This window comes from Vicugna pacos, chromosome 8 (assembly GCF_048564905.1).
Source record: "Vicugna pacos chromosome 8, VicPac4, whole genome shotgun sequence".
In the NCBI taxonomy this organism is placed as follows: domain Eukaryota; kingdom Metazoa; phylum Chordata; class Mammalia; order Artiodactyla; family Camelidae; genus Vicugna; species Vicugna pacos.
The window spans coordinates 39,863,334-39,997,861 of record NC_132994.1 but is presented as its reverse complement, the minus strand read 5'-3'; the positions used below and the strand labels follow the sequence as shown (position 1 = coordinate 39,997,861).

At 34.5% G+C, this 134,528-nt stretch overlaps 5 protein-coding genes and 2 long non-coding RNA genes across 14 annotated transcripts; 3 read left to right on the top strand and 4 right to left on the bottom strand.

The window, feature by feature from the left end:
* Nucleotides 1-13,602: 13,602 nt before the first annotated feature.
* On the top strand, nucleotides 13,603-20,413 carry FAM162B (family with sequence similarity 162 member B). 2 transcript variants are annotated; one of them, XM_006205688.4, is made up of 4 exons: nucleotides 13,603-13,850; nucleotides 14,001-14,109; nucleotides 16,989-17,097; nucleotides 19,863-20,413. In XM_006205688.4, the coding sequence occupies exons 1-4, from the start codon at nucleotides 13,679-13,681 to the stop codon at nucleotides 19,959-19,961; spliced, it is 489 nt and encodes a 162-aa protein (XP_006205750.2). In that variant the 5' UTR covers nucleotides 13,603-13,678; the 3' UTR covers nucleotides 19,962-20,413. The 2 variants fall into 2 exon arrangements, with proteins under 2 accessions (XP_006205750.2, XP_015095894.2); XM_015240408.3 differs by having other exon boundaries at nucleotides 13,604-13,850; nucleotides 13,998-14,109.
* Nucleotides 20,414-30,485: 10,072 nt separating this feature from the next.
* Nucleotides 30,486-65,332, bottom strand: KPNA5 (karyopherin subunit alpha 5). The gene is made up of 14 exons (XM_006205686.4): nucleotides 65,164-65,332; nucleotides 60,098-60,231; nucleotides 58,584-58,685; nucleotides 58,367-58,466; nucleotides 56,107-56,201; nucleotides 55,134-55,265; nucleotides 52,740-52,828; nucleotides 48,083-48,182; nucleotides 44,728-44,891; nucleotides 42,831-42,909; nucleotides 41,059-41,184; nucleotides 40,324-40,451; nucleotides 38,160-38,338; nucleotides 30,486-33,912 (listed from the first exon to the last, which is right to left on the bottom strand). The coding sequence occupies exons 1-14, from the start codon at nucleotides 65,165-65,167 to the stop codon at nucleotides 33,725-33,727; spliced, it is 1,620 nt and encodes a 539-aa protein (XP_006205748.1). The 5' UTR covers nucleotides 65,168-65,332; the 3' UTR covers nucleotides 30,486-33,724.
* Nucleotides 65,333-65,419: 87 nt separating this feature from the next.
* ZUP1 (zinc finger containing ubiquitin peptidase 1) lies at nucleotides 65,420-85,025 on the top strand. Of its 4 annotated transcripts, none has more exons than XM_072965773.1 (10): nucleotides 65,420-65,646; nucleotides 68,042-68,635; nucleotides 71,125-71,235; nucleotides 72,930-73,051; nucleotides 74,652-74,820; nucleotides 78,143-78,331; nucleotides 78,624-78,789; nucleotides 82,036-82,187; nucleotides 83,228-83,448; nucleotides 84,906-85,025. In XM_072965773.1, the coding sequence occupies exons 2-10, from the start codon at nucleotides 68,056-68,058 to the stop codon at nucleotides 84,951-84,953; spliced, it is 1,758 nt and encodes a 585-aa protein (XP_072821874.1). In that variant the 5' UTR covers nucleotides 65,420-65,646; nucleotides 68,042-68,055; the 3' UTR covers nucleotides 84,954-85,025. The 4 variants fall into 4 exon arrangements, with proteins under 4 accessions (XP_072821874.1, XP_072821875.1, XP_072821873.1 ...); XM_072965772.1 differs by lacking the exon at nucleotides 65,420-65,646 and adding an exon at nucleotides 65,745-67,024; XM_015240464.3 differs by lacking the exon at nucleotides 65,420-65,646 and adding an exon at nucleotides 65,752-67,024 and having other exon boundaries at nucleotides 68,042-68,617.
* Nucleotides 85,026-85,578: 553 nt separating this feature from the next.
* On the top strand, nucleotides 85,579-130,705 carry LOC116281536 (uncharacterized). Of its 4 annotated transcripts, XR_012074951.1 has the most exons (6): nucleotides 85,579-85,692; nucleotides 88,573-88,722; nucleotides 100,206-100,285; nucleotides 121,861-121,950; nucleotides 128,329-128,538; nucleotides 130,225-130,705. It is a non-coding gene; the product is annotated as an uncharacterized lncRNA (long non-coding RNA). The 4 variants fall into 4 exon arrangements; XR_012074952.1 differs by lacking the exon at nucleotides 88,573-88,722; XR_004191002.2 differs by lacking the exon at nucleotides 85,579-85,692 and having other exon boundaries at nucleotides 88,249-88,722.
* RSPH4A (radial spoke head component 4A) lies at nucleotides 87,436-104,443 on the bottom strand. The gene is made up of 6 exons (XM_006205684.4): nucleotides 103,685-104,443; nucleotides 100,027-100,261; nucleotides 95,947-96,687; nucleotides 94,670-94,829; nucleotides 89,320-89,437; nucleotides 87,436-87,792 (listed from the first exon to the last, which is right to left on the bottom strand). The coding sequence occupies exons 1-6, from the start codon at nucleotides 104,362-104,364 to the stop codon at nucleotides 87,555-87,557; spliced, it is 2,172 nt and encodes a 723-aa protein (XP_006205746.1). The 5' UTR covers nucleotides 104,365-104,443; the 3' UTR covers nucleotides 87,436-87,554.
* On the bottom strand, nucleotides 107,720-108,950 carry LOC140697704 (uncharacterized). Its single transcript, XR_012074950.1, has 2 exons — nucleotides 108,767-108,950; nucleotides 107,720-108,657 (listed from the first exon to the last, which is right to left on the bottom strand). It is a non-coding gene; the product is annotated as an uncharacterized lncRNA (long non-coding RNA).
* LOC102543221 (amine sulfotransferase-like) lies at nucleotides 117,433-128,673 on the bottom strand. The gene is made up of 6 exons (XM_006205683.4): nucleotides 128,442-128,673; nucleotides 126,410-126,618; nucleotides 122,796-122,922; nucleotides 121,831-121,925; nucleotides 118,920-119,106; nucleotides 117,433-117,554 (listed from the first exon to the last, which is right to left on the bottom strand). Exons 1-6 carry the CDS (start codon nucleotides 128,581-128,583, stop codon nucleotides 117,433-117,435), a joined length of 882 nt encoding a protein of 293 aa, XP_006205745.1. The 5' UTR covers nucleotides 128,584-128,673.
* Nucleotides 130,706-134,528: the final 3,823 nt, after the last annotated feature.

Genomic DNA, 134,528 nt, shown 5'->3' with positions numbered 1-134,528 from the left:
TCTTCAGTTCAGTGTGGGGAAGCCTATGGTTGCGATTATGCGTTGTATTCACTATAACAGTAGAGTACAGCAGTAGTAGCCACCGTGGGGTTGACGGGAGAGTTTCAAAGAAGGTTAAATGAAGACTATGATGTTTAGGTGCAGTCTTGAGTAAAGAGTTACAGCTAATCAAAGAAAGTACAGAAAGCTGTTCCAGATATAGGAAAAAGCAGGAGCAGCGGCAGAAAGTGTGTCAAGAGGGTGTGTTCCGGGAAGGACAGTCACTTTGGTATTACCACAGAGAAGTCCTCTTTCATATGCAACAATTAGACAATGAATGAGTGCCACAGATTGGAGTTCTTTTGTGAGAAGCTTAGGTCTTTATCTTGCGGGTAGAAGCTGACCATCAAAGCATCTGGTAGAAAGATGACAGATTCAAAGTCCTATTTTAGGAAGATCACTCTGATACAGGGTGGAGGATGGGGTCTAGTTAAGAGAGAATTAAGATCTATATCAGGGAACAGAAATAAATAAATATATATGTATATATATATATATATATATATACAAACACACACACATATATATATATATGTAATATGTATGCACCCAAGCTATATAGGAGGCAGTAATTTATTTTAAAGAAGTTGGTGAAGGATAAGGTGTGGACTTCTAGTTTGGTTTATTGAAGAGTGGCACGAAATACAGGAGAAAGACTGGTTTAGAATAGAAGAAGGAATACTTAATTTGAGGTGCCTTGAATAATTCCAAGATGTGTCGAGCATTCACATGGGTATTAAGACTAAGCTCAGAGGCTCAGTCAGGACTGGTTATAAGGACCTGGATGCATGTTCACATCACTCCTATCCTTAAAAAGCAAATAAACATACAAAATATGATTGTCTCCAATTTTGACATTCATTCTCTTTAACTACCACTCTTTCTCCCTCCTGAATGCTTGAAGGAATAGTGTCATGACGGACTTGTGACCCACCGGTTCTGAGACCACTGAAATCTGGCTTCTAGATACACCACTCTGAAAAAACAGTTCACAGATAAACTACCTGAGGGTTTTTGTCTGTCCAAATTTAATGGTCATTTTTAAGCATTCATCTCCTTTGACTCTTAATGAGATTTGTGCTGTAATTCCTTCCTTGTGAAATTCTCCTTCCTCACTCTCTGCATGATTTTTAAAGCCTTCGATTATTCTTCAACTGGATGAAAAGTCTCTTTAGGTTCTGCTCTGACATTCCTGACCATTCCGTTTTGGTCTCTACTGCTCGCAAGTCTTCCTCTAACACTTAAACGTGGGTATTCCCCAGAGTCCCATCCTGGATCTAAACCTCTTTTCTCTCAACACACTCTCTCGATATAGTATTATCCATCTGCATGTCTTAACTCTGAACCAGACAACTCCCAAAACCACATCCAGGTCATTCTCTAACTAACCTACCTATTTGTTCCTCCAATACATCAAAGGCAACATGCCTAAAATTTAATCCATTATCTCCTTCTCCTAACCCCTCCTGCCCACACTGCCCATTTCTCAGCGTGCTGCGCCACCACTGGTCTAGTCGGAACCTGGGAGTTGTCCTATTCATCCTTAACTCCACTCTCTGCTTCACCCTTCTAAACCCTTCATCATCTGTCTTTTATTTTCTAATTCCTGCATTTTCTCAAAACTTTGCCAAGATCTCTAACCCTGTCCTTACTTCCTTAATCTAGGTCTTCATCATTCTTTCATAGATTATAGCTATAGTTTTCAAATTGGACCCTGGTGTCACAAGGTTTTATTCTAAACATAGAAAAGATCTCACTAAACCTGCCACTCACTTCCTCTAGATACATTTCTATGGTAAGAATTTCTTTCTGTTACTCAGTTGTTTTAAAACCTTATCCTGATGCTCAGGCTCTTCAAGTCCAGCACGAACACCTACCCATTCCCGCCTGGTACATTACCCTTGAGAGATGGCCAACTGCTGGAGACTGTCTGTACGCACAGTCCAGAGCCTGATCCTCCTCACTGTCTGGATGTCCTTGCCACCCCTTGTCCTCCTAGCTGGTCCCCCAGACCCAATTCAAGCATCTCCCCTTGTACCAATCCTCCTGTCTGCCTCCGTCACAAGACCAGCTACACTTTGCTGGATTTACTTGTTTTTATTCTAATTTATTTTACTAACATTTATCAAGTATGTATTATGTATCAGGCATAATTCTACACATGGGGAATATAAAAATGATGAAAGACAAGTTCTCTTCTCGAAAGAAGTTTAAATTCTAATGTTTCCACCATTTTGCAGTGAGCAGTCAGTAACAGCTCTCTCAACTGCTCTCTCCTCTCTACTGTCACAACTGTCATTATCACAATTTAGGCTTTTATGACTTTACCCCTCTGTTGTTGGAAGATTCCAAACCAGTTACCTATCCCAAGATTCCCCCTCTAATGCACGGAATACATCATTACAGATAAATCTTTCTCAAGTTAGTTTCAATATAATCATTCTCCTACTCAGAAAAATTTAATAACCTCCTATTGCCTTCAGTATTAAGCTACATTTTCCTACCTTGCTAAGCAAGACTTTCCACAGTTTGACCTCAACTCATACTAAATGGTCTAAAAAAAAAAACCAAAATAAACAAAAAGAAAAAGAAAAAAGACATGAATCCTAGTTGACTGCTTATGCTAAAGGTATGTACATACAACATGGTGACAATATCTCATAAAATTATTCAAGACATAAAATATTCTGATGTACATGAAAGTGTTAAGAAATGGGTATTCTGTTTGCGATTTCACTGACTTATTGTTCTGTTGATACAAAAACAGTTTCTCCTACTGACATGAGAGCGAAATTCGTGGGAGAGCTTTCAGATTCTTGAGTGTGATCATGCAAAACAGAAATCCCAGCATTGTTGTGCCAATAGAACAATAAAAGAAATATTGTTTCATAAGAGTTGTGAGTTTTACTACAGTTACATAGCTTTCAACAATTATTCCAGGAGAAAAAAAAAATGCTACTCAGCCTATGAAATTAAGTTCTGAATCCTCTGAACTCAAAGCGACCTCCTTGCTACCACGTAAAACAAACAAGTGAATGATTATTGCCCTTTTCATTTTTCTGTTAACTTTTGAGATTATTTCAATCAACTGGGTGTAAGTTTGATAATTTTCTTCCTTTTGGGGGATAAAAGGCTTCCTCTCTTTTATTATAAAGGCGATATCTAAACATTCTAAAGAAATAAAATAAAAATAAGCAAAAAGAACATACAAAAAAGGACCCATAGAGTTATGCCCTTATCCTGCTCACAGAGACACACATACCAAAATATTTTATTGCTAAAATGCAGGGGTGGGGAAATAATTCACTTTGTACCATGGCTTTTATTAGCAGGATAAAATCAGAAGCCCATCAGTACATCATTTTATTCAATGATATTATTCCCGATTTTCCCCTCTGATACTAGATTCTCCACAGCTCTTGAGCTGTCTTTAAACCAAACCTTCAAACAGGCCCTCACTGCCAATGCCAGCAAAATGAGACTTCCAGAAAGTTAGAGTAGAAAACAATTAATTGCATAATTCTCAACAGCTGACTTAAAATAAGATGGAGACTAAACCTGTGATTAAACAGGGAAGGGTAAGTGACACTTCCAGTGTGACATTAAAAGGAAAGGAGTATGCCCTTCCCCTACCTCCTTCCCCTTCTGCTGGCTTCTATGCAGGAATGGAGCAGTCTTCTTGGACCATGGAGATCGAATCTGCAAGTTGAAGATGACAGAGCAACAAGACTGAGGAAACCTTGGTTCCCAACACTCTGGAGCTCCTTTTTCAGCCCTGGGTTGCTTATGCTTAGAAAATATGTAAGAAAAACAAACAGCCTGATAAATTCACATATGGGCTGCCTGTCTCCTTTAATGAGTAGCCAAACACAAAACGAATGTGAAGAGTTGGAAGACTGAACACAGCAAAGAAATGCTTTCACACCAAGAGCGCTCTATAGGAAAATCTCAGGTAACTGAAATTTCTTACATTTCACAACCTCTGTTCCTACCTAATTTTTCTGGTACCTGATATTGTAAATAAGATTACAGGAAGATGAAAATTTGAGAATGCCAGACCTAAAAACAAATTAATCAGGTATCTTCTCATTTCCGCAAATAGCCTTTTTTTCACGTCCATAAATACGTGAACTTGATCTGTTTCTTGCTCATTAAACATAGAACACATGACTAGAAAATGTACACACTGAACGTGTGAAATCCATTCTGCAGTTAACCAGTGGGTCTGTTAGAGTATTTCCCATCTACAGAGCTATCCACTGTAAATACTCAGATAAACAGAAAACCTGGGAGCCAAATTCTGGGAGTTGCCAGTTTACAACTAACAGAATCCAGCAGATTAGAAACATTGCTGTGCCCTTATATGACAGTGTGAGAACAGAGGGTAAGAGACCCTGGGTTGGTAAAAAGCACAGGAACAGTGTTGAAGGGCACCATTTATTATATTTGCAACCACCTATTTCCAAAAAGACATCGTAAGTGAATTTTTAAAAAGGAAAATATATTTAATAAAATTCTTAAAATATTTAAAAAAGCAAATATATAGTGGAACAAGGCAGATAATGACCGAAATTGAAGCTAGGAAGAGGGACTGCTCTTGTACTAAATTTAGCCATGGGCTTCAAGGCAGATAAGGGACGCGGACACCACAGCTCTCAACGGGCATAACCTGCAGACATCGTTGGAGAGTGTATAGTCTACGAGGCTTGTTCTCTGCTCTCAGCTCCTTCTATACTTGCTGTTGTAACCGTACAAGTCCCCATCCCTCTTCACAACTCTTTGAGGAAGTGTCTACTCTACGTGACAGTGAAAGGACTGCCAGTCCTGGAACACCACAGTGGTGGAAGGTGTCTCAGACTGAGCCGTACAAGTCCTGGGTCCTCTCTGCCCTTGGAGGGAGGCAGAAAGACTCTCTCTGATTTAGGTTTGTGAATGATAGGGCTTCCAACCACCATCTTTCCTGTCACATAAAGGAAACCTGTTTGAGACAAGAGATAAAAATGGAAAGTGAAGCGCAGTCAAGTGATGGAGTGGAGGTGAGGAGGGGGAGGGGAAGGAGAAGAGAGAAGGGGAGAGGGAGACAACCATTTGAGCACCTTGATCCAGCTGGGCCTAAAGGTGAACTATCCTTAGACTATCGGCGATGGAGCCAATAAATTTTCCTTTTTTTTCCTTCAACTTCTCTTCCCTGGATTTCTAGTATTTGAAACTAATGAATTACAACTAAAACACTTGTGTTTCACATCATTGGTTACATGTTCCCATCTGTAAAATGAAAGGCCTGGAATAAATCTTAAACTTCCTTTTGAATCTAAAGTTCTGTAGTTCTAACTAGATTAATATGGGAATTTCTTCAGGACAAAGGCTTTATCTCATCTATATTGGTATAAAATTTCTGGCACTTAGAAGGCTCTCAATAACTATTTCTTGTAATCAATTGAAAAAAAAATGGGCCAACCACTCTCTAAACTTATTTTATAATAAAGCATTTACCTCTGTTATTTTTGCTTACTTATTTCCCATCTGTATCCCCAATAAAGCAGTGTCAGATACATGCCCACAGGTTTCTCTTTCCTGCGAAGGGAGCTAAATAATGTAGTTAAATACTGAATGTGTTTAATTCTCAAGTGAGAAATACACGTTGTACTATAAATCTGATTTCGTGGGAAATATAATACTCCAAGAGAGTTACTTATTATTGATATAGCCCAATCTAGAGAGAAAATTATTAATCATTCTATTTATAATGAACTTTAAGATTTGCCATTTCTTGCTTTCTATTTGCGGGAAACCAGGGGAAGTATAAAGGCATTTATTGGATCTGTAGATTTAAAAAAAGTTTTATCCAAGTTTTGGAACTTTAGCTCATGAATTTGTTAATGTCATAACCTTCTTTTCTTTCAAGTATCAGCCGTCATCCCCAGAAAGAAAGAAAATATATATGCATGTATACATATACCACTTCACCCTCCAGCATGGGGGAGAAAATGACAAAGCACTTTGCTATGACACATGAGACAGGGTCCTTTTCCTGTTCTCCTCTAAGAGTCAACGTGTATTGCATTCTGGGACTAACCCTAATAACCTGATGTGCAAGGCCCCAAATCAGCACTTGTGATAAAGTTTTCATGAAAGCTGAGGAAACAGAAGTTACAAGCTAGATGCATAACCAAGGCTTCCAGTGGTGACCGAGGCAAGAGGAAACTTGCCTGTCCTATTTCCACTGGGCATGGGTGAGATGAACTGATATACAAAAGCATTAGCTGTCCAATAAGTCACAGTAGTTTTATCACTTGTACTTTTACAAATCACACATTTCTATTTTCTAGTAATTAAACTTTTCTCTATAGCCATATGCAAAGAGTACTGGTGGGAAAAGCAGAGAGAGAACGATGGTCACAGACTGGTCTTTTCTTCATAGTAAAACATCCACAGAGATGTTAGAAGAAGAAGAAAGAAAGAATCCCCCCCCGCCCCGCCCTGCCACACACACACACACAGAGGAGTCCCTGAAGCTCTCTACCAGGAGCACTTATGTAGTGTTTCCTTGTCCCTGGTGATACCTTTGTGTTGTAACATTAACTTCTCAAAGGAATATTTCTTGATGTTGTTACCAATCTTAACTGTGCCTTAGTTTTCTTATGTGAAAAAAATGATGATAAAAATGCTTGTCCCGTCTACCGTATAAGGTTATTAAAAAGATCTAAAGACATAATGCACACTAAGGTGCTTTGAAAGCTATAAATCACTATTCAAAAATATTATTACTAACCTCATCACTGTTATTTGTTTTCACAACAATCTTGTGAGGCTGGTAACTCTTTCCAAGGAGGAAATTAAGGATCAGTAAGATTAAGTGTCTTGCCTAAAGTCCACAGCTATTTGGTAGCTAAGTGGATGTGAATTCACCCTGACCTGCTGCTACACCATACAAATACACGTACACTGAAAATGAGAAAGAGAAAAGGTTTCCAGAGTTGTACATAAACACTTTTTCATGCCTTTGACCTAAAATGTTTAAACGTCTAAGAAGATAGGTTAAGTAATCTTACAGACATTCAAGTATCAGGTTAAAATCATAAACCCGTTTCTCTAGTCAGTCAATCAAAACCAGACACAGAACAAGAGGAAAGGGTGTGTTTCACACAGTGTTTACACAACCAGAAAAAGACAGATACTCTTGGACCTTCAAAATATGTTAGTTAGCTCTACTAGTTTGGAAATAGGAATTATTATATACTGTAGGTGGAAGGGTAAGAACTTTTTGGAGGCCAATTTGTCAGTATCTATCACAATTAAGGAATAGTCTCTGACTTAGCAATTCTCCTGCTAGAAAATTCAGATCTCAGAAATAAATTGTCAACTACACAGAGATACATTTATGTACATGATGTTCCTTGTAACAATCCTTATAACAATTTTAAAAATTTAACTTCATACAACTTACATATCTATAAAAAATCCACTAAATAAATTATGGTATATTTGTTCAATAAAAGACTTCAGCCACTTGAAAAAGTGAAGTCAGTTTATCTGATCAGATACTAACAGACCCTGCCATCCATTGTGGATGATGCAAACCAGCTGCAGAACTGCATAATTTTGCATATATAATATATATAAAGATTGGGAAGACAAGTATCTAACTGATAATCCTAGTTTCCACATGATTGAGTAGACTTTCACTTTCTATGTCTCATTACTGTTCGAATTTTCATTGTAAGGAGCACGTTTTAGTTCACAATAAAAATTTTAATAAAAATAATTTCTTAAGCAGCTCATTTGCTGATTTGGTGTTGTCACAATGAAAATAATAAAAAGCTGTATAGAAAATAAGTGGTAAAGAATATTCTAAGAGGAAATACCAATGATAAAGGCGGGAGACGTGCCAAGAGTCAGTAGGCCTTCCAGATGTGTAACAATAATTATATGATGAAATGCTGACATAAAAATAAAATGAAATTTAAAAACCTAAATATATTGGGTTTGTACATTATACTCAAGCATTCAATGAAATAAGAAATCACATAGTTCCAGGGAAGTGAAAATTATTTAATAAGCAGGGATAAAGGTAGTGCAATATAGAGAAAACTGATTTAGATCTAAAACTTATACTGCAAATGAACTCCACATCAATTATTACAGAAATGTAAAAAGAAAAAAGAGTAAAGTATTAATTACAAAAAATAAAGTTATGCTAATATTCCCAGAATTTAAATGAAGCATGAAAAACATCATACTATTGTATTATTAAGAAATTTTTTGTTTGTTTGAATTACTTCCTTAAGTCAGTTTCCTGGAGTACAACTGTTGGCACACGTGCATGCACGCACACACACACAATACACAATACACAATACACAATACGCATTTACATGGCTCTTGACAGAGTTGGGAATCAAATTCAGAACAAAAGTTTTGACAAATATGAGAGTATATATTTACAGATAGAATTAAACAAAATATCTCAACTAAAGCCCATCTAGAACATCATACATCCTGTAACCAATTACAACAGATAAAATCAGAAACAACCTGGGTCCACCATAGAAATAGAATAAATTACGACATACATTTATAGCCAAATGCTGCACAAAAAGATAAATACAAAGATTAGGCTTCAAAATGGAAATGGTTTATATCTAATAAGTGAAAGGTTTTGGTTGTCATGGGTACTCCAAATAGAACTTTGTATAAACATGGATATAAAGGTTCTAAGGAAGCACAGAGAAACAGAAAATGTTAGTGTTCAGGATGTGAGAATATGGGATAATTTAATGTTACCTTTAATATTATTTTAACAATATGCAATATATTTAGATAACCTAATGGAGTATATTGAAATGTACAGATGATAAGAGTAAGACTGTTCCCATCAATTTGCAATTCTATTGCTACTAGTTAGGGCAAAAGTAGACTATGAAGCAAAGGTATTAAATATGAACTGGATGCCCTAAAGCACAAGTGCTTTCTAATAAATAAATGTCAGTTTCAATTCTCTAGAGGCTGAGAAAAATCATGGAAAAAAGGAATGCCTGAAACCACATATATTTTCAGTGGAAAAACTATCAGAGAATGTCTATTAGATTTACTTTTGGGGGTTAGGGGTTGTGACATCAAAAGGCTCATGATTTGCTTCCAAGGCCCATCACATAACCAGTTGGTATCTCAGACTCAACACTGGCAAAATAGCTTAGCAGCCTCACTTTTTCTTCTGACACTTGAGAATGATCTATACTAAGAATTTTTAACTATCAAAAGGAAAAGAAAAAAAAATCAGAAAGAAAGGACATATATTTGAGCTACACAATACAGACTGTGAGTTAGTTGAGGGCAGGGACAGAAATCATCCTCCTCATACGTATCACAAAAATTTAAGGAAAGGCCCCTACACTGCTCATGTGCGTTCATAGAACAATTTGAAATACTGCTGCCACCTGGTGGGCAATTTATCTTTACTTTTTATTTACGGATAGTATAAGTGGAACTAAGATCCTCATAAGAACACTTCTAGAATAATTTCATAATAAACAGTTACATTGATATTTCTGTTTAATTCAATATTCATGAATTCAGGCATTAAACTAATATATATGTTTTATTAGTTTACCGAACATAAGCATTAAGAAATGGTAATGTAAAGATATATTCTTAGAAGCAAAAATTTGCTTTTAAATTGACTCCAAAAAATGACAACTTTCAATTTTAGCACGGCAATAATCCCTCATTTTCACTTTTACACATTTTCTTCCTTGGGGAAAACTGATTATAGAAATTTCCCTTTCTTCCTAAATATTTGAACTATAACACATATGAATCAAATCTCCATTAAAATTTTTAAACTTTTTCCACCATTTATTCATTCATTCAACATTTTTTAATGATTACAGTATTCACCCTTGTGAAAGCAACAAGAAAAAAGTCCAAATATGTTTCATAATTCATTCTCTGGCTCACTGACTGTTATAATAAACTTTAAATGTCAGCTGGTATTCTTAGCTTAACTCTTAGTGCCAACTCAGCACTAAATTCAAGTCTTTCCTTGATGCTATAGAAGTACTTGTGTTGTCCAAATATAAATGAAACAAAATTTAAAACTGCAAAATTTTAACAATCTTTATTAGAAACTTTTTGCATCATATAAATTATTTGGGTGGCGTAATTAGATTTGTTTGTTTATTTGCTGGAGGTACTGGGGATTGAACCCAGGACCTTGTACATACTAAGCATACACTCTACCATTGAGCTATACCCTCCCCCCTTGCATCATATAAATTTGATTTCCTAGAGCAAAGCCTCAATTGCCTGCTCTGATGACAGCTATGATTTGCATGGCCTCTAGGGAATTATGTGAGCTGCTGCTGCTTCTGAGACAAATAAGACATGGTGAGAAATACAGGTTTCTTTTACATCAGGCCAAAAACATGCTACAGGTGCATGGCACTGGTTAATGGGGATGGATCTACTTTTAGCAATGACGGGCTGAGCTGATTATACTGAGTCCATAGGAGAACTGGCAGTTCCCCAGATGCAAACTCTGCTCTTCCTGGGGTATCAGAAGATGAGATGGACAGGGGCCTAGGGCATAATCCAAATGAAAGAAAACACATGAAAATGGGAATTTAAATGAATGACATGAGTATCTGTATGTAGGAGCTCATTAGTGGGTTTTAAGTCTTATTCTGAGTGTGTGCTGGTGTCCTTAAGCACATGCTTAGTACCTCAGGCAATAGGGCCCTTGCTTGACAAGGTTGCCCGAAGCACTGGAGATAACTATAAAGCTGGGTCTGCAGGGAAAATAGCACTTTAGAACTTCCCCTACAGAGAAACTAGTAGGGGATTGGAAAACAAGTTACTTACTTAAGGTCCCTCCCAGCTCCTCCTTTGGGAGCAAGGCATTTCCTGATGAGGGAATACCATCCCAGCCAGACCGGGAACTTCTCAGGGACTACAGCCATCTTTGCATTTCCTGCCTTAGCCCAGTGCTGAGCACACAGTGGCTTTTAACAATTAAAAAAGTAACAGTAATTTAAAAATTACCCACACTTTCTGCTTAGTCTACATAATAACTTAATTTAAAATTTATTCCTAGTCATAACAATATACCTTAAGAAGTAACTCAATTAACAGTAGGAAATGGAAACATAAACCGTACCAATAAAAAAACAAGCCTTGAAGGAACAAAACTGAATGTAGTATAAACAGATTAGAGGAATCATCGGACTGAAAAAGAATATAGTACAGGATGGGTAAACTGAAATCACCATGGACTAATAACAAGCTGTGTAAGGGGCAAAGATTTTTGTATGCTTACCTGTTATAACCTCAGAGCCCAGAACAGCAACCAGCACATAGGAGGCACTCAATGAACATGTGTCAAATAAATAAATGAGCTGTCCTGGTTTAAAAGAAGAAAGGAAGGAAGGAATACAATTAGATTTTCCTTCTACTAGGAGTTAATTTGAGTTGTTGTTGTTGCTTGGTTGTTTTTCCAATTCTAGAGCTAAAGAAAACATCTTTCATGCAGCTGTAATTTTTTGCTTATGTAGAACACTGCCAAAAAGTGATATTTTAATCCCGTCAGGAACAGAGAGTAGAATGCAAACTGTTCTTTCTCTCATGACATTAGCCACAGTTCTCTTGCCCTGTGGTTCTGCAATGCTAGAGAAGCTTGAGATAGAACATCGCATATAGATAGAAGCCTGACATCCAGTTCTCTCCAGGGAAATAAACGTATTTAGCTAGTTTAGTATTCCTTGATGAACTATTAATGATTGGTTGTTTCACAGAGATGTTTTTCTCTAGCTCTATGGATATTTTTCCTCAGTGATGTGAGGAAAAACAAAATACTGAAAGGAAAAATAACACATTCGAATAATGGGAGAATTTTCAAGTAGCCTATTCCTGCAGTCATCAAATACTATCTATGACAACATAATTCATCAGGTGGGAATCCATTCACTTCATCCTGCAGCACATCTTCAACTATTCAGTCTCTTCTTAAACTAGCCCAGATGGAGTCTATTTATTACTGAAGATTTGCATTCCATGTATTCATTTATTGAACAGATATCTATTAGGTATCTACTAAGTGCCAATGTTTTAGCTACATACTTGTGATATAGTGGTGAATAAGACACAATCTTTACCCCCAGGGAGCTCATAGCCTCCTACAGTTCACTACAAGAGATTTCACGAATGAAAATGCCCTTGCATTTGGGGACTAGTTAAACAAAGAATGTGATGGGAAAGAAACCATAACATCTTTGAAGTGCTATTATGTGCCAGACACATTGAGAGGCATATCTCGAACTATACTTTCCAAATAGCTATCACCAACCCCTGCTTATCTTTTTCATCCTACTTTTTCATCTGCTAATCCCCACATGACATTGTTCACAGCTGACACACAGTAGGGTTTTTTTTTGTAGCTGCCGCATTAATGAATTTGAGAGGCAGGAATTCTTATTTTACAAATGAGACCAAAACTGATGACTTTAATTATGTGTTCATAATTGTGCAACCCTTAAGTCACAGATCTGCGGTTTAAACCTTAGTATGAAGGGAAAGCCCATGTTCTTTCTATAATCACTCCCCTAAATGCATATTTCTCTACAGAGAAATGAATCTGTCTTCTTTTGTTAAACACCGTTACGTAAAAGTCACAGAGTTACAGAGATCTCGCCTTCAAGAGCCTGACAGATTAGTTAGTAAGAAAAGAAATATCTGGAGATTCAACTGAAAGTAAGGGAGAGTCAGGGTATGAAAGGAACTCCAGAGATGGGAAAGGGGAGGGTGAGCTGGACCAGGGGCTGGTCAGTCCTGAAGAGCACTTTCACTTGGCTGGGGTCTGCTGTCCCTGGAACATGAGGACTTAGAATCAGTAAATTCCTTCAGAGCAGACAGCTTTCCTACACGGCCTTTCTGAGTCCCTGTTTCCATTTAGAAACCAGAGAATAGAAAATTCTTCCCCTCTTCTTGAGAAGGAAGACTGTGGAAGGCAGTAGAAAGGCTCATTTTGAAGGGAGTTTGGAGCGTTTACGGTGAAAGAAAAAAAAAAAGAGAGAGATGGAGAAAAACAGCTGTAGGAACTGAGGTTGTCTTGCCTCGAAAAGAGAAAAGTAGGTGAGTGGACGATGGGATGAGAAGCTAACTTCTAAAACCCTCCTCATGGGAAAATCAGAAGTTTGTCGAATGTCTTTACACTTACTTGGTAAGCATTTGAAGCGACCTGTACTTGAAGGACTGTTGGCTTGCCCTGGAGAAGAGGGTTTAGATTTATTCTCTTGAGCACCGGACAGTGGAACCAAAGGGTGAATGCCTGGTGGAAACGCGTTTCTACTCAACACAAAGCAATGTCTTTAAGAAGAGCTGTCTCAGGAGGAAAGTAGTCCAGCAGAGGCAGGCTGCTCCCCGGAGGCTGCCCGCCGAGGGAATCAGCCCAAGGGTCGCGACCCCCTGATCCGGGGTCGCCGGCGGGGGCGGGGACCGGGAGCTCCGTGTGCGCACGACAGAGGCTCCAGCTGCGCATCCGGGGCTCCCCTGGGAGTGGCGCAGGGCGGCGCGGGGCGGGGCCGGGGTCCGGGATGTTTGCCCTCCGGCTGGGCGCTCGGCTGCGGGCGCAGGAACTGGGCGCAGCATGCTCGCCGCCGTCAGGGGCCTCCTGCGCCTCCGCCTGGGGCGCGTCCCCCACTGCCCCCCGGGAGCGCCTCCAGAAGCCGAGCGACGGCCCGTCGCGTCTCTCCGGCCCAGAGGTCTCCGGCAGTACTCCAGCGGCGGGGCTCCCAGCAGCTCGGGGCCCCAAGGTTCCGGTGAGCCGGGGCTGGGAATGGCCTGGGACGGGGGTCCGTGGAGGTGCGGGCGAGGAGCCGGGGCCGGCGGGTCGAGGTGTGAGCGCGCCCTGATTCATTGTATGGTTCGTCTGTCGGTTCCTCCGTCCATCCCTGTCGCTTTCGCAGCAGGAAAGATCCACAGGGTTCCCGCCGAGCACACGCCGTCGCAGTTTGACAAGAAAATCCTGCTGTGGACTGGGCGTTTCAAAGCGATGGAGGAGATCCCGCCTCGGGTTCCGTAAGTGTGGCTTGTACTGGGTTTCGTGCGCCCGGGAGGGACCGGCTTGGGCATGGAGGGCGCGGGGTCCATCTCCGTGCCTCCTTGAGCGAAGGCAGCCGCAGAGCCACACAGGTCTTGACTGTATCATCCACCACCTGAAGGAATTTACTTACGCACCCCTAGTGCGGTTAAAAATCAAGCTATTTGACTGGGTGGTGAGAGCTAAACTAAGCTTACAGGGAGACTGTTGAAGCTGGCTGAAGGCCCAGAAGTTCGGTGGGCACTTCCACCATCGCCCAGATACCCACCCCCAGCGAGCTGCGGGGCAATGGAACAATCAAGCCAAATCGAAGGCGCAGCATGGCCTCCGCGTGCACCGTGGGTTGGGGGTGCCTCATGGCTAGTAGGGTGGCTGGAGAGTCTCTGGGAAGGAGCCACATGCACTTGACGTGGTCTTCTGGGGCAGGAGGTGCTTAGTGTCCACGGTTCTGCAGCCCTTTGAGCATCAGATTTACTCCGATTAGGACCCACCAAGTATCAGCATCGCTGATCTCTGAACCATACCAAACCCATGATAGAGGTTCGCTTGATAAAACTCAAGCTGACGATTTCACCTCCAGGGTAAACGTAATATGTTAAAAAGAAAAAGAAAAAAAAAAAGGAAGAAAGAAAATGTAACCCGTAAAAACCGCTTTCCAGTTTCAATTTATGCAAAGCCCAAAAAACTTCCCAGCACTTTACAAGGGAGTGGATAAAAAGGGCAGGAAGGAAAGTAAAAATTAAATTAATCTACTACTTTTTAAACTGATCTTAACAAAAAAATAAGGAGATTAGAACTATGATATCAAATAAGGATGTTCAAGTTTTATAGGCGGTAATCAGTGCCCGTTAGAATGGACCATGGAAACTGGGCCTGCAACTTGTTCTGCACATATCGCCCACACTTTTATTTATATTTAATTTAGTTGTTACCAAAAGCATCACAAATAAATGGAAATACAGATATGATGGGAAATGTTCACCCAATAATGAATTCTCAAACATTTTTATCCCTTTCTTGGATCAAATTATTTAGTGAAAAACGGACACGAAATTTGAAATAATATGGATCTTGAAACCTGTCTTCAGCATTTATTCAACCACAAAGATTTTTTTAATAATATAAAGCAAATTTTGTTTTTCTTGAGATGTATAGCCTCTAAACTAACAGACTTAGCCCAAAGCAGAAATTAGCCCAGAAAATCTAGACCACCCTCAGTGTTTTTGGATTTTGAGTTCTTGAGCTGCAGCAGAGTAAACAAGAATGCAAAAAAACCTGCATTATCATAAATTAACACTTGTCAAGAGATGCTAGGCCTATTACTGTGTTAACATAGCTGTGTCTGTGAAGAGACCCATTTTACAGAAATAATTTAATTCCCCCAGGATCACAGTCAAAAGAGGAATTATAAACAGGAGAATTTAACTTTGAACAATATGCCTATGAAAGGTATTATAGTTTAAGGTTTGAAACATGAAAGTATTTGAATATTTTTCAGTTTATTATTTTCTATAATTTTTAAAATACTGCAATTTAGGAGGGCTATGGCTCCTAAGCTAACTGTTAGATTTACAGTGTAAACAGCTTCACTTTTTATGTTCTTAATGGACATATAATTAACGACTGACCTATAATTTTTGTACTGTACACTAATGATATTTAATAATAAGTGTATTTTTTCTTTTGTTTTTTTCAGTGTTAAACTAATTTGGTATAGTAGATCAAAGCCAGATAGATGGGTGAAAAAGATCAGATCTTTTAGGTTCCATCTGGAGCAAAAGTCAACAAATATAATCTAATAATGTCCTCATATTTACCTGTTTGCAACTAACATCTTAAAACTTTCATTAATCTGTCTAAAATCTGAGGGAAACAGGCTAGATATTGGTTTTCTGTGTTCTTTCAACTAGTGGAAAAGTTAAAGAAAATTTTCTTCATTTTTAAAAGGAATTGCAACTTGTCTTTCTGGAATTCTTTATAAAATTCCATTCTATTCAAACTTGAAATTAGGTAAGAAAGACTGCTGCTGAGTGCATTCTCAAAAATCATTAATATAAACTGCCACTTCATATTACTGTACGTTGTTAAAGTTCAACAAAAAAGGCCCACAGGTGTGATTACTTTTGTAACACTACTCTTTGTTAGTAGTACCACTAAAATCTGGACAACTTGCATATAACTTTATTAATAAATTCTATAAGACTACACAGTATTCAAATAAGCATAGAAAATTTCAGAATAATAAGAAAACAAAGGTATTTTTCTTCAATAAATTATCGTGATTTTGATCATTTCTTCTGAAAACTTCATGCATAAGTCATGAAGGAAACCCCCTTTCTCTAACAGACATTCTCACAAAATGTGTAATATATAACAGTAGTGTAATAAGAGCCATCTTCACAAATCTCTGTAATAGAGGTAAGATGTGAGGGGGCAAGAAGATACTGGGAAGCTAGTGAGAAAACAAAATGATGAAAATGAGTTTTAAAAAACAACCTGTTTGAAAACAAAGCCCATTTAATGACACAGGGGCCAAATGAACACAATTCATAGACATACATGGACATGCATTCTTTCTTTTATCCCAGTCAGTAAAAAGAGTCAAGTCATAATATGTATTCATTATATTTTGAGCAATTAGAACCTAAATATACTGCACCGTGGTTTCTTGGTGGCCAACTTTAGCTAGGATCTGCATAAATACTGTTCAATTGAAATTGGTAAAATAATGGGCTAGCATTTGGAAGTCTTTCACATCTGCCGTTTGCATTCAGGGAAATTTTTGGAATATTTACATAACAAATCATGTAATGTAATTTACTTTAATGTAATTAACAGAATATACATCTTGGTTTAGGCCAGAAATGATAGATGCTGCAAGAAACAAAGCTCGAGTGAAAGCTTGTTACATAATGATTGGACTCACGATTATCGCCTGCTTTGCAGTGATAGCGTCAGGCAAAAGGGTGAGTACCTCTAAAATAAAGATAGACTTGTGAATTCGAAGAAAGATTATGAGCTTTGTTCTCCTTTACGGAATGATTGCTGTTCTTTCAATTTTATCTTAGACACCTTGAGCCACCCACATGTATCTGACATACTGGAAATAAATTTGTTCATGGAAATTGGAGTCAACAAATTACATAGGTAGGAGGGTCAGAAGCTTGCTTCCATTTATAAGATAAGCAAAAACAAAAACAGGACAGTTTATAGCCTGGTTATAAATCTGCACAGGAAGAACTTTGTTGTATGAACAGTATCCAAACTAGATCATTCCTTAAATCATGAACTCAATTAGCTTTTGCATAGAGTCGTGAAATAGAAGTTCAAAAGCTGGAAGTGATGACCAAGGCAGACTAGTTTGCCTGAATCCTGTATATGAGCCCTTTCCTTGCTATCTCTAATATGTGGATCCTAGAGGGAAATTAAGAGAGCATTGCTCTCTAATTTTGTTTCTTGCTACCCTTAATCTTTTCATCTGCTGATCACTTTTTACCATGAAAAGCTGCCCCATGAGTATCAGGAGTCTTCCCTTCTCCAGTCCTACTTTCTCCATCCCTGACAGCTTTCCTCTTTTGAACTTGCGTCTGGACACACTCCAGGATATCAGTGTGCTTCATCGTGGCACCTGCAACTGAACCCTTTAGAGCGTGATTAAAACTTCTTCATGTTTATAAGCGCATTTTAGTAATGCAGCCAGAGTTGGAACTAGGCTTTGGCAGCCACATCACACAGAATAGTTTGCTTGGATCGATACCTCTTTGCTCTCTGGGCATGCTTAGCCAACTGCCATTCTGCCCAGTCCTAGGATTCAGCTCTTCTCTACTTCGCAGGTTTCCAAGAGTGTTTGAGCCCAGTACTTTACAGCTTTCTGATGTTATGTACGTGTCTGTTCATTTCTGTTGGCTTGGCAAAGAACTTATGCTTTGAAATTATTCTCATCAAATGGAAAATTTCTTAAATATTTGCTGGATTGAACATTTAAACATTGAAATGAAGAAAGTCAGTCTCTTGTTTTTAACCTACGCTAGATAAGATGGCTGCCCACCCAGTTGATGATTCTTTAGCTCCTGAAAGACAGGTTGGAACCTGATACCGTCTGGACCCTCCATGTTTCATACCATCATCCCTTTCTTCCTTATGCTTCATCCACACTAGTTATTTTTATTTTTACTTTTTAATACGCCCAACTCCTTCTTCTCTCTAGGCTTTCCTTCCTTCCCCTGGCCTTATCATATATGACTTATTCTCATTCTCCTCAGAAAGCTTCCCTGACCACCCCACCTAAAATGACCTCGCTCAGGTTTTATTATCTTTCCAGCTGCTCATGAGTAAGTCATTGTACATCAGCAGGAATCCTTTCGGCTCCACCTTAAAATATATCCACAGCTGGGCCCCTCCTCACCATCTCTGCTGATGTCACCCTGGTCTGGGATAACCAACATCTTTGCCTAGTTTATTGCAATATCTTTTAAATGGTCTCACTTCTGTCCCTCTTGCCTCTCCAGTTCACCTTTCATTTTGAGTATTTAATGCATGTACCTTAACTAAGAAGGTGTCAGATGAAGATGGAGAAATGGTTAGCAAATTGAGATATATTTCAGAAAGTAAAAAGGATAGAACTTTGTGGTAAATTCAGTGTGGAAAGAGAAGAGAAAATGGAAGAATGAAACCAGAAAGCCTGTGTTTTTTGACTTGAGCACCTGGATGGATGGTGCTGTGATTTGTTGAGATGTGTCAGCTGGGGAAGGAACTGGTAGGCATGGCAGGCATAATATATCAAGCCCTATATTTTGGATGTATTAAGTGTGAGATGCATATTAGACATCCATCGATGTCTATTCAATTTTTATTTATTCTGCCGAGGACTTTGTATGTTCTTTGGTCTGACGACCCATAGCTTTCCTTACTTCTGAAAAAGTCTAAGCTGTTACAACTCCACATGTGGCCTCTTCCCCCGTTCTAACTCTTCTTCCCACCTCTTTGGAAGGTATGTTGGAACTTCTGGTTCTATTCTCCATGTCTCTTAACTTCTCTTTTCTATTTTTTGTCTGTTTATCTCTGTGCCACACTTAAGTTATTTCCTTAGATCTACCTCCTGATTATGATGCTAATTGTCTTTTCTTTTCACAGGTGATTTTACCCCCCAGATAAATGCCTAGTTTCCTTGCCAGTTCCTTGGGCTGGTGAAAGGAGTTTTAGTCATTTCACAGGAATACCTCAGCTCCATGCTGAAGATCCAAATACTGAACTTGCCTGTTGGTGTAGAAATTAAACTCTCGGCCCACAGCTGTTAAGGCCAATATTTTTTCCCTAATGCCTCTGTTTGAAGCCATTTCCTTTAATCCTGGCTTTAGTCCTCATTCCTCACCAATTCATGCCTTTTGCATCCTTTCTATGTCTTGGAACTGAGGACTTCCCTCCCTTGATTTTGAGCTTAATTTGGTATTTGAACATATACTTGTTACTTTTTATCCAGCAAATATGTCTGTGTGTGCCAAGAGAGGCTGGGGACAGATTTCTGACATCAGCTGTCCTGTTGACTAGAAGTCTAGAAACTTAAGTAAATTTTTTTTTGTACCAAAGGATCATTTTTCTTAAATGATTTGTGTGACATGTTTTATATTCCTTTTCTCCTTTTCATAGAGTCTCTCCTGTGTATCGCTATCTAAAACACAGATCCTTTCCAGAGAGTCAAAAGTTCTGTTTGCTTGTTTGTTTGTTTCTGCAGGCTGCAGAACGACATGAATCCTTAACAAGTTGGAACCTGGCAAAGAAAGCTAAGTGGCGAGAAGAAGCTGCATTGGCTGCACAGGCCAAAGCGAAATGATCCTCTGACTGGCAGAGTGTTCCTGGAATGTCATCACTATTCTCAGCAAACATAAAAGATAGGTAAAATAGGATAGTTAAGAAAATGTTTGCCGATGTTTTATTTTAGTGACAAGAACCACAGTCTTTTTTATTTTTACTTTTTAGTAAACTTTTGTTGTTGCATAACATACATTCAGAGAGTGCACAAAAGTGTATGCAGCTTGATAGATTTTTACGTAGTGAACACACCTGCATAACCGCGTCCAAGGCCGAGATGTAGAACATCAGCAGCCCCTCAGAAGCCTCCTTCCTGCCCTCTGTCAGTCATGACCCTCCAGAGGTAACCACTGTTGTGAGTTTTATCAGTATAGATTAATCTTGCCTGTTTTTGAACTTTATGTAAATGGAATTACACAGTATGCACTTGTGGATTCTTATACTCAACATTATATTGTGAGATTCACCCACAAATTTTTTGAGTTCATTCATTATTATTATGTTATAATAATCCAGTGTATAAATATGCCACAACTTATCTGAATATTTAGTCCAGTTTTTGGCCATCAGAGATAATGTTAAAACGAACGCTCTGTGCATGTCATTATATGTTGAATTAAATCACTAAGGGCTCTTTCAAACCTAAATGAGTTTTCAACCAAAGTTCTACTGTATTTGGTGACTGGATAGGCCCTCTGGGTATTCTTTTTTCCCAGTGAGCTTTTATCCTAGTTTGCAACTAGGTGAAACAAGTTTACAAAGTCTTATAAACCAAGAACTATTCATTTCAAAACCTATTCTAAAATGATGAAAGTACTGAAACAGTTATTGTAAAAGCAATTTAAAAAAGACAAAAACATTAGAGAAAGAAAAATAGTATGTGTCAGTGGTCTTCAAACTTGAATAAGCCATAAGACAGCTTTTAAAATTATCTCTTCTCACACATCTTTAATTTGGTGTCTGTAATTTTAAAATCATAAACATGAGTAGTTCAAGTGATATCATTTCCAGTTTATTGTATATTAAATGTACTTTAAATATAGTTTCCTTTATAACCTTGAAGCTACATAGTTAGCTCATCCAATTTATGGAGGATGTCTGCTTTGTAACTTTAAGGACAAAGCCAGTCCTCGCTGTCAAACTCATAAGCCAAATAAAACTTGGACTTACTTTCTGTTAGGAAAAGTCTTACTTTGATTTAAAAATGAAAATGTGAGTACACATTCCTGTGACACTAATCTCGCTTCTTAGTTCAACTCTGAGATGGATGGAGAAGGCAGGAAGCCTTATGAGTTCACCCTCTAGACAAACCAGGGCGTTACCAGCTGGAGCATTTTGCACAATGGCGCTCTCTCCTCTGACCCTCTGGAACTCTTTCTTTAGCAGCTGTCCACTTGAATTACCAGTTTGTCATGCAGGTGTTTGCACCACTGAGCAAAGCTTAAATAAGAGTCATAATGAGTGAGAAGTGCTTTTGGGGTGTAATAGTACAAAGTTGATTGTGAGGAGAGGTGAGAAAGGAGAAATGGCAGACTTGGACAGATCAGTTTTAGGAAAGAGTATATAGAGTTTAAAGATCTGGAAATCAGTTCTCTTAAAAATATATTACTCTGTATACTTTGAAAGTCTTTTTGTATGCTCTGCTTGAAGACTCCTGGGATATTCTAAATATTATAGAAAACTTCAAAGAAAATGTTTGTAAGCATGGATGTGATGATTTCCATTTCCAGTTAGATTGAAGACCAGATGTCCAAAGAAATCATCCAGTATTGAACTAAAAATCCTGGTTAAAATATTTTTAAAGTATCTTTTAAAACACTTGGCTCAACTCCCAGGGAAAGAAGGAAGATCCTTACTACAGACAGTAAGAAAGTAAAAATGCAGAGTTAAGTGTATCTTATGCTGCTATTTGCCATAGGGGCATCTGGGTATCCTAGGTGGTCATATGTTAGGGAGAATAAACAAAAACATGAGGCCTAGTGAAACTGAGAGGATGGACATCCACATGAAGCCAGAATCCAAGAAGCTTATATTGTCAGTGGACTGAACTGGGATTTGGTGGTAATTATGAGGTGCCTGTTATGCTGCTTACAATGGCAAAGACTGAAAACAGTTTAAATATCCATCAACAGGGGATTAATTGAATAAATGATGGTGTGTCCCCATAATGGAGTACTCTGCAGGTACAGTAAGGAATGAAGAGTGCTACATTCTGTTACAAAATGAGCCACAAAACATAGCTGAGTGAATAAAAACATATTGGAGAAAAACATATGTAATGTATACTATTGTTTCCAATTGAGGGAGGGGATATGTAAATGTACTTTTTATATTAAAAATAATGGACGAATAAACCCCAGAAAAGGAGGGTAGGAAATATGTTGGAGGGGACAGTGATAGAAACTAAATCTTCTGAATATATCCTGTTTTACATATTTGACTTTAGAACAGTATGTCTTAAATAATTATAAAAACATTAAATTATTTTTTAAAAGGCAGTCAACTTTTGAAAAGCAAGATTAAACAAACATGTGTCAGCTTGGTGCATGGAGAATAACTATTTCAAGTGATTTTAAAATATCTCTAGTGGGATATACCTGACCTTTAAAAAGAAGTCCCCTCCCCTATCCTGAGAACAAACCCCTATTTTCAGTAAGTATATTGTTAACAGTAACATGTGTATAGATGAGACAACAGTCACATATACTGATATAGCAGTTCGGTCATTAAAAATACATTTTTCTTAATTCTGTCCATTGAAAAGGCCTCAATAGCAATGACCAAACCAGTAGTGATAGGTGCTTACAGCACACATCTTGATTTCTAAACACCGTTTCATTCAGAAACCAGGGCTCTGTGGAGAAATGGCTGATCCCAGACCTGGGGTAGGAAATATAAAACATGATCCTGAAGCATCTGGCTGTCTTAGAAAATAAAGGAGCTAGTAAAACTATATGGCTATGTCCAGAGGATAAGAATAAGAGAAGCAATCTTCCATCGGAAGGTCTAAAATTCAAGAAGGAATGAATGAAAAAGAAAAAAAAAAGTAAGAACTGTTAAGTCAAAATAAATATTGGCTATAAATTCTAAAAATATCTAAATTTGGGGTCAGAAAAAATAGCATGTAAGTTGTAAAGGAGTAAGATTTTTGCATTCATTGAGAGGAAAGTAAAGATATTGGTTAACTTAAGGTTTTGTTAGGTTAAATATGTATGTTAAAATTCCTAGGGTAACAAACATACGAACTTTCAAACAAGTAGAGATTTTTAAAAAATAGAAAGATAAATGAAATTAGTTCAAAAGACAAAGGAAGGGAGGGAAAAGAGAGAATAGAAAAAATGAGAAATAAGACAAAATAACATGGTCGAAATGAATCCAAATACATCAGTGGTCAGAGTAAATAAACCAAACTCTGGTAAGTAAAGACAGTGCTGAAAATAAAATGATGAGGAAAAGATATAGCAGACAATTTTTAACCGAAATATTGCTATAGTGGCTATGTTGACACCAGACAAAAAAAACTTTAAGAGAAAATGAATCATAAAGAGGGTTACAACATATTGGTAAAAGAAAGATTCAGTTCATCAAAAGATACCATTCTCTTGGTACAATGGTGTCCAGCTGCAAGATTGGTCTGTCCACCCTTAACAGCAATCTGGCACATTTGGGTTCAAGAGCTCCTGGATGCTGGACTCCGTGGCCGATTTCCGCACTTACATATGTTTTGTTCCCAACATCAGCTTTGGTCATCCTGTTGTCGAAATCCTCCACAAGCAGCTTGGCTTGGACATGCACATGAAATGTCCAGGCTGGAATAGGGTAAAGCAAATGCCTATCAAGAACCAATCAATATACCTTTAATCTGGAGTGGACACCGTCCATAACTGTACAAAGTCGAGAGGTAACATGATTATGTCTGGCAGTGCCGTTATGAGTGAAGATATTGCATCTGTGACCATGTTAAAAACTGTTAGCTCAGAGGCTATTCAGAAACATTCTCTTGATCAGTGAAACCTCCAAAAGCTGAGTGTTTGCTCATGAACTCTTTTAACTGGAAAACAAGAATGTTGACTACCAAATCATACTGGAATTGAGGCAGTCCCGCTTTTCTGAGCAGTTATTTGTTCCAGTGACTAAAATCTGTTCTGAGAGGTTAGAAATTGATATGTATGTTTTAACTAAGTTTTTAGTGATGAAATTTAAAGATTAGTGTGATGAATACTCTGCTTTTGCTTGGTGACTTGATGAAGAGTGAATAAACGGCTTTGTTACTAATTTTATACAAATTATGTCTTAATGACTTAAGAGAGGCATATTAGTCACTATTAGAAAATTATTTTTAGTGCTTTTCCAAGAAGACTGTTGTGTTTCAGATGTTTTCTAAAAGCTAAGGAAGTTGTTTTTCCTCTTTTGGTGTCATTTGTGATTTGTCTATTAGCTTGATAATGATTAGAATGGAACATATGATGAAGAAGTAAACTTGGACCTGGCTGGGATAGGATACCATATCTTTCAAAAACATCTATATTTCACTCTAATCTTACACTTCATGCATCAAAATTATTTTTTAAATGTATGAAGTCCAGGGTATTTCAGGTGGTCTGTAGTCTATTTTATAATATAAGCATAGATTTACCTGTCTACTGTGCTGGAGGGATAGGTTATTCAGTGATTTTTTTTTTTCCCTTTCAGTAACACATCTGCCATCCTTAAGGACATCAAACAATGCCATTGCCATAGTTTACAAAGGAAACATTAAAGTCTCTCTTTGGAAGCAATATACAGTTGAATACTGACTCTGCCTTTTCTAGCCATTTGAGTGAAGCAAATCACTCAAAGTCTAAGCTTCTATTTATTTATTTATAAACTAAATGTAATTACAACCACTTTGCAGGGTTGTGCTCCTCAGCTATTAAAAGAGATACCATATATGTAAAGCAGCCAGTGAATTTAAAAATTTATGTACGAGATTATAACATCAGACATAACAGACAGATTTGAGTTCACTTGCTTGGACAACTTGTGCTTGACCAGCTTTTGTTTTCTTTTTCATTAAAAATAAATGTACAGTGAAAGTAAAGTAGTGCTTGCTTCGGCAGCACATATACTAAAATCCTACAAAATGGAGATTATGGCCCCCGTGCAAGGGTGATATGCAGATTCCTGAAGCATTCCATATTTTTTCATCACAAGGAAATAAACTATTTTTTCTTTTTCTTTTTGTATCCTGAGATAATGGATGTTAATTAAACTTACTGTGGTAATCATTTCACAGTATATGTAAGGCAAATCATTATGCCATACATCTTAAACATAAACACAAGTGACTAGCACTTGTCTGTGGGTGAGAAATTAGTTACTTCTGTGGTTCAACAAGAAAAGAAAAATATTTACCTTGCCTATTTCATAAACAGCATACAAGATTAATACATGAAGTAAATGTTCTTATTCTGAAATTGAGGCCACAGGAGTAGGGGATTGAGAACAAGGCTTTTTTGTTGTTATTGTGAATCCTTTTTTCCCTTAAGTTACATCATTTTATTAATCAATCTATTCCATGTCACCTTTTTTTTTTTTAACATAGTAAATCCTAGATAAAAGGTTTCATACTCTTCCATTCCATCTACCGTCTGTCTCTTTGGATGGTGGCCATACTTTGGTGTACCTGTACAGAGGATTTCACCATGGAAACCCTGCTTGACCTTTCATTCTGATTATATTTTTCATCTTGACATAAGGCTGCTGTAACTTCAGCCTTTAGGTCGTTTCACCACAAACACTAAAAGGGAAAACATTTTCAAGTAAGTTTCAACTAATTTGTTTTATTTAAATTCACTTATCATGTAACCTGAAAAATATCAATTTTGTAATAATTATTTTTCTATTATTTTAGCACATATACAGATTCTCATCTGAATGTGAAAAAATGATACACTAATCCTAAATTTTTATGTACAAAATAATGTAGTATCTAAATACATTTTGAAAATGCCAGAACTCCTAGGAAAAAATGAACAAACCTACCATCATCTTGGGAAATTTTAACACACCTCTCTTAGACACTGACAAATTAAGCTAACTAGTAAAGATATTAAATATGTGAATCAATAATACACATTCTTTTCTAGCATGCAAGGAACATTTCACTAAAACTGAGCACATACTAACCATAAAGCACATTTCATCAACTTTCAAACTACATGTAATTTCATCACAACTTAGAAATTAATGGTATTTTTTTAAAGTTTAAAGATTTAAAAACACATTATTAAATGACTCTTTGGTCAAAGAGTAAATCATAATGGGAGTTTAAAAATGCTTAGAGCTGAATAAGAAAAAGTTATATATCAAAACTTGTGGAATGCAGCTAAAGTGGTATTTAAAAGTAAAATGTTACCGTCACAAAATGTTTTTCTTAGAAAAGAAAGGTTTAAAATGAATGTGTTAAACATCTCTAAGAAATTAGAAAAAATAAAATAAATCCAAAGTCAATAAAATACTGGAAATTATAAAATTAAGAGCAGAAATTAATGAAGTAAATGCAAACATAGAATGTAGAGGATCAGTATAACCAAATTTGGCAAGTTCATCAAGATAAAAAAAAGTGTAAGAAAACAATATTAGAAATGATAAAAGGGATGAAGCCAAAAGAACATTATAAATTGGTATGTCATCTTTTAGTTGGCCAAAGTGGAATCATAGGGACAAGATTCACTCTTCTGCTTGAAAAAACTAAAAAATCAGACAAAAATATGAACTGACAGTATCCAGACACTTGACATCAGGCACAGAACAGTCTTCTATGAAACAGAGGAAATAAATTAGTTGGGCCGTATTGTTGCTCCACTTTACTGCCTAGAAAGTTTCAAGAGGGCAGGGCGTAGAAGGGAAACTCGTGTGGAACCTAGAAGTCACTGAGTTGAGGAGAAAGAGTTGGGAGTCCAGGGAAGATACAACAACCAGATTTTACCCAGTATCAAGGTGATAGAGCTGCACAGATAGCTCGAGATCTTCAGCTGAATATTGATGATCACACATGACTACGTCTCCAGACCATGAAAAGAACCCCCTGAAAGAAGGATGAGAAACAAATTTTGGAGCTCACACATAGCCAAGAATAGTTTGAATCCCAACAAAGTGGAAACCCTTCTATTTGACAGAGTAGCAGAACACTAAGAATGGTACCACTTCAGCAGTGTTCTGTGCCTGCCTTACAAAGTTTAAAAGTGAGTCTTTATGCAAAGGTCAAATTGTCTTCCAAGTAACTTAATTTATCCCATAACAAAGCATATATATATATATACACACATACATACACTCGTATATGTATGAAATCCAGTATGTAGTAGCCAACAAAGTAAAATTCACAATGTCTGATATCCAATAAAAAATTACTAGACATGGAAAAAATGCACACCAATGTAAAATACAAACCATAATGAGGGAAAAATCAATAAAAAAAAAAGACCAAGAAAGGACACAGACAGAATTAGCAGACAAGGATAATATAACATCTATAATCATATTCCTACAGTAGAGGAAACCTTGAGCATGATGAGAAGAAACATGGAAGATATAAAACAGACCCAAATAGAACTTCTAGAAATAAAATATACAAAGTCTCATATGAAAAATACACTAAAGAAATTAAGAGCAGATTAGATACAACAGAATACAAGATTAGTGAACTTGAAGACAAAGCAATGAAAACTACAAAATGAAACACACAGAGAAAAACAACTGAAAAAGAAATGAACAAAGCATCAGTAAGCTGTATGACTATTTTGAACAGCCTAATATAAGTGGAACTGGAAATTTAAAAAATATTTGAAGAAATAATGGTTGAAATGTTTTCAAATTTGGTGAAAACTATAAACTCACAAACCCAAGAATCTCAGCCAAATGCAAGAAGAAACACACAAAAAAGCACAAGGCACGTCTTAACCAAATTGTCTAAAAATCAATGATAAAAGTTTTTTTTAAAGCAACCAGAGAAAAAGTTAGCAGTACATATAAAGGAAAGCAGAAAAGAATAACAGAAAATTTCTTGTCAGAAAAAAGGCAAGTAAGAAAACAGTGGAGCAACATCTTGAGAGAACAAAATGTATTTAGAATTCTATACCCAATAAAAATGTATTTCAAAAGTGAAGGTAAAGATTTATGTAGGCTTGTATACAAAAGCTAACAGAATTGCTCACTAGCAAACTTAACAACACAAAAATATAAAAGTCCTTCATGCAGAAGGAAAATGATACCAGATTGAAATCTAGATTTATACAAAGAACTGCAGAACACTAGAAATGGTAACTACGTGGGCAAATATTTAAAAAAAACTTTATAGTTTGTTTAAACCTTTTAAAACTGGCTATTTAAAGCAAAATTTCAAAAATGTATTGTGGAGTTTATAACATGTAGAAGTAAAATATCTGACAATAGCACAAAGGCAGAGAGGGAGAAAATGAAAGTATACTGTATTAATAAGCTTCTTATACCAGTGTTGAATGAATAGAAAAAAATGCCATATATGTAAATTTGTAATTCCTAACAGCCATGGTAAAAAGTCAAAATAATAAGTGAAATTAATTTTCATAGAGTATTTTGCTTAATCCACTATGTCCAAAATATTATTTTAGCAAGTAATCACATAAAAATAATTAATAAAGTATTTTATTTTTTTCTTTTTAAATCTTTAAAACTTGGTGTTTTGGAAATACTTGGTCTATATTTAGATTTCATAAAATTTATAGCAAAAAAACAAGATTCACAGATTCAAGTTCCAAATATAGTTAAGTTTTCCAATAGCTGAGTAAAGCTATCAGTTTAAAATTTTAACTTAATGAGAATAATATTAAAAGTTCAGTTTCTCAGTGATACTAGCCACATTTCAAGTGCTCAAAGGGAAAGTACAGTGCTATATGTGATATGCTTTTATATTATTTGAGAGTAGAGTAAGTTTAAAATGCCTATTTTTATAGCCCTAACACAATCAATAAAAACCAAAAACAAAGCATTATGCATCACCAACAAAGGAGATAAAGTGGAATCAAAAAATACTTAGTTAATCCAAAACTAGTCAGAAAAAAATGAAAAAGAAGACAAAAATGGGACAAATGGAACAAATAGCAAGATGGTAGATCTAAACTCAATTCAATAATCACAGTAATTTTTAATGATTTAAATACTCCAATTAAAATGCAAAGATTGTCAGAATAAAAAAGCAAGACCCATATGTTGCCTACAAGAAGACTGCTTTATAAAGAAGCAAATAATTAAAAGTAAAAGGCTGGAAAAGATATATCATGCTAACACAAATTGAAAGTAAACAGAAGTTGCTATATTAATATCAGACAAAGTAGATTTCAGAGCAAAGAATATTACCAAAGATAAAGAGGGCCATTTGATAAAGAGGTAAATTCATGATAGCCAGATGGTGGAAACAACTCAAATGTCCATCAAACAATGAATGGATAAATAAAATGTGTTATATCCACACAGTGAAATATTATTCAGTAATAAAAAGGAAATGGAATACTACAACATAGATGAACAATGAAAATATTACACTAAATGAAAAAAGCCAGTTCCAAAATACAATGGTGTATAGTTGATCGTGGTGCTAGTTACATATCTCTATGAACATAGAAACTACTGAATTGTACACTTGAAGTGGGTGAACTATATGGTACATATGTGAATTATATCTAAATAAAACTGCTTTTTAAAAAAGAAAGTAGCATGTCCTTGATACCTGAAAGGTCAGTATAAAAATTTTAACATGTAGGCCAAGTTCTTATATTAACATATGCACCAAGAATCCTCGAGGAAAAATATTACACTCACAAACCAAACACAGCAACATGTAAAAAGTATACACATCATGACCATGTTGGGTATATCAGTCAGGGTCCAGTCAAAAGACAAAAACAACAGTTATTTGAACAGGGAGAGTTTAATGTAGAAAGATTACTTATAAAGGATTAGCTACTAAGAGTTAAAGAGGAGTCTGATGAGTAACAGGAATAGCGGATGTAGGGAATAGCCATTACCTCTGAGACAAAGTAGTATCCAAGAAGGAAGAGGACTCCCTTCTCCAAGGCTAAGATTCAGACCCCTTGGTGTGTAGCATCAACTGGATGGCAGAAGAGTTTTTTGAAGTGCCCCAGGCTGAGGCTGGCAAGCAGAAAACTTCCTCTGAGGTGCCAACAAACCTTACCAGGAAGTTGCTGTCAGGAGGGCTAGAGGAACTCCCTAGAAAGTTGCTTACAAGGTGCTGTTTAACTTCACTGTGACGTTGCCCCCTGAGGTGTCCGTGAGGCTCTCTGGAAGCCTTCTGGGGCACCAGTGAGACTTCCTGGGAAGCCACCTACTGGGTGCTTATGCAGCTTGCTAGGAAACCAGGTTAGTCACTTTGTCAGATAATGCTACAAACAAAATCTTATTGGTTTTAGAAAGGGGATGGAATTTTAATCAGTAAAGGCATCTATTTTTGCTCTGCTAGAAATAAAAACATAAACGAGAACAAATGAAACAGACACACTTAGATATATGCAATTGTAAAATAGTATTTTATTATTTTTAATATAGTGCTGTAACATTTCATAATATTGCATACTACTCAAATGTCGGTTTATTTACGCAAGAGTATCTTCCCCTCATCCCATTTCTCAGTCAGAATTTAAAGATGCATTATCCTTTTACAGCCCTATCATACTGGCTCCTAATATGTCACATTTCATAAAACAATAATGCTATGAACTAAAATGAGTAAAGATTAACAACAAATACTTTGATTCCACAGTTTCACAAAGCAGCCAGTAGACTGAATTTACAACAGCAACAAAAATCCACTAAGACTTTGCATTATAATTACTTTTTCCATAATGCTCCTTCTTAAGAGAAGAAAAAATATGAAGGCAAAGGTAATGCTTTGTCCAACAAAAGTCCTTTATCCAACAAATCAACCTTCATCTGCAAACAGATTTTACAGTTACCAAATGATATGTTATTTCTGTGCCAGCAGATTTTATTTTTTGTTTTTGTTTTTTGCTTTCTTGTTCTAGAGCTACCAGTAAGTGAACAAAATGACACTAAAAATTAAGTTCTAGGAACATCTTTCAAAATAAAACTTACAGTAAAAAAAACCCAGGTCACTGAGTCAAGTACTTACAAATATAAAACAAGTAAGTATAATTGCATAGATTAACTAGTAAAAATTCAAATTCAGACAAAAATAAAACACCAAATTTAATTAAATAAATGTAAAGGACTCTTTCAAGTATTTTCTTGATTTCTGCATTAATGTTGCATGCGTTGCCCTTCACAACATGTTTTAATTTTTTCTTTTTTTTTTGGCACAGTTTCTCTCGGATTTAAATATAGTAAATCTTACGAAAGCAAGTTAAAAAAAATTTTTTTCTACAAGGGCCAGTGAAGATTAATGAAAATACATTTTGGAGCATTTTATATAGTACATCTGAAAAGAGTAGTCATATTAAAAAAAATTTTTTTACAAAGTATTTGCTAGTTCAGTAAACTCATCACCATACCAATAGCTGGTCCCAACTATTACATATTGCCTCTTGCATTCAAATCTAATCACATTAATCACCCAAGTAACAGATTCAATGAATTAAATATAATTTTGTATTTAAATGCTTAAAATATGTTCATATTCTGTATTCAGAGATAGAATGCTTGCTTGGTTTACTGACAAAAATTTAAAAATCCTCCCCTCAAAGTTCATTCTATTATTTTTCCTTCTATAAGAACTATTTTCTTTGAAAGACTTGGCTTAGAGATTTATTAATGTGACTACAGGGTCCTCAAAATAAAAGCAGGCACAGCTGGTCAGTTTATGAATTATGCTGCATTATCAAGTTCAATTGATTAGAAAGACTGGAATACCCTGTCACCTGATACTTAGAACAATCTGCATCACAAAAAAGTGTTTATCTGATAAATTCACCATCAACTTGGTAATCTTTAATATAACTACCCTGTTCTTTTGAATATACATAATGCAAAAGAAACACTTTTTATCCTGAACTTTGTAACTTCTACTATAATAAAAAGGGCACAGGTACAATCCTCTACTTAACAATATAAAAGAGGTTTGGCAGATGCAGTCAGCATTATGGACACCATTTAAACCTGTATTCCGTAGCTGTAGGTTTTAAGTGTCTTGCCAAAAGCTTAGTTTCATGATATATAACTTACAAAGTGTCATACTATTTAAAAGTACTCCTATATACATTTTCTTCTTGAAACATGCCTCTGATTTCCAGCAGAAACATTATAAATGCTATCATAAATGAAATCCTTCTTTACAGAATAGACTATGAATCATATCAAAAATGCTTTTAGTTCCCATCTTAAAACAGCAGTAAACTAATTTTTAAATAAATATTTCAGATATATAAATGGAAATGTAAATAGACTCATAAATGAAAAGACAGTTCAACAGTACCATATCTGCATAGAAAACTAACAAGTATAGTATGTGAGAATAACACACATATATGCGTATCTATAAATAAATATAATTTTTCTATTGAAACTTTTTTTTTAAGTTTCACAGTATGAAGAGGTTTTTGCTGTTAATACATAAACACATTCATTATATTGACCAATCTGATACAAATGTAATCTAATACACTGGTTCATAACAAGCAGCAGTATGACCTTCTGAGTATTACCAAAGCGGGGGGGGGGAGGGATCCTAATACAGATTTCAACCAATTAAAGAATCCTTAGCAATTTTCATTATTATCATCCTTTAGTGTCCAAACATTAAGTGCATTTGATAAAATTTAACACACAACAACATGATTTCTTCAGGACAGTTTTGCCATTCAAGTACCTAAGTTCATCATTACACAGAAAGTGAAATTTCAATTACTGCTCTGAAAAATCAGAGAAAGAATTACAGTGTTATTTTTGCTAAGCAGCACTACTTTAGATTCATGATGGCATTTCTATCATGATGCTCTTTAAAATGAGCAGTGAAAAAATAATAAAACACTATTTAAAAAATGGTAGCATATTTGGTCAAAATACAAAATATACTAATATAATAATAGCATTTATATGTTAAAAACAAATATTTAAATGTTGTGTGATCATTTTAATGTGTTCAATATGAAGAACAGCTTCTATCTTCACAATTGCCACATTTTAATTGATTATCAGTACAATGTTTCTTCTGTTTTATACATAACTTTTACAAGTTTTCTGTTGTAATTATTTTTGCAAATGTATAACCTACAGCACAGTGATTTATAATTTAAAGTAATAGATATTTTCACCTTCTAATTTAGCTTTTACTTTATTTCATGCTTCTGAAGTTTTTTGTTTTGTTTTTGCTTCAAGAGGTAGATTTAGTAGAGATTGGGCAAGTCAAAATACAGTTATCAACAGCTGTAATGCTAATGTGCAGTTTCCACAAATGCTAGAAAAATTCAGAACCATTATGTAATACTTTAGCAAAGTTCTCCTTTTTAGGTCTAAGCTATTAAATAATTTCATAATGAATTTAATTGTTCACAAATAGATACAAAAAATAGATAAAACAATGAAAGACATAAATACAGGCACACCAAAATAAAACCAAAACTATAACAAAAGGTTGTATCTGAATGGAAACTTTTGTTTTGCTTTTTAAAAGTGCATCAACTTCTTTCTTTTTTGTTCTATATAAAAACACATCAAATATTCTTACTGACATTGCAACAAAGGGGAGATATCTGAAGCTACACTTTTTAGCCATTAATTTTTGCTCTTACCAAGTTAAAGTTGAAATCCTTCCATTGGTGCTTCCTGCTGCTGAAATACAAACTGTTGCTGGTTTTCATCCACCTGAGGTACAATGCTGGGGTCGTCATCTTCTACACCAAAGTAATGTTCAATCAGATCAAAAGCCTTTTGGTAAATTTCCTGATTTTCATGGCTTTGCAGAAATTCAATTTTATCCAGACCTATTATACAAAGCATAAATATAAAAACAAAATTTTTACTCAAATTTAAACATATATTCAAATCAAAATAATGAATTGATAGCATTCATCAGCCCCCTGACAATCGGACTGCTATTTTTATCTAATTTTTGCACATACAGATAGCCAACACTTACGCCTTATACTTCCAGAATGAGATTATGGGTGATATGGGCTGAGAGTATGGGCTGTGGAGTAGGAAGATCATAGATGCTACCTCTCTTTTGTGTGGTTTTGCCCAAATAAGTTTGATTCCTCTGTACTGTAGTTTCTGAATTTTAAAATGACAGATTTAGATTATGTAACTCTACAAGTTGTTTCCAGAGTAACTGTGCTAAGTAAAAAGCACAAAAAGGGAAAGCAACAAAACAAAAACAAACAAAAAAGTAAAACATGAGCAAACTAACACACAAGTTGTCTCACAGAATGAGCCAGAGGGTATCGATATGGAATAAGTGAATACTATTTACAAATCCAGTAAGTACAGCTTGTAAGTGAAACTGAAAAAGTCCATTTGATGGCATACGGAGAAACTACAGCATTCTATTTTATTGCTTACAAGAAAAAAAATCTACATATAAATCTGAGTGATGCTAAAAATCTTTTTCATTTAATTACAGCTAAACCTCTTCAATTATATTATTTCAGATAGAATGAAGAAGCAAAGTAGTCGTATCTATACCCAATCATAGAATAAAGCCCAAACCCCAGTGTAACTTGAGGTCAAAAATAATGACTGTAGTAAGAAAATATTCTTTAATCAGTGATTAATATCTTATATTTATATGATGTCTTAACCAGTGACATTATATAATTTGAAATAAATGCAAAGTGATCTCCCAGGTTTGGTTGAATAACCACAAATAAAAGTGTGAATCCACCATACAATACAATAGGACTTAAAACAGAAAGTGCATATAAAATGGAAATATATTAAGAGGAAAACTTAGATTCATCCCTTATCCTAATATAAGTTCCATGCGAGTTAAATGTTTTAAAAATTCAATTAGAAAAATTTAGCCAATAAAAAGAAAATCTTCATCTAATCTCTGTGGGGACAATGACTCTGCAAACTTTGAAGGAACAGAAGATTAGATTGAATCATTTATTAATTATAAATAAACATGGTTTATCTTATTAAAATAAAAAGGTAAAAAGCCATATTAAATGATAAAATTAATTCAGATTTTTACAAAAAAGAGACAAATTGGTAACTGGACAAAGACCAGTAAACAAACAAGTGAGATGAGGAAATACACTAACATATGGAAAATATATGCTACTTTCTACATGAAATAAAAGCACCAAGTTGCTTTTATGTTTTATTTCATGTAGAAATAGAAATAAAACATAAAAGAAACATGACAGTACCATTTTACATTGGCTCAATCAGCAAAATCAACAAAACAAGAGGCTGTCAGTGACACTGCCAAGTAACATGCCTTTAGAAAGTAAAGTGAGAAAACATATAAAAAAACTTAAAAAGAAGTTTGTGCCTAAGACTCAACAATAACATTCCAGAAAATTTATCCCCAAATATTAATTCAACGGAAGAAAAATACTACATTCAGAAAGATGTCTATTTTGGCATATGTAAAGTGGTAAACAAATTGGAAACTAACTAATAGTCAACTACAACAGTACGGCTAAAACCACACTTAAAATGGATAGAACAGCATGCAGCATTGTCTATTTGTAACATTACGTCGCTATTACAAATCCAGAAATTATGTACAAATGTAAAATTTCTCCAAAATGTTAAAATAGAACACAAAGCTATACATGCACTGCAATTATATCAATGCAAAGTATTTGTGCATAAAGGCAATGTAAAAAAGGATGGCAAATAATGAAAAGAAATTGTTAGGATAACATGATTAAGGGTAACTTTAAAAAAAAACTCAACCATATTATACTGCTGTTACACAAAATATTTTTTATAGAACTGGAGGCGAAAATGCCTATGGTAGATAATTAAGTACTGAGTAACTCTCAACAAAGTGGGTATACACCATAATAAAGAACATATATGACAAGCCCATAGGTAAACATCAGACTCAACAGTGGAAAGCTGAAAGCTTTTCCTCAAAGATCAGTAATAAGACAAGATTGCCCACTCTCATTTTTATTCAACATAATAATAGAAGTCCTAGCCAGAGCAATTAGGCAATAAAAAAAATAGATTGTCCATTTCAGAAAAGAAATAGAACTGTCACCATTTGCAGATGGCATGATACTATACATAAAAAATCCTAGACTCCAACAAAAAATTCTTATAACTAATCAATGAATTCAGTGAAGTCACAGGATACAAAATCAATATACAAAAATCTGTTGCAATTCTATATACTAATAAACTATCAGAAAGAGAAAAAAAGAAAACAACCCCATTTATAATTGCATCATAAAGAATAAAATGCCCTGGAATACACCTAACCAAGGAGGTTCACGAAAGACCTAAACAATGAAAACTATGATGAAACAAATTGAAGAAGACACAAATAAATATATTCTGTGCTCATGGATTAGAAGAATTAATATTGTTAAAATGTTCATACTATCCAAAGCAATCTACAGATCCAATACAATCCCTATCAAAATTCCAATGGCATTTTTCACAGAAATAGAAGAAATGATTTTAAAATTTGTATGGAACCACAAAAGAGCCCAAATAGCCAAAGAAATCTTGAGAAAGAAGAACAAAGCTGGAGGCATCATGCTCCCTGATTACAAACATATTACAAAGCTATAATAATCAAGAGTATGGTATTGGCATATAAACAGATCAGTGGAATGGAACAGGGAGCCCAGAAATAAATCCACACATATGTGATTAATTAATTTATGATAAGCCAAGAATATACAATGGGAAAGGACAATCTTTTCAACAAGTCGTGCTGAGAAAATGACAGCCACATGCAAAAGAATGAAACTGGACCATTATCTTACACCATCCACAAAAACTAACTCTAAATGGACAGAAGGCTTGAATGTATGACCTGAAACCATAAAACTCCTAGAAGAAAACATAGGCAGTAAGCTCTGTGACATCAGTCTTGGAGATGGTTTTTTGGATTTTGAATTTGATACGAAAAGCAAAGGCCACAAAAAGCAAGAATAAACAAGTGGGACTACATCAAACTAAAAAGCTTCTGCACAGCAAAGGAAAAAAACCATCAACAATACGAAAAGGCAACCTGTGAAATGGGAGAAAGTATTTGCAAATAATATACCTGTTAAGGACTTAATATCCAAAATATATAAAGAACTCAAACAACTTAATAGCAAAAAACAAACAATCTGATTAGAAAATGGGCAGAAGATCTGAATAGACATTTTTTCATAATAAGATGCTCAACATCATTAATCATCAGGGAGATGCAGATCAAAATAACAATTAGATATCACCTTACACCTGTTAGAATGGTTATTATCAAAAAGAGATAACAAGTGTTGGTGATGATACAGAGAAAGGGAACCCTTGTGCACTGTTGGTGAGGATGTAAATTGGTGCAACCACTATGAAAAACAGTATGGAAATTCCTCAAAAAACTAAAAGTAGATACCATATGATTTAGCAATTCCACTTCTGGGTATTTATCTGAAGAAAGTGAAAACATTAACTAAAAAAATATATGCACCCCTATGTTTACTTCAGCATTATTTTACAATAGCTCAGACATGGAAGCAACCTAAGTGTCCACTGAAAGATGAACAGATAAAGAAAATGTATTATTCAGCCATAAACAAGAAAGAAACCTTGTCATTTGCAACATCATACCATATTGTATGATCTCACTTATATGTGGAATCTAAAAAAAAACAGAACAAAACAAGTAAAAAAACAAGCTCTGAGATACAGAGAACAAACTGGTGGTTGCCAGAGGCAGAAGGTGAGGGTTGGACAAAATGGGTGAAGCGGGTTGTCAAAAGGTACAAATGTTCAGTTATACATAAATAAGCCTTGGGGATATAATGCACAGCATGGGGACTAGAGTTAATAATAGTGTACTGCATATTTAAGTTGCTAAGAGTGTAAATCTGAAAAGTTCTTATCACAAGAAAAAAATTTTAACTATGTTTGGTGATGTGAACTAGAATTATTATGATCATTTAGCAGTACATACAAATATTGAATCATCATGTTATATATCTGAAACCAATGTAATGTATCACTTGTATTTCAATAAAAATTAATAGTAATTATAAAATTTTAACTGACTGCTTACCGTATGCTTCTTCAATGAGGGCACAGTATGGGTTAATGCCTATTCCATTCTGCTTAGATTCTTGTTCTCCAAGACGTAAAATATTTTCAAGTCCATTTAAAGCCACTTGGACTATTTTAGAGTCCATAACAGTTAACAGGTCACAAAGTGGTTTAATGCAGCCTAAGGCTACCAAATACCTTCAGAGTTATTAAAAAAAGAAAAGTAGGGAAAAAACATTTTTAAAGACTCAAATATTATTTATAGCAATGATATGAAAATGTTCTTCAGTGAAATGCTATATAAACAAGTATTCCTATTCAACCTTAAATATTAAGAACATTGAAATCTTCACTTACATGGGAACCTGAAAATTCTTACTCTCCAATTTTCATAATTTAACATAATTAGCAACAAATGGTATTACAAACATATACATACAAGCAAACTGGTACTTAACACTTGTTTTTGCATGGCATATGAGCACTAAGAATAGTGGGTTCAAAGTTTGGTTTTGTTTTTTAAGGTTAGCCTGTGTAACAAATGAGGTCATATGGTAGTAGGTAGAAATGAAGAGGGAGAAGGGACATTTAAATCAAACTTCAGGAAATTTCCCACAAAAACAATCATAGCTAATGTTCTAAAACATTTGCTGTGTTTCAGAAGCACAGAAGGCTTATAGGAGCAAAACAGGCCAAGTGGTGAATAATTCTAATATATAATGATCACAAAAATTACTACACTCATTTCCTAATGTTCTGTCCTTTTCTAGTTATTATTAGCTCTTTAAAGTAACTGATTTATTCACTTGGCAAAAAGCCTGTATTAAGCATAAAGGTAAACAACATGCTCTGAAGCCAGACTGCATAGCTTCAAGTCCTAATTCTATTCATTACTAGTTGTGTGACTTCGAGTAACTTCTCTTTGCCTCAGTTTCTCCACCTTAAAGTGGGAATAATAATAGTACCAAACTCAGAGGGTTGCTGTGAGAATACTGTACACATTCAATAAAAGTTGGTTTCCATCTTCTTTTTTTTTAAGTGTGCATACCTTCCATATACTCTACTGTGATTGATCAAATATATTTGTTGAATGAATAAGCAACTCACAGAGTTATAAAGTTAAAGGAAATAAAATACATAAAGTACCTGAGGCACTGCTGGTTTTCAATAACTGAAATGACTTAGCACAACTGGCAACATTAGACACTCAACAAATATTAGTGATAATGCATGTTGAATCTTATCTGAGATCAAAACATCTTCCCTTATAAGTAGAATTAATGAAGTGGTGAAAATGATTAGAAAAATATTTATCTGTTTGGACACTTGCTTCATACTAATAAATTTAAGGAATAACATATGGAATTGACACAATGACAAAAGTAATTGGAAAAATACAACTGTTTATAGGTGAACAAACAAACTTTGGGCCCCAGAGCAGATAAAAATAACCTTAGCATTAAAAAAAAAATACAAGTTAGAACAAATGAAAGATCTTGTTTTATTATTGACTGTATTCATGACACAAAAGAAATGGAAATACTGATTAAAGCAATGAAGGGAACAGAAAATAAAAGGCAGGATAGCTGTTACCAACAAATAGAAATATGAATCCGAGAGAACAAGATGATAGTATAAATGAAGGCAGTAACAGACAATGATCTCGTAATAAGTAGATTTCATAATCCTCTAAGTGATTTGTAAAACAGCACAGCAGCCCAACTTCTTGTTTTATAAGTTAGGAAATAAATCAAATATTCATTAGAACATATTCCCTGAATAGTCACTTCAGGAAACCTGAAAACTCCTGAGTTTCAAGAAGGGATTCTCAGAACAAGAAGATTCTGTAGAAAGTCAGGCTTTTACAGAAATGTAAAGTGGAACTTCTGCTATGGAGGAAAAAATAGTGAAAGCACAAGATATAAAGAAACTTAGGAATTAACACTGGTAATAAAAATTGTGATGACTACAAATAACAATGATAAAAGAAGCTAATCTTAGTAGAGAACTTAATGTTCAGGCACCATGCTTAAAGCACTTAAAATCTATGAATTACATTTAATTGTCTTATAAAACTGACTTAGAAATAATGTTTTTGTTTCATCAACAAATAAAAAGTATGTATTATTTCAAATTTTGTCCCATTTACTTTTAAAAAACAAGTTAAAACATCTGTTTCACACCTTATCTGCTCTGGAGTGCCTCCTGATGTTGCATTAGTTATAGCCCAAGCTGCTTCTTTCCTGGTGCGAAACTCTGCTTTCTGAAGAATCTCAATCAAAACAGGGAAAATATTTGCATCTATAACAGCCTGAGGAAAAAAAAATTAAATAACATAATCAAAGCAAATACTGTTCTAAAAATATTAGGAAGTAGAGAAATCTTGGAACTCATTGGCTTTAAAATGTCAGGCTTTTTTGAAATACCTTTGGAAACATTTTATTTCTAATCTTTCAACAAATTTTCACATACTTTCCTTTTAAGATAAGAATGTATTAGCAAAACATAAATTTTAAAGATGATAAAGCACAGGCAGGTAATTGGTCAAAATGGATTAGTAATTACTGACTCAAGGAGCTTGATAGGACCCTAATAAATCATTATTTAAAAGCTCTGAGAGGAAGATCATTGCCTAACTTATACTTAAAAGAATGAAATTCAAATTCTTTTTAAAGACTAACCAATATGTATCAGGCACTGTACTTGGCAACTACATTTATAATTGCCATTCCTCACTAGAATACCTACTACAAGTAAATGTTTTTCTTTTAGAGCCAGAAAGTCCAGTTCTTTAAAACACCTTTCAAGAAACCTTTAAGAATTTTTTTTATTAACTCACTAAAAAACACTAGTGATAAAATTTTGTCCAAAATGACTTCTGAGACCTTCCTGCTTTCTCAGATCTGAAAGGGATTTACCTGTATCTGAGCTCTATTTCCAGCAGTAATGTTTGAAACAGTCCAGCAGGCTTCTTTTCTGATTGACTCCTTTGAGCTACTCAGTAAGTGTAAGAGACAGGGTAATGCAGAGCAGTTCAAAATTACCTAAACCAAAAGTTAGAAATGGAAATAAAAACTTAATTGGAAAAAACCTACAAAAAATACACAAATTAATTATTTAGAAATACAGAAAACATCTGGAAAATTGAATTAAGAAAAAAGAAATTCCTCTCAAAGTAAAATGCAGGCAAATTTGCTGTTTTCTACCCTCCCAATTTGCTAAAGCTTGTTTAATATTGGTGTAGTGAAGTGTTCTGTTCTCAACCCACTAATCTGAAAATAAGCAGGACACCCAGAAGTGTGTCCTTTAAGTTTACACATATACTCCGAGTTCAACTGGCACAACTATTTGAAGAGAGATTCAGTGACTGGTCAGGTCAACATCTAAGTTTTGCCAGAGGAACTGATAGGAAAAAATATCCGTATCTCAAACAGTTTGAAAGCATCTAATTCTATAACTGTTAAGAAATCTTAGTCTGTATAGTAAGTCTATTTGTTTCATTAGAATTTTTACTGTTTCATTTTTCTTTTGTAAGTAAGTATTTTCTGCTTTGTCCCTTTACATGCTTTATTCTGTTGCAAGATTAATTATGTTCCATTTTCACAATATCCACAATGATTTACATTGTTTACTTAGTGAAGAATGTATGGAGCAGTGCATTGAAATTCTGCTGAAAACTGTATGTTTAGAAGGGCATTCTCTTCTAAAAGGCTATTTTAAATTAATAACTATCAATTACTAAAGATCTACTATTTAATAACTAAGGTAAGTATCTAAATATTGCTTTAAAAAATTAAAACTGAAAGAATGTAGATTAGAATAAAAAGTTAATGATGGCAAACAAAGGAGAATTTAATGTGTTACAGAGTTTAAGTTTCTATTTTCAAGAAAGACCACCCCAGATCTGAAGTCAATCTGACATCCCATCTTTTCTGCCACCTCACCATCCTCCAAGACAGGCAGACAGAGAAAATAAGACAGACAGACACACACACAGACACAGACACACACACGCACACACGATCTGGGAAATGTTTCCCTGCTATCTTTCCTTCTTTTCTCATAATCTAGGTCTTTAATCTACTACAAAGAGCTCTTCCATTTCCAACCTCACTTCTAACCTATTTATAATCAATCACTATCTCATTAACAGTTTCTTTTCCAGTCAAGTTTAATGTCTGTTAAATAAACTCACACATGTCTGCTTTTGTATCTATGGTCACATAAACTTCTTCGAATCTACTGAAATTCTTTACTTTACTGCTTTTAAGATTTAGCTTTAGTTTCAACTCCTTTATGGAATCTAAAAAGATTTCTCAGCATACTGATATTTTAAAAAAAAATTACAGCATTGACTGACCAATCACCTGTCAACAAACATATACTATTCTGGGCAATTTGCTTTGATTCAATATACATTTTCTCCCCAACTGAACTGTAAATCCCTCAAGAGTCGAACTCCTAGCTTCTACTTCTTGACATTATCACAGATCTAGGATAGTGCTTTCATATACAAGTATTTGAGGTGGATCACTTATTATCCAGAATATGCTTACTGTCACATTACAGATGCCTGTATAATTATGGTAATGCTAACATCTTGATTAATATATAATTAAGTGGTATGAAACATGATAAACTTCCCAAATCCATTATGTTACCAATTTATCATATTAAAGTCTGAACTCACCTGTGTTTGAATATCATCACCAGTCACAATATTACCAACTGCTCTTAATGCAGGTGATACAACTTTATAATCATTGTGCCTAAAAATAATAAAATATGAACTTATACTCTATAATAAAAATTTTTAATTTACAGAAAATTTGCAAAAGTAGTACAGAAAATTCTTGGGCATTCTTTACCCAGAGATCCAATTCAAGTTTTACTAATTATCCCAGTAACATCACTACAACAAAGAACCTAATCCAGAATCATGTGTTGCACCCCTTTTCTCTAGGCTCTTTCAACTTAAAACAGTTCCTTAGTTCTCCCTTGGTTTTCAAGATCATGGCATCATTGACAATCACAAGCCAGTTATTTGGTTTTGTTCAGTGTTTCCTCATGATTAAGACCCAGTTACATGCTTTGGGCTGAGGTATCACAGAGGCTACTGCCTTTTCATTACATTCTATTGGATAGCATATGGCATCTGTTTTTTCCATTACAGTAGCACTGAACTCTGGTCATTTAATTAAGATGGTATCGCCCAGATTTCTTCACTTTAATTATTACAGTTTTTCCCATGATAATTAGTATTTTCTGAGGAAATAATATTATTAGACTCTGTAAAATCCCACTTCTTAACCCACTTTCACCAGCTTTAGCATCTCTTGATGTTTACTGTATGAATTATTAATAGTTATTAGTATTCTTGCCAGTGATGATTTTCTAATACTCTTATTTCAACTATGTGCCTTTTCTTTTTTTTTTTTTTGTGCCTTTTCTATCTATTGCTCTCTCTACTCATTTTGGTGTGGACTGATGGATTTCTATTTTATTCAGTAAGTTAAAATATGTTACTACAATTTCCCAGGTTTAAACAGTAGGAGTCCCTTCAAGTGGGCTCTGTGTCCTTGTGACATTTCTCTGTTCTTTGAGCACCTGTTACTTTCTGGGTTCATCTTATCTTTCCTCAGTACCAGCTCTGAAATTAAGTCATTTCTCCAAGAACCTGTTACTCTACTTGGTAGAGAGTAGCATTTAAAAACTAAGATTTGTGCATTTGGTGTGCTCATTTTGTTATTTGTCACTGCTCTTAGGCCCTCTAAGGGGACACACACACACTTCCATATGTATTTATTCCCACATTATCTCTTTATGATGAAAGCCATGAGTTCACACTGGTATCTCCAATTCTGATCTAATACCACAAGATTATTTTGGCTTTCCTCCCTTCTATATGTATGTCTCCATTCTCTAAGAATAAGAAGCTGGCTTCTATCGTCATAATCTCTCTCTATATGACCACTCTTCAGATCCAGCTAGGCTGACATCCCTAGTGTGCTGGCTCCAAGCCCCTCTCCAGCCTGGTTATCTGCTCAGCTCTAGTGGGTCCATCCTCAAGATACCCTTGTTTGATCTGCCTGCCCACCCTCTTCAGATGCTGTTCTCAAGCTAGGGCCACAATCCCTTATCAGACCACTCTTCTTTGTGCCATTTGCCTTGTTTGGACCTAGCTAATGGCTTTTTGGCAAAGGAAGAAAGGAAAATTGAGAATATATTTTTTTAAAAGAAGAGGATGAGGAAACTATAATATCTTTTTTAAACAAGTTTTCTTACAAGTTTTCAACTTCTCTGTAGAAAATCTGTCCTTTTTAAAGGACAGATTTTTTAATCCCTCCCACTCATAAAGAGATTAAAGCTAGTAAAATTCATTAACAAACTGATTAGTCCCAAAGAGAGGATATAAGAAACAAGTTTAAGGGTCAAATTCTCAGTATTACAGCTATTCTGCAACATGGAGTTGGTAGCTTTTCAGTGCTTCTTGAAGACAGCGGCTCCTGAGATGTTTACAAGGCCATTACTCTAATTGCTAAACTTAATACATAATCATACACTTATTAACCATAAATTATAGTTACATTAAAAGTTCCACCAATCTTCGACAGACTCCAGAATCAATGACTGCTTGAATTTTATCATTGGGTCCATCGGAAAGATAAGAAAGGGCCCAACACACATCTGCCAGTACATCCGGGTCACTGCTGAACAACAATCGTGACAGAACATTTAAGCAAGGTGAAACCTGGAAGGGAAGAAAGAGTCAGTATTGAAATTTTTTTCTCTATCTAAAACAGTTTCTTTAGGAAAATAGTTTCTACTCAGTTTAAAATAAAAATTTAATGCTACAAAAATTCCAGAGAAATTAAGACATTCTATTGTTTTAAAATTATGATCATGGAAACTATATATAAATGTGAAAATGATTATGATTCCTATTTATCTTACACTGAATAAGATATGTGGTAAACTTAAAGTTTTAAAAAATAATTAAATACATATTTGAGATTCCCCATCTATATCTAAATCATACACACACACAGCCCCCCTAAAAAGCATAACAAAACTGAAAGAAGTAAAAACGTTTCAGTTCAGTGCTTAATACAATGATCATGGAATATAATCCAACTTAAATGAACCTCACTTTCCTTACTACATGTACTGGAATAACTCTAACAATCATTTGATGAGTAAAGGTGTAGAAAATACAAAAAGAAAGCTGACGGGTTTTTAAACGCAAGTCACTAATAAACTGTACTTTTTCTTAATGTACTGAAATCCTAAATCTTCAATTAAAAAAACACATAACAACAGTATTTTAACCCCTTTAACATTTATGTTACAACTAACTAGTCGTGAGGTTAGCAAGTCTCTTCACCTCTCTCTCAGTTTCCAAATCTATCAAAAGGTTAAATTAGATAAATTCTATGTTTCTTCCTGTCTCAAATCAGACAGACCTAGGTTCAAACACTATTCATTAGCTGTGTAACCATGGGAAAATTACCTAATATATCTTAAACCCCAATTTTTTCAATTATAAAACAAGGATAATATGGTATTGTTAAATTAGTAAGAATGTATGTAGCATCTTAGGACAGTGCCTGGCACACAGTAAGCACCCAGATGTTGGCTCTTATTGCCATGATCAGAATTGATTCTATATTCTGTAAAGTTCTTTTTAAAATCAGCAACCTAATGTATCCTGAGACTCTTATCAGATAAGAGTTTTATATCAAATGTTAGATATGCCATAAATAAAAACTGATGACAGCTTTTTCATGTTCTAATATTTTAGATGAATTTTCTCCTTACCTCTATTTTAAATATTGCCAGTACATAAACTATAACATTCTGAAAATACTTTATCTTCTCTGTTGGGCCCTTCCTGTAAAAGGATGACCCTAGAGCCCAGGAATGGAAATCTGTTCACTTACAAAAGAGATGTATTCATCTGTAAGGTAGTAAAAAGAATCTGCATCAAGTGGGTCCTTCCCCAACAATCATGCCTCTACCTTTGCCTACCATCTCCTCTTCCTTGAACAGAGAAATGTATCAGCTTTTTGAAGCAAATATAAATTTCCAAGTTAAAAGCATCAGTGTATATATATTTTAATGACTAAAAAAACTGAATTCCTACAGATTTCTAGTCTTAAAAAAGCAAAATAAAAACAATCCTGGCCCCACTGTCTTCTCAGAAACAAGGAAAAGAAGAAAAAGAAGTAGAAATCCCATCTTTGAGCAGTCCAGTAGACATTTATCCTGACCACAACTGGTGAACTATCGGGACTGAACTTTGGGGTATTGAGCTTAAAGGGAGGTTGAAATGAAGCACTGGATTGGAAACTAGAAAGATTAAGTAAAAGAGTTACATACTGATTGAATCCAAAACTTCTAGCCTTCTTCTACCCCAGCTCCCAGATTTCCGGTGGTATTACCTACACCGTATCTCAACCCAATCTATCTCCTTCCAACAGGAGAGTGGAAAATCTGTCTCTGAAGAAATAAAACGGTTTCAGAAAACACACTGAAATGTGGATTTCCTTTCTCAAAGGAAATATGGTTTTGCAGCCTCATTACTTTACAATGAAGCCCATGAGATGCTAAGCCTACACACCCATCTTCCAGTCAGCTTTTTAGCTGCCTGTCTCCTAAGTATGTCCAGAGTGTCAAGGATCATCAGATGTACGAGAAGAGCCTCCAGCAGGAAAATAAGACAATTTGCTAGATCCATAACAGAAGAGAATTCTATGTAAAGATGAGCAAAGAACACAAAAAAGTAATTCTTAAGAATATAATTGTAGAAATAAAATTTCAAAAAATTTGATGAGGAATCACTCTCAGAAAATCACAGAAAATTTACCTAACAAAAGTTTTAAGCCCCATTAATGTGACATCACACACTGAGTTTAAAATACATAAATAAACGAAAGATAAAAATTCCTAACTCTAAGGAGTTTATATTTTAGAGGAAGAAAGTTTCTTTTAAATTAATATATATATATATATGTATATATATATATATAATATATATATGTAATAAATAAACACTTATTAGGTTAAAAGGTGATAAGAAAAAATTAGAGTGAAATATGGGGGTCAGTGGCAGGGGGCAGTGATAGATTATTAAATATAGCTGTCAGGGTAGAGTTCATGGAACAGGTGACTTGTAAGCGAGCACTTAAAGGAGAGGAGGGAATTAGATAGATAGTAAATAGTGTAGGTCAGTGGTTCTCAAAATGTGGTCCATGAACCCCTGGGTGACTCCTGAAACCTTCAGGAGGACTTTAATGCCAAAACTATTTTCATAATTATACTAACAGATAATTGGCCTTTTTTATTTTGTTGACATTTGCACTAAAGGTATAAAAGCAATGGTGGGTATAATTATCAGCACCTTAGCATAAATCAAGGCAGTGGTACCAAAATGCACCACATATCTTCATATCCTTCACCTCTACACACTTGTAGTTAAAAGTGCAGAGGAAGAATCACCTTGAAGAAGCAGTAACAATTCCTAATTTTACTAATCTCAACTACTGAATACATGTCTTTTGAATATATTGTGAGATAAAATGGGAAATGTACCTAGAGGATTTCTACATACCAAAGTATGATGGTGATCTCCAGAAAAAACACTCATTTTAGTTGCATGCTGAATAAGCTATTTTTTCCCCATAGGAATACCATTTTTACTTGAAAGACTGAGTGTTAATCTTCATTTGGTTTTGGATATTTGGCAGACTTTTTTTGTGTGGAAAATAAAGTGAGCCTTTTCACTGTATATCTTTTGATTTTGTATATTTGCAAATACTGTCTAGTCAATTAAAAAAAATTACTAAAAAAAAAGTATAAAGTCCCTTCAGTCTCTAAAAATCTATTATAAAGAGACAAGAGCTTATGGAGACAGATACCTTAATTTGTGTATTTTACTCATACCTTACTAAAGTTTGGAGGAGGATTTTTGCCTCTACACAAATTGGAAAGGGCCCACACAGCATTTCTGGTTGTTGTAAGTCTGTTTGAATTTGTTAATAACCTGCCAAGAAAAAGGAAAAAGAAATTGTCACTTTACACATTTATTTTTCTTCTTTAGCTATTTTCTACTATCATAGCATAAAAACTGTCAATATATTTTATAAGGAATTCAAACTGACCTGGTAAAATAGGAAAAGGGAGTTTTAAAAATTCATTATATTTCTTCCAGAAACAAACATGTCACAGCTCTATTTAAAAATTTTTTTAAATATGATATGAATGGATTCTTACAAGACATAAAAAAACATGCTCGAAATAAATGGTGTCACGGGAAACTGACTTATTTATTTCTACACATTTTAAAAGGAATATTATTAAATTACTTCTTTTTTTAAACCATGGAAGTAGTACATTATACAAGTTCAGGAAACAGAGTATAGAAAAATATTAAAGAAAATGAACTTAATTGAAAGTTACACACAGAAACAAACAAACAAAAAACATAAACCTTTACCTAGACTGACAAAGGAAAAAAGACTTAAATTAGGAATGAAAGTGGGAGTGTTACTTCTGATCTCTCTGAAAAAAAAAAAAATTCTAAGAGAATACCATGAACAATTGTAGGCCAAAACATTGGATAATCCAAAAGAAATGAAAAATTCCTTAGCAACACATAAACTACCAAACTGACTCAAGATAAACAAAAAATCAAAATAGACGTATAACAATTAAAGATACTAAACCAGTAATCAAAAACCTTCCAATAAACTAAAGTCCAGCACAAGATGGCTTCATTAGTAAATTCTAATATTAAAGAATTAAAACCTTCTTAAACTCTTCCAGAAAATAGAAGAGAACATTACTAACTCATTTTATAAAGCCAACATTAGCCCAATACTAAAGCCAAAGACATCACAAATATATATGTATATTCCTAATAGATACACATGAAAAATCTTCAACACAACTCTAGGAAACTGAATCCAGCAACATATTAGGATTATACACTATGAACTAACGGGATTTATCCCAGGAATGCAAAGATGGCTCATTGTACAACTATCAAACAATATAATACGTCACATTAATAGCACCGAACACTATAAAATATTTTTGAAAAAATTCATGAAGACTTAATTATATTAAAAGACATCACATGTTAATGAATGGAAGACTTAATATTGTTAAGACAGCAATACTCTGCAAATAGATTTACAGTTTCAATGCAATCCCTATCAAAAAGCCAATGGTATTTCTGCAGAAATGGAAGTCAGTCCTCAAATTCATAAGGAATTGCAAGGAACCCAGAATAGTTAAAACATAAAAGAAAACTGAAGGAAAACTGAAGACTCACACCTTCTGATTCTAAAATTTACCACAAAAACTACAGTAATCAAAATAGTTTGGTACTGGCTTAAGGACAGATGTACAGATCAATAGAATAGAATTTAAGAATCCAGAAATAAACCTGCATAAGTATGGCCAATTCATTTTCAACAAGGGGTCAAGACCATTTAATAGGAAAAACATAGTCTCTTCAACCAGTCATGCTGGAACAAGAGGATGTCCACATGCATCTCATGTCATGCAACAAAAGAAAAAAATAGATAAATTGGGTTTTATCAAAATTAAAAACTTTGTGCATCAAGGAAACTATCAAGAGAGTGAAAAGACAACCCAGAGAATGCAAAAAATATTTTAAAATCATATATCTGATAGGAATCTGAAGAATTCTTATAACTCAACAACAAAAAGACAAATAACTTAATTTAAAAATATGCAAAGGACTTAATATACACTTCTCTAAAGAAGACATACAAATGACCAACAAATGTACGAAAAGATGTTCAATATCATTAGGAAATGTAAATTAAAGCAATGTGAGATACCACTTCATACCCACTAGGATGACTTAAATCAGAATAATAGATAAGAAGTGTTGGTGAGAAATGTGGAGAAACGGAACCCTCATACATTGCCGGTGGGAACGTAGAATGTTGAAGCTACTATGGAAAAACAGTTTGGTGTTTCCTATAATGTTAAAGTTACCACATTATCCAGCATTTCCACTCGTAGGTATATACCTAAAAAGAATTGAAAACTGGTGTTCAAACAAAAAGCTGTACACAAATGTTCACAGGAGTACTATTTATAGTAGTCAGAAAGTAGAAACAACCCAATGACTATTAACTGACGAATGGATGAACAAAAATGGTACATCCATACAATGGAGTATCATTTAGTCATAAGAAGAAGGAAGTATTGATACGTGCTACAATATGGACGAACTCTGAAAACCATATGCTAAGTGAAAGAAGCCACACACTAAAGGTCATGTACTGGATGATTTTATTTATATGAACTATCCAGAACAGGCAAATCTATAAAGAAAGAAAGCAGATTAGTGGTTTGGAAGGACTGAGGCAATGAAAAAGGGGATGTGACAGCTTAATGAGTATTGGAGTTTCTGTTTGGGGTGATAAAAAGTTCTAAAACTAGACAGTGGTGATGGCTTCAAAACACTGTGAATATACTTGATGGTACTGAATTGTATAGTTTACTATGGTTAAAATAGTAAATTTTATCTTATGTATATTTTATCACACACACAAAAAATATGTTCCAAAAGTTTTCCTACAAAGAGTCTTTGTGGCCTCCTAAAATCATAACTCGGTTAGAAATAAATTAATTATACTGATTCTATGTATCAGGGTTTGACAAACTTTTTCAAGTAAATACTTCAGGCTTCACAGGCCTTTCTCTGTTGCAGTTACTCAACTCTGCTGATGTAGCATGAAAGCAGCTATAGACATTAAGTAAGCAAACTTCTGTGATTGTGTTCCAGTAAAATTTAATTTTCAAAAATACAGAATAGGCCAAAACTGGCCTGAGGACTGTAGTTGACCAGCTGTCATGTATACTATTTTTCTTTATTTGTATTGATGGGATTATTATGAGAAAGTTCAACCTTTTCCAGATTTGCTTATTATGAATTAAAGTTGAATTGAAAACAACAAGGCTGTATCAGTATATAAAGTTTACAGTAGTAAAAGGTTTACATTTACGGAGAATCAAGTCAATTAGAAAACACATTTAAACTCACCAAGACAAAATTAATAAACCCGTATTATATTAATGAAGTTTTATACTTAAGTATTAACTAAATGTGAACTTCAATGTGAATTTACTCATAATCTTTTTTTAGATTAATAACATTTTTCTTTTGACCAACAACAGTAAGAATTTCTGGTAACTAACTTGACATTACTTCCTTTTTACTATTTTTCTCAAATTTTTAATGAAACTTTGAAACTTTCTAAACCTATTCTTTTTCTGAAATTTATTATATTTATAACAGGACTATATAGCTGGGTACTGTTTGTTTTCCATTAGTTTTATTTCTTAGTTTGGTTTCTTTAGTCATTAAAAGCTCCTGTAGAACATTTAAAGGAATTAGAACTAAGAAGTGCTTACTTACTATTTCATAAACCATTACTAACTTGAGATATTAACAAATAATAAAATGACCTAGAAAAACACAGAGCAAAAGTAAAAAAAAAAAAAAAAACAAAAAAGTGCTCACAATTAATCACAAACCATATAATCAGGCCAGAAAACAATTCAAATTGAAAATTGAAGAGATGCTTTTAATAGCACAAACTGCAAAATAATTCTGATATTAAACCTAAATCAAATCAGTATTTTCCTTTATAGTTCAACTAAATTCTCACATACCATAAAACTTTAACTTTGGATAAGTCCAAAGTAAATGAAATATCAGCAAGTGGTTCAGTAGCCTGTACACAGTAGGTACTCAATGTTAGTTGAATGAAATCATGCTGAAAAATCACTTTTGTTCATGGAAAACCATACTCTCTCTAACATAATAAAATATCTTTTGCAAATGAGTATCTAAAAATGTATTCTTCCTGCTCAACTTCTCAGCTTGGAAAGGATGGAGAACAGCATAGAAATAAGAGTAAAATTTTTCCTTTCAATCATCTCCTGAATTAGTGTTTCCTTTTCCACTATTGGACACTGGCACTTAACCTAAATAAAGATCCTGTTAGTAAACAATAACCAACATGGATAAAGAAATCTGTCAAATAATTTTATGTTACACTATAAGGTAATTTCTTTCAAAAAATGTATAAAGTATTTGAAAAACAAACCACTAAATAGGTTACTTTAAGTGAAATTCTAATTCTGAGAGAAAAATCTCATGTTATCTTTGTTCTCTAAACATTTCAAAATCAAATATAAAAACCTGACCCCCTCAATACATGTATTAAAGACTCCCTACTTTAGCAACATTTAAATTTTTATTGTATTAAAAATTACTACTTATCTTTGTTTTGTAGAGTAATCATTTTAGCACAGTAAGCATCAAGTAAGCAATGACCAATGTGAAACGTGGCTTGAGAGAATTTAAGAGACAGATATACAAATGGACATTTTTTTTTGTTAGTTTTACATACTTTCAAGCTATTGCAGGCTTGGCTAAACATAAGCCAAATTTAAAAGCATCATAATTGTGTATATAGAAATTTAGTGTAGAAAATAGTTTTCTTTTCCAAAAGTAGTATTTATTTAATTGTGATAAACTTAAAGTACTTACTCTAAAAGAGGTGGAAGTATTTCACAATTCAAAACAAAATCTCTGCATTCTGCATTGTCACCAGCAATATTACCAAGTGCCCAAACAGCCTTAGAAAAATAAGAAAAGAGGATTCTTTTATGACAATATCTTAAATAAACTGCTCTTTTAAGAATAAAATTTTAATGTACAAGAAACAAAGTGATAGTTTTCAAGATGTTAAAAAAATGCTAGTAGGATATAAGAAAGGAAAAATTTTTAAATGCCTTTAATAATATTTTTAATCAAATTGAAGCATAGGGCATTTAAAAATTTTTCCTTACATACTAATGAAATGTTTATTCTGTTCAACAAAGAGATAGCTTGTCCACTCTGAATCTACATGGAGAAACAAGATACAATTGACCCTTTCAAGACAAGGAGGTGAGGGGTACCAACCCCTGCACAGTGGAAAATCCATGTATAACTTTACAGTCGGCCCTTCTTATCCAAAGTTCTGTATCCACAGATTCAACCAAACTCCAACTGTGTAGTACTGTAGTACATACTTATTGCAAAAAACCTGTAAGTGAACTGCATAGTTCACACCTGCATTGTTCAAAGGTACTGTGTATTTATTTAGTGAATTTTCCAATTCTATACTAGAAGTTTGCTCCTGTGCCAAGGAATACACTTACTGGAAAGGACTAACTTGTAAAAGAAAAAAGGAAAGAGAGACAAAGTATAGAAAAGGTAGTGGGATGGGTATAGCTCAGTAGTAGAGCATATGCTTAGCATGCATGAGGTCCTGGGTTCAATCCCCAGGACGTCCATTTAAAAATAAACAAAATAATGAACAACTTTTTAAAATTTAAAAACACAGAACTTAAAAAAAAAAAGTAAGGTAAAGCTAATGTGAGAACTGGCTTGAATTGATCCTTGTGTTACTGAAAGAATTCAGGAGCAAGCCACAGTAAAGTGAAAGTAGATTTATTCAGGGAGATAACACACTTCATAGACAGAGTGCTGGCCTTCTCAGAAAGCAAGAGAGGCAGCCCCAGGATGCAGGGTTGTCAGTTTTTATGGGCTGGGTAATTTCATATGCTAACAAGTGGGAGGATTATTCCAACTGTTTTGGGGAAAGGGTGGGGATTTAAAGGCACGGGCCTCGCTTACTTTTTGGCCTTTTATGGTCAGCCTGGGAACGGTCCTGGCACCTGTGGGTGTGTCATTTACCATGATAATGTGTTACAATGAGGGCATAATGAGGCTCAAGGTCTACTAGAAGTTGTATCTTCAGCTATCTTGGCCTTCTTAGCCTATCCTCAACTGCTGTGTCATTCTTTTAATGGTTGGGCCTTGCTCCCCCACCCCCCCTCACTTCAAAATAAGGTTTTCAACTGGGCAAATTTTATTTTAACATTTAAAGCATGAGTTAATATTTTTAACATCTACTCTAGACCTAAATTTATTTTCTATTTTTTTGAGAAAAATCTTTTAAAGTAATTACATTTTCCACCCTGTGAAGCCTAATATTTTGTTGGTGGGGATAACAAATTGTGTAACGTTTTTGGAAGTCAATTTTGAAATATGTAATAAGAACTTTAAAAATTTTTCTTCAACTAAGTCATATTTCCCTAGTGAAATAATCAAGAGAACATATTAATATCAAGACTGATATAAATTATGTTCATCACATTATTAACACTAATAAGTTAGAAATAACTCAAATGTACAACTATTGATGGATAAATTATGATACCTATCTGAATGGATAATGAGTAATCAATAAAATTTTCTTAGAATAATTAATGCCATAATAAAAGGTTCTCAATACTAGTGTTAAGTGGGGAAAAATGTATACATAAAGTTAAGCAGACAAACGGAATGGTAAAGAGATCAACAGATCAATTTGCATAAAAATAATTCAAAACAAAAATATCAAAACACTTGATTTTGGATAGTACAAGTTATATGTGAGCAAATTTTCCCTGTTAGAACTGTGAGAATTCATACATAAAGTTTAATTTTAAATAATTCTATTCACAATAGTGTGATATTTAAAAAAGAAACAATAAAATAATCTACATACAAACAAAGAATAAAGAGTCAGACTGGCCCAGGTTTAAAACCTGGTTCAGCCACTCACTGTGACTTTGAGTAAATTACTAATTTCTCTAGGTCTCAGCATGTTCTTTTATAAATGGGAATAAATTTCCAAAAGTTGAGGTGGTATGTATAGAGAACCCAACATTATGCAGGAGACAGTTTATTCTTCTTTACTTCTAATTTGACACTAAATAGAAATTACTATATCCTAACAAATGTAATATACAGGCAATTTGGTAAAAATGAACTTTAAATCATAATCACAAATGGTTGTTTCAAGAGAAAATTAAAATCTAGTAGACATAATAGTTCAAATTAGAAACTTACCTGTTCCTGAACATCTTCATGCTCTGAATTAAGAAGTTTGATAAAAATTGGAACAGCTCCAGTTTCAATCACTACTTTGGTATGCAGAAAAGTTCCAGATGCTATATTAGTTAATGCCCATGCAGCTTCAAACTAAGGAAAAATAAAAGTCAAATAAATGAAAGCCCCAAAGAAATGTCAGAAAGGGGAAGAAGAGAAGAAGGGAGGGAGTAAAGACTTAGCCAAACAAATCTGAGAGAAACAAAGACTTTTGATTAGTAAGATTCAATGTGAAATCAGATCTCATTGGTAAAAACGCTTTATTTAAAAAAAAAAAAAAAGGACCCTTATCTGGAAAAATAAGAACTGAGAAGAAAATGATGAAAATTTACAAAGTCATGAGCCACAAATGAATAATCTTTTTTTAAAACAGTAAAACATCAGCAAACTTCAGTAATTTACTATTAGTAGCCAATTATTTGAAAAGTATCTAAAAACTATCACTACAGTATAACTGAAAAGCAATGCTCTTTAGGACAAACTTAACTTTGGTTATATTTTAAGTAGATTATACTGATTTGTTTTTGTTTCAAAAAAAGAACCAATCAATTAGATAAAACTGATTTAAGAGGTACAAGATTTTATTCCAAAAACTTCCAACTTTAGTTAGCTAAGAGCCAAAATAAATTTAACCATTAAATTCACATTTTAGTTTAAGGTTTTCTAAAACAAAAGTTATTAAAGGTTGACAACTATAGAATGTTTAACACTAAAAGTGATTTTATGTATTTTTCCCAAAATTGTCTAATAAAATAACAGTTCCTAGAAAAAATTAGCATTACAACCTTGACCAAGACCGGTAGCACTTTTTCCTTTAATTGTATTAACTGAATGCTTACAATATACTCAGTATTGTAGAATTTGCTTTCACTAGAAACTTTTAATTCTGTGTCATTTCTGGAAAGAGATCAAGAAAGAAAACTATTGAACTCACCTGTAAAGTACAATTATCATTTCTTTCAAGAAACGTCACAAATCTCTGTACAACTCCTGGTTTCTGTATAACTTGATCAATTGGTGGATTAGGCTCTAAAAATTAAAAAAGAATTAAATCATTACATAGACACAAAAACACTATGATCTAATTTCTGTGTCAATTAACAGGGCACACAAAATAACTCTTCCCTAGGTTTCACTGACCAATTTTAAAACCCTTAGCTGGATGTAGCTGAAGAAAACAAATGTTCTCAAAATTGCAATGTTTACTGCAAAGCAAATACTTTTCCTTACCATAATGATAAGAAAATTTTGAAGTATTTCCTACACCAATATTTAAAATTCAGAAGTTGAAGGCTATTTAAGAAGTCACTTTCACAATATAGGAATATTTCAGTCCAATACTCAAAATACCAACTGAAGGATAATGTTCCTTTTAATTATTCAAAACCATACTCCAATTTCCAGGGATGTCTCTTTCACTATCAACTACGAATTGTCTAATGTCTTTCAGCCAGATGAGGTTCTATTTTGTCAAGGTATTATTTATTATTTACAGAAATGCTATTGAACTGTCTAAGATTGTTTATAAATTCTCATGAAATGTAGAGGGTTTTTGAGAACCATAAAATCTCTAAGAAATTTTAAAAGAAAGAGATGCAAATTTAAAACAAAGATATTTCAGCTCCTGGCAATCTAAGTACCAAGAATTCTTTCCTCTTCTCTTGGCTTCAGCAAAAAGTATAATCTTGTGGTTCTCCAGAAACTTCTCCATAGGTGTCCTTTTGAGTTAGTTTTCTCCCTGTTATTTATTCTCTTCTTAGAAAACTTACCTATTTTGCTAATTCAGTTATCACTTATGATTATCATTCACAAATCTAACCCCTATAACTGAATTCTCTCCTAGATGCTAGACCACATTTTTCAGTGTCTATGGTTACATTTTTTCCCTACAACTTCTTTAAAATATAGCATAAACAGAACCAAACTTGTTATATCACTATGCTTATTCCTTCTCCTTGCCCTGTACCTACCACTCAAATTTGTCTAAGTTATCTATCCACCTAGTCACAGGACAGAAATCTCATTTTCACTTTTGACTTGTCCTTTTCTTAATTCCTGTTCGACTATGTTACTGATCACAAATAATTCATATGTTAGCCTACTGTGTTTAATCAGTAGAATGAGTAAATGAATCATAACCATAAAAGAACTGCACAAATCCTGTTTCATATAGAAAAACCTTATTATTAAGCTTTAGGTCAGTTCAAATGTTAGAAATCATGTTCTCAACAGTTAAGAAAGATTTATTTAGAAATGGAATTCTTTCTTTTTTTCTTTTTTCCTACAAATTTGCTATCTATGCTGACGCGAACACAAGTTTTCTTTTATTCCTCATGTGTTACTAAATTTTGTCTCTCTTAGGAAGATAAGGGCAATTCCAAAATCTTATCAGTTCATATACACAACTCAAGATAATTAGAGCTACTAACCCCATAAATGCCATATATTAAAGACAAGAAAGACTAAAGGTTAAATTTTTATTTAATAAGGAATTTTTATAAACAATATAAAATTGAACAAATAACATAAATAGGCAAATTATGAATTACAAAGGTCAGTAATTTTTTTAAAATTCTCAGCTTAAGTATTCAAAAAATGCCACACAATGAGCTCCTATTATATAAATATTTTTTTGAAAGATAATTTTGTTGGTAAGAATATAGTGAAATGAATACCTGTACAAACTAAAGATGGAGTATAAATTAATCACTATTTATTCCCTTTGACTCATGATTTCACTTTTATGAATTAATACTAAGGAAGTTTTAGGTTGTATACAAATTTATGTAGCTTTGTTTATGATAATCAAAAATTGGGAAAAAATGAAATGTCTGATTGATAAATTATTCTATAGGCACACTCTGATGTTACGCCGCCATTTAAAAAAATCATGTCTGAAAAATATTTCTACAAGGATTTAAAGATATATATATCTAACTTTGTTTCTTGGCAGTGGGGCTAACAATTTTTATATTTGCTTCTTTAAATTCTTTTATATTTGCAGATATTATACAATCAATACATTACTTTGACAAAATAATGTTTAAAAAAGAAACGTTATTTAAAAATATATTTTAGAGAAAAATTAAGACCCACTGGCAAAGAAAATATCTTAAAATAAAAAGTATTTAATAAACCAAATTGTACTATGAATTCTTATCATATCAAATAACCATACTGAAAATAATTCTTGCCTTTAGAAAGCAGCTTTCTAAATTTCTGTGTTGCTGTTAGTTGTTGATCAGCATTATTAGAAAAAATCATCTGAACCATATCTGTGGTAATAACTTCTTCCTAAAACACAGAAAATATAATTACTATTTAATTATTTTGCATCAATAATTTTGCTGTATCCACGACCACTGAAACATTGTTGAAATATAATTTGAAATATATTTTTGCAATATGTACCTCTGGAATGGGTACAGTGGAACTGATATCCGGATCCTGGATAGGACTTTCTAGCATAGATTCATCATTCCTGGGCAAAGAGACATTTCTGCGCTTGAATAACTGCAATAAAGAAAAGTAATTTTATATATTGAGCTTCCCATAAACACTGAATTCCCACTGAATTGTATTTTTCCTTTAAGTGAACAAAACAATAACTTTATCATATAAAATTCTGAATATTTTAGTATTTCTTACTCATTATACCATGAACACCTAAATTATCTATGAGAAGTTCAACTTTCTGGGCTAGATTAGCTCTTGTCCTGTAGACTGCTTTGGGTCATTCTTAACCTCATGTCTTCTACCGATAGCCAGTTCCATAAGCAGAGTACATATTTACACTTTGTAGCATTTGATAAAACACATATGCCTACACTGGATTATGAAATGTCTAAGAATTTTTCCAAGAAAATCTTAATTAAAAAGCAAATATGTTACATAAGAGAGACAATGTAGTACAATAACAGAGTTAGTACATCAGATTAACAAGGAATAGATAACAACTCCCTGGAAAGATGGCCCTATGCTTATTGATTCAGGAGTGGATAAAAATAAAGAAAAAAAGAATAGGAAAGAGACATGGTGAGGTCACCGTGCAAGATTTATAGGTATATCTTGTAAATCAAAATTGGGGGAAAAAAATCTGGTATCATATTTTTTGACAGCTAAATAAATTCTGTTATTCCTCAGTCTGTATACAGTTCTCTAAGAATTCATTGAACACTTTTTTCCAAGTACCTACTATAATATAGTAGAGACTGTGCTAGATACTACAAAGAGGGGGATGACAAACCATAATCATATTTCTAAAATAGGCCTTTCTCTACTTTTGTCATTGCAGATCCTTTTCACATAGTAGTTTTAATTCATGTATATGAGGACCACACCCTCCTAATTATCTTTTAATGCTTCTAAATTTAACTATGTCTTAGAATGAAAAATGTTGAGGTATACTCTTTTAAATGGATTTTTCTATTCCTTATGTCATACAAACAAAGTTCAAACAGAGAAGGCTAAGAGATCTGCTGATGAGACTATAAGAGAAACTGAGTAGCCTAGGAAGATGACTATAACTAACTTAGGGGCAAGAGCTATGAAAATCACAAACCAACAAATGAATATAATCAATGTTTTTTAGGGGGCAAATTTTACAATGACAAATGGAAGTGGTCTAAATAGGCTCAAGAGTAAAAATTTCTTAGCACTGGGGTAGAAATATTAGCATAAAAGGCTTATTGATAAAGCAGAAAAGTCATTCTTGTCAGTAATTAAAAACAGCACAGGACTCTGATTCATCAATTTGCTAGTATTATTCCCGGAGTCTAATAAAATAAAAAATAGATTTATCTATATTCAATTTCCTAGAACGTTTTTTCATTTAAAATTATCTAAAAATTAGCACAATACAACTTCTAAACTTTGTATATAATAATGTTTTATGTGAACAGGATTAAATATTTTAAAATACCTACCTGTTCTTCCCTTTTTTGTTTTCGAAGCTGAATTCCTTCTTCTTCTCTTCGTCTACGCATCTCTTGTGGATTTAGGGCTTTATTCTTATAACTTTTCATTCTATAGTTATCTTTCCCTGGACTAGCCATGGCATCTTAAGATTAGGGAAGAAGAAAACAGACACTGATAACTCTCAAAACAACAAGAGATGTTTATTCTAGGGCAACTAAATTCGGGCTCACTGACTAGATAAACCAACAATACCCATTCTGAAGATTATGTACAAAGAATACATTCCCTCAGCCCCGTATAAAAATTTGAGCAAAATGACCAAATATTTTAGGATATAACTATCAAATAAATAATAGATTTTGGTCTAAACACAAAGTCATTACCCTAATTCACTGACTCTGAGATCCATTCCCCATCTCTGATATTTTAACCTTTCTGAACTGAGATGCATCTTAAAATTACTGTCAGCCAAGAAATAATCATGAAAGAGCTGGGTAAAAAATTTCTAAATTAAAAAACAAAAGCAAAAACAAAAACAGCCTCTGGAAAGATCAAGAAATGACCAGCAATGAATTGTCTATTTCAATAAAATGTGGTATTAGGCTTCCATAAACACATCTCAAGTATTTATTTGGACCTGGCTTCTTTCATTTACTTAAGGCACTGCCTCAAGAACTAAAGTCACATGGGTCATGACTTGAGTTATGACTGCAATATCAGTTTTTAGTACTAGAGTATAATTAGTGCTTTTAAAATACTGAAATTTACTTCTAAACTGTACTTTTAAGTAGTTTTATTACAAATGTTTTTAAAAATAGTAACAATCATATAAACATTTTATAAGTGTATTTAAAATATTTATTTTATATACATATAAAATCTTACATTTGAAACATATGTAATAGTTTTATTTTTAGAAAAAGAATTATAAACACTTCTGAGTAACAGTATTATATTGATATCTTGATATTATCATTAATGAATACAATTACTAATACTACAACCTATCTTGGATTTACACATTTAAAAAAATCAGTCTAAAGCAGGGTTTTAACTTGAATTTAACATGAGAGAGAATTAATGCCTATCTAGAATGTTATTTTGACAAATTATAATGACATACCCATGTCCATCAGAGAAGATGTTGTGATCAATTAGCACTCATGAAGTAAACAGAAGAGGAGAAGTGGGCATTTATCTGCCATCCCTGAGGTAGCAAAGACAGACTAATGAACTGGCAAATTACATTTTAAGTACTAAAGTACACTAAAACATATGCATTAAGTCCTATGAGAGCACAGAAGACATAGCAACCAACTATGCCTTAGGGAGTTTTGAAAGTCTTTCCAGTTATCCTAACTGAAAGGATGAGCAAGAATTTGCCAGGGAAGAGGATGAAAGGGAAAAGGAAAGGAACAAGCATTTCAGGCAGAGGGAATATATGCAAAGACAGAACTCCTAAAGAAGCCTCGCACAAACACGGAGCAGTAGAAACTGAGTGTACCTGAAAAAGAGAATGCATGGGAGAAGGGGCAGGAGATAAAACTCAAAAGGTAGGTAAGAACACATATGGTTCCTGCAATCTGATTGAGAAATCTGGACTTGATCCTAAGGAACAGAATTGAAGAAATTAAAGAGAAGGTTGTTTCAAACTTTGATGATAAAAGAACTAACCTAAATTCGTACCTGCACTGAAAAATATAGAAGACAGGTTGATTCTAGAAACATTTCAGAAATTGATTCAGTAAGAATTAGAGGCCAAATGAATAAAACGAATATGTGGTAAGAAAGAAAAGGGAGTTGAGGATGGCTCCGTGGTTTCTTGCTTGCACTATTTCAGGATAATGACAAAATAACCCATACAGGGAATACAGACGGAGGCTCGGAGTGGTATTTTCATTTGCCTGCCTGCTTGTTTTCTAGATGAAAATAATGAGTTCAAGTGTTTTTTTTTTTTCATTTACATATAGCAAAAATCACTCTTTCGGTATACAGTTCTATCAATTTGGCAAGTGTACAGGCATGTAACCAACACAATCACTACACAGAGCGGCTTCATAACCCCCCAAAAACTTCCTTATGCTGCTCCTATTAGCCCTTCTCCCACTCTTAAAACCTGGCAACCACTGATTTGTTTTCTATAGCCATAGTTCTGTCTTTTCCTGAATTTCACATAAATGGAATAATAACAGTATGTAGTCTTAATTGGCTTCTTTCATTTAGCATAGTGTATCTGTGAGTCATCTATGTTGCTGGCATGTATCAATAGTTTATTCCTTCTTATTGCTGAGTAGTGGTCTGTTGTACAGATACATCACAGTATATCCATTCATTAATTGAAGGACATTTAGGTTATTTGTAGTTTAGGGCAGTTATGAATAAATTTGTTATAAACATTCATGTTCAAGTTTTTGTATAAATATAAGTTTTCATTTCTCTCAAGTAAATATCCAGGAGTAGGATTGATGGATAATATGACAAGCATATGCTTTGCATTTTATAAGAAATTCTAAACTGCAAAGTAACTATACCATTTTGCACTCCCATTAGCAACGTGTTCCTGTCCCTCTCTATTCTGGCTACACTTCCTACTGTTACGATTTTGTTGTTGCTAACTGTAGCCATTCTAATGATTACAGTGACTTTAATTTTAAATGTGTTTAATTTATACTACGTAGGTTGCATATAGAAGGTTTCAATTTATAGATGATTAAAAATGAGTCAAAACTCAGGAAAAGAGTATTGATTGATCATCCAAGATTATTAGAGCTATGAAAGAAAGATGACCAAAGGACAGATCTTAAAGATTTTCACATTTAAGTGAAAGAGCAAAGGAAACAACAACAACAACAAACTAATCAGAAGAAAATAAGAGTCATGAAAAAGAAGGTAACTCGAAAGATAAAGGAGTTTTTCAGTTGTAGTAGCATCAAAACAGGCCACTCGATTTATTCATTCATTGATTTATCCAGCAAATTAAGTGCCTACAATAAGCCAAGTATCATAGGAAGGAAGCAACAGATTTAGTAATTAGGTCACTGGTAAAGACAGTGAGAGAAATTTCAATAGTGGTGGAGCTAAAGATAGAATAGAATGAGCTGAGAACTTCACAATGATTTAAAAGATACTCTGTGCCTTTGAACTTAACACATGTATAGTCCAGCAACTAAAGTACATTTATAATTGATGAATATCCCTCTATAAAATATTTAATGAACTGACTTTAGCGATACTGTGTGTACTTACCAATATTTATCAGTAGAAACAGCTCAACCTAACTTTATTAATAAAAACGTTTATCATTATTCTCTATTTTATATATGAAAGTTCTATCATTAATAAAAGTTTAGGCTCTTGGAAGGGAAAAATAGAGATCAGAGCTCATTACAGAGCAAACTGGGCTTCAACATTAGTTGCTGAATTATGCTCAATAAGTATAAAATATTTTAGCAAGACGAAATGTTCACAGCAACGAACTTCTGAAATATTTACCACCTATATATATTAGGCATTTTCTAGGCCACTGGTCTTTAAACTTTTGTGATCACATATTCTTATGTAAGTAAAATATATTTGTGAATTCATCCTCAATGTTTAGTTATTTATGTACATGTATTGCTAGCTTAATAAACTATCCCATTATAAATTCACAGAAATTCTTTAAAAAATAGTTTAAAAAGGTTAAACAGAGGTTCTAACACTGTCTTCCCACATCTGATTGAATCACCTTGTGCCTCCCAATACACACAGCAGACAATACTTCTAAAACCATCAATCTAGGCAATGACATTAAAACCTTTCAATATAAATGTTAACCAAATAAAGTTTAGCCCCCAAAACTCATGTATCATTTGTTCCTTTTTCTTCTACAGTACCAACTTCTTGCCTCTTATTTAACATCTGCATCCTCACTGCAGTTGACTTAAAGGGGACATAAAGTCCAAGGAAAACGATCTTTAAAGGTGCCTCACCCAAGAGGATTGTTTCTTTCCCCAGAAAATAACTTAAAAGACTGCACTTCAAAGGTTGCTGTTTCATATAAGTTATTTTAAATATAAGAAATGCTATTCAGACAGTGTAAAGTTGCCAGAGGACTTTATTTCTCAGTCATAAGTTTATTTTTTACCCAACCCTTTGAAAAACTGTGTTGAGGATGGGAAAATAACTGGAATCTGAACCTTTTCTGATATATATTAATGAAATTTCTTGTGTCCATAAAGCCACCATTTCCATGGCATGGGTACCTGTTAGTAAAATTACAAGATCAGTACAAAGGGGAGCACCAACTAGAGCCCCCACCAGCAAACACAAACAGGACCTGAAGATCTAAAGGACAGAGCTGTTTCTTGTCTGCCAATAAAGTCACTTTCCTACACAATGTAAATCACTGAGCGTTGTGACTAAGACATCAAATCAGAAGGGATTTTTCAAAAATGTACTGAAAAAGCCCAATAGTAAACGTCAATGTCGTATTCTCTTGAAGTATCACTATCCCATCTCATAGCTTTCAACTCCTTTCATTTCTTATGCATTGTCGAGGAGATACTATTAAATTTTCATCTTGGAAGCGAGCTGGCAGACTATTAGAGAAGCAGTTAACCCACGCTTGACGGCACCTGCATCCAGGTAGAGGGCAGCTGGCGGAGGTAGAGCGTAAGACATACAGGCCCCTGGAACTGAACCTGCCTCATTCTGGACACGGTGTAACTTCTAATAAGCTGCCAGACAGATTGCTGAGTCCCAGGAGTGAATGGCAACGTCTGACAAGACGTGTACCGAGAAACAGTGAAGCAGAGCCGCGACAGGATGAGATTTGCTCCCTAAAGCTCCTTCTGAGGACCGGCCTGGCTATCGAAGAGGATCTGAGCTCTCTGCGCCCTGGCATCCTCAAGGGGAAGGTCCGGCTGCCACGCCCCCGCCATCACAGTCTCCCGAAGGAGAAGCTGAGAAAACCCCGGCACGGCCTGGTCCTCAACCTTTTCCAGTAAATGACAACAGTGGCCTCAGGAACTAGTAGCTCCCAAAGGGACCAAACCCGAGCTCAGCCGACCCGGCCTGTGTCACTCCCACTTACCCATTAATGTGGCACTATCCGGCGCCCTGATTCCCCAGTCCCCGGCTGCGCAGTCCGCTGCGGTAACAGCGGGGTCACCACTCCGCCCCTAGCGTTGACTGTGGAGACCAGGCTCGCAACTCAAGATGGCGGCCACCTGCGCCCCTTCCCCGAGACCCCAAGGCTCGGCTCCCAGAAGCCCTTGCACGCGGCGGCGGCGGCGGCGGCGGCGGCACCGACCGGCAGCGGGGCGGAGAGAAGCGCGCACCCCAGCCCCACCCACCCGAAGAGGAGCCGGCGTCTGCGCGGACTCCGGAATTTTAATCCGGTGCGGTTGATGTGGCAGCAGTGTGTCCTGCTGCCCCAGTCCTCCTTGCCGCCTGTCAATTTTCTCATTTACTCTTCCGTTGTTCATTGATTCGCTGATTCGTTCGTTCGTCCATTTTACAACGCAGTACAGATGGAGGGCCTAATCTGTGCCAGGCATTGTTACAGATGTTGGAGGTAAAACTGTACATAACGGATAAAAATCCTAACCTCATGGAGCTTTACAAAGTCTCTTTCTTTCTTTCTTTCAGCTTCATTCACTTCTTTCTATGTGTTCTGCTCATTTGTTTCAAGCTTTTCAGTCAGCCATTTATTTAAATTTTTGGATTTTATAACGTCTGTGGATTTTTTACCAAAAAGTAGGCACTGGTATCTGAAATGAATAACTCCAGATAAAGTACTCTAAAGCAGTATAACACACATAAAGCCTTGTAATCCTCCCTGGGGTTGAACAGTATTAAAAACAGACTGTTTTCTACATGTAGTGCTAGGCACAGATATACAAGATAAATAACACATGATTCCTTCCATGAAAAAGCTCCCGTTTTCCATCTCTGTTATTTGTTCTCTTTTCTGAAAAATTTCTTGAGTTATCTTCTCCATTGATACATTTTTAAAAATTTTACTGTTGTACTTTTTAAATGCCAAGAGCTGTTTCCTGTTTTTAATTTAGAAAACAAGATACGTTGTAACCTTGAGCAAGAACATGTCTTGGTAATCCTCCATAATTTGGAGTTTGGCACGTAGTAGCATTATAAGCTCCTTGCTGATAACAGAGCGCTACTCAGTCAGGCCCCTGGATAATGGGTATTGTGGGTTCGTGTAATGCCCTAGGACCCTCCCTCGGATTTCATTCATAAAGACCTCTAGCCCAGGGTCTCTCCCTGTAAATTAGGAGTTGGAACCTCAATAGGAAGATGCAAAAAATGACTACGACTCCCAGAATGCACTACAACCCAGATCGGCGTGGAGCGGTGCATGTTGGGAGTCCTTCCCTTCCGGGAGACAGAGGAAGCGCTTTTTTGAATTTGTCAGTGGAGGCTGAAGTTTTTTCGAGTCGCTGGTTCTTTTCTCGGTTAACCGTGAATCTTTGAGAACAAAGAGAGTCTGCCTCAGTCTTTCAGGCCGAAAAAGTTAACCGACGCTGCGCACGCACTCCTCTGCCCGCGAGCCAGACGGCGTCAGCAGTGGGACCCGAAGAGGAAGCCGAGCACAGGGCAGTGTGGCTGTGGCCGGATCTCCGAGCCATTAGAAACTGACCGCCCCAACTCTCGTTCCCTAGGCCCAATGCTTTGATCTAATTGGTGTCTGGGCTGGTTTCTTGTCCTGGATTGGGACTTCGGCGCGGACCTTAGGGCAGGCTTGGCCTTGTGACATTCCGGTTATTGCCTCCTCACCACTTAACCATCCGAGCGCTTGTTGCCGGCTTCCGTACATCTCTCATCCACTTGTTCTGATCAAAGTGTTGAGGAGTTAAAGCGTATCCTGTATCTAATCCAGTCCCAGCCGCGAGAAAGGAAGAAACTCTCTGGGTGCGACGCTCTTCCTACAAGAGGTTTGGGAGAATTTCTATCTAAAATTAGAGACTATTTTCACTTGTCTGAAGGGAAATGAGAAAAATGAGGATAGTGTAGAGTTCTTATACAGTTAAATTAATTAAATGATGGAAATAGTTTCCTTATTTTTCTTTTCCTGTTTGTTTTTAAGTAGTTTTTAGCTGAACAATAGTCTGTAGTAGAAAGGTTGTAGCGGTGATTGTTTTCTTATTTTTTAGCCAAATTAACCTTTTTGTCGGTCGCCAATATTTTGTTAATCTGTGAGACTCAGAAATGATTGCTGCTTTAGTACAACTCACTTTATAGACTGAACCTCAAAGAAATGAGGTGTCTTACCTAAAATTACGAAACCTGAGATTATAATACGGTTCCCTGGCCTCTAGAATCACTGCTTTTTTCTACTTTGCTCTGTCCGCTTTTATTCTTTGGGTTGGCTGTACAGCCTCTGGAGCCTGACTGAGTTAGCATTTTGGCTAACCATTTTTTGGCGGTGGTGAGGTATCTGAGGCAGGGTTTCCTCCATATGGAATGTTAATAATGGTACTTAAATTAGTTTGATATATATCCGGCTTTTTAACTGTTAACACCTATCATTGAAATGTGTTTATTTACCCAATTCATTTAAACATAACTTTAAAGTTTTGTATTTAGCTATATCAGTTGATAAGATATCTTTTTCTCTTACCTGACTTATCTTACCTTGGCAATTTTATAAACATTGTTTTTTTCTCTACTTCAGACCAGACACTTTTTGAAATATTTGAAAAATTATTTATTTGAATTTGCATTATTACTGTTTGTTTTATCAAAACCATAAACTTGAAATAAAGTAGTGAGATTTTGGTTGAGATTTATAAATTTTATATTTGAAAAACAGTAAGTACGTTGAAAATTTCTTCATGTAGATAATCTAGTTTTAAAAAACAAGTAATTGCTTCAAATCATTTGATAAAATACATTTTCTTTTCCTTCAACTCTTACTTTCTAATTTAAGATAATATTGTATTATTTTCTAGTTACCTGCCGTACAATGCTGTCTTGTGATATTTGTGGTGAAACAGTAACCTCAGAACCAGACATGAAGTCTCACCTCTTAATTGTCCACATGGAAAATGAAGTTATATGCCCATTTTGCAAGTTGTCAGGTGTGAATTATGATGAAATGTGTTTTCATATTGAAACTGCACATTTTGAGCAAAATGAACGAGAAAGAAACTTTGAGAGGATTAATACAATCCAGTATGGAACTTCAGATAACAGGAAGGACAGCACCCTACAAAGTAGAATGGAAGTTAATTCAAGTATTCATTCAGCTTGTGCATCTAATCATCCAAAAATTTCAGCTCAAAGCCTGCCTAAGGATGCTACTTTAAAACATAAAGACTTGTATTCGGACAACTTAACTGAATCTAGAAAATTCCTGAAAAGTAAAGGAAAACAGTGTGACCAAACCAAAATAAAAGAATCAATTTATGAAACAATGTATAGTGCTCCTGAATGTCCATTCTGTGGAAAAATAGAGGATTGTAGTCAAGATATGGAAACTCATGTGAAAATAAAGCATGCCAATCTTTTAGACACTCCATTAGAAGGTAAAGTGTTCATTTTATGTAAGTAGTAGTCTCAACTTAATTAAAAAGTTGTTGGTAAATCACATTACTACAAGTGTGATTTTGAAATCAGTTTGTAGCGTTGTTCACTTGTTACTGCAACATGAAAATGCAGTAATAGAAAAGAAATTTGACGCAAATAATGTTTCAGCTACATTGAAAGGTTCCACATTTTAGACCCTTTCTAGGAGAAATACACCCAGAATCCAGTTTCCAGAGAGCAGTCTTTTATTTACCCCCGGCCCAGTGGCATCTGGACTGTTTGGGACTCAGATTTTCTGTTATTGAGTTCTAGTTTTAGTTTGATTCTGTTATGATCAGAGAACACACTCTATGATTTAAGTTCTTTTGTATTTGTTGAATCTTGTTTTATGGCCTAAGATATAGTATATGGCTTATTGTAATACATGTTCCAGAGATACTTGGGGGAAAAAGTGTATTCTACTGTTGGGTCAAGTGTTCTGTATTTTTTCAGTTAGAGCATGTTGTTTGGTTGTGTTCAGATCTTCTGTGTCTTTGTTGATTTCCTCTGTAGCAGTTCTACCAGTTTTTGAAAAGTATTTGAAGTCCCTAATTATAATTGTATGTTTGTCTGTTTTTCCTTTCAGCTCTATCAGGATTTGTTTCATGTGTTTTGAGGCTCTTTTGTTGGTGCATGCACATTTAGAATCATGTATTTCTTTCTTCCTGTTGAGTTTTAAGAGTAATTTCATACATTTTGGGTGCAAGTCCTTTTTCAGATATGTGCTTTTCAAATATTTTCTCCCAGTCTGGGACTTGTCTTTTCATTCTCTTAACAGTGTCTTTCACAGAGCAGAAGGTTTTACTTTTAATGAAATGCAGACTTACTTGGTTTCTTCTGTCATGGATTATGCTTTTGATGTTATGTCAAAATTCTTTGCCCAAAAAAAAGAGGGGAAAAAAAAAACTGTCAAATCCAAGGTCATCTTTCCCATGTTATCTTCTAGAAGTTTTATAGTTTTGAATTTTACATTTAAATCTGATTCATTTGAGTTAATTTTTATAAAAGGTTAAGAAGAGTGCATAGATTCACTTTTTGAAATTCAGTAATCATTATTTCTAGAAAGTTTCAGTTTCACAGCAAAATTGAGTAGGAAGTACAGAGAGTACCATTGTACTCCCTGTCCCCATATACTCACAACTTCCTCCACTATCCACAACCCATACTAAATGATACATTTGTTAATAAATGAACCTACATTGACACATCTGTATCACTCAAGGTCCATAGTTTACATTGGGGTTCACTCTTGGTGTTGTATATTCTACAGGTTTTGACAAATGTATGAACCCACCATTTAGAGTCATACAGAATAGTTTCACTAAAAATCCTGTGTGCTTCACCCATTCATCCTGCCCTTATCATGACCACTGACAACCACTGATCTCTTTTTCCTGTCTCCATATTTTTGCCTTTTCCAGAATGTCATATAATTGGAATAATACAATATATAGCTTTTTCAGATTGGTTTCTTTCACTTAGCAATATACATTTAAGTTTCCTCCATGTCTTTTTATGCCTTGATAGCTCTTTTTTTTTTTTTAAGCATTGAATGATATTCCATTGTCTGGGTGCACCACAGTTTATTTATTCACCTACTGAAGGACATCTTGGTTGCTTTCAGGTTTTGGCAATCATGATCAAAGCTGCTGTAAACATCCATGTACTGGTTTTTTGTGGACAGAAGTTTTCAGTTCATTTGGGTAAATACTACAAGTAATATAATTCTGGATCATAGGGTAACAATGTGTTTAGTTTCATAAGAAACTACGAAACTCTTCCATAGTGAATGTACCATTTTGCACTGCCAGCAGCAATGAATGAAAGTTCCTGTTGCTCACACCCTTGCCAGCATTTGGTGTTGTCAGTGTTTCAAGTTTTGGCCATTCTAATATGTGTGTAGTGCTATCTTGTTTTAGTTTGCAGTCCCTGATACCATAATAATATCTTCTTTACCCAGTATCAGCCAGATCTTGGTCTCACGGAGGTACCACTTCTTTCGTCCTGGGCAAGCTACACCTGTCTGTCTGCAGTGCTGGTTGATGGATGCAGCTCTTTGATCTTACGCTCCCAACTAAACAGTTTGATCCCAATGCCCAACTTTTTGCTGAATATCTGAATTCTGCGCTTAACCACTTAGTTTGGAGGTTGCTGAGAATTTGGCCCATAAAGTCCATATCTAGCCTGGCCTCTACTTACCATTTGACTTTCCTTTCTACTTTTCTTGTTTTTACTATAGATATGAATGTTTATTATTAATATTTTCTTGTATTGTAGGATAAGAGAGGTTTGTGCTTATGCTCAGTCTTCCATCTTGACTCTAGAAGTAGAAAAATTGCTTTAAACCCAACTACAAAGAGCTTTTTTTTATTTAATGAAGTTAGTGGATAGTAGACAGTCTTTGACTTGGGGTGAAAAATCTAGAAGTTTTAAAAATAAAACCAACTGAATTATATCTCTAATACAGGCTGTGATCAACCACTCTATGACTGCCCTATGTGTGGGCTCATCTGTACAAATTACCATATTCTCCAGGAACATGTTGACTTGCATTTGGAAGAAAGCAGCTTTGCACAAGGTATGCCTATATGTTTAAAAATAAGCATGTTATGATTTAATTTCTAATTTTAGGGCACTATCTTCTTTTTAAATTAGTGATATGGGGGGAGAGCACAATGGTTAAAAATAAGCCTTCCCATAAAAAATTCAATATGGCTTCCAACTTTTTTTTAGAAGTTTTTTTCACAGAAAAGTTACAAAGGATGAACTGTTGTGAACAGCAACTGAACTACGGGTATTCATCCCGGCTTTTCCCCAACAGTATCAGTATTTAGAAGATAGTGAAATATTGTACAATTTTTAAAATCTGTTCGATTTATAAGTTGAGGCCATTCTTCCAGCAGCTTGAAGTAATTGAACTTAGCCTCTTGTCAGTAAAAATTGTTTATGAACTAGGAAGCTGCCATATGGCACATATGAAAAAGAATGTAAACTATGTGGCTTAAAAGTTTTTCAAGTGCATTTCCAGCTGCTTGCCTAGCTTATTTACTACCACTTACTAGTTTTATAAGAGATTCTGAAGTTTTCTTCTGTCCCCTGTCTTTTTTAAAAGTGGAAAGATCCTATATGAGTTTCACAGTTCCATTGAAACAAAATACAAAGTAGACCCTAGGAGAAACCAGTTGTGTTTTACTAGATTTTGGTTTCTTAAGGTACACAGATATCTCCTTTTACTGCAGGAGTCTTCAGTGGTCATTATCAGTGATCCTAGTATCAGTTAGTGATGTCCATGGACAGCATTACCTGCTTTCTCAGCCTAATACCAAGATGAGAATTGCTGGAGCAAAGATGGAACAGTCCTCTACTGTGGGTGGTTCTCTATTAATTACTGTGGAAGAATAACCCTCTGAAGTTGAAATGTCTGATAATTTTTACTTTGTTTGTGATAAGCTTTGTATGGGTACATGAAGTTTTCTGTAAGCCTCTAGTGGGTAATGAGAGAAAGATATGGTCTGAGTAAATCACTGTAGATAGCCTCAGAAGTATGCTAAAAATCAGTTTTGAATTGTGTATCTGCAGCAATGGATGTGGAGACCAAATAGAAAGATATAGCAGAGGCTGAAAGATTTGAAAGGAAAGAAAGAATATTTAACACATAAGTAAACCATCAAATTGGGAGGTCAAGAAGATGCTGGCCAGAAGCCACTGACTAATGTATCTGTGGGACACTGGGTAGAGAGGGAAAAGGGCAAGGTGTTGCATAGTTGTACTGTTTGTTTGGGGCTACATTGTAATTAAGTTATGGTCTAATATCTGTAACATAGTTTTGCATTTGCAAAAAATTTGCAAACATATTTTTATGTTCTTTTTTTATTTCCTTTATCCCTCCCAGTGTTTCTTTTAAAAACCAATCTGCCTTATTTGGGTTAATAAGAAGCACTACTCAAGGATGTTACTTAATTTCTCTAAGTTCTGGTTTCCTCAGTAGATAATAATATCTAACTTTCTAACATTGTTAAGAGGATCCAAATGAGATACTTAATAAGTCCTTGTCATAGCCTAAACACTCAGTGAATATTAGTGATTTAAGAGGAGTGTTATACCCTTACAGAAGCAGTTCAAGTTCTGCTAGATTTGTACTGTTTCTGTGACATCATAGTCAGGAGTAAATGGCAAAATAATAGCGTTTCCTCCATTTAAAAATATGTTTAACATTTAAGTGAGGTTTGATATCAGTTAACCTTATTCTATAACATTAAAAATATGTAATAGGCATGGATAGAGTCCAGTGTTCTGGAGATCTAGAATTGGCTCACCAGCTTCAACAAGAAGAAGACAGAAAGAGGAGATCTGAAGAATCAAGACAAGAAATGGAAGAATTTCAGAAGCTGCAGGTACAGAGGTTAATAAGAATTTTTTGGTTTGGTAGAGTTCGTATTTTTCAAACATGCTGTCAAGATTTCAGAATATTATCTTTGTCTTTATTATATAAAGTATTTTTTTACTTTTTTTTTTTTTAGGGTTCATAACAACCACCATTTGTAAGTACTCATTGTGGTCATGTGCTGGGGTAAACATTTCATATAAAGTATCTCAAAATCTTCACAACTCCATAAAGAAGTTATTTTAGATTTTTTTTTTTTTTTTTACAGCAGATGAAGAAATGGAGACAAAGAATGCTTAACTTGCTCAGGTTGGGCAGTGTTAAATGGTGAAGCCTGGATTCAAACCTATGTTGTTGGGACAAATTAGGAAACTAATTTGAATTTTAGCAGTTTGTATAGATACTTAACATAGAAACTCAGAATGAATGTCTCCTGTCTGAGTCTTAAATTCTTTTAGTGACTGCAATTCAGGCATTTAGAAAGAGCCATTTTTAATGGAAAATGCTTTTTAATGATATTTGAGACTACGTTTTTCTCATATGAGTGGTGGTATATCTGTTGAGCTAAACTGGTAGTGTCTATTATATTTTTAATGTTTTTAAAATTTCAACAGCTTTTCCTATTTTTTTTTAGTAGAAAATTTGCTGTGGACTATGATGTCGTTTGTGTTAATAATGCTCACAGGGTTTTTAAATGTTCCTTTACTGTGTGCTAATAGGATAATGTGTGAATAAAAAGGGTTTATCATTGAATAGATGTGAAAGTGTTCAGTTAAACAGGTTTGTAAACTTGAGGTCTTCTCAGAGCCTTTAATATACAAATATGCAGTGTACATCTCATAATCTTCCTGTGCTTATTTGACCTCTGACTTTTTTTCTCCAATATCTTGCACATAGTTATGTGTGAGAACGTCTCATTCTTTCTTTAAGGCTGTTTTTCTCGTTCAGATTCATTTATTTGCAAAATTATTTTCCCAACAGTTCAAAGGAGAAAAGAAAGTTGGCTCTTCCTAAATCTTCTTTGCTCTATATAATTTTGAAAATTATCAATACAAAAGTTTTCAATATTTAAGAGAATTTATTATGTAATTTTGCAGCTTAGTTGTTTAGATCTTAGAAACATTTTCCATAGGGGCTGTTTTAACATATTATTTAAGATTCTCTGCCAGTGTGCAAAAATGTAGTTCATTTACTATACAGAATGAATACCTAAGTGAATTATGAATTAATTAGGCCTTTGTAGGCTAGTCTGGGAACCAAAAAACAAATATTGACAGTTTTTCTTGAAAAAATCAGCAAATGGTCAGAACTCGTCTGCCTTTCACAGTACCTTTAGTAGGAAGACAGGATTCTCTACTTTCCCCACTACAAGGAGAGTAAGTCTCTTTCAGTGATGATTGTTTGTAGAGAAAGGCTGTTATTAACTCAGGGATTTTTGTGTGTATGTGTGATTTATTTTCCCTAACAATCTTTAAGTTGACTTGTATGAAAATCTATAAATGAAGATGTTTCAGATGTTTATTTCCAGATAAATAAAATAGTGGTAAGTTTCCATCCTCATTGACATAAAGGGACATAAAAATTAAGCCATTTGCTTTTGTGTTCTACAGAGACAATATGGTTTAGATAATTCTGGAGGGTACAAACAACAGCAGCTACGAAATATGGAGACAGAAGTAAATAGGGGAAGAATGCATCCATCTGAATTTCATAGAAGAAAAGCTGATATGATGGAATCACTAGCTATGGGTATTGATGATGGAAAAACAAAAACTTCTGGTGAGTATTTAAATATCCAAATCATGGTTCTTATATTCCATACATCACTGAAGTAGTAATCAGAATTATTTGAATTTTGTTTAATTTTCTAACCCACAGTTTATATAATTGTTTAAAATATGTTGTTTTAAAACTTCTGAGCTTCTATTTTTACAGTAATTCACTTAAAAGTAACTCACTTTTATATTGTGTTAATTTATTTGACATTTGAAAACAAACATTTTATAAAAGTTTTTCTTGAGTGCTTCCTGTGTTCTAGATAAATGCTGTCTAATAGAATATAAGTGAGCCACATAAATAATTTTAAATTTCCAGTAATTACATTAGAAAAAATAAAAAGGACTAGTTGAAATTAATTTTGATATTTTAAACCCAGTGTGTTCATAATATTATTTCAACATGTAATCAGTATTAAAAACTACTCATGAGATATTTTGCAATCTTTGTACATTCTTTAAAATCCAATGTGTATTTTACACTTTACAGAACATCTCAATTTGGACAAGCCACATTTCAAGTGTTTAAATAGCCACGTGTCAATAGTGGTACCATATTGTTCAGTACAGTTTTAGTCATTAAACCTTTATATGTATTATATCATGTAACTCTCAAAACAAAAATCTTGCATGAGGTAATTGTGACTTAGAGACGTCAGATTACCTTCCCAAGGTAAGGTTACATAGCTAGTCATTGGCCCAGCTGGTATTCACAATCAGATCTGCCTTGTTCCAAAGAATGCCTTTTTACCTGATGTTTTTAGCATTTGAAAAAACACATCTGTTAATATAGTTTAAAAAGGGAAAGAAAAATTATATGGAAACAGCTTTGTTCCCACCACCCAACTTTTATGAAATTTAATAAAGTTGTGAAACCTTTCATGTGTATTTTAAACCCTTTGTGTGCCCCTCTTTGATTCTAATCCCTCCTCCTCCACAAAGGGAATCATTATCCTGAATTTGGTGTTTTTCAGTCTCATGTATGTTTTAATAATTTTATCTTATGTGTGGGTTTCCATAACAATATATAGTATTTTGAATTTTAAACCACATATAAATTGGTATACAATATATATGCTCTAATTGGATTTGTTCAGATATGTTGATTCTTTAACTGTACTTCATTCATTTTGATTGCTACATAGTATTTTCTTATATGACTTAGGTTGTTTCCAGTGTTTTATTCTTACAGATTATAAACAGGCTTCCTCCTCAGGAGTTTCTCAAACATCCAGACTGAAAATACTAGATTAAAGAGCATGTGCATAATTAACTTTATTATGGAGCTGTTTTCTAAAATGGTTGTAATGTACATTTGTATCAGTGTATCCTGACTCACACTTTGTATGGTGACACTTTTTAAATGTTTGCCTTTTAATACGGCATGAGAGGATACACCTGTGTGCTGCCCTGGGGGTGGCAGCCTTCCAAGAATCATCTTTTAGATGGCTGTAGTCCCGTGGGAACCAGGAATGCAAGCCGTCCTAGCCACCAGAGCCAGACTGTCAAGGGGCATCCTCTGGGTGGCATTTGTGAAAGCTAGGGAACCAAGCATAAAAAACCAGGGCACCAGCCAAGTCTAAGTCTCCCCACCAGCAGACACTGGCTCTCTGAAAACTTCTCTGACCTTGGGAAGGAAACAGACATCCAGATCCAGGAAATCCAGAGTTCCAAATAAGATTTTTATTTTTTGTTAGTTATGCAAATGTTAATTGGAGCAGCTATCATTTGAAGAGTCTCTTGTTATTATTTTAACAATAGAATATAATTTAACAAAAAATTGTTTTATCTTGGAAAATATGTAGAGATTTAGGTGCTAAGAAATGAAAAGCTTTATTGTGTGGAAATTTTCCCTTAAAAGCAAGTTATATGATGTGGTTGCTAGAACAGTATTACCTAGACAGTGGGGCACCATTGAGTTAGTAATAACTATGCCAAAGTACATTAGAATGCATATTACTTTTTTTTTCTGTTACTCCCCCTAATTCTTAAAGATCTCTTTCAAATCTTGATTTCTTCATCAAAGTCTATGATAATGAATCTCATATTAATTTCTCTGAATTCCTAGAGTACCCATTCCATGCTTAACATTTAGTACTCAGTTATATAGCATTTTAATTGTTCTTTTTCTTGACTGTAAGTCTAATCTTTTTAAGTTCCTTGGAAATGGTTATAATGAGCTATATGTCTGTCCTTCATGGTGTAGGCCCAGCTACAACTCTTGGTTAATTTGTTTTGATTTATTGACTCTACCTTTTTTAAAGACAAAACCCCATTTTCCTATAGGATACTCTTCATCCAGCTAAAGCATGTAGTGATTGTCTTTTTGGTGCCACATTCTATATGAGAAGGTATGGGCTATCCAATAAGACTTTTCTGCCCATAAGCTTCCCAGAGTCTGTTAAGTACACACAAAAAGCTGTAGTATTCTGCCCTGACAGAATATGGTCAGTACCTGGGGGGCACAACAAATAAATCATTTAGCGATTGTTCAAAGAGGACCTTTTTTGTGAGGGGAGATGGTTGGAATCAGGAAAAGGGTCTATGAAGACCATAGCATTTGCTCCTGAAAGTGTCTGTAGGATTTTGAAATATAGGGAAAGTATACTGGAAGGAGGAGAGGGAGAGAGTCAGGTGTACCCTCTCCTAACACCTTGTTTATCAATACTGTTGCATTTATATAATCTGGGTCCAGAAGACTTCAAGGAATATCATCATACACGTTTTTTGTATTCTCAATGCTTAGCATAGTGCTAGGTATATAAAAAGTGCTTAGCAAATACTGTAGTTGAATGAAAACTCCATGGTCAAATCATGTTTAATGTGTTCGGTTAGGCCACAGCCAAAATTACAGCAAGAAGAGTGATTTGAAATAAAGGGAACTTTGAAGATAGCTTGTGTAGGCTTCATATACTCTAGACTAAAACTATTCCATAGCTAATAGGAAGCTATCGAAGTTTTTAAATTGGGAGCAAATTGACTAGGACTGAGCTTCAGAGAGAGTGATGTCCAGTAGAATGTATAATAAAATGGAGAAACAACATTCAACAGTGTCCTTTTATGTGCTGGGCCCTGCAGATGCAGAAATGAAAGAAGCAAACAATTTCAGTTCCATGTAATAAGTAATATGATAGTATTAGGAAACTTGTGTAGTAGTAAAAAGCAGGACACAGACTAAGATTACATCAGTAAAAAGATAAAGAAGATGGAATTTACAGGATTTAGGTGTGGCACTTGAGAAAGAGATTGGTACTGGAAATACATGAGGCAGTCATAGAAAGATGGTAATATTCTTCTAAATCTTCTAAATCTCTTTTCTGCTTTAGGAATTATGGAAGCACTTTATAGGTATTATCAGAATGCTGCCACAGATGTGAGGCGTGTGTGGCTTTCTGCAGTAGTGGATCACTTTCATTCGTCTTTTGGTGACAAAGGTTGGGGTTGTGGTTACAGAAATTTCCAAATGCTGCTTTCGTCGTTATTACAAAATGATGCTTACGATGATTGCTTAAAAGGTATGTAAAATAGAATACTCTGAACTTACCATCTGTAAAGTATATATGATACAGAATGAATTAATATATAGTAGGAACAATTAACAGCTTTAATGAAGAAATATTTTAGTAGGTATTTATATTAAAAACCTAAATTCTGGTTGGAGGAAGAGAAAATGATAGAAGATGTCAGAAATAAACTGTCTTAAAATCTGTATTGTAGGTTCCTCTCCAGTATATGGTGTACTGCTAAATGATATTATTCAGTACTTTAGTAACTGTCATATTACATGTTTGCTTTGTATAATTTTAGGTATGTCAGTTCCTTGCATTCCAAAAATTCAGTCTATGATTGAAGATGCATGGAAGGAAGGTTTTGATCCTCAGGGTGCCTCTCAACTTAATAACAGGTTACAGGGAACAAAGGCGTGGATAGGAGCCTGTGAAGTGTATACACTTCTGACCTCCCTAAGGATAAAGTATGTACCTAAAAAGCCAAGTTAATGTAATTGTCGTATCTGGGAAGTTTTTATTGTTGTGTTTTTTTTAATCAAAGGGATAAAACAGAATTTAAGTAACATTAATAAAATAAAATGAAAACTTATAATGCAAAGCAGGAACTCATTCCCTGTTTCATGCTCTTCTCTGTTCTCAAGTCCTGTTTCTCGGAGGCAGCTATCACTTCCGTTGTTTTAAAATAATTATGTTTTCATGGCTTTTTCTTGGTTTATCAGTGTTAGACATTGTCTGTTTCTGCTTATATCTCCCATCTGTTTACCCTCAATTCTTATGGTTAAATCTCAGTTTTTATTAAGTTAAAGTCAGAGTTTACATCATGACTGTGTAAATATTATTCTGCTGGTTTTATATCTTTCCTGAAAAGATTTTAAAAATTTCCTTAAGAATTGCCTTTCCTTTTTCCTTTCACTGTTTGACTGCATCATAGTCAAATTTTTCCAGAAACTTCACTTACCATGTAATCTGAGGCACTCCTTGTTCCTGGACACCTTTTTCTTGAAGCTGTCATCCTGTTTGCTCTAGTTGGGATTATTTGCCTTCTAGATCCTTTCCACAGCTCCAATCATGTAACATTTCTTCACTGTTTTCTTGAATTGGATCCTAGATTTTTCCTGGATTTCACCTTTCTCTCTTTTGCTTGAACGTTTCCTTTGTTAGCTTCTTAAGAAAGGGTACCTAGTCTTGTTACCTTAGTGATAGTTTGGGTAGCTATATTATTCTAAACTCAAAAAGTTGTTTTCAGATCAGATTAGTTGTTGATCTGTTGATGTCTAGCCATCAGTATTACTAATGAGAAGGTAAGATACCATCTGATTTTCATTCCTTTATGTATAACCTATTTATTTTCCCTAGAAGTTTTTTTGCATCTTTTTATTAGCTCTGATACTACGAAAGTTCACCATTAGATGTGGGGCTTTGATTCATTGTGTTGGACATTTGTTTTTCTTTTTGAATCTGGAATTGTAGGCTGTAAGATCTCAGTGTAGTGGTTAAAAACTTAGACTTTGAAGTCAGATTGCCTACAATTGATCCTAGCTTTCTACTTGCTAGCTCTGTGACTTAACTTGTCTGTGCCCTAGTTCCGCCAGTGATAAAAGAACATGTAAATTGTAACTGCTTCAAAGAGTTTCAGTAATATTTAAATGAGATAATAAAGTTCTTAGGACTGTGACTGGCATGAAGTTTAGAGCTTAGAGGTTAACTGTGGTTTGATAATTATCATCCCTCTATTTTCTTTAATCTTCTTTCTGGAACTCCACTGTGTTAGTTGCCCACTGAACTTCTTTGACTTTGTAAGTTTGCTGGTCATGTCTCACTTTTTTTAATCTTTGCTTTTTGTTTTACTGTCTAGATTTACTCAACTTTATCTCCCAACTACTCTATTGAAATTTTTATTTTAACAGTCATATTTTTTAATTTAAGGGATAACTTCATAGCATCATGGCCTTTTATGGATGTAGAATCTTTTTCCAACGTTTTATTTTTTCCTATTCCTTGTATTTTTCTGCCTCCATGTTAAATTGTTTTCATGTTTATTTAGTCTTTCACATTTTGAAGGCTTTCTTCTAACTTTTAAAAATCCTTAGTTGTCTATTCCTAAAGTGAGAAACGAAACACTAAAATGCTGATTGGCGGTCCTGTAGGATTGCATGAAGTTTGCAGATGAGCAGACTTCATTTCTTAGTGGAAGTTTGCTGTGTGGTTGGGGAACTCGCAAATACCAGTATAGAGAGAGATCTTTTCTCAGAGGACATTCAGAGAAAAATTCTCCACTCTCTTGTCTACACCTCCTACGTTGGTGGAAAGGGGGAGTTGAGTAGTGATTTGCTCCCTTTATTCAGTTAATCTCGTATTTTTAGCTCCACTACTACTCTACCCAATACCTGATGTCATTAGGCTTCTATCCTCTCTCCGGTTTTAAGACAGTTGTTTGTGTTTCTTTGCAGTCACTTTTACGTTTCCTCTCTCCCGCTTTCCATTTTTCCAAAAATGTGTGCCATTTTCTTGTCTGTCCTCATTCTCTTTAATGTCCTCTAAATTTCTTTTCTCTTTCTTTTCCTTTTCACCAATCTGTTCATACCTTCACTTTATATATACTGTATCATGTTCTGAGTTTTTAAGTAATTTTTAGGGAAAGGAAAATTTTTGTCTAAAAATAGCTGATATATCCAGCTGTTTTCTTGGTACCTGAAATAGTTTAGTTTTTTAGTAATGCCTTTTTATTACTATACCCTGAATTTGTTTGCTAGTTATTTAAATGTCTTCCTTTTGCTCTCTATGAATTATAGTCTGTAGAATACTATTCAGATTCAACATCTAAGACTGCAGTCAACTGCTAATTCAAAAGCACTGTTCTTACTTCTTGGCAGTTTTTCCAGAAGTTCATTTTAGCATTTAAAACTCAGTAGTAATCAGTTGAAAGTCATCAATATTAAACTTGATAAGGCTACAGATAGCAACTGTTGTAATTTGGGTGAATTTAGAGACTTTATGGTGAAGAGAGACAGGGATAGGATATCTGTGCTATACTTTAAAGTGAGAATAAAGCTTTTAATTGATTTTGCTTATACTCTGCCATTTTAAAATAGCTATTGAGAAGTGTGACTAGTGCTTCTGGTTAAAATAATACGAATATTCAAGATTGACTTCCTCTTGAGGAAATAATACCACCATGGTCTGGTGCCAAGTGGAAGGCAGATAGGTGTATATGGGGGGTACATACAGGTTTTTCTCTGATCTTTACGGGTATTCTTTTCTTGCCTGTTGTTGAAATTTGAGAGAGCTGACAAAATATATTCAGGATATTTTGACAGCTTCAAATGACTGTTGAGGAATTATAATTAGAAGTCAGCTTCTAATTGATCATCAGATTTAGAGACTTCAGAGTAAAATTCTCTTATGTTTCATGTTACATGTAGACTTTTAAAAATCAAATATGATCCTCATTTACCACTAATGGAGATTTTATGTCAGAAAATTTTTGTAACTTTTATACCAGTCATCAACCTTATTCAGTTATTTAAATCATCTCCTCATAAAATGACAGGTTTTCAGATAAATAAAATTTTTATTTTCCTTCTTCTTAGGAAAATAATGAGATAAAATTAATTCTAAATTTAAAATGTTTTGTATTTCATAGTTCCATTAATGAAAATATTTTTTTAAATACTATTTACTGAATAATCTATTTTATCAATTTTTCATAGGTGCCGTATTGTTGACTTTCACAAGTCAACTGGTCCTTTGGGTACACACCCCCGCTTATTTGAATGGATATTGAGCTATTATTCTTCAGAGAGAGAAGGGAGTCCAAAAGTAATGTGTACATCTAAACCTCCTATCTATCTTCAGCATCAAGGTTAGTATACCTTACAGATAGTAAGTGTAATTTGAAAGACAACACCTTAATAAGGCACTTGATTGGCTTTTGCCTTAGGATAGGTTAAGGTTCTGATAATAGGAGGAGAGGATTGTGATAGTCCTTTGATTTTTAGAACTATAACGTCATTACAGTATATTCCGATCTTGGGTGCTATCCTTGATATCTTCGAGACCATCTGGTTCAGTCTTCCTTTATTGTTCATCCTTTGCTTTTCAGGCCTTCCCTGACCACCTTTTAAAAAATGTCATCTCATTATCTAACCCCACCCCCAGCACTGGCATTTCCTACCCCTCCTCCCTGCTTTATTTTTCTTTATCTAACATGTATAAACTTCACTTACTTGCCTTGTTTATAGTGTTTCTTCCTATTAGAATATAAGCTCTGTGAAGGCAGGAGAGTTTGTTTTGTTTGCTTCTGTATTGCTGACTGCCTGGAATAGTGCCTGGCGTATGGGTATTTGATAAATTTTGTTGAATGGATGATTTGAGTTGACAGGAATAAGGAGAAGTAAGCGTTAGGAATTTCATTGTTTAGGAATATACGCTATAAAGATTAAGCCCTTCCCACTGAAATTCTAGTATATATAAATTTACTTTTGTTTACCTTTTGAGAGTTTTTGTTCTCCAGTAGGTAAATTTCAAATCCTTTCATTTGAGATAATTTGAATGAGAAGGATTACGGAATTACAAAAGAAACACTAAAATATATGGCATAGTAGAAGTAGAATTTTTGCCATGAAGCCTTTAGAAAACTAAAATTGAACAAAAGAAAACTGAAGGTTAGGAAGTAGAACTACATTCTTGTCTTAGAACTGAAAGAGCTCAGATAACCTGTATGTCAGAGGGACTGACTATATTTATATTCTAAGCACACGTGTGCCCACACACTATATACAGAAAGTATGTATAGTTTGTCTGTATATATGTGGGTACATTTTATAGTAACATATCTGTATATAGATGTAGATTGGTAGATAACACACACACACACAATGTTCTTTGATTTTTTTTTGGTAGGTCATAGTCGAACAGTTGTTGGAATTGAAGAAAGAAAAAACCGAACCTTATGTTTACTAATATTTGATCCTGGATGCCCTTCTCGAGACATGCAGAAACTCTTAAAACAAGACCTGGAAGCTAGCAGTCTCAAGCAGCTTCGGAAATTTGTGGGAAATCTGAAACATAAGCAATACCAGATAGTGGCAGTAGAGGGTGTTCTTTCTTCAGAGGAGACAGCTGTAAGTATCTAAATATTTGTTATGTGAAGCTTGGACAAGTTGAACTTCAAAGTATAAAGTTTTTAGTTAAGATCAATGTTATTCTTTTGTAACTCCTAGCACCTTATTCTCTGACATTAGGTTGACAAAGATACTTTGGTTTTATGTCATTTAATTTCTGGAAAGGACACTTTGAATTTCAAATGGTCCCTAATGTTTTCAAGTATTTTACTCAGAGCTCCATAAAGATATTTAATTTTATAATATATAATTTAATTTTTAATATTAGAGGAGTAATGAAAATGACAACATATGATAAGAAAATCTGACTTAATCCAAGGAGTTCTAACTCATATTGGCATTCAAATTATTGTTTATTAACAGTGATTCTAGTGATTCCCGAGGTTCTATGTTAGGCACCTAGATATATTAGATATATTATTGTACATATATATGTATATATATATGTACATATATGTGTATGTATTTATACACACTTATTGGATATATACCATTTTAGAAATTAACTTCAGTATAGTAGCTTCTTTATCCTTTGCATTTGAGTGATGAGTGGTACATTATAGAAGAATTCCTAGGAATTGGAAACCCTCCACTTGTATAAACTGAAGCTATGTGGTAGCATATCAAGTCTAGAAAATGCACAGTTCTCAAATCCTGAAGAAAAAAAGTCCCTATTAGAGTATTTCACGTTTGTTTCCCTCTGAAGAGAGAAGAGATAGAGGACTAGAGAAGAGCATTTATGGCAAATAACAGGATCATGAAGGAAAGGACTAAAACTGTTTAAAATGAGAGAACTAGAGGAATCTTTTCAGCCTCACAACTTGGGATATAAAGCCATTGTTTAAGAGGTTCTTCAGTTTAATTATGATCCATTAGGAGTTCCTTTGCAAAGACTTAAGTACCAAAATTGCATTTATTTTTTCACCGTATCATTAATTTGGCTGAATAAAGTTAGAGATTAATTTTAATTTTTATAAAATACCAAATGCTTGTTTACCAACATACAGATAACTTTTGAGATCATAAGTGGGGTTATATTATCATGGAGTCTAGCTGAACATTTTAGTTCGCTATTACCTTTCTGGTTTTGGAAAGTGAGACCTTGCTGGTGTTTCTCTGCTCGTAGCCCCATCTCTGTCTCTCCTTCTCTGTTTTTACCTCTCTCTCTCTGACTTTGAGCCAGCATTTTTACCTTTGACTCATTACTCCATAAAAAGATGGGGTTTTTTAAATTCTGTATGTTTTGTTTCTATCTGGAATTTTCTTTAATTTTTTTATGGCTTTGCTTTAAAAATGTTAATTACTAATTTCCTAAGTTTAAAGTTGTACTATTCCTTAAGAAATTTTCATTATCTTGAAAAAATTTTCAGATTTTTTTTGTATGTTAGATGATAATTAATACATAATTAATTGACTCCTTGCTTACAGTTAACATTTTTTTTAAATTACTTTTCAAGGCCAGGAGACAAGATTCTCAAATCTTTACAGCCGAGAAGATTCCTTGAAGAAGTAAGCATTTCAGTGATTGTGAAATTTTATTTCCCAAATTCAGATATTAAATTTCTTAATACAACTTATGAATCTGTGAATCCTTTAAATACTCCACTTATAATTCTAATATCTAAAATGTCTTAATTATACCTTTAGTGCTTCATTGTTTAGTAATTATTCCAATAAAGTGTCTTGTTTGCATTGTGGGTTTTGTATTATCCATGTTTCAGAAACTGGTTTTGTATTATAATCATATGACTGTTTCTTGAGTTCTCACTTGTGTTAGGTATTCTTATTGTTTTGTGTTATTAATTAGTTTAATTTCCAAAATAGTTCTGTGAGATAAATACCACTATTAGGCCTGTGAGGAAGATGAAAACTATGAGAGATTAGTAATTTACCCAAGAAAGTGGTCATAATCCAGAGTGTGATCCTAGTGTGTCTCTTGCGATTAGAGCACTCTGCTTTCTTCTGTTATAAAATATATGTAATGAAATTCCCTCATTACTACTTAGAAATAATCTTAATATTTAGCAGGCAAAGCTCTAAAAAGAGGGATTAGCTTTTGTTAAATATTTTCACTCTTACTTAAACAGCTGTGTTGTGGAGTCTTGTGTTTAATGTGTTCTGTAGGAAAGAAATTTCCAGATTCACGTTGGATTTGCCAGTAAGGTTGCAAGCAAGAATTCTTCTCTGACCAATTTAAGCAGAAGAGAATTCATTGAAATTATCAGAAGCTCACAGAATCCACAGGTAACTAGGGAATTGTGCTAGAACCAAGGCAACACTACTGGCTAGAATATGGCCCACTTTATAGCAGGAGCCATCAGGTTAGAAGCCAAGGTAGAACATCTGTTCAAATCTCAGATTCCAGAGAGCACATATCTGATTAGCAGGTGACCATATGCCATGGGGCAGGCAGTTTCTCAAAAGGAAATCAGAGTAGATGAAGAAATGGATATTGAACAACAAAAAAGAAAAGCACCAAGTGTCTACTACCCCATGAAAAAAAGTGAACAATAACTTACTTGAATGAAGTTCTATAAATATTATTTTATAGCATCAAATACTGAAAGTTGCGCTCCAGAAATGAATAATATTGCCAGTTGAAAAATTCTGGAAACCATCCTTTTTAATATTCTGTCCTTCAGACTGTTAACCAGGTTTCTGTTCTGTATCCCCAGGCAATTATGCTGTTTCATGCCATCATTATCTCTTACCTAGACAATGTGATAACATCTTAACTGGTCTCCCTGTCTTGATCCTGTCAGCCCATCTTCCACATGGATGCCAGACCATTCTAAAATAACAGATGCGATTTTGTGACTTCCTAATTGAGTCCTCTTCGTTGCTCATGGATAAAATCTCATATAGTCTGGGCCCTGCTTACCTCTGCAGTTTCATCTCTCACTCCTTTCAGCCTATAGTCCTTTGCCAGAATATATATAGCTAGTGCTGCCTAGGGCCCTTCTCCCCTTTATTCTCCACCTCTTAGAAGTGCTTCCTCTTAGAAGTCCTTCCTGAACTGCTCAAATTTGGATTAAATGCAACTTCAAAGTGTTTGATAAGCAACGTTTCTCCAAGTGTAGATCACTGATGTGCAAACTGCCAGTCTGTGACAAGATAATTACAGAAATTACAGTGGCTGACATTTTTATTTTACAAAGATAATAGCAGTGGATTAGACAATTTGTTTTAAATTGGCTCTTCATCACAGAGTTGGAGAAACTCTGTCCTGTGGTATCATGTTTGTATCATAATACCTGCTATTTTAATTATCTATCTACATTTTTATATTCCCTTCCTTGAATATAAGCTCTAAGATTCCAGTAGCAATGTGTAGTTTTTAACAGTAGGCTCAGAGTACCCGGCACATATAGCACTTAAAAATACTTTTTTAGTGAGTGGAAATAACTAGTTTTAGAAAAGCAGTGATAGAAAATATCAGTCTAAAGTCTTTGCATATCCCATCTAGCCATTTCTCTGCAAATTATTTTCCCCCAAGTCAGGTAAACTAGTTTCTGTGAGATAAAAGAAGGACTACATTGAGAAGTTTCTTTAAGAAGTAAGGAGTAAAAGAAGTTGAGTGTTCCGATACTCTTTGAGCATGTGGTGGAATTACATACCCTCTCCCCAGGGGGTGGGGAGTGTGGCTGTAGATGTATATACATACACAAACATACGTGCAATGTTTATACACAGTATCACAGATTGCTTAAGAATACATGCTGTAATTTAGTTATTATCAATATTTTTGGTAGCAATATTCCTTGACACTCAAAAAATACTGAGGGCCCCAAGAAGCTTTTGTGGATTATCTGTATTTCCATGTTTGCCACAATAGAAATTAAACCTGAGACTTATGAAAAGAATACAGAAGCATATATTTTATTAGCTATAGCCATCTGAACAGTAATGTAAGAATCATTTAATCTCTGCAAAATCCATTGAACATCTTTCTAAAAGCACATATTAATATTTCTACAAATGAAATTCCAAATTTTATATTTTCAAGGAATGATATTTTGCACATGAATAGTTGCTAGTTTGTATCTAGTTTTATTTGTGATGTGTGTATATCAGTCTCACGTAAAGCTGGGCTGATTTTATTTTTATTAGTCGTAATCATCTTCCTCATCTTCGTCTTCCTCAGTTTCTTCATTTTCCTCAGTTGGATTTACAGTTGCTTCTTGTGCAGCCCTGAAAGCCTGCTCCTCTTCCACACTAGGGTCATCCATTTCTGTAATTTCTGGTCCACTGGGGTATTCTTGATAAGCTGGTGGTGGAACTGGAGGTGTATAGCTGTCTGGGCTATATTTATGACCCCAGCCTATGTAGAAGTTTTCAAACTTTCTGTAAGTTAAAAAAAAATACATAGATTATGCAATTTTTCAGTGAGAAAAGTTGATCCTTCTTTTCTGTAAGGATAAAGTACTTAGTGTATCATAGTCTCATAATGTTAAAACAGCACATTTAAAATGCACTAGAGATAAAATATCCCTAAATGATTGTTCTACCACAGGGAATGACTGTGATACAAACTGCTTAAGGTGTTTAAGAAAACCATGGGGCCAGATTCTGCCAAAATGTACTCCACACTTACACCATAGCGTTTCATCTTTTAATTATTTTTAGAAAAATAAAACAAAACAAATGAATTTAAAAGTTACTTACCTTCCTTAGATTAGCAAGAATTAAAGTTGCTAGCCTAGCAAACGCTTTGCTTGGTGAGGAGTCGGGCTTCTGGTTAAAGACCTATGTGTGGTTTTTCAGATCTAACCTTGGGCAGTTGCAGAAGCTTTACCTAGTTGGCCTCAGAGGGGACAACTGCCCTCGCCACACCAGACTGGCTGCACAGCTAGTGCACTGCAGGCTCTCAGGGGAGCTGTGGTCAAGGACTCTGACCCCTCCAGCCCATCATATTCTTCACACATTTGTGTTCCTGGCCGAGGTGCCTTCATTCCCAGGTCTCTTCACCTGAGCCCTTCAGCAGAGGTTGTCTTCAGGCTGCTCTGCCAAGGCCTCTTTATGGGGGTTGGGTGAGAGAAGGGGAAACCTTACAAACACTTTTCCCCACTCTGACTCAGTATCCAGTCTTCTTCCCTAGCCCTCGCTATCTTCCTCTGGTTCCAGGTCCATAAAACTGCAAGGGCTTTGTGTCAGGGATGCCCTTGTCAGTGAGATGACCGCCACAACTGAGCGGACCCATCTGACCATCGGTGTACCCTTCCATGGAGAAATGGAATGGGGGAATCAGTGCTTTAACTTGCTTGTACCATCACAGTAAGTGATTAAAGGCTTCTTAACACTTTCATTTTGAGCTTGTTGCTTTAATAGCTACTTTGACATTTGACCACTCAGCACTCTCCAGCTCAGCCGAGCTTCTGACACTAGGTTATTAAGTAAGAAATGGAAGCGTAAAACCGATGGAAGTATATGCTCTGGGTATAAAAGAACATTTAGTATCCTCTTGATCCTAATTCTCATGAATGTGGTATCCTTAATAATACGTGTTTTTAATTATCTTTTATCAAGATGTCCAACAAAATTGATGGGAGATTTAAACTGATTTAAATACTACTTAGAATTACCTCCATTAAATGAATTTCAATTACTCAAATAATCACAGAAGAAAAAACATATTTAGCTCCATTAGTTGGATAGTTCAAGTGAAAAGGCAGAAGTCTGAATTACTCTGATGTTCTAAATTTGATACTTTGTTGTATAAGACAGATACTGTTTGAATAAATCTTATGCCATACACACTTGACATGCCAATGAAGAGTTAAAACAATAGTAGTTTAACCTTCCAGTGGTAACTTATAATTTCTAGAAGTTAAGTAATCCAGATAATAGCCTTGTAAGTTGTCACATACTTACTTGCCATTGGAAAAGGCATATGCTCCAGGCCAAAGGTTGGATCTAAGGACTGCAATAGCATATTGAGGAATGAGATTTGAGGATAACCGTGTTGTCCAAGGTGGTGTATTCTGGATCTCTGTAAATCAAAGAGAAAGTCAATGTAGAGTAACTCCTACATAGACAAGGATATACTGTGTAACACAAAAGCTGTATTTATAAATCTTAAAACACACACACACTTGACATTAAAACGTCAGTAGCTTAATATGAGATCAGGAGGGTATGAAAAAAAAGTATGTATGTATTTGTGTGTATTTATATCTGTGTGTACATTTGGACAACAGAGAAAATAAGTTTGACTAAGGGAGAGGAGGCCTATGTAGTAGAGGGAAAAATATTTGATGACCAAATTACTATCAGAGCTAGGGTTACAAGCATGAATGATCCAAAACTGAATAGAAGAAAAAAAGAATATGAGAACAATAGTAGATTAGAACAAAAACAGTACCTCATGATATTTTATTCTTACTATGTCACTATGTCATGTTTTATGGGCTGTAGAATGCAAAATAAAAAATGATACAAAAGAACTCAGCATATCCAGTTAGAGCTACAGCCAACTTATGTTTCCTCCCTGAATTGCACTCCTTCAGCCTCTATCCTAGAAAGTTCTTGGTGGGGTGAGCTACATTAGTTTTCTCCCACCATATACTATAGTGTGTGTGTGTGTGTACAGGTTTCCCCCGTTTTGTAAGTTGAAATGACATAGAGCAAAGAAGCAATTACCTTAGGACACCTCTTGCTAATAGATGCACAGAATAAACTTGAGATAAGATGCTCACGGATACAGTTCAAAGCTATGGCAACTTGATGCTGAGATGCTAAGTATTTCCCAGGGAAGGAGCTTGGGAATGCCCCTCTGTCTACCTGGGGTGTATACTTCCTCTGTAACTGCTCCCTGCAAAACAAGTGCTGAACACTATTTTTGGTTTTGTCTCCCCCATTTTTTCTTTTTTTTTTTTCTTTTTTTGTAAAAGGGAAAATCCTTTTTGGTTTCTATCAGCAAAAATAAGCATTAATGTTGTTCTCATAAAAGTGAAGTGGTGTAAGGCAATCTTTTGAAAACCATATATAGTAAATGTAGAGTGTATGGTGTGCATATATATGTCAATTGTGTACATAGTACAGGCATACCTTGTTTTATTGTGCTTCACAGATCTGAGTTTTTTACAAATTGAAGTTGTGTGGTGACCCTATATCAAGCAAGTCTGCTGACATGGCTTTTCTAACAGCATTTGCTCACTTCATGTCTCTGTGTCACATTTTGATAATACTTACAGTGTGTCAAACTTTTTCATTATTATTATATTTGTTATGGTGACCTGTCATCAGTGATTTAATTGTTTTGGGGCACCATGAACTATGCTCATGTAAAACAGAGAACTTAATTCTATAAATGTTGTTTGAATTCTGACTGCTCCACCAGCTTGCTGTTTCCCCATCTCTGTCCCTCTCCTTGGGCCTCACTTTTCCCTGAGACGTAACAGTACTGAAATTAGGCTGATTAATAACCCTACCATGACCTATAAATATTCATGTGAAAGGATGAGTTTTACATCTCTTGCTTTAAATTAAAAGCTAGAAATGATTAAGCTGAGTGAGGAAGACATGTTGAAGACCAAGATAGATCAATAGTTAGGCCTTTTGTGCTAAACAGCCAAGTTGTGAATACAAAGGAAAAGTTCTTGAAAGAAATTAAAAGTGCTACTCAAATAAATACACAAATGATAATAAAGTGACATGGTCTTATTGCTGTTATAGAGAAAGTTTTAGTGGTCTGAATAGAAAATCATACCAGCCACAACACTCCTTTAAGCCAAAGTCTAATCCAGTGCAAGGCCCTAGTGCTCTTCAATTCTGTGAATGCTGAGAGAGGTCAGGAAATTGCAGGAAAAAAGTGTGAAGCTAGCAGAGGTTGGTTCATAAGGTTTAAAGAAAGAAACTATCTCCATAACATAAAAGTGTAAGGTGAAGCAGCAAGTGCTAATGTAGAAACCACAGCAAGAGATGCAGAAGATCTAGCTGAGGTCATTCATGAAGGTGACTACACTAAATAACAGATTTGCAGTGTAGATGAAATAGCCTCCTATTGGAAGATGATGTCATCTAGGAATTTCATAGTGAGAGAGGAGAACCAGTGACTGAGTTCAAGGCTTTAAAAGACAGACTGATTCTTGTTAGGGGCTAATGCACCTGGTGACTTTAAGTTGAAGCCAGTGTTCATTTACCATTCTGAAAATCCTAGGGCCAGAAGACTTACACTAAATCTATTCTGCCTGTGTTCTATAAATGGGACAACAAAGACTAGATGACAGCACATTTATTTACAGCATGGTTTACTGAATATTTTAAGTCCACTGCTGAGACCTACTGCTCAGAAAGATTCCTTTTAAAATATTACTGTTCGTTGACAATGACCTGGTCACCCAAGAACTGTGGTGGAAAGGTACAAGATTAATGTTTTCATGCCTGCTAATGCATCATGCATTCTGCAGCCCATGGATCGAGTAATTTCAACTTTCAAGTCTTACTATTTAAGAAATACTTCTAGTAAGGCTATAGCTGCCATAGGTAGTGATTCCTCTGATGGATCTGGGCAAAATCAATTGAAAAGCTTCTGATGGGACTACATCAAACTAAAAAGCTTTCGCACAGCAAAGGTAACTATCAACAAAACAAAAAGGCCACCTACTGAATGTGAGAAGATATTTGCAAATGATGTATCCTCTTAGGAGTTAATATCCCCAATATACAAAGAACTCATACGAAAAAACAAACAAAGAAAAAATGGACAGAGAACCTGAATAAACATTTTTCCAGGGAAGACATATAGATGGCCAACAATCACATGAAAAAATACTCAGTATCACTAATCATCAGGGAAATTCAAATCAAAACCACAATGAGATACCACATCACAATTGTCAGAATGACTGTTATCAAAAAGATAACAAATAACAAGTGTCAGTGAGGATGTGGAGAAATGGAACCCTCAAGCAATGTTGGTGAGAATGTAAATTGGTGCAGGCACTATGTAAAACAGTATGAAGGTTCCTCGAAAGCTAAAAATAGAACTACCATACAATCCAGCAATTTGGAAAGATACATGCATCTTTATGTTCACTGCAGCATTATTTATAACAGCCAATACATGGAAACAACCTAAGTGCCCATACACACACACGCGCGCACACGCGCGCACACGCGCACACACACTAGAATATTACCCAGCTATAAAAAACCGAAATCTTGCCATTTGCATTAAGATGGATTGACCTAAAGGGTATTATGCTTAAATAAGTCAGACATAGGAGGACAAATGCTGCATATTTTGATTTATAAGTGGAATCTAAAAAATGAAACAAATGGACAAACATAACAAAACAGAAACAGAGTCATGAATACAGGAAATAGGTGGTTGCCATAGGGGAGCTCTGTTGGAGAATGAGAGAAATAGGTGAGGGGGGTTAAGCAGTACAAACTTCCAGTACAAAATAAATGTGGGAACAGTCAATATTAATTAGGATCTTTGTATATTGATAGATGGTGACTAAACTTAACATTGTGGTGATCATTTTGAAATGTGTAGAAATACAGAAACACTATTGTGCACCAGGAACTAACAGTGTTGTAGGTCAATTATACTTCAAAAACAAACAAAAAGCTCATAAAAAAAAAAAAAAAGAGATCAGATTTGTGATTACCAGAGATGATGGGTTGGGGGAGGAGGAACTGAAATTGAAGGAAGGTGGTCAAAATGTACAAAAATAAGTACTAGGGATGTCATGTACAACATGATTAATATAATTAACACTGATGTATGTTATACATGAAAGTTGTGAATAGAGTAAATCCTAAGAGTTATCACCAGAAAAAAATTTTTCTTTTATTTTTTATCTATTTGAGTTGATGGGTAGTCACTAAACTTATTGTGATAATCATTTCATGATGTTTGTAAGTCAAATCATTATGCCTTATACCTTAATCTTATACAGTGCTGTATGACTATTATATCTCAATAAAACTGGAAAGAAAAAATAAATAAATGGGAGCATTTAACAAATAAAAATTTAAAAACAAAAAAAGAAAACCTTCTAGAAAGGATTCACCATTTTAGATGCCACTAAGAACACGATTCATGGGAAGTGGTCAAAATATCAACATTAACAGGAGTTTGGAAGAAGCTGATTTCAGCCCTCTTGGATGACTTTGAGGGGATCAAGATTTCACCTGGAGGAAGTAACTGCAGATGTGGTGGAAATAGCAATAGAACTGTAATTAGAAGTGGTTCCTGAATGTGTGACTGAATTGCTGCAATCTCATGATAAAACTTCAATGGATGAGTTGCTTCTTATGGATAAACAAAGAAAGTGGTTTCTTGACATGGAATCTATTCCTGGTGAAGATGCTATGAAAATTGTTGAAATGACAATAAAGGATTTAGAATATGACATAAACTCAGTTGATAAAGCAGCAGCAGAGTTTGAGAAGATTGATTCCAATTTTGAGAGATGTTCTACTGTGAGTGAAATGCTATTAAACAACTTTGCATGCTACCAAGAAATCATTTGTGTAAGGAAAGAATCAATAGATGTGGTAAACTTCATTGTTACCTTATTTTAAGACACCAGCCTTCACCAACCAGCATCCTGATCAGTCAGCAGCCATTAACATCAAGGCAAGAACTAATACTAACAAAAAAATTATGACTTGCTGAAGGCTCAGATGATGATTAGCATTTTTTAGCAATTACAGTTTTTCCCTTCCAGTTTAATCTCTTTTTCTATGAGTTTCTTTGTGTATTTGGTTTTTTGAACTATAATTGACCTACAACACTATGTTCCTATTACACAGCATAGTGATTTTTTTTCTATACATTTCAAAATGATCACCACAATAAGTTTACTCACTTTGTATATCATCATAAAAAGATCTTATGTTACTTGGACTATATTTCCCATGCTGTACATTTCATAGCTGTGACTCATTTATTTTGTAACTGGAATTTTTTACCTCTTAATCTCCCTCACCTACTTCTCTCATCTCCCCACAATACAGTATTTTTCCATTAAGGTATGTACATTGTTTTTTTAGACATAATGTTATTGCACACTTAATAAATTACAGCAGAGTTATAAACATAACTTCTGTATGCACTGGGAAACCAAAACATCGTGATTCACTTTATTGCAATGTTTGCCTTATTGTGGTGGTCTGGAATCTATCCTACAATATCTCTAAGGTATGCCTGTATATATGTATGTGTGTGATATACACTCCTACGCATATATAGTGTGTGCAAAATTACCTAAATCTTCAGAGATTGGTGTCAAGAGAGGAGGCCCCACTTCCTGTTCCGCATAGTCAGGCTCTTCCCCTTTTTCGTCTTCTTTTTCTTCATCTTCTTCTTCTTCCTCTTCTTCTTCCTCCTCACTTTTTTGTATAGGGTTGAACCAATTACAGCGACCCTGGGTATAATTATTGCAAGATTTAGTAGTCTAACAAGGACCTTAAAATAGCAGAATATTCCTTTGGATTGAAGAAATTATCTGCATGACATCCCACTGTGTGGGAATTTGATCATTCATTTATTCAACATACATTACCCAAATGCTATTTTGATCTAAGTTATTTCAAGCAAAAGACTGCACTGTTTATTTCAAGAATTTGCCAACTTCTTGAAGTTACAGAACATTTATGTACTAAAATTACCAGAACCTTAGCAAAAAATGTAATAATGCATTTTACTAATTTATATGAAAGAGATAGGGTACTATTATTGTTATTAATAGCAAAAATGTGCTAATAAGATTAGGTATGGAGTTTTGAGGTTATAATTTCTCATTTAATTAACTCTCATCTAGAGAGATATAAGATTATCTCTTATGTAGATCAAAGTATAATGAAGATTTTCTACCTATAGACGAGACAATATAGCAGATTGTTTGAGTATGGACTCTGGATCCATTCTGCCCATTCACATTTGACTCTGCTGCTTATTAGCTATATTCCCCTTGTGTGACATTTTCTAAACTCTCTGCCATTAATTTCCTTATCTATAAAATAAAGATGTTAGTCTTTAATACAATTGTGAGTTTTAAATGAGATACTACATACAAAGTACTATTAAGAACACCTGGCAGAATAGATTCTGTATAACTGCTATATAACACTGTTTACTTGTTTTTGCTTTTGTTAAAATCTTTCACTGTTCTTGGCAAAAAAAAAAAAAAGTTCCTTTATTATAAAAATAGAATAAAAGAACTGCTACCAAAATTAATTTACCCACCTATATTTAATATAAAAAAATTTCACAACACACCTAAATCTAAATCCTTATATAACTTGTCAAATATTCCATAGAAATATTTATTTTATTTCCATTTGGAAATAAAATATGTTTGAAGATCCCAGATCTATACTACTTAGCAGTTATACAGTACTTTGTATTTTCACTAGGTTTTTAAATGGTCTTCTTTGTCTAAAATCTGAAGGCCTTTGTCTTGTATATATCATGTGTATTATAGAAAGAATTTAATAAATATTTGCTGACTCATGGTAGATTGAGAATTGCAAAGCCCCTACCTGAGGAAGTATATGTTGTACATGATGAACCCAATTGGATAGGGATTCCACTAGATCAGTCACTTGGATGCCTTCAAAATCAGGGTTTTCTTCAAAACTGTCTCTCCCACCTTCTATTTCTTCCTCCTCTTCTCCTTCTTCTTCACCAAAATGATAGAATCCTAGAGGGCTGACGTGGGTCCCTGCCGAAATTCTGGCAATTTGTGCTCGTAAGTAATTACTCTCATTTCCTGGGAAGGGTGGGTAGCTTACAATGGGAGTATCCAATCGCCCAGTGAAAAATTTCTTGATTTTTCTTGCAATAACAATTTGTGCAGGTGTAACTGCTGGTAACTTCACCCATGTTCTTCCTGGTTCATTGCAAACAAAATAGACATATTTGTTGGCACCTGTTCTACTTTCCTCTTTTGGAATAGCCTGTGGGGCCTTGTAAAAGGACCGTGGTAATTCATCTTCATCAGCTTCATCAGCTTCACTACCTCCATTATCTCTCTCTTCAGGTACATCTTCTTCTTCCACTTCCTCTTCATCTTCTCCTTCACGAAATTCCACTTCAGCTACAATATAGTTCATTTCCAGACCTAAGATTTTGCCCCAGAAACGACATTTTTGAATTGGGTGGGTGTCAGTAAGCTGCTTGAGGGCAAGAAATATGCGATAAGTCTCATCTGTGCCCAAACCAACTCCAGCTTGTTCAAAATAAAAAGCTGACTCCATTACATTTGGAAGAGCGTGTTCTGTCTGGGAATACAAGTGCTATGGTTAATATTTTATCCATAAGGGAAATACTTGCAATCTACAGATTTAATGTGATCCCTATCAAAATACCCATCCCATTTTTCACAGAACTAGAACAATTAATTCTAAAAACTACATGGAACCACAAAAGACCCAGAGCTGCCAAAGCAATCCTGAGAAAAAAAGAACAAAACTGGAATTATAACCCTCCCAGACTTCAGACAGTACTACAAAGGTACAGTCATCAAAACAGTGTGGTATTGGCACAAAAACAGACATATCAATTGATGGAACAGAATAGACAGCCCAGAAATATACCCATGCACCTATGATCAATTAATCCACAGCAAAGAGGCAAGAATGTACAATGGAGAAAAGAGGATCTTGAGCCAGTGGTGTTGGGAAAGCTGGACAGCTACATGTAAATCAATGAAATTAGGACACTCCCTCATACCATATACAAAAATAAACTCTAAATGGTTTAAAGACTTAAATATTAAAGTCAGGACACCATGAACTAGAAGAGAGCATAGGCAAAACATAAAACATTCTTGGACATAAATTGTAGCAATATTTTCTTAGATCAGTCTCCCACAGCAAAAGAAATAAAAGCAAAAATAAACAAATGGGACCTAGTTAAACTTAAAAGCTTTTGCACAGCAAAGGAAACCATCAACAAAATGAGAAGAGACAAACTATGGAATGGGAGAAAATATCTGCAAGTGATGCAGCCAATAAGGAATTAATATCCAAAATATACAAACAGCTCACACAACTTAATAGCAAAAAACAAACAACCCAGTCAAAAAATGGACAGAAGACCTCAATAGACATTCCTCCAAAGAAGACAGACAGATGGCCAATAGGCACATGGAAAGATGCTCAACATTGCTAATTGTTAGAGAATGCAAATCAAAACCACCTCACACTGGTCGGAATGGCTATCATCAAAAAGCTTACAAATAATAAATGCTGGAGAGGCTGTGGAGAGAAGGGAGCCTGCCTACACTGTTGGTGGGAATGTAAATTGGTACAGCCACTATTGAAAACAGTATGGAGATTCCTTAAAAAACTAAAAATAGAACCACCATATAATCCAGCAGTTCCATGCCTGGGTATGTATCTGAAGAAAACTAAAACTCTAGTTTGAAAAGATACATGCACCCCAGTGTTCCTAGCAGCACTATTTACAATAGAGAAGACATGGAAACAACCCAAGGGTCCATCAAAAGATGACTGGTCTAAGAAGATGTAGTATATACGTACAGTGGAATATTACTCAGCCATAGAAAAGAATGAAATATTGCCATTTGGAACAACATGGATGGATGGACCTACAGATTATCATACTAAGTGAAGTAAGTCAGACAGAGAAAGACAAATATTATATAATATCACTTACATGTGTACTCTAAAACATAATGCAAATGAATCTATATGTAAAACAGAAACAGACTCACAGACATAGAAAACAAATTTATTGTTACCAATGGGGAAAGGGAGTGGGGAAATGATAAATTAGGAATATGGGATTAACAGATAAACTACTATACATAAAGTAGATAAGGAACAAAGATTTACACAGCAAGTAAGTGATTAAACTAGGATTCAAATTCAGATCTAACTCCATATCTCCTGTTTTTTCCACCATATCTCTATTATTGCAGTAATCAAATAACTTTGCAGTCTTTTTTACCTCTTTCACTAGAGTGTGACCAACTTAAAGTCAGTAAAGTCTTTTTCATGTGTATATCCCAGTATCTAGCATGCAGTAGGTAGTCACAATGTTTTCAAATCATTGGGTGAGGGTATAAATGAATGCTGAAAACTAAGAGCAGGAATTCTGGTGTGCTCAAAGACACGCATAGAAATATTAATCTAAAACGTATGAGTCTGCAGCAGAGTTGATCACAAAGCTCGTAATTCAGTGATTCCAAGAGCTATCTGTCTTCCTGTTCCCATGTCTTTCCACTCTCTGAGATAGAGCTTTTAATCTTCATTGGATGACTTAAACTATTCCTGGCTCTGAGATCAATCCTACTCTTTATTAGGAGGAATTGATGGAAACTGGTTAGGATGCTCAGGTTGCAGGATCAAAACAGTTTTTTGTAATGCTATGCCTAACAGATCGTCCAGTGCCGTGTTCTCATTACTGGAGTCTAACCTTTCTTTGATAAATTCCTGCATGACAGTGTCTACCTTCTGCTTGCCCCCACATGCTGTTTGTCCCTATACTTGTTAATACTGTATGTGGCTACATAAGCAAATGTTTGGAGTGAGATATTTTCAGAAAAAGGTCAATCAGTATCAAATCCTTGACACCTGTCACCTGTTCCTTCTGAGTACTCTATAGCTCACTGTGCCAGTTTGGGGCCCCCTACAAAAGCTACAGAGCTCTAGAGGGTGTACCTGCTTTCCCTGGCTGAACTCTGTTTCCTTTTCTAAAAACATCTTACTCCAAACATCAAATTTGCAAGTATATAGACAGATTTTAAATAGTCTAATGTTAACAGAACATGGAAGCTCAGTAGATATATAGTATAAATTGTTCAGTAGTATAAACTGTAAATATACAGGCATTTAGGAAACAGTAATGGGTACTAATTTGAAAATATTTGGAGCTAAATTTTCTGTAATACAGCTGATTTTGTTTGATTTTATTCTCTAATGGTAGCTTTTTTTTAAAATCTCTGCCCTGAGGTTCTCTGTAAATGTTTTCAACAATTTGTTTGTAGGGATTAAAAGAAATATTTTATTTCTTTCCTCTTCTATTATATCCCATTGACATTATATATGTATATATATATATTTTATGTGTGTGTGTGTGTGTGTATATATATATATATATATATATATATATATATATATATATGCTGTCAAGACATAATATGAAGAAGTAGCCTTGGAAGAGAATGCAAACGCCATTAAAAGTTCTTTTAATTTTTCCAGTAAATTAAGGTGGAAAATATGCAAGTTGATTTAAAGTCTTATTTTTAATTATGTGACATTCATTCATTCATTCAGCAAGTATTTAATGAGAAACAATTATACATTCAGATCTGTACCAGGCACTCTAGAGAATATAAAAGATGAAGAAAACGTTTTCTCTGATACCAAGGAGCTTAGACCCACAAACATATAAAACGACTAAGCCTGTGAAATACTAAAACATAATGTGAAAACATAAGAAACTCTAAACAAGGAAACAAGAGGTATGAAATGAGGTTGCAAAAGCTATTTAGAAAGCTATAAAAGGCAGTGGGTATGAATTTAAAACCACACCCCACCCACCTCAAGTAAAACCCTAAGATTGACCTAGTCACGTTTACATGGGTGACTTACTATTTCATCTTCCAGTTCTTGGTCAGTGCCTTCTAAATTTCCCTGAAGGAAAAGAGCTTTTTGTTTCTCTGCTGTTTCATAAGTTGGAAGCATCTCATTCTCATTTTGGAGTGTATCCAATTTTTTACTAAAATGTGCCATCTTCACATCTTGGCTAATATTTTCAATTATGTCCACAGGATTTTCAGGACGCATGTCTAAGACCTTGGTCAGCATTTCAGAAAGATGATCATACCTACCCAAAGAAAGAAAATTCCAGGTAATACCCCTATCAAAAGCATTTGAAAAGACAATTCATGCATACTCAGTTGGTTTTAAGGAAACTTCAACAGCTCGAAGCTTTTGGAGATTTTCCATGGAAAACCACTTAACAGTAACTTCTATCACTGCCAAGAACTTATCCTAAAATTTTCCTTAGAAATTGCCTTAAGTATGATATGAATATTTAACTTATTAAAGAAAACATATTCCGGCAAGATGTATGTTGTACATCAGTACATTTTCTCATTTTGTTTCAGATTGAAATCTCTTGGTAATATATTTAAAGTGACTGTATATTTAAAGTGACTAACCTTATTTTTCATTCTTTTATCTTAACTTCTTTTCCTTCCCCCTTCCCCTTTCCTCACGAAATCCAATTTGATTTCTAAATCCAGTTGACTCTCTTAAGATCTGTTCTATTCTTTCCCATTTCCTAAGCTAATTATGTACAAGCGTTTTTAGACCTATAAGAAATGGATTTCATATTGCAACCCCCACTCACACAACTGAAAGAAGTGTCATCAGATGTTGCTCACCTGTATTAAAATGTGATACATCTAATATTTTTTGTTTTATTCTATTAAAAACTCTGCCCTAGCTTTTTATTTCATAACTGAATTAATGAAACTGCCTCTGACCTCTCTGTTGATTAATTAATTAACCTCTAACCACTAACCCCTTATTAATTCATTACATTTTATACATAATTGCTAGGATGTGCTTTTTTAAATACCAGATTTACAATGTGAATTTACTATTTAAGAGCCCAAAATGCCTGTCAGGCCAAAAAGAAACTCCTCTGTCCAGTGTGGAAACTTGCATAAATTGCCTCTCTGGCAGATAAACATTGTTTCTCTTCAACTTCATTTCCAACAATTAGAACTTCTGCCCCAGTGAAGTAAATCTACTAAATACCACTTTCATCTAGTTGCTAAGTCTGACCTGAGAGACTTTGCTTACTGTGTCCCATATATATTATTTCTCTCAGGAAATAATTTAAATCCCACCTCACCACTCAGGTCATTCCTGAAACCATCCTTCCTCAGTATAGAGAGGGCGTTTCCGAGATCACTGATATACTGCTATGTTACTGTGTACGTTACATATTTCCCATTCAGCAACAGCAGTAGGTTCTTCCAGGGCTGAAATTAGGTTTTTGTTTGTTTGTTATTGTTTTAATGTATCTCCCCCCTTATTATAGTTAGCAAAATGGTTGTTCAATAAATGCCTACTTTCTGTTAACTGACCCTAGATATTTGTTTTTATTTTTCCTTTTATGTCTGTATTTCTCTATCTTAGGTATGTCAAAGAAAAATAGTAGATTATACAGGCAACTAGTGTAAAGGGCAGTTTACAAGTCTTATATGTGACAAATATATCATCCTTTCTCAAAATATTGCTATTCTTATAAATGAATAGGAATCTTATGACTGGCAGAAAAGAAGCAAGTGATTCTTTTCTATAGGCTTTTTATTCAACTATGTGAAAACCAGTATCAGATTCTGTATTTGAGTCAAATATTGTTTTAATTGTGACCAAAAACCAGCCTTCATGGCTGTCAAATAAGATTTGCATATAGGAGACAGAGTTAAAGTCGTCCTTTACTAAGCAGTTTTTAAGTACAGGCTCTAAAGCACTTAGAAAATAATGGTGAGTATTATAGAAAGTATTTTATATTCATGTATTACCTCAGACATTTAGCATTCAGAAATTAAATTAAATTTAGCTATTTAAGTAATGTCAGTTATAAAATAATTCAGTAAAGGAGGTTTTCCCAGTTTATGTTTTTATATTCAGTTTTAAATTGAATTTTAATTGAACGTTCAAGTTTTTATAATGAGCTCTTTTGGAATTTTGTCCAAGTTGGTAAATTCATGTTATTTAACCCAGGGAATTATGAAAAGAAGTTTATATCAGTAATTCAAGTAGAATCTACTACTGAGCAGCAAATCACATCCCTGAAACTTAAGTTAATTGTAGCTTAAAACAGTAATTTGTAAATAATATTTTTAGTTGTCAGTCTTGGGTTTTGTGAAGATTTCTCACATTAAACATTAATGAGTTTCTTATTCTTCAGACCTTGAAATTATATCTCGTATTTTTTTTAAAGGCAAATAATAGCTACAAACATTTGCCACACACTGGGAATTCATTTAATATTTGCTGATTAATCAGGAGGCATCTCAGCAGATTACAATGAGAGCAGAAGGTCTGCACTGGTTTTCTTGTGTCGCCATTCCTTAGTTCATTATTTATTCAGTAACAGCTGATAGCACTGTGCTAGGTGTTCAGTGTTTAGTGGTGGCCAAAACTCACATGGTCCCTGCGCTCTGGGGGCCTGCAGTCTAGAGGGAGACACGAATATCAAGTATAAGTCTGTAAGTCTATGTGAAAATATAAATGGCCTTAAGTGCTATGAAGGCAAAGAACAGGCTATTGTAATAGAGTTCTGCGGAAGCCGATTTCTAAGAGGTGAGGAGCCAGCCAGGCAACGACTTAGGAAGACCTAGGGAAGAAGCCTTCCAGGCGGAAGGAGCAGCACAGGAACTGAAGCGGTCATGTGGCTGAAGCACAGTGATGCAGGGAGACGTAAGAGTCAGTGAGTGCTGTGAGCCAGCGGAATCTTGAACAAATTAATTTTTCCACGACTTAGTCCCCTCGTTTAAAAAACAAATGGATTATATTAGATGTTTTCTCAAGTCCCTTCTAGCCCTAAAGTTCTGTTTCCCCTATGTTCATGTAATCCTGAGAGCAAAAATCTCTGGAAGTCTATACCCGACCATAGATCTAAATTTTAGCTATAATGTGATGGTCAGAACATACCTGGGCCGTTGGTCACCACATTTTAAGAGAGATCTGGTTAAAATGGCATGTGTTTTGGGTGGCGTGTATATGTATCAATTCTCCTGGCTTGCCTAGGACTGAGAGGTTTCTCAGGATGCAGAATGTTCAGTGCTCAATCAGGAAGTTCCAGGTTAATTCAGATAATTGATCACCTCAGCACTGGCCTGGGTGGGAACTCAATATCAAGGAAAACAAGCACTGGAATACTTAGGTTTTGTCAGACAATCATTTTTTACAAGCATCTTGGAGAGATGATTGAACTTCACTATCTTTATGGTGTCTTTCAAACCCCAGATTCCACAATTCCAAGATTTTATTTCTGTGTAACAAGGGTCTTTAAAGAAGCTAGAAAATCCCCACCACTGACCTGTTTTGAGTCTTGTGATACAAAGAGTTATTGAGTCACTCTCACTAATACAGACTTTTCAGATATATTTCACTTTACCCACAGAAACACACCCTCACACAGACACTCATACCCTCTTTTCTTTCCCAAGTTTCTCTCTCTTTCTCTCTTTCTCTCTCTCTCTCTCCCCTTTCCTCCAAGACTTACAGATTTAATCCCGACTTGCTGCTGGCCTTCAGTAAGTAAGCCTTAGCATTCTGAATGGCAATCTCAAGCATGTTAGGGGCCATTTCAGAAGCCCCAGACTCAGGCTGATCCAGATCATAGTTACTGTTTGAGTCTTTCTCCTGAGAAATGTCAAATCTCAGCTCTTTCTCTTTGGAGTTGTTATAGCTCACATCCCTTGGTCCATACAGGTGACATTTGGTTTGCTGAGACAGTTGAAATGTGTTTCCCTCTGATTGACATGTTTGATGAGAAGTGGATTCTCCTTTATCAGATGGTTGTTCCAAATGGTCAGAGGGAGGTGTCCCAGCTTCAGAAATCACACTGGTGGTCTTGTTTGACTGCCATGGTGCCATAAAGTCCTGTCTGGCCAGAGCCAGGGGAGAAGGAGAGGAAGAAGGCTCCTGAGGTGGGGAAGGTGGAGTTGATGCACCTGGTCCTGTGAGGTCATCCACAGGCGTGCTGGCTCCAGACTGGGGGATCCCAGGAGGGCTGCTCCTGGTCTGGGGTCCAGCTTCTGGCCCCTGCTCTACCTCTGGGGGCTCAGATAGCCCAGATTCAGGATCTTGTGAAGAAGCTGTTACCATTTCTTCCCACGGCTGCCCTGCTTCCTCAAGTTCTTGATTTTCTTTTTCTTGCTTCAGAGTGGTCGAGTCTTCCATGAAATGAGTCAGGAGAAAAAATTTTCTGAATGAATTTCTGAATGAAGAGGGCGTGCAGATATGGAAGGAGGCAACAGGACAGTGGTTTTGCTTAGGTCTGCTAGGTGAATTCTGGGTCCTGGTTGCTCTGCAAGTTGCAGCGTCCTATCTCCATAGCAACCCCAGGCAGGGTTCCTATAAGAGAAACAACACATACCTGTTGCCAGGATTCTAGGGAGGAGACCAAGAAAGATGAAAATCCTAGATCTATGATTTGGTGGAGCCTCTGCTCCTCTACATGGCTCAGCCAATCCGATCTGCAGTCGATCAGCAGCCTTTGGAAATCTGAGAACTGGTTGGGCGCTGAGGGGTTGCTGCAGCCTCCAGCGGGAGACTTTTCAGGGTCTAATAGTTTGATTCAAGTTGCGTGGTGAGGAGTGAGTCCTGCATTAGTGGAGGAACAATAAATTTCCTGAGTGTGTGTGTCTCTGTGTGTGAGGGAGACAGACAGAAACAGAGAGAGAGAGAGAGAGACAGGAAAAGAGTGGTAATCTTGAGATGCAGGTGACAATGAGAATCCAGTGTGCAGAGGATCAGAGTCCAAGACTCATTTAGAGGGCAAAGTGTCTCATCTGTGCCAACCAAACTTGGGCAACGTTTAGACAATAAACAAGGAAGTCCTGATTTTTGCTCTTCCCTCTCAAAGGAATCTGCCAGATGATTAGGCAGAATGTTACCTTCAAGGAGAAGGCAATGCAGAAAATTACCCTATATAAGTAAACAGTTCATGGGATACTGTTTTCTACTGATTAAAATTCAAATTAATCCTAAAACTATAGTGCCGTAATATAATCTCTATTTGATAATATACATGTGAATTCATAATTTTGCAATATTTAAGGTCATGATTATGACTATTAATTCATATTTCTGTCTCCAACGTAAAGAAGGTATAGAGGATGGACCCATATCTAGCCTTGACTAAAAACTGTAAATAAAGATCTTTTATGTTAATTTGTTCTGGATCTCTCTCTTTTAGAATAAACCAATTAATATTTGATATAATTTCCACTAACAACATGTTAATCATGAATTGTAACTTCATAGAAGAGCATAATATTTACCTCCACCCACCTACAATTTGGTGGCAGAAGCACAGAACTCTTCAATACATTGTTAAAAGCTGTGAGCCTTTGCCCTCCCCAAAATACATGAGCATGCACGCACAAAATGTTGCATGTAATTTCTCCTGGTTCAGGGACTCCTTGAAGTCAAATTACTCCAGATTAGAACTCTTGGAATAGGCTCAAAAAACAAAATGAAAGATAAGCTAGAATTACAAATTGAAGATTTTTTTGTAACTGGTGCAAGGGTTGAAGGGGAGATAGCATTTTTTCCCCCTTCAGGCTCTATTCTCTCCACCCTTGAGGCTGACATGATATGTGACAGAAGCTTTTTTCTCCAGAAGCCAGAGCAGGGTTGTTGGGCCAGGAAAAAGGAGAGAAGCAGAGCAGACTCAGTGCTTGCTTATCTCTGCACTTTAGCAGAGAAGAGCAACTGACAGGAACAACCTAGGAAAATGCCCATTATTATTCCTGCTTCTTTTTCACCCCAAGACTCTATCTAGATGTTGACTCTAGTAATCCTAAAATTGCTTCTTTTTGTGTATAGAATAACCACCAAAGCTCTTAGCAAATTTACCCTCCCAGCGTCTTTTTTTCTCTGTTTTTATTGAAATACAGTTGCTTTACAATATTACATTAGTTTCAGATGTAAAGCATAGTGGCTCAATATTTTTATAGACATACTCCATTTAAAACATTTCAGACTAATGGCTGTATTTCCCTGTGCTGTACAATATATCCTTGTTGCTTATTTATTTTATACATACTAGTTTGTGTCTCTTAATCCCATACCCCGTTCTGCCCCTCCCCCTTCCCTTTCCCCACTGGTAGCTGCTAGTTTGTTCTCTAGATCTGTGGGCCTGTTTCTGTTCTGTTATGTACATTCGTTTTATTTTTTAGATTCCATGTATAGATGATAACATAAGAGTATTTGTCTTTCTCTGTCTGACTTATTTCACTAAGCATAATACTCTCTAGCTCCATCAATGCTGTTGCGAATGTCAGAATTTCATTCTTTTCTATGGCTGAGTGATATTCCATTGTATACGTGTATAGCATATCTTCTTTACCCATTCATCTGCTGATGGACACTGAGGTTGCTTCCGAATCTTGCTATTGTAAATAGTGCTGCTGTGAACTTAGGGTGCATGTATCTTTCAAATTAGTGTTTTCCTTTCCTTCCACTAACTCATATTGGTATATAGGAAATAATTTGACTTTGTATCTTAACCTTGTATCTTGCAACCTTGCTATGATGGCTTATTAGTTCCAGAATTTTTTGTCGATTCTTTAATATTTTCTGTGTGGACAATCATGTCATCTGTGAACGAAGAAAGATTTCTCTCTTTCCAATCTCCCTTTCTGTATATTTTGTGGTTTCTAATAAAAGGGTAGATTATGGTAATGCTGTCAGAGCCCAAACAAATTACAGTTCATATTATCCCTGTTCATTTAGCACAGTTTAATAGATACCTACTCAGACTAATATTAGGAAGTGTGTTAGTTTTTCCTATTCATTGTATATCTGGGTACATAATCTAGTACCCATGGAAGACCACCAAACTCTTTTTTTTCCACTTAAGTATGTTTTGTTTAGCCTGAGTAACATACCTGAGAGTATCTTCCTTCTCTTTTATGAATTGACAATAGTTTTTGTCCAGAAAATACACTCTTTTCTTTATTTTTAACAAATCTATGTTCTTTACCTACAACACTTCAAAAAGAATTTATTTTCTATGACATCCTTTTCTCTAGCAAATGCTATTGCTTTTTCAACAGTTTCTTTTAATCTGGAGCCACAGCCTTGACCTCTCCCCACATTCAGTCCTTTTCTCAAGAGCCTTTCTTCGCCTTCTCTAATAGAGCCAAATTTACCATGAAGCTCAAGAGACAAACTTCAGGGCCCCAGCCTTGTATAGGCCCCTTGCCATGCCCTTTACCTAATTTTGAATTCATAAATTTGTACTCTTTTTCTTAAGAGACCCTCTCTGAATTACATAAGCTTTAGGTACCACAAAGCCTGGATCTGCCCTGTTCTTGTATAGGAATCAAGAGAAGTAAAAAGTAACCCAGTGGCCTTATTTAAACTGAGATTTAACTTTACAGATAAGCAGTCAAATTCTCTTGGGTGGCCAACTCTCCAGTGTTAGCTTGAGGTGGATGCAATTCATTTGTGGCTTAGTTAATTTTATGTGCAGTCTTCTATCGAGCCCTATTTCACAGTGAGGGATTAACACTTTTGAAAACATGTATGTGCTATGACATTGACATAAAATACTTTATTTGACCCCTACTGAAACCCCAAACAGTGGGAATTATGGTTACCAACTCTGTCTCAAGAGTATTACAGTAATATGTCTAAAGTTATACAGCTGGAAAGTTTGCATCTGAGATTTAAAACCAGTTCTGTCTGACTCTTTATAAAGCTCATGGGGCCTCCACATAACACAGCTGTAAGGCTCTTTTTGTTTTTCCTGAATCGATATTTGATTTTACCAAGATCATCCATAGAAGACAAAGTTAGAGATAAGTGTGAGGGGTAAGATACTCAGAAACTTTTCAAATAAATTACTTTGTAATATGAAATTAGACATAATGTACTGCAGTTTTCCATGTGCCACAAGATAAAATTATCAATGAGGACTATTTAAAAGAAATGTTCAGCTCTAAATAGGTGGTGGCGGCAACATTTTGTTCTACAGGATAACTTTTCTTCATACAATTAACATTGCTATTTCTCCTCTATACATATCCATGTGGAAAAATTGCTCAGGGGCTTTTGCAAGGGCCAGGAAAATAAAAATAGAGCAGGTCCTCTTTTAGCATCCTGTTTGGTTAATGGTAAACTCAACGAACATTTTGGGGATGGATTTATAAAATTAGGCCATAATTTTTCTAAGCATCTGCAAAATGACAGAATTCCTTAATCCTTAGGCATAGATTTTCACAGCTTCTGCCAAATGCCTTAAACTTGGTTCAGCCCCATCTGTGACTCTTCTGGCTGCAGTGGGGACTAGTCATCAGAGTCGGGAAGGTCGCAGTAGGAGAAGCCCTGGAGGCCTAGATATGCTCTGTAGGCGATGATCAGGTGGTAAAACCCCGGGAGGAACACCAGGATGCCAACAGTCAGAACTGGAAAGGCGCGATTGGCACCCACTTTGCTGATGTAGCCCTTTCAGCAGGAGGCAGCCTGTGATAATGAGAAAAGCGCCAGTCAAAAATAGTACAGTGTCTCCGGCAATGGCCTTATAAGGAAACTTAGTAGGGCTTTTCTTAAACTTTAATAAATGAGATCTCACAACACCAGGACGTCTTTTCGATTTAAAGCTCGTTTCAGCAGGCAAAGATTCCTTCTGAAGGTTGTGTCCTCCGTCAGTGCTGGAGAGCTTTGAGTATTTCAGTTTGCTGCTGGAGATCTCAGCAGCCGCATTAATGTGAGCGGGCACCATAACCAGCAGGGTGGGCGGGGAGCTCGCCCGCTGCCAGGCGGTGGGCGGAGGCGTCAGAGCCAGTGCGCCCACCCAACGGCCGCCTGACCCGTGGTGGGTTGCCTCAGCCTCTGTTTCAAGGTCCTTTACCATCCAAATGTTTGATTTCCCTCCCTTTTCTGTGCTTTATGCCTACTTCTTACTAACCTGTGCCTCTTAGTAGTTTACAATTCATCTTAAAATTTATCACCTAATACATTCATAATCCCATTTAATGCAATTTAACCTCCCTTGGAATGTGCATTTTAAATTTAATCAGCGACTTCTGTTTTTTTAAATGTGTTCTTTTATATTTGGGATTACCTCATTACCCAAACTAGAATATAAATTTGTCTATGTAAGAATGATATTTGTTCAAAATTCCCTTCACCACAGATGGCCTTGCAATGAGCCCTTGGCCTTTGGTAAACCCAGTGTTTGTTGGTTAAATTTACTACAAAATGCAAATATATAACTACTTAAGATAATTCTCCCTGTAACTATTTAAATTTAAATTATAATCTTACCTTTATTTATATAGTTTTTATAATGTACATCTCTTCTTCCTAACATATCTCAGAAATATAAAGTTGGATTTGTACATTTGACCCCAAAATCACACAGCTAGGTAATATTAAAGCTGGGAATGAGTTTTATGTAGAGGATGTCGAAACAATTAAGAGCTAGAGGCAAGTCATTTGTAATGGAGTTGGGCTTTGGCTTCATTCCAACATACTGTGTTATATGCATATGATCACATTTGGTACAAACCAGATGATAAAAATACTGTCTCAGACCTCTAAGTTGTGGGCTGTTGAGATGAGACCTGTGCAATATGACAGTGAAGAGCAGTCAAAAGAGATGTGTTTGAGAAAAGAGAGTTGAACTGAGGCAGGGAAGGGCATTCTTATTTTAAATAGGCCAATCTCAGAGATACTATGCACTTACAGTGCTTATGAGAAAGGAAGAATTGTTATCCAATGAAGTAGCTCCAGGATCTGACAGCCAATCATGTTTACCATCATTCTAAAGGCCTTGAATACCAGATCTATCTTTGTTTCCTTATAACATTTTTTTTTGCTTCTCTTTTATTGCAATAGCTATATAATAACCTTGCCATTTGATACCTACTTTGGTAATTTTCCTCCTTGTGGAAAAACTTGAATTAAATGGCTGTATTACTGAATCATCAGACTTGGACATGGATATTCGTCCATGTATATTTGGTTCAACAGAATTAGATTGTTTACGATAGTTACCCCCTACCCTCACATGAGTGAACCCCACATTGTACTGTAGGCTAGAACACAAACTGTTCTGTGGGGAACAAGATCAGATAGAAACAATAGATCTTCCTTTGTCCAAGATTTCTAAGAATTTGTCTGTTTAGTGAGATGCTTCCCATTTAGGAATACTTGTTATGAAGACCATAAGTGGTTCGGTACATCAGCAACTGTGCTGGAATTATTTGGATTAAAAAAAATTTAACACTACTCTATTAATACACATATACATTCTTCATTGTCTGCTGTTCACTTGAACATCCATTTATCATTTTAAAAATGATAGTGAGAATATTAGTAATTCCTTCTTTTTAAAATAAATAGTTGCATTACTGGACCCATGTGTTTATTCACTTCTATCACCACTTTCCTTTCATCCTGTAGTCCTCAGGTGATTTTCTGGGAACCTGCTCTCATATCTACCTTTCCTGTATTTTATCTATCCTTATCTGTGTGCACACTAACCTCTAGCCACACCAAACTATTTGGCGATTCCCAAGAGCATCAATGCCCTCTTCATCTTGTGAGTTTTCATGCTTTCTACTCGTTTTCCCAGGAATAGTCTCCCTCGTTTGCCTAGTTACTTTTATACTCCTTCAAGAGATAAATCATTGAGCAAATACTTTTTTCATGACTACTATGTATCAGGTGCTATAAAGTAATAGAAATAGACAAAGTCCCTTTTTCTCATAGAGTATTTAGTCTTAGCATAAGAGTGGAGGGAGGCGAAGCATTAAATAAAACACACAAATAAATATAGAGTTATAGACTGCAGAAAATGTAGCACCAACAGGTAAATGAACCAATAACACCATAACTGGGTGACCTACCCTAGGTTAAGAAATCAGGGAAAGCTTCTTGCAAGGAATACAGACCTGAGTGAAAGGCGTATTGTTCAGAGGGATGGTGGCTCTGCAGACATTTAAAGGAGACAAAGTGTCTGTAGAAGAGAGAATGAAAATGACAACAGTATAGGATGAGACTGCAGTTAGAGGTAGGCCGGCCATAAAGGTACTTGAGGTGAGGGATACATGACTCTATATATCCATCCCACCAAAAGGATTGGCTTTTACCATGTGTGAATTTTAAAAGCTACCGCGATGTCAAAGGAACCCAGGATGGAAGTTGACTTGTGACAAATGGATCTGACTGTATTCCAGATGTGTGAGTTGGGAAGAATGAATCTGATTTAAAGAACTTTTGCAGATACAAACTACTATATGTAAAATAGATAAACAACAAGGTCCTCCTGTATAGCACAGTGACTATAGTCAATATCTATGAATAAACTATAATGGAAAATAATATGAAAAAGTATATATGTGTGTGTGTGTGTGTGTGTGTATAGATATATATATCTGGTGTACAGCAAATTGATTCAGTTATATCACTTTGCTGTATACCAGATAGTAACAAAACATTGTAAGTCAACTAAACTTTAACAATAAATAAATAAAGGACTAAACATAAAAATAAAGAACTTTAGAAATGAATATTTGTCTATACAATCTAAGGCTAAAAACTAAAAGAATTGAATACCAACTCTGTAATACAGTTGGTAAATTTCTTTCTCATAGAAGTATGATTTAGCAATTATTATGCTACTTATCACATATACTAGGGTTGAACAGATAAGCAAGTGGATTGTAGATATTGGTTCCTCACTGTAAGAGAAAGAAGGAACATTGGAATTCTTTGAACTATCTTTGAAAAACTTCTGTAGATCTCCTCATTTAAAAATAAAAAGTTTAAAAAATAGATCTTGATAACTATCTAGGATGAAATCTCCCATTCTTCTTTAAGATTATGTTCTATTTTATAATTTTTATTTGGAAATAGTTTGAACCATAAGAACATGTAAAAATAATGCAGAGAATTGCGGTGCTCCCTCCACCACTTCCCCAATAATAATATCATACATAACCATAGTACTTTATCAAAAGCATGAAGTCGACATTAATACAATATTATTAACTCAAATATAGACATAATTAAGATTTCACCAGTTTTTACATGTACTCGTTTTGGGCAGTGTGCAGTAATTATACTTCTAGGACACTCTATCACGTGTAGATTCATGTAACTGTCAGCCCAATCAGGATACCAACTGTTCTGTCACTACAAAGAAATCCCTTGTTGTTGCCGCTTAGTAGTCACAACCACCCCCAAATTTAATACCTGGATATCACTGATCTGTTCTCACAACCACCCCCAGCTTTAACACCTGGATATCACTGATCTGTTCTCCATAATTTTGTCACTTTGAGAACATCATAAAAGTAGATGCATAAAGTATAAAACCTTTTGAGTTTGGCTTTCTGCACTTAGTGTAACACCCTTGAAATCCATGGAAGTACTTGTGCTTTGTTTGTCTTTTTATTCCTGAGTGAAATTCCATTGTATGGCTGTACTATAATTTATCTGTTCCCCTATTGAAGGACATTTGGGATATATCCACTTCTGGGTGACATTATAAACATGTGTAATAAAAATCTATATGCAAGTTTGTGTGTGAATATTAAGTTTTCATTCTCTAGTATAAAATACCCAACAGTCGGATTGCTGAATCATATGTTAAGTATATGTTTAATTTTATAAGAAATTTCCAAACTGTATTCCAAGTGGCTGTACCATTTTGTATATTACTCAGCAATGTCAGAGGGATCTGTTTGCTCCATGTCATTGTCAGCACATGGTATTGTCAATATGTTGTAAAATCTGTTCAAATAAGTATGCAGTGATATCTCATAGTTGCTTTAATTTCCATCTCTCTGATGGCTAATGGTGGTACACATCTTTTTTCAAGTGCTTATTTACTGTTCCTTTATCCTCTTTGATAAAGTGTCTTTCACCTCTTTCTCCCATTTTCTAATTGGACTGTTTGTTTTCTTACTGTTGAGTTTAGAGAATTCATTTAATCTAGGTACAAGTTTTTTAATCAAATATGTGATTTGCAAAGATTTCCTTCCAGTGTATGGCTTTTCTTTCTTTCTTTTTTTTTTGAAAATAAATAACTTTAGTTAAATAAGAATATTCAGATCATACTATGTTAATTAAAAACCTTTTTACATCTCCTAACAAGGTCATTTGCAGTGCAAGAGGTTTTTTTTCCTTAATTTTAATCAAGTTTATCATATCTTTTTTATGGATCATGCCTTTGATTTCATGACTAAGAACTCTTTGCCTAAGTCATGAATATTTTCTACATGTTTTCTTTCAAAGGTACTATATATTTATGTTTTATATTTATATCCACAATGCATTTGAATTAATTTTTATAAAGTATAGTGTTTGGTCAAATGTCAGTGTCATTGTTTTTGTCTATGAATGTTCAATTATTACAACACCATTTGTTGAAAAATCTATTCTTCTCCATGTAATGGCCTTTGCCATTGTCAAAATTCAGCTGTACTTCCATAGCTCCTTATATGGAATCTCTATTCTATTGGTGTATGTGTCTATTCTTCTGCCAATACCATGCTGTCTTAACTGTTGCTCTATAGTAAGTCTTAAAATTGAGAATAAGCTTTTCTATAGCTGCAAAGAATTCTGTTTGGATTTGCTAGGAATTTCACGAAACCTATACATGAATTTGGGGAGAACTGATATCTTTACTATGGTTAATTGTACAATCAGTGAACATAGTATATTGCTTCATTTAATTTAGATTTTCTTGACTTCTACCATTACAAGTTTTTTAATCTGTCAGTGTGTAGAATCTGTAAATGTTTTGATAGATGTGCACCTAAGTATTTCTCTTTTTTAAAATCAGTTATTTATGGAATTATGTTTTAAATTTGTTTCCAATTGTTCATTGCTAACATATAGAAATATGATTGAATTTTGCGGGTTGAGAACCTATATTTTGCAACTTCACAAAACTCACTTATTCTAGTTTGTTGTTGTTGTTTTTAATCCCTTGGAACTTTCTACATAGATCATCATGTCACTTGTAAACAGGGATGGTTTTGTTTTTCCTTTCCAATCTATATGCCTTTTCTTTTCTTCTCTTTTCTTTTCTTTTCTTGCTTTATTATCCTAGCTAGACTTTTCCAATACTATGCTGAATGAAATGGTGAAAATAGACCAAAGTCTCCAATTATTACAATGATTGCTGACGTATATTTGGATATATTTATCACGCATCGGAAGTAATCAGCACTATGTTACCTTGCTGAGTCTTGCTGAGTAGGCCCCAGAACCTACCAAATAGATGTGGTTTAAAGTAGCAATAATTTAATTGAGTTATAGAATATTGTTTTAGAATCCTGAGGCTGCTGTGACAAAATTCCACTATGCAGATGGCTTAAAAAAACAGAAATTTTGTCTCACAGTTCTGGAGACTTTAAATGCAAAATCAAGATGTCAACAGGGCCATACTTCCTCTGAAACCTGCAGGAAAGAATCTTTCCTTGACTCTTCTATGTTCTCGCATTTATTGCAATATTGACATTCTTTGGCTTAAAGATGCACTACTCCAAACTCAGCCTCTGTCATCACATGAGTATATTTGCCCAGTGTCTATTTTCTCTTATGAGGACACAAAACTAATTCTGAGACTGAAACAGCACAAATTTTATTCTATGGCCAGAGAATGGAGAAGCAGGGACTTAATTCATAAATCAGCTTCTCATGGGGAGGGGATGGTGATCAAGGCAAGATTTTAAAGGTGAGATTAATGAGGCAGAGTAGGTTCTAGGATTCTCCAGCCATTTTCTGTCTCAGTGGATCTCCCAGCAGGGGCTCCCCAGGAAAAGGATCCGAATGTATGGACGTTCTCTTCCCTACAGATTCCTCCCAGGGCACCAATCCTGACCTAAGGCCTTTATTTTTTTCCATCCTACCTGGTTATGTGGAGATCTTTCTTGTGTCTTTTGTTGTGTAAGAGATCGTCTGTCAATTTCCTGTTAGTTTTCTGTGAGAAGTATTCCACATGTAGATGTATTTTTGATGTGTTGGGGGGGTGCTCCACATCTTCTTAATCCTCCATCTCGAGCCCCATCCGTCTAATACTCTCTTTTAATGTCCTTTTCAAGGACCTTAGCATCAATGATTACCTTCTAAAACATATTTAGTAACAAATACTAATGTTGTAAAGGTTTTTGGATAAATAAAGATGGATCCATCTGATACTTTAAAGACTGCACCACTCAGTTTCCCTCAATGGAATATTAATTTGAATTCAACAACACCAGCTTATGTTTGTTGTTGTTTGAACTGAAGTCAGTTGGACATAGTGTATTACTACCACCCTTTGAACCAAAGCCAGTCTTCAGAGATGAGGGAGTGAAGAGTGTATCCTTTGCATGAAGAAAACAGAGAAGAGACTATTCATCTCTAAGGCAAGACAGAGGAAAAAAAAAAAGGGTTGAAAAGATGTGTGTCTCTGACTGCTTCATACTTTTTGGTTCTAGTTGTTCAGGAAGTTCATAAAATTAATTTCTAGTATTTGGTGAATCATTTTTATAAACCATCCGGTTTTGCATAAGCTGTTTAGATGTAGATTATTGTTATCTGCAACAAAGTGCTTGTCTAAGATGCAAGGAGAAAGAGTTTCAAGTGAAGAAAAAACCCCAGATTCATGTTCTCCACAAAGGTGGTAAATCGATTTTTTAACCTGTGCAATAAAAATAACCCAATATCATGGAAAGGGAAATGTATGTTAGTTAGAAAAAAGGAATACAGTGAAGGCAAAATTTTAATTGTAAAGAATTCAATTAATTGAATAAGAGTTCAGAAGTTTTCAAAAATAAAATCATGAGATTATAGGATGTAACTATTTTAAGACTTTTGATTCTGTTTCAAAATTGCTATAAATAATATTTGAACTGAATGCCATTTCCACAACTTATATGAGAAAACATGTTTCATCTTACTCTCTCTAACAATGAGCATTCTCCAGTTTTTAAATTTTGCTTATTATAAATCAATGCTTTGACTTTTCTATGAACTGCAAGCTTTTTGTTTGCATGGTCTTATAAATGTTTTCATGTTTATGAATTAGTCACAAATGTTATTAACATATGACAAAAGAAAGGAAAAAATCACAAATTACACATACAGAGCCTGATGAATATTAATAAAGTGACTGCACCTATGGAACCAGCACTAATATTAAAAACCAGAATATGCACACAACCTCAAGAATTCTCTCAGTTGCCTGACAGGTTACTACACCACTCACCAAAGTAACTACTCTCCTTCTAAACCCATAGATCAAATTTACCTACTTTTAAACTTGTGTGATAACTCATGCAGTAAGTGTCTGCCTTTCTTTCCCAACAAGTAGCATATTTCTGAGATGCATGTACATTTTTCATTTGTAGTTGTAATTCATACATCCTTACTGATATGTATAGTGTTTCCATGTATGTGTGCCACAATTTACTTACTTACTTTACTGCACATGAACACTGAGTTCTTTCCATTTGTTGATTGTCATGGAAAGTGGTGCCTTGAAATGTTTGATTTTAAATTTACTAGACTTTTTCTTTCAATTTTATTCCATTGGTTTATGCTTCACAAGTTTCCCCCCATTTGGGAATTATGATCAGATTCACCTGTATTCTTCTAGTTATTCAAAGAGATTTTATTTTAAATATTTAACTATTATACACAAGTAAAATTAGTTATTGAGTCACTTATTATGGATACATATGGAATTAGTTAATGAGTCATATATTATAGATACAATTTTTTTTATTCAATTAGTTACCTGATTGAAACATTAGATGATTTATCCACCTTTGAAACTTTGATCTTTAGTGTAAACATTGTGCCGTGGTAAATTATTTAACAGATTTTTCTGTTTCATGTGATTTCTCTATTTATTTGACATAAACATTGATATAAAACCAAATAATTAAAATTTAATTAGAATGAAAGGATTTTAATGTTTGATTGATCCTAAATTTATTTGTAGATAAGAAAAAAATACACACTGCTGAAGACTTTCTCAAGATACTTACAACTCATGTTACATCCTTTCTTTCTTTCACTTTACAGGATAACAATGTAGAGTATCTTCCAAATCATTTTAATTTTTGAAATTTCAAAATGTCATCAAACTCATGTCAATCAATCTAAGGAGTTTATTCATTTTGTTTATTAATAAAGTTTTATAATTAACATTTGTAAGAAAAACACAAATTAGTACACATATTAAAATATGCTCTCTAACTAATTGATTTTTGTAAGATACTTTTTGCATTGGTTCTACTCCTCATTTGTATCCCAGATGAACTTCAAGGGAAAATCTTTCATTTTCCTATGGAATATTCTGTCAAATCTTTCATTTTGGTCCACAGTCAAGTGATGTTTCCAGTCTCCAGTGGTACCTAGTGGGACAAGCACATGAATAACACCTGGGTAAGATAACGTCAGGGCAAATGTTTCCTCCAACAAAATTTAATCTCATCTCCAAGCCAAGCTGAATATCTGTTAGTTCTCCATGGGGTTTTGATACCTTTCCTTATACAAGGGTGAGCTAAGAAACAAACTTAGGATGTAGCAACACAGATAATAGAGTTATAGTCTTGATCCTTATCTGTTAGACTTCTACCACCAATGCCCCTTAAAGACTAACCTTCCTTTAAAAGGAAAAACCAAACTAAGATATATGTGGAAATTAAAATATTGAAATACATTTTACTAAACTCCAGGCACTGTATTTGACAAATTACATCTATCATGTAATATAATTTGTAACAACCCTTTAGGATAAGTATTTATTCTCAAAATTGAAAATATGAAACAAAGATTATTAAATAATAGTCAAAATCACAGAGGGTGCCCAACTGTCATTGTTACAGTTTTACCTGATTGAAGTTTGAAACCAACATTAAGCCAATTTTAAAATAAAGATGAACAATTTAACATCTTCACCTATCAAATTCTTCATAATCGTAATTATTGGCAATTGGCACAGTTAGCAAGCTATTATATACATGAGGAATGCTTTGTTTCTGATCTAGTTGAGCAATGAGAAAAGAAAGGTAATAATAAATGGGACAAAGAACCAGTGATTTTTTAAAACTATCAGTATCTAAGCAATTTCAATAGATCTTTACATAACTAAATTAATCAGTGTCAATCATCATAATGCTAAGTTCTGAATACATTAGAGAACAAAAGATGTACCAGTTATGTTTTAGAATAATGTACATTAAAGGTTAAATTTAAAAATGTTGAGCTTAGGAACACAATCAAAATTTATCGCATGTTGCTGAATAACCATATTCATAGCAGATTGTATTAATGTGTTATAAATCTACTTGTTACAATAAAGAAATGTGTACATGAGTAAATAACAGTAATACAAATGCCCTCTCTCACACCAAGATATGTTTTAACTTTGAGTATGTTCTAAGAGAAATATAGAAAAGTAAGAGTTGGAGCTCTCTTGGTCCTGTATATCTTTTGCTTTCAGATAAGATTTACTAACAAATGTTAAAGTGTAAGGGACAAAACAGAAGGAACCTAACATTTAATCATCAGTTTCAAGTGTCAGGCCCTTTACTAAAGGACTGATCTGTTTCCTGATACACTTTTCAGGGCCATTTTCAATTAAGAGTTTTGTTACTCTCCAGGGACCAAATGGCAATGCTTGGAGAGACATTTGGATGCACTTCTTAATTAGTGTTGGGGCCAACGGCTCGAGGAAACTCTCAACACTTCTGCTTCTTTAAACCGCTGAGCCTCACCTTTGCGCAGGAAATGTCCATCATTTGTTCTTGTCCCAATTTCATGTTTCAAAATTCCATCATAATTAGCTTGTGGATTATACTTCATGTTCTGAAATGTAGCCTGATTCACAACAGCATCCAGATCCTCTTCACTCAGTTCTTTCTCAAGAAAACGGTTGATTTTAAGCACAGAACTTCTGAGATCCTGGAAGAATTGTGAGTATGAAAAAATATTAAGCTAAAAGGAATGCAGGAGTTTCGGGCCACATCTTTATCACATTTTGGAAAACTAAAACTGCTTGAACTTATTCTAAGTCTAAAATAGGACAAGGATATATTCCTTTATTACTCCTTCTATGAAAATGAGTGCTCTTGTTGTCAGCTTTTTTAGAGCTTCCTACTGTTGGATTTTATGAGGTTAGCTCATCTTCATTTTTTTATTTAATCAAAAATTGTAGGATATCTTCTATGTTTCAGGAAATGTGCTAGGTGCTGGGGAATGTTAAGTGATCAATTATGTGATATTTGTCCTTGTTAAGTGTCCACAATTTCCTAATAAAAAGAATAATGAGTAATTAAAAACGATAAAACCAGGGAAAAAAAACAGGTATAGAAAGTTTCACTGGTGATTTGTAACAAACATTTAAATAATGTTTCTTTATGTAAGAATGTCTTCATCCTCTTCCAAAAACTTAAAGTGGAGGGAATACTTCCAGTTTCATTCAATAACACCAGCATTACCTTATAGTCTAGAAAGGAAAACACCACAAGAAAAGGAAACTAAAAACCACTATCACTTTGAAAAGGAAGGTGCAAAATTGATCAACAAGTTAGCAATAAGACAAATTCAGTCACATAGTGAAAGGATTATACACCATGACAAAGCTGGATTTATTTCTGGCATGCAAAGATGATTGACATAATTAATGAAAATTAATTAATGAGATACCATGTTTGCAGATGAAGGAAAAGCAAATACATAACCGTCTCATCTGATGCAGGAAAAGCATTTGACAATATCCAACACTTTTCATGATAAAATAACACCCAACAAACTGAGAATAGACGGAAACTACCTCTGCATAAAAAGGCCATATATCAAATATATCAAAGACTCAAAGATTTTCCCCTAAGATCAGGAACTAGGCACAGATGCCCATTCTCATCCCTTTTATTCAGCATGGTACTGGAAGTTCTAGCCAAAACAATTAGGCAAGAAAAATAAGTAAAAGGCATCCAAATTGGAAAAGATGTAAAATTATCTCTGTTCACAGACAACGTGATTTCATACATAGAAAACCATAAAGATCCCACAAAAAATCTGTTAGAACTAATAAACAAGTTGAGCAAATTTGCATGATACAAAACTAATATACAAAATCAGTTGTATTTCTATCCACTAACAGTGAACAATCCAAAAAGTCAATCAACAAAATAACTCCATTTGCAATTGCATCAGAAAGAATAAAATAATTAGGAATAAGCCTAACCTAGAAGGTGAAAGCTTTGTGTATTGAAAACTACAAAATATTGCTAAAAATATCTTAAAAGACACAAATAATTGTAAAACCAATCTCATAGTCTTCTCCTCTGAGATTCAGTGTTACCTAAACACCTTCATGAATGATCCCATTATCAACACAGATCTATGAACCAGAATAAAGGAAGCATCCTTACTACTTCTCTATCATTTTTCCCATATATAATCCCTTTCCTTTTGACCTTAAACATATGTCTTTAATATGCTACCTTCTCACCATTCTCAAAGATACCACTCTAATCCAAAGCATCATTAATTTTCAGTTTGTTACCACACTGGTATCTAACTTGTTTGCCTATATTCACTACTATCATTTTCAATCCACAGATGGGAATATTTTCTGAAAATTGTAATTGTACCACTGATTTCCTTCTTACTGCTCTTAGGATGAAAGAAATCAGCATTGTTTATTAAATAAATGTATAATAAAAGTCTACAGACCTTGAACACTCTGGCTCGTATATACCTCTCTCTCTTAATCTTTTAATACTTTTGCCATACCTTTCTTCTTCCTTCATTCTTCAAAGATGTCATGCACTTTAACCTCTCAGGAAATTGCACATTCTTTTTCCTTGCATTAGAATTTTCTTTTTGCTCTCTCCTTTTCTTAATTCATTAGCTTGCAGATTTCACATTACTTTTTTCAGAAAACATTGCCTATCAACTCTGATAGTACCAGATCCTCTTATTCCACCTAATCATATCATATCTGCAGTTTTCTTCATAATACTTATCATAGTTTTGATTGTATATACCTGCTTGGGAACACCTGTCTTCCTTGCTAGATGATGAGATCTATGAATTAAAGGTTCAGTCCTCTTTTTCTCATAATTTAGTGCCTGTCACATATTAGGCATTCAATAATTTTTGAAGAAATAAGTGAATAAATTCCATCTTAGGAAATGAACATGTCAATCAGAGATTACAAAATAGTGCAATTTAATGTGTTTTGTGGTTTATGCAACATTTTAACACAGCTTTAATTGGATGACAAAGAGTAAACATTATGTGATTTCACAGGAAAGCTAGGTTTCAAGATTTTCTTTCAAAAATAGGACTAACTTGCAACCTAGGACACACATTCACCTCTGCTAATTAGCCATATCTTAGTGGTGTCTCATCTCCGTGGTCCCCAGTGCCCTTTCTCTCTTAAACTATGGGTATTCTACACAACTGAGTTTGCCTTTATTACTACATGAGAAGGCATCACCAATGATGAGTGTGTACTGTGAGAAGAGAGCCCTGAAGAAGACAAGTAATGAATGGATTGGCAAAAAAAAAAAAACAAAAACCCAGCCCCACAAAAGCAGCCTAAATGTGGTTCATTGAAATCAAGATAAGAAAAGTTTTCAAAAAAGTAATGAAAAATTAATAACCTTCTTCTCTTACCTTGTTCATCTCCTCATACATCATGAACAGAATATTGAAGTCGTGTCTGTGCTCATACCAGCCTCTGACATGATCAAACCAAAGGCTTCCTACCACTGTGGAAAATGAATAAATAATAAGGTAAAGATTTCGCATTTATAATATAGCAAACTATAGTCTGGTTTTTCTGCTTGAAGATCATCAGAAAGCAAATTAAGCTCCAAACAACAGGACATCCATAGTATCTTTAAAAACTGGTATTGTGGGAAACAATTAAACTATTTTGATAGAAACTTACCTTTGAGAGTTACTCTATGTCTGTAGGAAAGTAGTGATACAGAGCAGAGAATCCCAAAGGACTAATTTTGAAGACTTCTTTAAGGTTAGCCACTTACTTTTCCTACTTCTTCCTCCTGAAAACGTATCTTTATTTCTCCTATTATTGTCTATTTAAAGATCTGTGGATAACAACTTTATTTACCTACAACAAGACAGTCCTGAATATAAACTTCTAAGTGTGTGAGAGCCCCGATTCCACATTCCACAAGCCTCTTGCATCAGTCTATCCTTCTCAGTGTTAGAATGAGAATTCCACAGTTGTCTTACAAGGCCTACCCCAGAGCTATGATAAAAACTACACCCATCTAGATAATTAGCTACCCTGGACCCCATGTATCTAGTTTTGGATCTAGCTAAGTTAAATTGCTAGACCTTTTGTGGTTCTTTTATTCTCCTGCCAAAATTTTTCTTAGACAATATGCTTTTGCAACCTTGACAATCCCCAGAGTTGTCCTGGTGAAAAAAAAAAAAAGAAGCCATTGGGTGGCAGATTAAGTAGACAGACAACAGTGACCACTTGTGTGCATTCCACCTTCTATGATTACCCTTCTCCATCTCCATAAAATATATTCCCTGGGTTTGAGAATTTGGCTAAATGGCAACATTGACTTATAAACATTTAGCTTGACAAATAAATTCATAGTTACCTTTTCCATCTAGAAACCTTTCCATGAATTGCTCCATGTTATCTGAAGCTTCTAATGTAACCACGAAATTTGAAAAATGAAAGTATGAGGTCAAAACATCCTTGGGGTTTCTGTAGATATAAATTATCTGCAGGGAAAATAATGAAACAATTTGAACAATTCTTGTTTATCCTTACTGTTTTTAAAATACCAACTTAGTATTTCATTATATGAATGAAAATTTTTTTTCATCCAGGTTGCTACTCATGGAAACTAAGTAGTTCCCAAGTTTTTGCTATCAAAAAGACTGCTGCATTCTATGTCTACGAGTCTATTTCTGTTTTGTATTTATGCTTTGTTTGTGGTTTTTTTTTTTAGATTCCACATATGAGCGATCTCATATGATATTTTTCTTTCTCTTTCTGACTTTCTTCACTTAGAATGACATTCTCCAGAAGCATCCATGTTGATGCAAATAGTGTTATGTTGTCATTGCCAAAGGGGTGGAGGGTGGGAAGGGATAGACTGGGATTTCAAAATTGTAGAATAGATAAACAAGATTATACTGTATAGCACAGGGAAATATATACAAGATCTAATGGTAGCTCATGAAGAAAAAATATGACAATGAATATATATATGTTCATGTATAACTGAAAAATTGTGCTCTACACTGGAATTTGATACAACATTGTAAAATGATTATAAATCAATAAAAAATGTTAAAAAAAAAAAAGAGAAAACCTAAAAAAAAAAAAAAGACTGCTGCAATAAATGACTTTTCACTTGTGGAAGCATTTAGAACTGATTGCTAAAAGTGAAATTGTTTAATGTAAGTTGATTAAATTTGAAATTACCTACATAGAAGATGTTTACCTCTTGTGAGCAGTAACTGATGTTTGACATCCAGATAAACTAGCATTGGAGATCAGTGAAAAAAGGAAAACCTATTTAACAGTCCATATAGAAAATAAATAATAGTCCATATAGGAAAAAAAAAGGGAATAAAATGTATTTTTACCTCACGCGTGTATAAAAGCACATATACGAATGGATTAACAATTTACATTTGAAAGCAAAACTTTGACACCCAAAAAAATAAAGACTATATTTCTGGTCTTTGGTAAAAAAAACTACATACTAAATAAGAAAAACATTCTTATACAGAAATACATAAAAATGTATCAGTTGGAGTTCATTAAAATTAACAATGCTCTTAGTTAAACTATACCATATTATTACAAATCAAGAAAATATAAGAGGTGCAACACAGATACCAATAATAGATTAGTATCTAGAATTTTATATATATGTAGGTATACACATATATATTTGTAACATACAACAAATCACTAAGAAAAAGACAAACAACATAATAACTTTTGCCAAAAAATTGGCAAAGGTTACAATTATTTCATTGAATAAGAAATAATTAAGGACAATAAACATATCAGAAATGGTTTAATTTCATCATTGATTAAATAAATGTAAACTAAGATCAAGTTGGGATAGCATTTTATAATAACCAAATTGATAAAAATTAAGAAGTTTGATTGGAAAAATTACTAACAGAAAAATAGAAACTCATACACTACTGGTTTCAGCATTTATGCTGCAATTGCTTGGTTTAAAAAAAATTGCAAAATCATATTAGTTGAATGTTTTTGTACTTTGTGTCTTTGGAATTCTATTCTTGGGTGTAAGCTCTAGGGAAGTTCGTGCTCATGTACACTAGGGAACATAATTATGTTCAGAGCAGCATGTGTTATGATAACAAAATATTGGAATAACCTAAGTATTCAATGAGGGGAAAGTATAGATCTTGTAGAATTACATAACTTGCAAAATTATACAGTAGTCAAAAGTAGCACTGAAAATCAAGAACGAGAAAAGGCATGTGTCAAAACCTCAGGGAAAGAGAAAACAAACAATAATATATAGGTAAGTAGAATTTAAAGCCAAATGATTCGCTAGGACAACATATAATTTGTTTGCAATGACCAGCAGTATAGAAGACTATATACTGAATTACTTAATAGAAAAATGTAAATAGCACAAATTCTAGAAAGTCTGTAAAGATTTCAATTTAGCAACAACCATAATGAGAGATTTACACAGTTATCTTTAGACATTAGTATAAAATGATTAACATAATTAATTTACAATATTATTTAACCAAATTTATTTTATGTATGTTTCTGTTAGTGTCCCAAGCAGAGAATATACATCATTTTTTATTGTAGTCATGAAATGTATTGAAAAATTGATCATGTAATTGGCCATAAAACACCTTAATGAATTTCAAAAATTTGAACTCTTACTGTATCCTTACCTAGTGGTAATTTCATAATAAGAATAATCAACATTGAAAAAAATTTTTAATTGTATAAACATTTAAAAATATTTGGAAATGAAAATTATTCAGAATAATTTGGGCCAAGTAGCAAATTAAAACTGAAAAGATAGTTTATATATTTATATACTAACAACATTATTCTCATAGCAATAGTGAAAAAGACAGTCATCATTTTAAAATGTCAATATTATAGAAATAAATATTGGACATCGATCATTATAGCACTTAATTAAATATGACAAAAATATATTCAAACAAAATATGAGGAAATATTAATTAAAATAAGAGGAGAAATCACTAAAGTAAAAAAATCATTAAATTATTTTTTAAAATAAACTAGTTTTTTGAACCCCCCCAAAATGATAAAAAACTGTTGATATCCTGAAAAATGTACAAAGGAAAGAATACACAGTTTTTCATCACTACCAATAAATGAAAAAGACATAATCACAGAATTCAATATCTTGTAGTAACTTATGGTTAAAAAGAATATGAAAATGAATATATGTATGTTCCTATATGACTGAAGTATTGTGCTGTACACCAGAGACTGACACAACATTGTAAACTGACTATACTTCAATAACAATATATTAAGAAAAGCAGTAGGGAAAGACTAAGTAATTACATCATATGTGAGTCAATTAGCCAACCCCCTTGACAAATATCATACAATGGTCATATTCAAGTCACCTGCAGTATTAGATATAATGTATAATTAAGTGTAAAACATAAAGATTCAAAGTTATTTAGAAAAAACCTGAAAGTATTTGCACAATCTTTCTGGCTGGGAAGTGTTTATATAGCAAGACTCAAGAGCAAGAAACTATGAAGGAAAGATTGATTCGTTGGTTACATGAAATTGAAACATTCAACAAGTTTTAAAGGTAAACTATTAATTGGAACAATATTTGCAATAAAAAAGTGAGAAAATCTTTAAGAATGTTTATTGTAATATAGTTTGTACATTTTCTATAACTTACCTGTTCATCAGTACACAATCAGTATATAAAGCCATACAATAAAATCCTACTAAATCATTAAAAAGAATGAAATTTTAAGTGGTGACAAAATAATTTTTGCTATACATCATATAATTACACTGCAAACAATGTGTGTGAGATCCCAATTCATGTATATACTTATAATTTCATAATATTTTTAATGTGTAAAGTAGGATCAGAAAAATTATAATAATCACATTTGAAAGGATATGGATGAATGGGACTGAAGAGCAGTATTTACAGAAATCATTTTTGTTTGTATTTCTGTGACATACTTTAGCCTTTTTGTTCTTGAGATCTTTTGGTGCTAAATAATATGGGATGTGAGAACTGAAGAGGCGAGGAGATGGTCTCTTGAGATAATCCATCTTGTGTATATTGTATTCCAGGAAGGGGACTCTGTCAATTGTTTCCACAGTTTCAGCTCTGTTACGATGACCCTCAGAATAAATTGAGCTTAATATCTGCTGAGTCCATATGGTACCTGTAAAAATAAATAATCTTGTTTTCAACCCTAAATTAATTTTTAAAAATATATGTCAATTATCATGCCACACATCTCAAAATATTTAGAGATTTTTATTTCTTTTTACCACTCTGAAGATGCCAATAAACTTGTCCAAAATTTTTGTTTGTATGTATTTTGCGTTAAAATTAGTAAACATGAAATCAAGGACTCAGTTTTTTTTACTCTGAAGAGCTATGGTGTTTCATGATAGTAGTGATTGAGATTAACCTTTCAGCTCCTTTTCTTTCCTGTATTTCAAGTAAAGTCTGTTTTCACAATTTCCTCTGACCACCTCTGTTTCTCCTTCCTTAGTTACTTTTCTGAGAATTTTGTCTTTTAGAATTATAGACAAATTAAGAGCTCAAGTCCTCTTTCACTTTTTTTTGTTAATTTATTGTGTAGCATAGGTCTTCCCATACAATGTTGCATAACAGAGGTAGGCATTCTTGTCTCGTTCCTAATTTTAAATGTAATATTTTAACTGTGTCACTGTTGCACATGATATTTGTTGGTAGTTTTGGGTACATTCTGTTTATCAAGTTAAGGAAATTCCCTTTTCTCCTTAGTTTGCTAATGATTTCTATTATGAAAAGCTGCTGAATGTTATTGAATGCTTGTTCCTAATCTATTGAGATGATATGATAGGCTTTCTCTTACACTCCAGTAATATGGTTGAACTACATTAATAAATCTTTAAACAAATCTTGACTCTTGAAATAAACCCACCCTAGTCATAGAGTATTTTTTAAACATTGCTTGATTTATTTTGATTTAGAATTTTTGCATCTATATTCATGAATACTATCAATGCCCTGAGAGGACGTGAAATGTCAAAATCTTGCAAATGTCACTACTAAACTGACTTATCTACATGACAGATTTGATACAGTTTGTAGTGAATCCTGGGGAAACTCATTAATCTCTCCCACATTGAGCAAGAACCCAGCAGACGGGGCTGAGGATTGGTGTGTGTTTTCCAAATACTTGGGCAAAATTAAGGGTAAGGGAAAAACTGTTTTATGGACTACAGTGCTTGAACTCAAGCTAAGCAAACTGAGATGCCACTGAAAACTAAGGGAGAAAAAAAAATGAGATATGTTGATAAGTCTGGCAGAGGGGAAGAATCTAAGGGTAAAGGAATGTGTTACTAATTTAGGGAAAGTAAATAAGGTCACGGATTTCAAAGTAGATGCTAAAGGGAAGAACTGGAGCACTTTCATAAAAATCAGGAATAATTGTATTTCTATTAAAAACTTAGATTCCAGTGTATCTTTGAGACAGTTATCCACTCCATACAATATTGCCTCAATACACCAGTCATCTTATGTTCTAAAAAGCGTTAATATAAAAAATCAGTTGATTTGGGAATGTCATGTTGAGAGCAATTTGTTTTCATCAAATTTATTTTATTATTATATGGAAATACAAAGCAATTAGAATACTTAGAAGTCATATTCTGAATTAGTTCTGGCTGAGATATGCTGCTAACAAAAATCCTACTGGGTTTTTTAATATATTTTCTTTCATTCTCAGACCAAGACTATAGGTCAGCATTTACCAGATATTTCCTATTGACTCAGTATTTGGTTTCTTCATAACTGATAACAGAAATGACAATATAAGCATTTCAAATGACTTTATATCATAGATTTGAGATTTATTTAACCTCTCTTCTGATCCTCAAAGGTTGACTAATAATAGGCTGGGCTGCTGTCAATGTCTGGAAAGAGGCACACTGTACACATGTATGACCAGATCAGCATGAAGAATAAAACAGGTGGCCCACTCCTCAGACTTACCAGATTTTGGATATGTGATTATGAAGACATCATCATCTCTAATTTCAAAGTCATCTAGATGCTCCAGAAAATCAACATCAACCAAAGAACCTTCAAAGTAATAGCCTTTATATTTCAATAATTTTACATCTGTGTTGTCCATAATTATTACCTACAAGTAAAAACAAATATAACACTTTACAAGTTCTTGGTGTTTTACAATAAGGACTAAGACTTCCTGAGTGTTCAATATGTGCCAAGCACCGTGTAAATGTCATATGTTTATCAATTCATTTACCATACTAACCACCTAATGTGTTACATCATTTAATCTTCCTATTACCCAATGTGTCTAGAGGTACTGTTATTACCATTGTTTAAAGATGAGAAAATAAGATCATAAGAGGTTAAAAAGCTTTTCCTAAAACCGCGTAAGTGTGGTACTATCATGAATCCAAACATCCAGATGAGGAAATTTAGGGACAAGATGTTCAGCAAACAGTTAAAGGTTTCCCAACTAGCAGAGCTGTAAGATTTGATGCCAGACTATGTGGCCAGAGTCCATGATTTTAAACTCTTTTCCACAGTTTCTTATATTTTATATTTTTGATCTATACATTGTAGATGACTTCATTAGTGTCTTCTTTTCTCTTTTCTCTCGTTTTTAGATTCCACATATGAGTGATATCATATGGTATTTTTCTTTCTCTTTCTGGTTTACTTCACTTAGAATGACGATCTCTGAGTCCATCCATGTTGCTGCAAATGGCATTATTTTATTCTTTTTTTTGTCACTGAGTAGTATTCTATTGTATAAATATACCATAATTTCTTTATCTAGTCACTGTCGATGGACATTTAGGTTGCTTCCATATCTTGGCTACTGTATATAGTGTTGCTATGAACATCAGGGTACATGTGCTTTTTTGAATTAGAATTTCCTCCAGATATATGCCCAGGAGTGGGACTGCTGGGTCATATGGTAAGTCTACTTATCGTTTTTTGAGGAATTTCCATACTGTTTTCCACAATGGCGGCACCAAACTACATTCCCACCAGCAGTGTAGGAGGGTCCCCTTTTCTCCATACCCTCTCCAGCACTTATTTGTGGGCTTTTTAATGATGGCCATTCTTACTGAGGTATCTACAATGAGTGATACCTCATTTTAGTTTTGATCTGCAGAGGAATCTATTCCTAAACGTTAAATGGATGAGGGAATCCCAGAAGTTCTAACAATGTTAGATTTAGAAGCAGCATATATTTCAGTTATGTAATTTTTAAAAATTTCTCTGCACACCAAGAAAATAAATCTGTTAAAAAGTTGCAGCTATGGCTTTGTTCAAATTGCATGGTCAAGAAACAACATTTATTTCTTCCAAACAATCTAACTCACTTGATCAATAGAGGAAGGCAAAAGTTAGCGTTTTTCTGAGTAAGAGAAAAAATCACCTGTATTAGAATAAGTTGGGAGTCTGTATAACCTTTCATGTTGTAGGCCCTATTTCAGACTGGTAGAATCAGAATTTATGTCACCCCAGACACCTTTTAAAAATCACCAAGTCCACAAACTCTGAATGTTAGGAAAAGTTGAAAGAGTGTCAGGCAGCCCTCTTGAACATTCTGAACATCATTCCTTCTTTGCTGTTTATAGTTTAGTCTGTCTTGCACAATCTCAAGAGAAAGAGAATTAAAAGAGCTGTTTGTCACAGAAACAAGAGAAAAAGAGTGGGGTCTGGGGTGGATTCAAACAGGATCTCAGCATTGTCAAGAGATATACTGTATCTTTTTTTTTTATTAATAAAGGAGAAAGTGACTGTAAAGAGAAAGGACATCTTGTTTCTCCTTATTCTTGCACCAAAGTCCAGAAGAAAAGAAGACAAAACAGAAAACTGAGGAGGAAAACATAATACATTTGTATGCTGAATAGAGGGGGAAAGCGGAAAGCGGCCAAGCCTACCCTCTCACTACTCACTGTTACAGATGCACTGATGAAGCACAATCCGCTTCTGATTTAATTAGGGATGGTAGGGGTTGGTGTGCTGCTGAGAAAGAAATAGTCTGTGAAGAATTTGTCTTGACCAATGAGTGCTGTTCCATGGCTTTGGAGGTAGATCAATTTGGACAAACTGAGTAAGATTATGATAACATTAGAAAAGAATATCATGTTATTCAGAAACAGCAAAGTAATCAAAACCGTTGGCAATACTCAAGAGAGCATTATGTAACGAGTAGACATGTTTACGTAATGTTGACAAGTAAAGAACACACAAAAAAGGATGTATTTGAAAACTGTAAAGGCAACTTTGTTGGTCATGAAATTTTTATTAAAATCTTTTTCAGAGAGCTGGTGTGCATTTTTCATTTCTTTATTTATAACATCCGATGTAAAACTGGCTATGCCTATGGAAGTTTCCAAGGGTCTTATAAACTCACTGAGTGTTGAAATTCATTTTTCAAAATGCTCAGAGTTGTCCATCCCGTAAATGATGCCCTTTCACTCTATTTTTGAGACATTATGGAAGATTCAGCCTGTATTTTCTGTATTCTACACAATGAGCATTTGTCTCAAATCTGTACTAACATCTCCTGGGAATTCTCACTCATTCTTCTGTTACCTAACCCACATAAGCTCTTCTTTGCTAATGATTCTCAGATTTCCACTAAACACAGTATTTGATCCTAGAGGATATTTTTAATTCTTTCAATGTACAAATCTTTACTGGTATGAACTAGGGTTTAGCCTGAGGATACGTTGTTTTTAAATGTTCGAACTACTCTCGTTTCACATGTTTGTAAATTAAATGCTAATCCATTTCATGAGAGTAGCATAGCCTGAAATGTGGAAATCGATGGTAATAGAATATTTATTTAAATTAATAGCTCAGCTAAGAATTTCTGAATTCATAACATGAATTTTCATTGAACTAAACTCTCTAGGGGTCTTTTGAGATGCTCTGAGATCTTTCCTCCATTCTTTCTCTCTAGATTAGTCTGTAGGAACACAAGTTAAAATAAAACAAAACAAAACAGTACTGCATCAGTTATCGAAGGCATTGTTTTAGCTTTCTCATTTATATACCAAAAACTGATATGGTATATGTAGCAACTAATAATATTAGTAGTCTTTTTTCCATGGAACTTTCCAAAGCTTAGTGAAATCTTGGTTTTTTAAGGTTTTGAATGGTCCCTATTCCAATAATTGTCTGTCCAAAGTATTAAGCAAAGGCAAAATGGAAGAAAGAATTTAGAAAGCAATGAGAAGTCAGAGCAGTGAGCACAAATAAAGCCAAGTTCTTGGTTTCTAAATACCATTCTCTATGAAGAGGACTCAGGAGAAATGACTAATCACAGAGATGGAGCAAAGAAAGTACTAATGAGTCTGAAACATCTTGTTATACCAGAAAGTAAAGAAGTACACCAACATCCTGGAGATATTTAAAAGGACACCAGAGCTTACCTTGAAATATTGCAACTGACCACTTCTAGAACAATTTCAAAATTAAAATTACTAATGATAGCATGGGCTACAACCTTTTGAACAGAATAAGAAAATCTATTTCTAAACATGGGGTAGACAAACGTTTTTGGTAAAGGTCCAGATACTAAATATTTTAGCTTTGTAGGCTGAGTGGTAAGAACAAAGATAGTATGAAAGTGCTTATATAACACAGGAGAAATTTCCACAACATTTTATTAACAAAAATAAAATTAGTTAATTTTGTTAACAAAATAATAATAATAACTTACAATTTTTTAATATTTTTATTGATTTATAATCATTTTACAATGTTGTGTCAAATTCCAGTGGAGAGCACAATTTTTCAGTTATACATGAACATATATATATTCATTGTCACATTTTTTTCTCTGTGAGCTACCATAAGATCTTGTGTATAATTCCCTGTGCTATACAGTATAATCTTGTTTATCTATTCTACTATTTTGAAATCCCGTCTATACAATTATTTTTTGTAATACAGGTCTACTAAAGATGAGAATAGACTCATGGGCAAGGGTTGATTTACAGTCTTAAGCAAGTTTATTTTCTCTGGACATATTTCTTCAGATGATTTACTGAATATCACTTTAATTAACTCAATATCAATAAATTACTACTGTGCTTGGTTAACAAATGAATCACTGACACAATTATTTTGAAAGCAGTTTCATTTTCATTTTTAATTCTTATGAAGCAATTCTTCTATGATGAGATATTCCGTTGAAAATTTTAAACTATTTCTGGCCATTTCTCCCTTGTGAGTTGGAAATACTCTGATGAGGGCTTAATCTGGTACTATTAATGGATATTAAATTCTTTTAACACAGCAGTAGGGTTGTTGTATAATAAACATAATGCTTTACCAATTTCTTTAATAAAAGTAATCCATAATCCATTGTGCCTTAAAAACATGACATTCAAAGTTTACTTTTCTTTACTTGTATTCATGTGATAGGTATACCCGGGTAACAGAGAAAGAAAATATCTGATTATGACCATACAGAGGCACATGAAATGATGTTGCCTTATAAAGACATCACTGTGACTTGTAGTGGGACAAGCAATGGCACTAAGCAAGGAGCATGTTCAGGGCCAAGTATCATTTCTGTCACAATGTTTCAACCTGGCCATTGTAGTACAAAAACAGCCATAGACATATATAAATGAATGAACATGTGCCAATAAAAATTCATATATATAAGCTGAAATTTGAATATCATATAATTTGCATGTCCACAAAATATTCTTCATTTAATTATTTTTCAATCATTGAAATTTATAAAACCACCATTAGGTCACAAGCCATAAAAAAACAAAAACAAAAAAAACAGGTGACTAGCTTGATTTGGTCTATAGCTGTAGCTTGACAATCCCTGATCTATACTGATACGAATGAGTGAATGATGAATCAATAGTTTCCTTGGACTAGAATACCAGATAGTACACATAGATGAAATGAAGGGGAAAATCATCTAGCTATGTTAAAACAAGTAAGTAAAAATTTGAATGCAGAGTAGTATATTTACATATTCTCAAAGTATACCCCTACAAGTTATTAATCGGTTAATAACAAAAGCAAAAATTCCCAGCATAAAACCCTGGCAGATACCACTTAATCAAGTTATCAAAGCTAGCATCACTGACACTGATGTAGAGCAACCTGGTGTGTCTCCTATTATGATCACTGAGGACACATACTTCAGGATGTTCTTGTCAAAATGTTCAGCCTTAATCTATCATGAGGAGACGTCAGGCAGACTCGAACAACATTCTGGCATGTACCATTCAGAAATACTGAGATCAACTAACCCCAGAAAGGAAAGAAACTATCCCAGATTAAAGGAGACTAAAAAGATAAGGCAAGTAAATGCAGAGCATAATCCTGAATTTGATTCTGTCCCAGGAAAAAAACGGAACAAAACAAAAGGGTATGAAAATTGCTGTGACATCTGAAAATTTTTGAATATGAATTTTGGGTTATATAATAGTATTGTATTAATATCACATTTCCTGGTTTTGTTGACTATACTGTGTTTTTGTAAGAGACTGTCTTTACTGTCTTTATTCTCAGGAAATAAAGAAGTAAGTAATTAAGAAAAAAGTAAGCACAAAATTGTAGAATAGATAAACATGATTATATTGTATAGCACAGGGAAATATATACAAGATCTTCTCACAGAGAAAAAAATGTGGGAATGAATATATATATACATGTTCATGTATAACTGAAAAATTGTGCTCTCCACTGGAATTTGACACAACATTGTAAAATGATTATAAATCAGTAAAAAATGTTAAAAAAAAAAAAGAAAAAGTAAGCAAAAAGGGACATGGTTTCACAAATTGAGAAAGAGAATGGCAAAACACCTGGGGCAAAATATAAACAACTAGGGATTATGGTAAAGGGTACACAAGGATTTCTTGCACTTTTTTGTAACTTTTAAGTCTGAAATTATGTAAAATATAAAATTTCACCATAATCCCATTTAAAAGTATTTTTAAATGTTCTATTTGCTACTGATCATGGAAATACAAATTAAAACTACTTTATACCCATAGATTGGCAAAAAGTAAGTGATGATACTAAGTGTAGAAGAGGATATGGAAC

Excerpts from the sequence above, each read along its gene's own strand:
- FAM162B (XM_015240408.3), top strand. The coding sequence starts at position 13,679 with ATGCTCGCCGCCGTCAGGGGCCTCCTGCGCCTCCGCCTGGGGCGCGTC. Across the intron at positions 13,851-13,997 it reads CTCGGGGCCCCAAGGTTCCG|CAGGAAAGATCCACAGGGTT; the intron begins GTGAGCCGGGGC and ends TCGCTTTCGCAG. Across the intron at positions 14,110-16,988 it reads GAGATCCCGCCTCGGGTTCC|GCCAGAAATGATAGATGCTG; the intron begins GTAAGTGTGGCT and ends ATCTTGGTTTAG.
- KPNA5 (XM_006205686.4), bottom strand. Across the intron at positions 48,183-52,739 it reads ATACTTCCACCTCTTTTAGA|GTTATTAACAAATTCAAACA; the intron begins GTAAGTACTTTA and ends TTTTCTTGGCAG. Across the intron at positions 44,892-48,082 it reads CTCCTCCAAACTTTAGTAAG|GTTTCACCTTGCTTAAATGT; the intron begins GTATGAGTAAAA and ends CTTCCCTTCCAG.
- ZUP1 (XM_072965773.1), top strand. The coding sequence starts at position 68,056 with ATGCTGTCTTGTGATATTTGTGGTGAAACAGTAACCTCAGAACCAGAC. Across the intron at positions 73,052-74,651 it reads AAGAATTTCAGAAGCTGCAG|AGACAATATGGTTTAGATAA; the intron begins GTACAGAGGTTA and ends TGTGTTCTACAG. Across the intron at positions 78,332-78,623 it reads TTACGATGATTGCTTAAAAG|GTATGTCAGTTCCTTGCATT; the intron begins GTATGTAAAATA and ends GTATAATTTTAG.
- RSPH4A (XM_006205684.4), bottom strand. The coding sequence starts at position 104,364 with ATGGAAGACTCGACCACTCTGAAGCAAGAAAAAGAAAATCAAGAACTT. Across the intron at positions 94,830-95,946 it reads TACAACATATACTTCCTCAG|GGTCGCTGTAATTGGTTCAA; the intron begins GTAGGGGCTTTG and ends AATTATACCCAG. Across the intron at positions 89,438-94,669 it reads ACCAATCTCTGAAGATTTAG|AGATCCAGAATACACCACCT; the intron begins GTAATTTTGCAC and ends TTTGATTTACAG.
- LOC102543221 (XM_006205683.4), bottom strand. The coding sequence starts at position 128,583 with ATGGACAACACAGATGTAAAATTATTGAAATATAAAGGCTATTACTTT. Across the intron at positions 126,619-128,441 it reads AATCACATATCCAAAATCTG|GTACCATATGGACTCAGCAG; the intron begins GTAAGTCTGAGG and ends TTATTTTTACAG. Across the intron at positions 117,555-118,919 it reads TGGACATTTCCTGCGCAAAG|GTACCACTGGAGACTGGAAA; the intron begins GTGAGGCTCAGC and ends TTGTCCCACTAG.